General features: G+C 40.8%; 1 protein-coding gene across 1 annotated transcript in view; it reads left to right on the forward strand.

Moving 5' to 3' along the window:
* ZNF536 (zinc finger protein 536) overlaps nucleotides 1-6,247 on the forward strand; it is a 188,637-nt gene extending 182,390 nt beyond the window's left edge. The window contains exon 4 of the mRNA XM_072873365.1: nucleotides 6,012-6,247. Within this exon, the coding sequence (XP_072729466.1) occupies nucleotides 6,012-6,247 (236 nt within the window). The remainder of the gene's footprint in view (nucleotides 1-6,011) is intronic.
* Nucleotides 6,248-144,179: the final 137,932 nt, after the last annotated feature.

The following is a 144,179-nucleotide window of genomic DNA, read 5'->3' on the forward strand; positions in this document are numbered from 1 at the left end:
CATGAGTTCAGCCCAGTAGTCACTGCCAGAGAACTGGAGACGCTCAAAAAGTCTTTCTTCCTATGCAGAAAGCACACGGCCATCGTTGCCTGCTGTTACTTCTGAGGCAACACGCACTTCATCTATTTAAAGATGATTGTACCTCAAATACAAGCTTGTGTAGGAAAAAAAGATTTAAAGCAGCTCTTCCCAGGGAGGTCCAGGCTCACTGAAGGTTTGAATGTGGCTTGCTGACTTTGCACTGCAGCAGATACGTGATTACATGGACTGTTCCACCAGCAACGCTGTGAGAGTGAGCATCTCGGTGCAGGAGGCAGTGGCCATCCATCCTAAGCCACTGCAGCGGGTCCTGCGAGAGTGCCAGGTCGTGGCTGGAGGTGGTCCTGACCATTTGGGATTGCTACAGCAGCCCAGGAGGTCAAGTCCCCATCTTCAGTGTCCAACATCTCAACTAAAGAGATTTGCCTCCAAGAAATTCAAACCTTTGAGGCTTTTCAAATATTTCTTAGTGAGAGAGTAATTTATTTGTTTTAAAGAGGTAATTGCTGTTATTTTCGATTTTCACCGAAAGAATATTCTTAAACCAGGCAAAGAAATCTGAAATGAGTTTGCCGTATTGCATTGCAGTAAGTGCTATAGCCATTGGCCATCTAAGGAAAAACATTCTGTCAGATAATCATGGCCATTTTTGCATTTTAAGGGAACAAATGTCATATCTAAGAAACACATTTTATTCAGGACTTAATTATAATTTATAGTACATTGCACAGCATTTGTTTTCTGTTCGTCATTTTATTGCTCTTCTGCCTTTTCCTTAAATTTATGCATTAAATTGTGTGTCTGTGTGTCTGTATGTGTGTATCTGTGTATCTGTGTGTATATATGTACACATATGCAATATAATAAAAAGTGGTGTAGTGGGGACAACAGACGGCTTGTGTGTGATGTATTATTGGCATTTTTCTTTCAAATTACCGTTTTCTTGCTGCTTTGGGAGAAAGCCATGATTTTGCTGTGATTAGTACACTTTTAACAATCTGGAATAAATTCCTGATCTTATTCATGTGACTAGTCCAATGCCCATTTTTACATTTTAGTGCAAACCCCTACATATGTGCCTGTAATACCACAAAAATAAGATGTTTCTTTGTGGAAATTTTTATAGAATTTGGATGCCGATCAAATATTTTTAGAAGTGGAGAATTAATGCGGCTTGACCATGTAAATTATTTTTTTAATGAAAAAGACTTTAGTATTCATCACTCTTTCTCTCGTTTGTGTATTCCTTTGTGCTAATCTTAAATAATGGATCCATATCAAAGTTAATAAATTAGTAACTATTAGCAGTGTTTGGACTACAGTAAGTAACCCAATGACACTTCGTTGACATTGACTTTTTATGTGTTCCAATAATACATTTTGAGTTTTAAAGATAAGACAAAGCAAAATAGGTTTGGCAAGTATTTGAATCCTTAACAACTCACAGGCAATGGCTTTGTTTAAATCCAAGGCCCCTGCTTTAAATATCCTTTCCTTTAAATGGTCCTAAAACCCAGACTTTGAGATCCATGTCTTTCTCAAAACCTGCATTTTCTGACTCTGTTCAGCTGATGCACCGCGTTGGGCTGCATCAGTCGTGCCATGTTATGAAACCTAATGCGATGTGACTGATGCAGGCTGACATGATGTGTCACAAGGCAACATATCAGATCACAAACTTGAAAGAAGAGAAAACAAACTTTTTTTTTCCCCTCAAAGCCTAAATTAACAAAGCAGCCTGTATTTTAAAAAAGGTGGACTAGTTTCAAACATTGAGGGATTTTTCTAAATACTGGTCCCACAGAAAAGTTCTCCATCCTGACCAGAAAGTACCTCCCATCCACACACCTTGTTCTCTCCAGGGTACGGTCAAAACTAGAGAAGACGATGAGCCTGGGTCATCTCAGCACTGCTGCCATTGCTGGGCCTGATCCTGGAAGGTTTAGATCCCTTTCAGAGGACTGGCTTCAGCAGGTGCCAGAGGTAATCACCCTTCCTGGGGAAACCCGCACCTTCTAAAAATGTTCTTTGAGTCCAGCTATCATTGTTGTCATTTAGCTATTTTTTATTATTATTTTCTGCTGTTCCATTTCTTTAGACTGTCAGCTTCCATCCAGAGGATTACGAAGTCTCTTCACACGCTCAGTCACAGACTTCATAGAACATTGCTCCACAACAGGATTATTTCAGCTGCAAACAATATATTGTCCTCTATCCTCACTTTTTGATCGGAGAAAGATGCACCATAATTTGCCCCCCTTGTTGGCCCACCTTTAGTCTCATTCTCCTTACTACAAATACAACGCATTACACATTATCTCCTGAACTATCAGGAAGATTTCTTGGTTTTTTTTAAGGGCTTTCATATAATTTTATTGGAAGATATATAGTGGGTAAAATATATATGAACTATAGGTTGCTAAGAAAGAACCTACCAACCACGGCTAGATAAAACGTTATAAATTTATTGCCAACTTATCTGGGAAGGGTTATTTCAAGAGCCTGCTGCCCACAACAAGTTTTTGAGCTAAAATTAATGGATGGGATACCTAAGAGAAATGAGCATTTTCCTTCACCCCTTAGTTACAAGCAAATTGCAGATATTGTTATCTTTGCAAGTGAGAATAATCTCTAGTTTTTGTACTACTTCTGCTGTAAACAATGTACCGCTTGCTTTCCTATGACCCTCACTCTGTATACATATTTATATATTATTCATACCAGATTAAAAATGAATGTGCTCTTTACCACAGTTGTACTGCATAGTGACAATACAAATTAACTTATTGTGTACTTACTTTTCACAAGGCAGTGATGTGAAATTTTGATGGCCTGAAAAAGTAAGTCGTGGGGGAGGCAATGCAGAACTGAATCCTTGTAGGTGCACTTTACATTGTCTGATTTATTAAAGTGCATTGAATTAATAAATTACATTCTCTGTATGGAGTTGCACGGGATTGAACTTGGTTCGGTGGGGGGCAGAAAGAGTTTGCTTTTAGTCTGCTGCATGTGAGGTGGTTAGCTCCATCCATGCTTTCTGGATTCCTTGCTTAGAATTTATTCTTTGCAGGAAAGAATTAGGATGGCCATTTAATGATAGCTACTTGTGGGCAAAGCGTTAAGAGCTGCTTGGTGAGATCTCACACTGTTGGCTAGTGGTACCAATTCTAGCTAAAACTGTCCTGTGTGTTTCTGTGATACTTGAGGGGTTCTGAGGGTGGCTGATGGGCACGTTGTGCCTGCTCGCTCCTGGAGTCTTGTCGCTCTCTCTGCGCTCCCGGCACGCCGCTCTGCGAGCAGCTATCAGGGACATTATATCGTCTATGGTACATCCAGTCGCTGGCCATTGCAGCACACAAGAAGGGCCAAATAAACAGGATATCTATTTGCTTTTTCCGTAGTATCAATAAAACCAGAGTAAATAAGGCTGAGGGCAAGTTGTACCATTTGTCACAGCTTAGCAGGGCGTCTTCTGTTCTTAGCAAGGGAACCGGTTGTCAGATGGTCAAATGAAACACTGGAAATACTGGAAGGGAGCTGGTGCTGCTGGTGTAGCTAGTCTCTCATCTCGGTGGATGTGGCAGTGGCAGTCCATTATCTTTTGGCAAAAGGGAAAAATCACTTAAATTCTTCATGGACCAAGTCTCCTTCCCCTTCACCCAACATTTCTCCCACTTTGGCCAAGGCATTTTGGCACCTCCCCAAGCTGAGGACACAGTAGACCCCTTAACTCTGCCCGGTCAGAGGCATTACCCAGGAGGGAGAAAAAGGAGAAGGAAAGAAAGAGCCCAGAATCTAGCTGTGAATTCTGGTGACTTTATCCGTCTCTGACAAACAACAGAGGAGATGTAATGGTTTTCTAAGATTTTTTTTCTGAGTTTTCAAATATTTCTAGATTTTCTGAAACAATGAAAATCAGACTTTCTCTGGACCTTCTTCATACCCAGGCAGTTTTGAGAGTGCTTCCAGTTTTCAAAACTATTATATTCAAAAATTTTCAAGCATATTTGTGCTTCTGTATTGATTTTTAGGACTGACTCTAAGAGACACTAGGGACACCTTCAATCTCTTCGTTGACTATTTCCTCATATCTTCTGGCTGAAATTTTTCTATAAAAGCCCAATCCAATTTCTGTAATGTTATCTATGTAGGTTTCTTCCATTGCTATTGCTATGAAATTTTCCACTGAAATTTGACTTCATAATGATTAGCAGCTTACAGATTTAATTTCTCTTTCCTTACGAAGTTGTTGAGGAAAATGTCTTTCTTTATCCCAGGAGAGAACTAGAAGATCGACCCACACTCCATCCCAAGATTTATGCATAAACATGCATGTTGGAGGTCTTGGGGAGCTGGTCACGCTTCTGACAGTCTTCAACTTGTAAAAGCAAAGGGTGGAGGGGAGCTTTGAATCCCTGAGAAAGGAAACATGCCTGTAGTCCTGGGGCATAGGGCTTAGGTAACCGTGGACTGGACTTAACACTTCTTTCCTCTGGGTAGCAAGCAGTATGTTTTGGGGGACTCAGCCTTCAAGTGGTAGTTTTGATGTTACAGTAAAAATGGCAGGTTATTGGAGCAACCCAGAGCACTAAAGCTGGCTCAGGTGAATTTACTCTGCTAGAGATGCTCATGCTGGCGTGCCAGCAACAGCGCGAGGTTAAAACCAGCAGTTATCCAGGCTCCCGTCACTGCTGGGAGGACTACGGTCACATTCCCACTCCAGGACAGGTAGCATCGGTCCAGTGTACAAGCGTCCATTTGCTTATCTGTTAAATTCCCACCTAAAATTGAGGTGAGATGGTCCCAGCCCCTTCCCACATAGCGGGAAGCATAGTCCTCCTCCTCTGCTATACCAGCGTCTGTTTTATGCCTGCGAGTTAGTACGACAAAAGCAAAGGAAAATGTGCTCTTCAAATGTGGAGATAGGGTATTGTTTTTCACTTATCCTGGCTTTATGTAGATGGTCTGGCACATTTATTTATTCATTTATTTGAGCAAATTAAAGCAAGCTAAGCGCATTTGACCTCAGATGGTCCTGGTTTAAGTTAATTTGAGAGACAAAGCTCATGAAGTTCCAGTAAAACACATCAACAACTTCCCAGCATAGGTTGAAATGTGATTGCTGAAACATAACCTCCAAAACCAGATACAGCATGGAGATTCAAAGTCACAATAATCTGAAAAATATGGGAGAGTATATCGATAGACTTACTAAGAAGTGATATCTTTCATTCATGCCTTCGTTTTGCAGTCTGTTGCTGTTTCACCCACAAGAAGTGCATCTATCAGATTTTGTGCATTAACATTCCTTTTCTAATCTAGCTTGGACATTTTATTTTAAAGCTGGTGATAACCTCAGGCCCCAGTCCAGCAAACACTTATGTGCTTGAGTATCTTTACTCACAGGAGTAATCTCACTGGAGTAAATGTTTGCAGGTTTGAGGCCTTGGTTATCTCAATCCATTATTTCTTCCCATTAAAAAGTAATCTGTGTGATTGAAATAAAACATACAATTCTTTACTCAGAAACCCACCCAAAGACAAAGTGTGTTTATTAGACTAAGGGTCTGCACATTGTCATCCTTGAATTGCACTTCAATAAAAAAGATAATTAACAAATGTAAAAGAAGGCAGTCTCGCACACGATTGCACTGTATTTACAAGAGTTTAGTTTGGATCGCAGGCTGACGGATTTACAACTGGGTCTGAGGAGGGAGATGAAATAGCTGCACTTTTCTGGAAAATCCGAAGCAGAGAATTTTTAAAATGCAGTTTCTTTAACTAGGCATCACGCGAATAGCACAGATTTCTTATTCTTGCTGAAGACACGTGGCGATGTCCTCCATCCAACAGGAGGGATTTCTGCTGGGGGGCTCCAGCGCATTTGGTTTTGTCAGGCTGTGCAGCGGGCGGGTTTGCAGGCGCCGCGTTCATAAAATAAAAAACTAACCAGACTCTCGTCTGTCATGCAGGTCACAGGCCTTTCCAGTGCAGATACTGCCCGTACAGTGCCTCTCAGAAGGGAAATCTGAAGACCCATGTTCTCTGTGTCCATCGCATGCCTTTTGACAACAGCCAGTATCCCGACCGCAGGTTCAAGCGCTCCAGAGTTGACTCCGAAGCTTCTGGGAATTTGGAGGAACCTGCAGCTGTCAAAGCGGGGAGCTCGGCGGAGCTAACGGAGGAGGGCAGCAAGGCCCAGGAGTGATGCAGCTCGGCAGATCCATCTCCATACTGCAGTAGCCTTTTACACCGGGTTGAGATGTGCATTTGGGTGAGGGTCGGCTAACTGCCTTCCAAGTGAAAGAATGGCGTGCAAATTCCCAGAAGTGTACAGGATGCTGAAAACATTCAAATATATGTATATGTACACGTACACACACACGCGCATATATATATATATATATATTTACGCACACACAGAGATATTCAGTCATACACACATTGAATATATATCTACATACACACACACACACAAAATACACAGATTCTATATGTGTGTGTGTGTGTAGGTATATATATTACACACGCAAAATAAATTTCCAGCCCTTGAAAATGGCTGCTAAACTGTTACCTGGCAACAAGTACTTCCAAACAATGTAGGTGGGATAATAAAGTGATTTAAAAATGTTAGGAGGTCGTTAGTTATTTAAAAAGCAGGGCAATTGCAAACTTTAAAGTGGTCTTTGTCCAAAAATAATGCTCTTAACAGAAAAATGATACCGTCTAAACGATTTAGTGTTGCCTTGAAGATTGAGGGGCTGTGTTTTCATTGTTGAAAACACCTTTATAATATGACACCAGCTGCTGTCATTTGCCTAGCATAGTAATGAGATGTGTTGGTAGACTGCCATGGTGCCAGTCTGACTGGAGCTGTCATTGCAGAGAAAATCAATTCAAGTGGTGTTGCAACTGCAGTACAGGAGAAACCTTAGACGGCCCATAAGCTAGGGTCAGTACTGACCTATATTGAAAAGTATTGTGATATTACATTCTCTTTTTTTTTTTAATATACAGCCAAATGAATCAATGGTTAGAAAAAATCTGCAGCCCTATGTATGACTGCAGATTTGAAATGTAATTCCATTTTTTGTAATCATCTTGCAGTATTGAGGGAAATGCTTTTATTCTTTTTTTTTTTCCTTGTTGATGAAGAAGTAAGTTGCTATAAAAGTAGAGGTACTATATATAGAAATATTGTTTAGTGAAACTAGTCGGCCTTATCTGTAGAAGGTGCTGGTGAGAAACAGAATTTTATTACATAGAACGTTGGTAATTTTTTTTTTTCTTCTGTTCTTTTCTTGTTTTCTTTCAAACTTCCTTTAAATTCCTTTTTTTTTTTTTTTACACTTGAATGAAGGATTCCCCAATCATGGTTAATTCTCATGTGTTAGTTTTTGTAAGTGTTACAGACATAGTGCAGAAGTTTCTTCTGGAGCAAGCTCTTACAAAGTAGCTTGACCTAAAATATGAATCCAAACTTCCTGCTCTTTGTCTCTAATGAAGAAAGGTGTTTTAGCTGATATTTCTTTGGTTTTGTAAAACAAATGCGTTCTATATTTTTGCAGATTTTAGCTTTTTTACTGATTGGATCCTCCAAATTTAGTAAGGTCTTTGCCACATAGGAAGCTTTTGAGAGACTGTAATGAACCACATACCTAAAAAAAAGCAAGGAAAATAACTAAAGGTTTATTCTGAAATTCTCTGAATGGCATAAAATTTTAGCCTTCTGATGTACTTCCTTTGATAGAAGCAAAATTGGTGCTGTTTATTGTGATGGTAGAGAAGTATTAACTTCTTCTAAAACAAAATCATCCAGACTTAAAAAAAAAAAAGAAAAAAAAAAGTCAATATTTCTTTGCAGGCTGGGAGCACAGAGTAAAACCCCAGGGCCTTAAAACTTCAGCTCTGCCTAAAGCAGTTTACAAAAAATACTAAACTGCAATCAATGTAAATAAAATTCTTAGCGCTACCCTGAGACTGGAAAAAAAATCTCAGGCTAATAAGGAATACGGTTTGCATATGCTGTCGGAAAGGATGTCATCCAACTGAAGTTTCAGTTTAAATGAGGTCACTGTGTAACTTGGACCCATCTGGCACAGAGCAAGCTGCTTTTCTTGTTTTTCTAGTATAGTTCTCACTGCCTTACTTAAATCGAGTTGATAAACTTAATGCAACTGTTTCTATGATCCTAGATAAAGGATTGAAATGTTATTGAAACTTTCTGACTGTAGTAAGCTTTAGGATTTTAACTGCACTACTGTGTTTGGTGACTGTGTCAGTCGCTTGCTTTTGTGTGTTTGCGCCGCCTTCAGTATCTTAGCAAAAAAAAAAAGATAAAAAAAAAAACCCGAAACCACCCCCCACATTCCATTTCTTGCACTTTTTGAGCTCTTTCAGTATTCTTTTGTGTCTTCTGAGCATTTTCAGATACGACAGGCAATAATTCTGTTTGTGACACTGGAAACATCTCCCGCTCCTTGTGATGTGTGTGTTGATTCCATTTGGTCGGGTGCTACTGTCCCTATCCTCCCCTCTGACATAGCCCTTTTTTCCAGAACATTTGTAACTTGTAATACAAACAAGTGACAGCAGCAGTGATGCATTGTCAGTTTCTGAATATCATCATGCTTCTCATATCTAAACATGTCAAGTTTTTTCTCTGTAACTTCTGTAGTCTGTGATACTGGTCATAATACTGTCTACATTCCTACACAAAGAAAAATTTCTATCTTGGAGGAAATCTGAGATCAATAGAGTAGAGGATTTTGTTGCTATGCTTGTAACAATTAGAAAACTTTGTATTTAAAGTTTATTCTTGGTCATTATTTATTATTATAATACATCAGTTGACAGAACTTTATTCTGGTATAGAAGTATTAAAAGTTGTTTTTTCAGCAATGACTGTTTTCTTTCTGCTGTTAGAATAAAAACGTCTTTGAAGCAGTACAGTTTTATCCAGTGTTTTACGCAATAAAACCTCTACCTCTGAAAAAAAGTTTTCCTACTTGCTTATGTTTATTAGGAACAGTTAAAACATTATTTTCTGCAGCTTTGTCAGATTAAAAAAAAAAATTAATGTCAGTAAATTCACAGTTGTTAGGCAGTTACTAGAGTGTATTATGCTGGGTGTGTGTGCTCAGTCCACTTATTAATCTGAACAAATCTATATACAGTATATACATATATATATTATATATATTGTGCTTAATTAAAAGACTGTGGAAATCTGTTTTAGCATGTAGTAATAATTGTTTTATATACTACTACTTATGTACTATAGAAAAAGTCTTGGGGTCTATCAAGCTTTGATTTGAAAGTGTTTGAAGTGTGTATCATACACTATGATGTATAAAGTCATGTTTTCACATTAAAAAAAATTGTTTGTATAGATCATATATTTGGCTTTAGAAAATTGTGAGGTTTATTGTTATGGTGCATGTTAAGAAAGCTGCCCACACTTCAAAGAATGTGCAAGTGCGAGAGCGCTCCCATTCTCCTGGATGAATCCTTATTCTTCCTGTTTAAGGTTCTATTTGCACATTTGAAAGCCAATAAATTAAAGGATTTTTCACTTCTTAGAAAAAGTAGAGATGATTAACATCCAAAAAAGATGCACCAACCTACAGCAAGTATGGGGAGGAGAGAGGAACGTGGCCTTGCACAAAAAAAGCTGAGAAGGAAAACACATTTGGAGAAGGGAAGTTTTAACATTAGGTGAAGCCAGCCGTACCCACAATAAAAATGTTGTGCTGTAGCTTGAATTCTCCAGTAGAAAAAGGTACAAAAATTGTCTAGAAGGGTTAAGAAGTAAAGTGTAGCATCATGGAAATTCAGTTATTCAGTGGCTGAAAGTTGCAGAGAGGAGTTGATGTTACCCGTGGATTGGTGGAGTGGGTGCGCGGCAGGGTGAATCGCAGAGCTGGTGCCAGATTCAAGAGTGTCAAATGTCACAGGGTCTCTTCATCTGCAGGGAGTACAATCTGTAATGTATCAAATTTTAATCAAGACCCAAGAAGTTAATGATCAATTTTTATGTTTTGCAAAGATTAGGTCTTTCACACCCTCTCTTGGTGGCAACCCGTCATCTTAGTCACAAAACTGTAGCATATAAAAATGTTGCTTGAGGATGGATGAGCTCCAGGCTTAGAGCTGAACTCTGCCTCACTACGGGATTGTTGTCCTTTCAGGTAATCGCTGTGCCCTGGAGCCGGGGAAAAACACCTGTTTGGGGCGAGACGGGGGGTCTCCCAAAGGTTTTCCAGCCTTCTGGTTTCAATAGACAATAAATGGAAATGAGAAAGCCTGATTAAGGAGCAATGGCCGTCTCATTGCACCTCCGTGGAAATGCTTACAAACACAATCTCCTTTATGGTCCCAAATGTCTGCTAGGAACTGGGCATTAAACGGTACATATATCCTCTAGGAAATGCTAAAAACGACCACCAAGTGGCCTTGTACCACAAAGCGTGGCATCAGCCGCCAAGGCAGTCCACGGGAAAGAAGGTCTGAAAGAGAAACGCGGTTGTCTCACCTAAGTCAGTTTGTGGAGGTTTTTGTCACCCGGCAGCTGGTCGGCAGTCTTGCTAATGCAGTTGGTGGGTGTCTTGACAAGAGTCTTCCCACCTAACATCAGAAGGCTGCTCTCAGCTCTAAGATAATGTTTCTTGTTGAAACTTTTATAAGGACGAGAACCCCTCTGTCTATTGTAATTTGGGAATTGAATATTTCCCCTCTCTGTTTAACATCTGTATTGTAACAGTATATTATAAAAATCTCACCTTGTGTATTGTAAGCATGATCCCAGTGAAATTATTCTTAAGTATTGTGTTTTTCATTTCTGGATATCACTGCTTGGCATGATCCACCACAGTGGAAGTATGTTTCCGTGGGGAAGCCCGGGGAGGGGGAGGAGGGAAGGTAGAGCTGTGGTGTAATGTTGTATTAAAAATGTCACCCAGCTGAGCGTTATAGGGGCTGGGAGAAGTTCTGCAGCTCCTCACCTGTTGGTGTTGCTCAGGGTATTGTTTGGGGGCTTTTTGTTGTGGTTTTGTTTTAACCAAAAGGGTCTCAGCGAACAGGGAAATCGCAGGAAAAGAGGAAGAAGAAAATTTAAATGATCCCAGAGTGAACTGTTTTGCTGTTAATACAGAAATACAGAGCAAGACACATTTAATGGGCTCTATTTTTTATTATACTATGCTGAATAATTAAGTTTGAGGCTAAGTGTCACATAGATTTATCTTTTAATTAAAAAAGCATGGTTCACGCATATTTGAGTGGTAGTCCAAATAAATGCAATATAGAAATTTATGTTTGTTTATCTAGGTGTTAATTACCTAGAGATTGTTCTGGATTACTTCTTTTTATAAAGTGTCATAGGCTCATGTCACAAGTAATAAAGCTTAACAGTGGAACCTTATCAATTTGCTAACTATAACGCTAGTGTGACCTGGAGGAAAGGAGAAAAAAACCAACTTTGGAAAACGTTCTCTGCGTGCACCCCATTCAACACATAAAAACCGCACGGTGAACAAAGCAATCATTTTTAAAATGTTCTCGTAAGTAAAAGGACAAATATATCTTCAGTGTTTTACAGCCTTTCATACATGTAATTATTTATATAACATACTGTTATTTATGCCCGTGTACTACATGTTGTGCAAAGACAGACATGGTAAGCAACAAAATGTAGTTTACCTGGTGGGCAAGCTATTCATTTAATGTATGAAGTAACACTTACAAAGACTGAACACTATATTTAAAGCGAGATGTAGCAGATGTAATTTTCTTAATATTTTAAAGGTTTCACAGTGTTGCTAGCAACCAAGAGGACTGGAAAAGCAAACTGAAGTCTAAAGATAAAAGATCATGCATTTCAGTGGTTAAAACAGAGGGAAGAATTGTGTACAGATGCAAATTGTTCATCAAATTGTCTGTCAGTCTGGTTTTTTCTTTGTTTATGACCAGAATTTATATTACTGCTCCACCGAGCCATGTGGAAGGATGCTGAGCGCAGGCGGAGAAGGCAAACTTCACAGCACATGCAGGCTGAGGGGCTCTCCACTGCCAGTGTAAATCAAATGCCATCCACCATATCACCCCAGGGGAGGATCTGCCCCCAGGATTTGAAAGACGGAGAAATCTTTTTGTTTTTCTCATAGGTGCAAACACCCCTCTCTTTGGGGTTAATTATTTATGCTTTTCTTAGAGTTCTGATGATTTAAAATAATACCAGGTTTCTATGGCACTGTGTTGTGCAGCAGATGTATATGAGAACCTTCGCTTACTGATATCGCAAAGAAATCAATGAAAATTATTCTCTGTGCTCACAGTCATTAATTCTTGCTTGATATACAGATTCTCAAAATGTGAAGAAGATTGGAAACAAGCGTTTCTTCTATTTATTACACATCACTTACTCATATAGACATAGATACCGCAATCTTTGTCTAATGTGCAGACAGTAGTAGTAGGTAAGTTACATCTCAATAGATGAAGTTGAAGGTAAATTTGATCTTTAAAAAAAGCTGCTGAATGTGGGATCCTTAGTGAGAACGGAAATATTTTAAATTTTAAAGGACTGAAATTGGGACATATGTTTATATATATAATAACTGTGTGTGTATATGCACAAACATCTACACACTGCAGTTTTTCTTTTAATGGGAACCTGATTTAACCCCTTAACTCCATATTTAATGTCCCGATGTGTCTGATTTTCAACACTGTAGAGAAGCCAAAAATGGATATTCAGCATTCCTGAGCACCAGCTAGTTACTGAGGAGCATAAATATGGACCGAGGGGTTGAAAATCTGAGCCACGGATGTGATGAATCACTGTAGTTCCTGAAATTCCAGCTGTGTAAAGTTGAAATAATTTGATGGTGAATCAGGCTTATTATCAATGAAGCTAGAGAAAAAACCCCTTCTCTTTGAAAGAGAGAATTTGTGGAGAAAACGTGTCCTTAAGTTGCATAAGATATTGCGACACAGAATATGTGACTTCTCTTTAGGTTGTGCCACTGTGCTTCCTTATTATTTTTTAGATTTTATTCTTGGGGGATTGTTTTCTCAATTGTTTTCTGTTTGAAAGAACTTGATGCATGAATGAGTGAAACACAAGGAGTAATAAAGAAAAATGGAGCTGTTAATCCCAACAGAGAAAATTTCTCTTTTGTTAAAAATTTCTCACACAATATCTGTGACTGTGGTACCTCTGTCTTCACTAGAGAATTACTGCTCCCGATCTGTGCTAGTCCTTACCGTGCTGCTGGTGGAAACCAACACCCAGTGCAATGGGAACAGCGGTCGGTAAGGGTCTGCTCCCAGGGAAGACAACTGGCGGTTTTCTAGAAAAAAGGTCTGCTGTGAAAAGTGTAGGTATCTCCAAAGCTACTATGATCAATTAGTATTTGCATTGCTTTTGCCAAAGCAATGTGTACTTTCCCCATGGAGCAACATGTTCATACCTGTGTGCCAATTGCCATTTGTGTGTCTCCTCTCAAACCTTACTGGTGGTACTGGCATCGCCAAACCCAGCTCGCCTATGAACTAAGGAAAAGTTTCATTTTCAATTAGCTTTGAAAAACTGGAAGGCTTGTTCATTTTTTCCAAAGCCATTGATCCACCCCGTGCTTCCACTGAGCTAAAGCCTCCTAACACTATTGATTTATGGGAGAAACACCTTGTCCTTAATATTATAAATGTTGATTCTTTAACGCCTACTCCTTTCCTCTCCTTCCATGGATGTTAATGGCAAAATGCTTCTGATGTTCAGAAGGAGCAGAGCCACTATCTGAGTGTCCTGTCAGTGCTCAGTGGTATTTGCTTTAGTGGAAACGCTGTCACCTTCCTTCCCACGGCCTCATGGCCATGTTCATTTTCAGTTCACTGCAGGGAGTTCAGTAATTTCCACCCAAGCAAGAGTCAGTTCAGAAGCCTCACGCATTTACAATTAAATCAGAAATGCTTAAACTAATGCAAAAAAGTGCTTGATCCTGTCAATATTTCTGTTTGACAGAGGTGGGAGGGGAATCTGGAGAGGTTGCCCGTGCTTTGGGCTCCTTTTGGGAACGATGGCACCCAAAGGTGTGCCTTGCCCAGGTGAAACTGCTAAACTCCTCCTGCTTGGGTAGGGGCTGAGAGATGCTGATTTACTGTCTGGTACTGGCCAGTCCCACCCCCAGCACTGTAACACAGCACTCGGCATCCAGCAATTGCCCAAACACAGCCAGTGTAAGGAAATGTGATATTGCTCGCTTAACCCAAATTGGAGAACAGTGTCTCCACAGAAAACCAAGCCCTCATTTCTCCCAGTTGAAATCATTGCTAATCTCCAACTAACATCAAAAGCACTAAGGCTGGGGGGCAGTAATTCTCACTCCAGTGAGAATGGAAAAGTGAGCTAATGTGGGACAGGATTTGGCTCAGAGATGAAAACTGGACCTCATTAAGTCTTTATTTTCAGCTCACACTGAAAATACTGTTTTCCTCCAATGCTTCAGAAACTTTTATTTCAAAGAAGTACTGCACTAAATGAGGGATAACAGAGTAAATGCTATACACAGGCATATGCTTTAGTCCTGTACACTGACCATCGCCTTGCCCCCCAGCACTGTCTCAGACCAGGTAGGTGTCAGCCAGCTTTTGTCTGCAGCCGAGGAGGACACAGTTTCCATTTTATCAGACGAAAATGATGCAGAATATGACACGTATTGTTCCATCTACTGATTTTTTTCCTATTTGGTCAAATAATTCCTTCCAAACCACACGGGTGGAAATATGATATAAAGAACTGATGAATCATGCACGTACCAAAGACCTGGCACCGCCTTTGGACAGAGCTTCAGGTCAAAGGAAAGACGTGTTTTCCTAAGGAGATGGCACACTATCAGGCTTGGAGAGGGGGGATTCAGGATGGGACTTCTGGCGAGGTGAGGTCTGAAGCTGGCCCGCGTGGGAGTGCTCCTGGGTCCCTGCTTGTCCCCTGCCCTGGGCAGGAATGCTGCCAGACCGTGACACAAGGGCCCGGGCAAGGTGCCGAGCTGCACCTTCCTCCCTCGTGCCCCAGAGAGAGCTTGAGCCTCTGACAGGGAACCCAGACCCACGCTTGTAGGGCAGGTCCCAACACTGAGTTGTGTCCCAGGACAGGGGCAGAGAGACAAGAGGATAAAAAGGGAGAAAGAAGAGAAAAGGAGACATTAAGATCATCTTTCCCTTCCTTCTTGTAGTGATGTAATCCCTAATTTTCACAAATGAGGAAAAATAGTCGCAGTGCCTGTCTAAGTATTTGAATTTACCACCATGTTTCTTCTGTGCATTAAAAAAAAAAGGCAAAAAATCCAACAAATCCAACCCATAGTAAATTCAAATACTGAATTGTAATGTTTGCTTGGTTGCTATTTCTTAGTAGCAACCAACGTGTTAATCACTAGTATATAATTAGATGTCATTTTGGAGCAATTCAAAATCAAACAAAATCTCAACATGCTCTGAACATGTTGTGAAAGTTTACATTACAATTAATTTATGATTACCCAAATGTGCATCCAGTGATCTTAAGTCTTCCTTCATACATTACAAAGAAAAAAGACAACTTCTGTTTCCACACACCTTAATGCCAGAAGGCCCCCAGAGAAAAGGCTCTCTTTTAAATAAATGTATTATTTAAATTCTGTTTAAATAGCTGAGCGTGAGATGAAGAAATTAGATTAATTTGATAAACTAGCCCCTGTGTATCCTTGGACCTGTCTCTCTTCTTTTCCTTGTTTTTTTTGGTTTCTGTAAGCATTTGGTTTTTCTTTGCTGTCTCTTCAGCAGGTAGAAAATTAAGGGAAACCAGTATTATTTCATTTCACACCAATTCACTAGAGCCATGAGTTAATTTCAGCACATTTTCCTGAAGGTGAAAAGAAGTGCACATCCTTTTGTCCCACCAGCGAGCCAGTGCCATGAACTGCTGAGTGTTCCCAGCCCTGTCAAAATCAAAGGAACAAGGATGGCTAGCGAGTCATGGGAAATACTGGATGCGTTAGCAGATACAGCCAATATGCTGAATTATGGTTGTATAATAAACATACACTGTGTATAATAAACATATACAGCTGCGTATTAGGACACAGCTACAGTAATCACAGTAAGTAAAGTTTTAAAAGCACTCACGCTCCTATCCTTTGTTGAAAACAGGGACAAGGTACATAAAAAGGTTAACAAATGGCTACACTTTACTCCTCTGCATCTAGAACAGAGAAAACTTTGCTACTTCTAACAAGTTGCCGGCTACTGTCTAGTCTTGCTCTTTATGTATGTATCCTATACATGCAAACACAGAACAAGGAGGAAGATTACTTTGGGTGTGAAGCGAGAAAGTTGTTTTATGCTTTAATTGCCCCTAATGAGCATGGCAAATGCTGAAAGATGCAAGGAAAAGTCTTGTCCAATAATATAGTTCTTTATTACCTTAGGATCCCATCTTCCTATTTTGAGGATGTTGTTAGCAGAGGAAGGCATATTTTTATTTAACATCTTTATTAATGAGCTAAAGAAAGAAAGAAGTAAACACACTAATTACATTTGCAAATGACAGTACATTAGTAGCTATTGCAAACATCTCTGAGGACAGAAATAACAGAGGAAAAAATGGGCAAGAATAAAACATTTAACCTGAAGAAACACAAATTCAGGTCTGAAGGCAAAAATACTCCATGTTTAGACAAGCAACGGCAGAAAGAAACGCGGAAGCAGTAAAGGTGAGGGGGGCTAGGGGCAGGCAGGGGCAGGCAGGGGCAGGCAGGGGCAGGCAGCTGGGCTCCCCAGGGCCTCAGCGGCGAGCCCTCAGGCAGGGGCTGGGAAGGGTGTGGGGCGTTTGGGGGCATCAGCGCGCACCTCCGTAGCCCCCCTCGCAGAGCGCACGGGGAACGACATTTGTGGTGGTTTTGAAAGAGGAACACCTGAACCCCGTGCCGGGAATTCAGAAGTGGGCGAAGATCAGCAGTGAAAGCGGGGGTGTCCCGGTGCGCCGGGCTGCGCGGGCAGCTCTCCCCAGGCGGGTGCGGCCGGGCGCCGGCGACCGCGCTTCGCCCTGGCCCAGCCCCGGGCTGTAAAGGGGGGCTCAGCAGGGGCTGCCTGCTGGGAGCGGCGTGGGCAGGCTGCAGGGCTGTCCTGCTGCCTTCTGGGGTGACGGAAACAAAGGGGCTGCTTCCAGGCGTGTTTCCTCATGGCAGAGGGGACACTCACGCAGCAGATACTTCGTTGGTAACGCTGGTAAGTGCCTAAAAGACAAAAATGAAGAGGGAAGAGAGCTATGCGGGGATGGTCTGAAAGCGTCCAGGAGCAATGAGATAAAACTGAGTAAAGGCAAACTTCCCGAGTGCAGCTCTTCTAAACTCTTTAATAAGCTCCCAGGAGAATTGGTAGATGAGCAGTCACTCCAGTGACTTAAAATTAGACTGGATACAAGAGGGAGTAACGTGCCTGCGCCTGAAGTCAGAGGGGCAGAACCCCCCGGTCCTGGGGAGCCTGAGCCCCCTCCTGCAGACTGCCGCTGCCTGCTGTGGGACCTGCTGCGGGCTGGGGTGCTCCTGCCTTATCTGCCCGCTTGGTTTGCGGCAAACATGGGCTCCCTGGCTTAGCTGTACAGCTGCTGGTTATTGCTGCTTAATTTCACAAAAGTTGCAAACTATAATTAGTTAAAGGCTAGCTAATGAGTTATAATGCAGGAAGCAACCACAGATGCCTATATACCAGTGAACCACAGTGTTATGTGTCATCCTTACCCTGTTAATGATTTCAAAAGAAAAAATAAACCAACCTTCTCCCCCAGTCCCCTGGAGCATGAATAACCTGGTACAGCTCCTTTCCCAGAAACACTCCTAGAGACTTTCCAATCGCAGCCTTCCTACTTTAAGTTGTGGTACGTGGATGTTGTTCGAAGTTTTAGCAGCTGCGAGAGGGAGCAGACTTGCTGTCCTGAAGTACTCCCTTCCACCTCAGACTGGGGACAGCATGTGCCGCACTAAAGTGTGCCGCTTTGACAGGTTGCGATGGAGCCGTGCACATCAACTCTCCAGTTGCTCGGCTATGAAGGCAACAAGGACCGAGCACCTCGATGGCACTGCGTGAGCGATGACAATAACAGTTCAAGCTAATGCCAATCACAGTGGTGACTTTTGCTATAGTGTTACTTGTGCAGTGGCAATTGAATTGAAACTGCCACATCAGTTTGCATTAGGCCACTTAGCAGCTGATGTGGTTTCTCACTAGCACAGCAAAGGGGAGGGAGTGTGGCTCTGGTGAAGCCTCTGAGAAGGCAGGTTTCCAACCGGGACTGGGAGTACAACTGCACTCAGCTACAGCAGTTGTAAACTGGCTGTCTGGAAAATAATTTCCTTTGAAATTTCAAACTTAAAACCTTTTTTCCCCCCTTAAAAATGATAAAGTGGTAGCCTGTGAGTGCTCAGCTGCAGAGCTGTCTTTCTGCAGCTGGAGCAGCTCTGCTGAGCATCCGTGGTGTCCCCAGCACGCCCAGGGCTTTGCCCCTCTGTCACAGGGGGCAGTGGAGGTGGATGTGGATGGGAGCACTGAGCTCTCCCTATCTGGAGCTTGCTGGGGACAAAGAGTTGCCATGAGATGGGTATTTGTCCTCAGTCCTGCGTGCTACCTGCAGCGGGTGTGAAGGAGGAGATTTCCCCTGCAGCTCGGGGGTGCCTGGTTTGGGCCGGAGCCTGGTTTGTGTCTGGTGACGACGGTGGTCGGGGCTGCGCTCCCTGCCTGCGCACGCTCTCACCTTGAGGTGGGAGGATCAATATCTCATTACCTATGGCCCCGCTGCTCCAGAGCCTCACATTTTGTGGGGTTTAATGTAATATCCCCACTCTTTTAAATTGCAATATCTGAAGCACTGATGTGAGCAGCATAAATCCCTTTTTTTAGTGAGGTGAATTAGCTAAGCGGCTTTATTTTTTCCAGTTGTAGAATTGTTCTAATGCTTCTTTTGACCAGCCTTGGCTTAAAAAAGACTTCATCTTTAAAAATCCAATTTTACAAACAGTTAGTCTTTAGTGTGGACTGTTGCTTTTTAGTAATTTGGGGGAAAAAATTAATGGCTGATATATTTAATTTTCAGACACAGCTACTGCATGTTTAAAGCGTCTTTCTTATCATTTTATTGTCAACAATATAGGTTGAACACTGCAGAGATATTGCTTTTGCAGGCTTGTAAGATTAAAATCATGGTATTTCTGAAGGGGCTGTTAAAGTGTCTGTGGAGCTATCTGCTACTGCATAGCTCTGAACTAATTCAGTGAATATATACTTTAAATATCAGTACAACAGCTTGTTTTCCAACTAGACAGAAAGCTCCAAATCTACTGTTAGTATTCTTACTGACCTTGAAAGAGGAGCTGAGCATGCTTAGCTTTCATTTTACTTCTTTCTTTAAATATGGCTAAAGAGCAAAGGCTCTGAATCTGCATAGTGTAACTTGAAACTAATGGGTAATTAATGTACAGTCAGATCTGCAGTAGCTCCAGGGTACGGGTACCTAGATTTTGCCTTTCTTCCCAGGACCTACTTTCTTTGAATCCTTTTATATCTGTATCTCTCACTTATATGGGTTAGTGTGTGTTTAAGCTGTGAATAATGGTTGAATTCATTCCTGCATGGGCAATACTGTATTCCTTTAAAGTAGATCATTATTCTGTATGGAATAAATAGTGTTATCCAGTTGATATGCTTTAAGGCTAATGAACCAAAGTCTACCATCTAAGAAGCCAGATAACAAGACATGTTTCTCCACTGGTTTCTTCTGATATATTAATTAATGAAAACCAAGATTCCTCTCTGAGAGCAAAATACACTTCATCAATTCCTATCTGGTTTCAGGAGTTTTCTTCACTGTTACTCCTTAACACTTGTTAACGTGACTAGGGGAGTGAATCTGCCAGTGATCTGGGTAATGGAGTGCTTTTGCATGCTCTGGGGATGGGTGTGTGTCTGAAAGGCAGCCCCTTGAAGCCGTGATGGGGAGCAGCCCAGCCCACGGGCAGGGGCAGGCAGGAGTCCAACGCTCCCGAACTCCCCTGGCTCCGTCCTGCCTGGCTCTGTGTGCTGAAGATCTCTTTGCTGTGTATTTGTTATGGCAGTGCCGGAGGCCCGTCAGGCCTGGGAACGCAGTGTTTGTCTGTGCAGGGAAAGCTAAGTATTGCCTCATCGGCGTGGATGAGATCTGGGTAGGAGGAGGGAGCTGAGGCCAGGAGGTGGAAGGCAGAGCAAGGTGCTCCTGGGTAGGTGAGCCCCTTCCTCAGCAGGCGTGCGCTGGGAACATGTCCCCAGGGCTGTAAGAGGGGACCTTCCAGCACTGGCCATTCCCTCCAGCAGTCGTGCAGCCCAGGGCTTTACACTTCTGAATCCAGGAGCCTGATTCTCCCTGGTCTGCGCTTATATCATGGTTTAGAGTCCTGCCAATTCCAAACATGAGACACTCATAAACCTGGCTTAGGAAGCATGAGATTAAGTGAAAAGATGGAAAGTAACTTTCTTCTACTTTGTTGACCCTTTAGGGTATATTGGCTGCAAGCTAAAGCTTCCTTGCAACTGTCAGTTGGATGACTACCTCTTTAAAATAAAAGCACGTCTCAGACTTGGGCTTTAAGTAGATTAAGGCTGTGGGGACAACTGAATGCCAAGGTGTGGTGGCATTTATTTGGAGAGTGAGCAAAAAGCCATCTGTGGCTTACGAGAATGGAATATGCTTACAAGAGTATGCTCTGCATGGTTTCTCCAGAATAAATGACTACTAGAATATGTCACAACACAATATTGCAGAGGGAGAGAGTTTGTAGCATGTTTTCTGTACGTTTTCCCAGTCTGAGGAGTTTTCTGACCCACCTTTCTGTGGCAGGCTGCTGCTCCCTTGAAGATCACCTCAGTTCCAGGGGGTCTTCTAACCTGGGGCAGACTCCAGCAGAAACACCTGAAATACTCTTTGGTGTTGGCATTGCCCTGTAGCATTCTGCTTTGTATTGTGAGTTATTCCCTTTGGAGTCCAAGTACTGAGAGTTATTACATCTTTAAAGGCCTGCAGAGTTTGAGGAAAAGTAATTGGTTTGTTGCTCCAAACCTCTTGGTGGAATTATGTGAGAAAAAAGCTTTTCAACTTAATTTTCTATCTATATTTGGAGCCGTTGGCATGAATTCAGCCTGTACCATATACCCACAAGCTCTGCAAGCGTGTGCAACTGAGTATTACTACAGCATATCTAGTTGGGATAGCCAGTAGGACTCTTTGCTAGGTGCAAGATTTCCTGCTCTGCAGAACAGCTGTTTTATACAGTACATGGCAAGTCTGTTTTTCATCTTTACTAGTAAGTTGTTCAATTGCAGTTTTATGTTAATGTAAAAGCTAATTAATGCTTTATGTTAACTATGCATAGTGCTTTCCAAGAACAAAAAGAACCAAATCCCAAATCATATCTTACTCTCCTGTTCTGACTTCGTCTTTCCTTCTTTATTAAGCTACAAAAGCCTGCTTGTTTCATGCTGCAAAACTTCTACATTCATCAGCTGTAGTTTTGGGAGCCACTGAGACATCTTAAAGTTTTTCATCTGCCTCTAAGGTCAAATGTGCTCTTTCAGTAGATGAAAGCCTGAGGCCCTGGTAAGGAAGGCCAAAGGTTTCTTTCTGATGGTTTTACAGAGGCTGTCTGCTGCAATCAAATGCCACCATCCTCCGAAGTCTTCTGGCTCGTGCACCAAAGCAAAGTAGGTGTTCTGCAGTGACAGGACAGATGGGGTGAATGTCACTCTGGTGTGGCTTTTCTGATGAGTCATTGCAGAGGACTTCTTGGGGACAAACTTGCATGGCAACAAAATATGTAACAACTAACAGGTGAATGGGGTGTGTTACGTGGTCCTTTTTTCCAAAGTTTCATCACTCCAGTATGAAGCTTTAAAGTATGATGCTGAAACCAACAGCCTTAATGATCTCAGTCTAATTCATTCCATCCTCTCACTGAAGCAGATGGACTTTGACCTCTTCTCTTGCCTTGACATTCAGAAGCACCTGATTTGTTCTGTGTGGGGCTTTTAATGGGCACCTCGTGTCTTCCTTGGTGGGCAGGAGGAAAACCATGATGGGTGCCTCAGTCCTGCATTGTCCATAAGCACCATCTGGGAACAGTGGAAGACAGCTGGACCACCAAATGCTTGTAAAAGCTGCTGCTTAGTCAAAGCAGGGGAAAGCTAAAATCTGCTTTAAACACCCCTTGCAGTTCTGAAATATCACTTCTCTTGTCTAAGTGCTTTCCCAACTGCTTCAGCCCTTTCCTTCTCATGTTTCCCTTCTCACCAACATGAATTTCACAGGATGGTTTTATCTGATCTATGGCACAGATTCATTTTTCCAAATTTTTGTGCTAAATGACTTGGCAACTCTGGTCTTTGAATAACTTACTTGGAAAGGTGGAATTGTATGGATCTCCCAAACCCATCGCTCTTCCTGGAATTTAATATTGAAATAATTCCGTTTGTGGTTTAATCCAGTGAATTATGTCTGCTAAGATCTCTGTTTACGATTCTAGGTATGGGAGATTAAGCAAATCCAGGTTAAATATGCCCCTTGTTCTGACAGAACCTCTGGACCTTCATTAAACTACCATCAAAGGGAAGCTTACTCCTTTGGGGTCTAAACCAGCCTGTTTTTCTAGTGAGTCTTATTGATTGAAGCTGGAGCAGGACTGAGCCCTACAGCTGCAGAGCTGATCTTTGCATTTGATGATGACAAAAATTTTGAATAAATCAAAGACAATGTAGGTACTTTGGTAAAACATGGTTGGCCTATTTCCAGACACTTTCCTGGGTTTCATTAGACCTGGACAGGTGATTCCTCAAGAAATGGTGATTTCAAGTTATCCTTCAATGTTCTTCAGCTGTTGAATGTAATGACCTTTTTTAAAAGTGACAAATATGTGAGGGGCTGGATCTCTTACTACATAAGAAATCACTGATCCATTAGTTCAGATATTGGAACTGGAAGCAACATGCAACTTTCTGCTTCTGACTTCCATTAAATATGGCCAAATTGTATTAGATCATCATCTATAATTAGGCCAATTTTTCCTAATCTTTGTTGAAATGGGTTCAATCTGGTTTACAAATGAACACTGTTCTTTTTTTTTTCCATAGGCTGCAAGCTTTCCACTGTCCAGCAATACATGAATCAATTCAATAGTAAGCTAATGTATTGCACATGCTTCATATTTAGGTAGTTTCAGCCTTAAATTATTATGTCCAGGCTTTCTGTTCTTCCCTGTGCATAGCATGTGTGTGGTGTGTTTCTGTGTGGTAATGCAGCCATTAGAACTTTTTGATGCCTTGTGAACCTCTGCAGTAAGGTCCTTAGGACCTGAGGACTGCTTAATGCACCCCTGTTTAGGCTAATTATTAGTACTCAACAGAAGCTACCCAGTCACTATGGCTTTTGTTACACCATGGCAGCTGAGTAAGCCCCTGACGTGTACGTTACCAGATTACAATACTCTACTTAACGCTAGCATTTTTCCTACAGTACATGTTCTTTCTCATACCTAAATATGCTCATACAGAACATTTGTCAGGTCACTCTAAATGCTGAGTCCTTTCAGCAGAGACAGAGATCTCTTCTGATACCACTCTTCAGTCAGTCTTAATTACTAGTCAGAGTCTAATTTCGAGGTCTCCTTAGGTGTTGGTATTAGCTAATATTCAGGAAGTAAGGCAAAAGATAACGCTGTCAGTCTCGTTCACCTTTCAGGTTAGTATCTCTCTTTTCCCCACAGAACACAGTAGGGCTAAAACCTTCTTGTTTAGCTTGGGGCAAAACACACCCTGCAAAAGCTGAGAAATAATCTAATTTTTTCAATGAAAGTCAGTGCCAGTCAAAGAAGCTCTTACTTACAGTTAGGGTAGATCAAAAATGTACAAATATTGGTAACTCCAGTTTATCATGTACAAGATTATGAAAGAAAAACAAATTGAGGGAGGATATTCACAAATTCTTTGAAATAATGAAGGAATGGCAAATGCTGCTTCATTTTAATGTTCTGGAGTCACTGAAAATGAGGAAATTATTGTTGCTTTCATTGGATGAGTTTCTTGGTTTTTAACACGTTAATATTTATGTTGCTCAATTGTCTATGTTATAAATATCCTCTCAGAAGTCTGTGTGGGTCCCTTTTTAGTTTAGGTATTTAAAACATGAGTACCCTGAAAGTAGCTAAATACCAGTGCTACATGCAACTTCATCAAAAGACAGAAAGAAGGTGCTCAAGCACTGGATCTCCTCTTCCTCCCAGGAAAGAGTTAACACAAAGAAATAAAATCAGATATGTGTAGCCTCCAGACGTCCATTAAAGTGCAGAATGCTGTTTTCTATCACAGATTATATGCCAGATGTTCAAACTATCTCTAATCATTGCAGATGTAATGGAGTAGAATGTTGCAGTTTGTGAGTTTACTGGCATTAATTCTGTATACTGCACAAGGGAAAAGATTTTAAATATATAATTATATCTCATTAATACTCAGGTTTTATTTCCTTTCAATGGAACAGGACTTATTAAAGCAACCATTTACCGCATGTTTTCTTTTAGTGTTTGGCCCCAGCATAATCCTGTGTGAATTGTACGTGTAAATATGTACTAACCTGAGTATATAGAAACACAGAGTACTGTATATAATTCCACTGGTACAAACCCCCACTTTTTATATGCATGAGATGTTTTTATAATGTAAATTGACAGGGAAAAAGATCTTACTTATACAGTACTGTTCTAACCACATGCTATCTTACTTTTTATGGAGAAGAACTGTAAAAAATATATCTTTTAATGATATTTAATTATATTTATGCTAGAAGACAATTGTGCAGATACGTGAAATGTGTTAGGCTACTTTCATGCCCTCTGACTGCTACAGTCTTCCCCCAGTGCCAAAGGTAGATATTACAGTGGCGAGAGTGACTTGCTGAGGATTTTTCTTTGGTATTATTCAGTATGCCGAATGCAGGAGAGCTGGTCCTGTCCTGCCTCCTCCCTTGCCCCCAAATGCACACTGTGAAGGGACATTCCTGCTTTTTCACACTTCCTTTCTTCTGTCCTCCTTTGTATCCTTTGGGGCTCAGCTCCCATCAAACGGTGTCCACAGCGCACAGTGTTTCCTTTGTCCTCCACCCTCTGCTGGGGCTTCCTACCCAGTGCAGACTTCAGCCACATCTGAGAGAGTCTCTTTACATCCTATATCTATTGAAATCACTGCAAAAGTGTTCATCATGCTCAATGGGCCGCCGACTTTGCTGTCCTCTGGAAGACAGTGACAAAGCTGTGAGGACGATCTTTGTGGGGAAGTTCCTACATCTGCTTTCAGATACAGGATCACAATTATGATTTCCCCAGGAGCCATCCCTCATTCAGATGATAATTTTTGTCTTCCAGCTTTAACACAGCCTCAACCTATGTAAAACATACCCCTTGTACCAAATGCGGAGTCCTTTCTGGGAGCTGTTGGTGCTCTGTTGTCATCGCACCCAGCAGCTCCACAAACACTGACCTTCCTCTCCCGGTCACACAGAGAGAGCAGTAGTAATCATAACCTGATTTTCTTGCTGAAGACTAGGCAGCTAGTGAGGCTAGGAGTGAGTTTCCCAAGTCCCTGCTGAGGGCTGGTGCACAGGGTGGGGCACCCGCGTGTTGGTGCTTGGGCTGCAGCTCAGGCCCCTGCTCCTTCCCACCGCTGCTCTGCAGCTGGTGTCTTGCTGAGTCATCAAAAATGTTTTGACTGCACCAAGGTGGTGCTTAAATTCACTTGCTTGGACTCTTTCTCTGTGCAGAGACATTCTTCACAAAAATTCAGACCAAAGATTTAGTTAGGCAAACTTAGAAGCAGTTGCAAAATACCTTGTGCCTAGATGTTTTGGGGAGCCTCAGTCTGTGATGCAGTACTTACTTAGGTAAAACAGGGGGACTCTTTCAGTCTTCTCTATACCCTGGACATATGCACAAGGTTCAGGCAACTGCTCCTGTGTTTTAAGACTGTTCAGGCAAACAGTACTGGGAGGACGTGGGCATTTTTGCCAAGAACTGCAGGGAAAAACTTAGACATACATATGGCATGCATATAATCGTGCCACATCTCACAGTTTGAGAAAGCCAATAGAAAGAAACCTGCGAATAGCTTCCTTTCTCCCACAACTCATTCATCTAATTACTTTGCCTTGTCAAATATCAAATAACAATAGTAATTTCTCAACTATTTCCTTGAGAAGTAAGCAACTATCATAAAGTGTAATTTAGGCTCTGAAGTCGGTTGAGCGCTTCATGGATGCAGAGGTTTGCTTTTGTGGAGCTAGCTGCTGGGTGATGGCCTCTGTGCAAGTGTGCCGTATCATACCGACTGCTTTGCTTTGAAAGGAATATCTCAATCTCCAATAACGTAGTATCAGGGAAGAGGTACTGGGTGAAGTTCAGGTTTATTTAGAGAAACAGATACGTATGCAGGCAGTACAGTTTTGCTGCTGATATTTTAACATGATTTGTGTATTATATCCTCGATTAAGAAGAAAAACTGGCAATTTGTTCTACATAGTTGTACATAGGTACGCCTTTTAAACATAAGCAAGTGTCCAGCTGCACACAAACTGAACAGGGTTTGGAAAGCCACTGGGCTCCCCCAGACACACTTCATCTTGAAAGAGGACCTTTGATAATTTACGTTATATTAAGTATGTAGTTTTATACTATATAAAAGAAATAACAGTACATGAGCCCCAGTATAAAATGAAGATTCTCTTCAAGATTATTTATATCCATATTTCATTTTGTATATTTTGAGATGCATTAATGCAATGCTTTTACACTAAGGCCTGTCTTATGAATTTTCATGATATGTGCATCATATCATATGCTGTAGCTAATAAAGTAATTAGTAGATGAAACGCCATCAGATCCTATCCACTGAATTCAGTAAGGAGTTAAATAGTTAAAAGGTAGAAAATGTGACAACTTGAGCTCTGTTCCATATGGTCCAGAGATGCAGAACATCAGCTGAAATCTCTCTTTTTAGTGGTGCACAGCAAGGATTAAGTCAACCAGGTAATTTGCTCCAAGAGTCAACAACACTCCTCGTCAAAAAAATAAGTCAACAAAAAACACCAACACAAAACCAACCTGGCTAGCAATCTCAAGAGCAAGGAGGTCAGGGATGTTCTCTTGGCGAAGACCTGCAATGTCTGATAAGAAGAGAGAGCAATTTTAAAATCAATGTAATATTTACTGGAATACTGAAAATCATTCCTACTTTATTTAAAGGGTTGTTTCATGGGTATCTATAAATAAAGGATCCCTTCCTTACATGCCAGCCTTTCAGAAACAAGGCAAAGATGCGAGACAGCAAAAAAAGGTCTGACCATATCAGCACACAGTATGATAGACTGCCCCTCCAAATGACACTTTCATTATCAGTAAATTTATGTTCCTATTTCAGTCTGTAATAATGACCATTCACAGCAAAAGCATGGTGGCTGTTAATGGACAGGAGTGGGGATAAAAATTCATTAATTAATGTGGAATTGAAGCATTTCCTCCACACACTTTGAGCAGCCAAGTATTTCACAGCAGATCTTGGCACCCGAGTGCAGGTATAATAATTATACACAATTTTCAGTGATTAAAAGGTTGTAAAGTAATTTTAGATACATCTCAAAATTATTTATCTTATAAATGAGGATAGAGTGAATACGAGCTGAATCATAAGTACCACTGTTCAGAGCTGAGCTGAAGAGCTTGCAGGGGGAGATTCCTGCTCTTCAGCAGCGATGTCTCAGCTGCACCTCCATGGTGGTTATCTACTCATAATTTTCTGCCTTTCATCTTCTGAAAAGGCAGGTGACTCTGAATAGTATGATTTGCAAATATCTGTAACATCTTTTATGTAACAGTAATTTAGGCAATGATATTCTGGTTCTAATAGTATGTTGCCCATTTTGATAACCAGCACATTAGTATCTGCTGTTGTGGTGAGGATGGCAATGCTACACATCACTTTGTCGTTCTTCCCATCAGATTGCATTTTATTCCACCATGGATTAATTTCTATCTCCTGTCTCTTGTCATCTTAAAAAAAAGTTGCCACACTGAATCAGATGGGCAGGCCAGCTGTCTGCCACTCATGGGACCACTGCCTCCAACGTAACTGCAGGTTAACCTGTCCAGAAAGCGGGTTTCCTCTTTGCTGTGTCACCATGACTTAGGCAGTGAAATGCCAGTGCAGATGCCAAGGTGTTGTATAAGTGCATATTTGGAAATAGTCCTGGGGGTTTTGTTATGGAACTTTTATCTTTGTTCTGGATGATGTGGGCTCCAAAATTGTTCCTTAATCTTTAGAGATAGACAATGAAAATAGGTCTTTCACCGTTCCTGGGCTCTGATCTAAATTATTTCAGCATGGCACCAAAGGCTATGTTAGACATCAAAGGCATAATCATTTCATTTCAGTGTTAAGATCTAGGAATGTATGGAAAGGCTGAATGGATCCCAGTGGTAACCTGAAAGGAGGTGATGGTCAAAACTTATTCGGGCATTGGAAATGTCCTGTCTGCATCTGGTAGTCCTAAAGTTTCAGGAACAGATAGGATGTCCCATCTGCTTTCTCATGTATTTTCTCTTAGCTTTCAGGTGGGAGGGGGAAACCAAATGATTCATTAATGAACTGAAAAAGCAACCAGACGCTGTTAAGGGGGAAGGGGAAAAGCCTTTCATTTGAGATCAACTATAAAAATAGCCAGTTCTAAAACATATTTTCCGAAACAGGAATATGCAAACCCCTTGTATTTTAAATGCAAACGAAGCTGTTACTGTCAACTCTTCTACATGTGTCTGATAAAACTGGCTAGCCTTGCCATTTTTAGATTAAGCATGATTATACAAATGAAATCCAGCAAAATATATGATATGGATCAAACTGTAACAAGATGCTAGGCATGTTACATTGTCTCTGTATCACATGTTTTCCACTGCGTGGAAATGTAATGTTTTTTGGAAATTTCTCCTGGTGTGACTGTGCTAATAGTAGTATGAAAGTGGTGGGGGCCATAAAGCTGCTATTCACTCAGTGAACTAGAGCACTTATTTCTGTGACCTTAGTAGGGTCAGCTCATTTCTGAGCCAAGCCAGCTAGCAGTTGGATGTGTTAAAAATATAACATGAGGCTTAAGAGAAGGAAGAAAACAATTCTAAAATGCATTGCATTCAGGTGAAAAGTAGTGTTTCTTCCCTAAGACCTGAAGATCACTGTGAATAGAGGGGGAGGTTGAATTTTGGCGGCATTGTATTGATCTCTCCAACAATACACGTATCTTAATGTAAAGCTACAGAAAGAAACCTTAGCCAGACTCTGCAGAAAGTTTCCTGATGTGAAGAGGTACTCAGCTCCTGGCCAGAGCTCAAGGGAATGTTTAAGTCTTAGATCTAATAGTAATTTCCATCAAACACACATTTTAGTCTTTTTTCCTATTATTTCTGGAAATTAGAGACTGAATGATGATATTCAATGACTAATACCTGGTTATAACATTAGCTGTCTCTTTTAAACGGTATTTACCTCCCCAACTTATTTTTTTCAAAAGTCTTCCAGACTGAGTTCTGTTCATAATAATGACAAAAACCACAAGAAGCGAGATGCAGGATTTACTTGCCTGAAAGTGGAAGATATCTGTTCCACATTGCAAAGATACAAATTAAAAGGGCAACCGAGCTCCCCAAAATCATCTGTTCATATCAACAAAGTGAATATTAATGAAAAACAAAATTGAGTTCTTCCTGTGGTTGATTTTCATCGCAGTGCCCAGGTATTAAAAACCCCAGGTATTAAAAATGGCCATAGAAATTGAATCCATCAGTCATTAAAATAACTTTGGCTTCTTCTCTGTAGCAGGCAAGTACCACTGCTGCCTGCAAAGGCATGAGGCTCTTACGCAGAGTCTATTTGGACACTTTATACCATGTAATGGAAAGGGAGGCAAAAACATCCAACTTCGTCTCTCCCCATAACAGAATCCAATGGTGGTAAGGAAATGTGCTTGTTCCAGAAAACACATTAGCACAGATCAGTCAGTCCTACTTTCCTGGCTGTCTCTGCATCGCATGTCTGCACAGTGGGGTTGTGCCCTAGAAGTAAATTAGATCACTTCGTTCCTGAGACTTAAGACTGATACCCACACAAGGACTTAGGCATTTGACAGAGGATGTAGGCATGTATGTCAAAAATGGAGCTTTACAAAACTCCTGTTCAGCTGCTGCCTGTTGGAAAGTGGGAATATTGCATATTTGGCCATAAGAACATTGTCTGGAGAAATAGGAGGTGATGCTTTCAGATTGCTTCAGATAGCTGCGGGAGCTGATCCAAGGTATCCTGTAACTTGTGTATGTGTGTTGTGAGGACAAAGCTGTTGGATGAAAGGTAGTGGTGGAGAGGGACTTCCAGTGCGTTTTGAAGGAGATGTGTCCTCTCCCGTTGCTGGCTCTTCTGATGGTGAAGTGGAAGCTGCAGGAGAGGCTTCTGCTGGGCTGTGCAGGGCTCACTGCCTGCACCCAGAAGTGCGACGGGATTGTCCTTAGCATTGGCCTTACAAAAGTTGCACTGCCCACTTTCCGCAGTGTCTGAGAAGGACAAGTGGGCCATCTAACTCAAGGCTGAGGATTCGCTGAAGGGATGCTGTACCTGAAAGTTATGTGGTTTTGTTCTGAGCATCATGGGCTCCCATCCCTTTGGGCATATCGAGTTGTGAGATGTGTTGATTAGGTGACGTGGAGCAAAACGTCGTTGCTTTTAATGGGAGTGTCCATGTCGCCAAAAGCCATCCTAATGGCAGGGTTAGGAACTCAGTGCCGTGCAAGTGGGGTGTGGGGAAATCGTAGTGCTAGAGGGGGTAGTATAAAATAAATTAATTTGTTAAAACTCTAGTGAAAGTGTGTGTAGAACTGGCAAAACATTCGGGTATCTTTTGCCTTGAGGAAAAGGACAGTCCCCATCTTGGCCAACAAACCAGGCAGTGAAGCAAAGCCATCCATAGCTAAAAGCATGAGTTTCTCCTGGAGCTCCAGCTCTGCAGCTGGGCGCTGCAGTAATTCATATCCTCTGTGGACTGGCACAGGGGTAAACTTGTAACAAATGCCTGCCAGTGGTTTGAACAACATCCCTCAGTCTCAGCATTGACTCTGCTCCCTCAGTTCCCTCATTTTATTGTTGAAGTATTATTTACATCATAAATAAAGAAGCTGAGGTAATAGATGGGGACTTTTATTAAAAGGATGAACTCAGGAATGTTCTGACTATCGTCCTTCATACTTTTTGGGTACCTCATTTTGTGTCTTTATCACTCATTTGCAGGCTGAGAGTTCTCTGAGCAGCAAATTAACTTGTAACTTACGGGAAAATTTCCTTTTTCTGCTTTATTTTGTGCATTGATGTTACCAAACAGGGAAGCAATGGAGTCAATTCAAAAAAGGCTAGCAATAATCAAGGTAAAATAGAGATGTGGTTTGGGCAGATGCCTCATTCATGCTGGTGTTAATCAAATTCCAGATCGCCCTGTCTCCAAATGCACACAGGACAAGCACTCAGTTTGGTTTGCTTGTGCAGAATTAGGGGCAGTTATTTCAGCAGAGACTGAGTTATGTGGACCCAGTAGTGACTGGGAACCTTTGTTTCTCCAGAAGGTCTGGCTGATCTTGTGTTTAGCCCAAATTCTGTAAAGCACTGAAGTTCTTCAGCATTAAGAACTTAAAGGGACACTTGGAGTCTTAAAATCCCACTTTCTCCCAGCTGTGTTTGTAGGTATCGTCTGCAGTTGCCTTAACTGATGCACACCGAGCTAAAACCATTGTTTCCCTTTTTTGGCTTATTTACATGTAACAGCATTCTGCTTATACGCAGTGTCACTGCTTTTCCCCTAGTTGTGTCTTGATCATATGACTGCTTAATTAAGCATGTGCTTAATTTTGTATAACTTACTTATTCAGGAAAGTTTCTCACTTGATTAAAATTAAGCATATGAATGTTGCATATCTGGGGTTCTAATTAGTTTTCTTGGCTGCTTGGGTTTTTTTATAAATCATGAAGGGAGCGAATGAAGACAAAGGAAAACTATATCTGTAAAGGTAGTTTGGGGCTTAGCAATAGCATCTGACATGGTTTTTACTTCGCTGAGAATAAAAAAAATCAAGTCAACGCTTCCTTTTAAACTGCTTAAGGATTTAAAAGCTTCAGGGCAGAATGAGGTAACTGCTTCAGACTTTGCTTTAAGGATTTAGAGCCCAATTCAAATCCTATTGAAGTCAATGGAAATCATTTAACGGATTTCACTGGGCTTTGGATTGGGCCCTCATAGCACACGAGAGCCTTAACTGTGTTAAGGAGTTAATGTCCTTAAAGCTGTTCCGGACTTGAAGTGGTTTAAGATCTTACGGTGTGTTTTCAGGTATTGTGGTGTAATTCAGAGGAGCTAAACCCTTGCATTAAATGTGCTCTTCCGTGCTGGTAGCCCTTGCAGTAGCAAAGCCTTTAGGACATCTGTCAGGGCAGCTCTAACTCATTCATTTTTCTAGAGTGAGGTCTGTGTGCAGCAAAGCTTCTCCCCCGAGTGTCTAAGCCCCAGACGAGCTGCATTGCTCACAGTTGGGCAGCTGGGACAGAGCAACATGCGGGGCACGATTTTAAGATACTTTCATGGCCTCTGCTTTGGCAGGTAGTGTGGGAGGATGTGTCTGTGTGCGTGGCTGTGGGGGAAAAAGCATCAAAAGCCATGTTAATAAAAGCCCGTTCAGTTTACTGGCCACCTTCACCAGCTGTGGTGAGCAGCTCCTCCTTTGGGGAGAGAGGGGCTGAGGCTTTATGGGCTGGGCACTGTCGCTGTTTTCTGCTGTTGTGACCTTTCCCTCCAGCTGCCCGTGGGTCTGAACCCCGGTTTTCGGCAGCAGGTCCTCGGTGGGGAGGCTGACACTCCCTTTCCTTTGGTCCAGACCTGTGCAGGGACAGCGCGGGCAAATTTCGTCTCGCTGACTCTGCCATTCCACCACTGAAATTATTCCATATTCTTCTTATTATTTAATCCGATATCCTTGAAGTCTGCCTCTAGTCACAAATTTAAAGATGTTTTGTGTTCTCAGTAACCGGCACAGAATACAAGAGGACCCTTTTACAGCCTTTGATTACATGCTATTTCTCCCTGCCTGGGTAATTGTTGAGGAGTGAGTCAGAAAGATGTTCTGATTAATTAGATATGGTATTTTAGGATGCTTCAGCCTGGTAAAGTATGGACTAGAATCCAGATTTCCCACTTATCTGCCTTAAATACTCTGACCCTATCCTGAACTTCACACTTGCTGTATAAGTGTTTGTTTATGCTGGAGTTTGCTACAGGAGGCCTTATTAGCTGGTGGTCAAGATTTTATTTTTAAATGGATCGTTAACTTGTTACATGCTCAAGGAGAGTGTTGGTGCATCTTTGCGTAGGAATCCTTTCCTCCCATTCCTGCACCCGCCCTGTGGGCCCATAACGTGAGCCTGCTTAGAGACCGTATAGATTTCCTTCCATTTGCGAGAAAATAATAATAAAACAAAAAAGGCAGAGAAAAAAACTAGGGAAGGAGCAGCAGTGGAAGTAGAAACTCATTCTTTAATCACGGTAATGGAGCAGATGCTTCAATAGCAACAGCAGCAGGTCCAGTAAGTGCTGCATCTTCTTCTTTCATCCCCCTCTAACCAGAGCTGCTAGCAACATGCCATCTTTCCTTCTCAGGATTTCGCTTCCAGTAGCATCTGCTGTGCCTCTTTCTCCTACATGCTGCAACATATGTAGTTGCATCACAAGAAGCAGCCAAGTCATACACTAAGGTAATTTCTATTAATGATTTGTACTTGCTTAGTGGATAAAATCAGGCCTGTCTGTAGGCCTGATTCATCAAAGCTGCTTTGTGCTACTTGTGTGCGCAGAGGAAGTGCAAGGAGAACAGACGGACGATTACTGGATAGCCCAGGACTGACAGCAGAGCAGGAGCGCTTGGATTAAGGGAAATCACTTCAGTGAGGGTAATGATAAGATCATGACTTTACATTTGTTGTAAGAGATGGTGGCTGCTGGATGTCCATGTGAAATTCTTCTCTGTTCTCACTGGCTTTGTTGACAGAATCAATTATCAGAAATTTCCAATACAATTTCCAGAAGCACGTGTTTGCATATTTTAGATTAGGGAAGAAAAAAAGGTGGGAAGGGAGAAACTCGCATCCGTGGGGGTATATGCAAACTAAACTGAATCTCAAACTGTGCTCTTGCATCCGTCACAACTGCGTCTCTAGAGTAACCCAGGCGCTGGCTGTGGTGGAGCCTATGTTTTGGCATCTCTTGAACTGATACATTTTAGCCTGAAGGCTGAAACCTCGACATTCGCTCTTGTGCTCGTAGAAACACGGGTACTACGAGCTTTTACCCAGCTTCTGTTCCAAGAATGACAAATGTGGAAACAAAACACAGGTGCAGCACTCGGCATTTTGCGAGAGCCCTGTGTTGGTGTCCCTTGGTTTCAGGGGCAGCCGGAGGCTCGCGGGTAGCTCGCAGGATCAGGCCCACCAGGAATACGGTGTTTGAGCTAATATGCAAATTCTAGGTAGTGCAAACACCAACACAGTCAATTACACACAGCAAAAACATACACAACAGCCAGGAAGCCATATGATAGATATCATGTTGTGACTATGTTGTGGGACTTTAATCTTTATTGGCAAACATTTCAGGCAGCAGTTCAGATTTACATAGAATCACATATGTGCTTAAGAAAGCATTTTATCTCCCCCTTCCTTTACTGAGCTGCAGTTACTAATACCCTGCTACCAGTAAGTAATTAAGATATTTCAGTGCTCTTCAGATAATCACTCAAAATGTCAGTATCTTTTCCAAAACCCATCTAAATTTCCTGAAGTTGTAAAACTGGGATGGAAATTTCAGGCAAAGTGGCAATTCTGCTTCCTTCTAAGCTGAACCTGTCTTTTTTTCTGTGGTGTTTTGTTGTTCTTGGTTCTTGCAAGGGCCCAAAGGAAAATGTGCAAAAAAAAAAGCTTATTGTATTGAGAGAAGTCATCCAGAAACAACCTTTTTATTTGTAAAGGTATTTAAAGCAATAGACTTATTGTCAGTGTGTTGTATAAAAAAGAATTCTGGTTTGATTTTTGTCATGTAACAGGTTCGTAACTTGGACCACATTTCTCTAGCCTTTTTTAATTGCTTACTAATAATTCCTAAAAAATTACTGCTGTAAACTTCCACATAACTCTTCTGAATCGGAATTTTTGAAAGGGACCAGAGGGAGTTTGGTGGTTATTGAAAATCAGGCTCTGAATGATAGTCCTAAACTCAGTGAGTATTATGTAGTCTAGTAATAATTTAAATTCACTGGCAAATAGAGTAGTATATTTTAAAACATTGCTTACATTCTCTATTCATTATATACCAGAAATTCCTAGTATCAGCTGAGTTTTCATTTTTTCCTCCATGGTTCAGTTTGGTCTTTTTAAATGAAAACATTTATGAACACTCTACTCATTAAGATACTCAGCACCTAATGAACTTGGGGAAGGCCAGCGATCCCACTGTTGTACAGAAATTTTTATCAGAAAAGTTTCCCCAAATACCACATATATCACTTACTTAGAAAATTTCCATAAGATTCTTTCCAAATGAACAGTATTTAAGTATTTTTACAAAGAGCAATCAAAGCATGTAGCACTTGAATTTGTTATATTAAAGCTCCCTGATTATGCAATAATAAAAGATGAATGTGGATTTATATTGTATGCAAATTGACTAATCTTTTCATAGCCTTGTTCAATAAAAACACGGGGTAGAATCACAATGGTTATCTACTAGTACTGAAAGGCAAACAACAGAAGAGTTCATATAACATCCGTGTACAGGCATAATATATACAGCAATTTTTCATCCCAATTTTAATATAAAATATGTGCAGTATCTGTAGCAGTTGCAAAAAATACTCAAGAACGGCAGCTGCAAGGCACAGGTTAGGACTGTCGCTGCAGTACTTCTGAAGGACGTGCTCCAAGATGCCTTTTTGCAGAGCCTTTGCAGTAGCAGCTGTTGGGGAATGCAGAAGTGTCAGCTTCTGTTTTGTGATGGTATGTCTTGGAGGATGATGAGACCATTCCTAGTGTGACTTTTGGGGCAAATATCTAAGACATCTTGTCCTAAAGGATCAAGAGAATATGATCTCTACTGTTGCAACATCTGTAATTGTAGCGAAAACACGTTGTGCATAAAGAAGACAGGCTGGTGGAAGTGTAAGCCTCTCAGGCACAGAAAGAGTTACCATGCCAAAATGTGCATATTTTAATAGCAAGGATCATTAACAGCAAATGTTCTTAGCAAAATGGTTTGTTGCAAATAGAGGGCGCTGGGGCTCCTCAGGTGTCCTCAAATGTGAATTAGATTGTGTTTGCAAACTTTTTTTCTGGTTCATTGTACTGATCAGAGAGTTGTGGATCCGGAGAGGAAGGTAACATTTCTGTATATGATTAAGATGTAGTAGCTGGGAGAGTTAGACTAGGATTAAAACAGAGGCATTCACATTTACTCAATTAAGTGATTTTGGTCAGCCACCTCGCAGTTCAGGAAGACACTTAACAGTGTGTTTGAACGTTTGTCCGAATAGGATGCAAGTGTTTATACCCATCAGCCATTGTGTGAATCCAGCCTGTCTCTCAAACCCAATTTCAGGTATATTATGAATTCCTCCAACAGGAGCTATCACTTTCTGATGTGTTCCCACCTTGCACAGAGGTGGCTTGCTCTGTGTCTGGGCCTCCTGGGTGGTGCTGCAATACAAAGCTGTATAATAATCCTCTAGCAATAACTGCCGCTGATCATGCAAAATATCCAGGGATAAATAAGGCAAAAGCAACTGTACGACATGAGTTTGTGAGATAAGCAATATGGGACTGTCTGAAGAAGGCATATGGGCGTTTTCCTCCTACCCCTCTTTTGCAAGACCTTTCTTTCAAAGGTCTTCTGCTGTCCTCTTCTGCACTGTTAAAAAAGTGTGCAGGCGCAGTTAATTGGCTAAAAGGCAAGGTGCAGCCAGCCCTGGAGCTCATTTGAGTCTCAGAGACGTCCCTTGCTCCTCTATTTCTCCATTTAGAAAAAAGAAATATTGAAGTTTGGACGTCTCCAAAGCCTTAGAGATTCTTCATTCTTAACTGGTTTTATTTCATTTCATGTTTATTTCATTTCATGGAAGTTGAAGTTGCAGTTCATCTCTATTTATGAGAATCTTTGGAGCTGATGACTCCGTGCTTTAAACCCTAGGGCATGTCTGTCCTTCGGCGCTGGGCTGGCTGGACCTCACTCGCCTCTAGTAGCAGTATGTGTAAGAGTGGTTGGGTGTTTTTATACTGGAGCTGGCTCGTGTCTGACAAGGTCAAAATGTGAATAGCATATATGGGATTGTCTGCACTTAGCCAAGTGAACACCTGACCATGGAGTTAAGGTGATACCCTAACAGGTCAGGGAAAACAATAGAATAAGCCTGACTTTCCCCAGTTAGTTGCTAATTGTGATCGTTTATGCAAAGTAATACAGGAAGTTTTTTATAATGATCTACTTCTGTTTTCTTATTTGCTTATTTGAAAGTAGTAAATTCATACTCGTTCACACAGCACAATGCTTTTTTGTCATAAAGTAAATAACTCAGCAAAATATCAGCATTACAAAGTGATATTATTTTTCCTTTGAAGACTCACTTTACACGGCATGTCATACTAGAGACAGTGCTGCTTTCAGATCATATGATATTTTTTTTCTTTCTCCCACACTTTTAATTCCATTCTGGCTAAAGTTAATGGAACTGCATCTTAATACCTCTCTTACTGGTCTTTTTGTATTTCATCTGCCAACCTGTTTACTCTTCCGGTTAGTGACAACAGGGGACATGGTAGAGGTATTTACAGTAATGAATGGTCTAGAGGAGCCCACCTGCACACCACCTTTCACCCTTCACCAAAACACAACATCACAGAGACTTGCATGCATTAGCTTGAGCCAGGACTACATGTGCTGGTCCTTTGTGCATCCTGTGAGCAGCATTTAGCCATTAGGTCTTGCTAGGAAAAGGCCCAACCTAGGCATCTGTCCTACCTGTAAAATGGTGCAAAGCGGGCCCCTCCAAGGCACGGCACCAGTGGGAAGGCACCGGCATGGTTTGCTGTGGTTTATTTTAGATCCGAGGAGCGTGGGAGCCTGCAGAACGTCAGGGCAGCTCCAACCCATTTAAATTAATCACTTCACAGGAAAATACAGCTTACTGCTACAAGACAAATTCACTTGCTGCAAACCCTTCGTGTTTGACAGGAAAAGTGTGCTTCTCTTTAGGAGTCTAAACAATGAGTTGAGAAGCCTTTATAATTAACACTTTATTAAAAGATCCTAGATAAGGAGGAAAGCCATTGTCAGAGTGCATGCCGCATCCTCGGTAGGCACCCGGCTACATGTACATCATTTCCTCATACAAATCCTAAAGCTGAAAAAAGATCTGTTTAACCCGTCGATTCCCTATATGATGTCCTATGTGCTTTAGTACACCTGCATTGTTTTAATAGCATTACAAGCAGATCTTTTGTAGTTTTAGTCCTAATTCTACAAATTATTCACTCCTGGGAGAAGTGGGAGCCTGGGCTGTGTCCTGAGTGGAAAGTAATACTAGGGATGTTTGGGTAGCATTGATTTTTTATAACAGCAGTCAATTTCAAATAACCTTGGTCTCATGAATGACCTTTAAAACACTATTTATAGGAAATGTTTTTAAAATGAAGTGTTTTTTAATTTTCACATAATTTAAAAAACTTATTCCAGGTCAGTTTTGCAGAGAACTGAATAGAAGGAACTTATCCAAGTTTCTGAACTTGGGAAAACTACGTATGTAAGGAAGCAGATAGAAAACAACACTGACACGTGAAGCTCAGTAGTGTTTTGGACAGTGTTCCCCATCTAAGATGTACAAAATACAAGTGGTCACAGAGGGTTCTGCTTCTGGAAGGTCCCTGCATGCTCTTGTATCCCTGTGTGAGAGCAATCATAGTCAGTCATCTTAAAGAACTGGCTTCTGTTGCAAATAAACATATTTACATACTGAGAGCTGAAGCCACCACATCAAAGACCCAGCTGAGGTCAGGTGCCTGTTCATTTCAGAAAGGTATACTGGATGCTGTCACTGAGGCTGTGAACACTTTACATCTATAAAACATCAGTTATAAAAGCACAGAGTATAAAGCTTTCAATTTAAAGGCTAGTAGCAGATTCCTCACTTTCTGATCACCTCCCTCCCCCACAGACATGCTCACACTCATCTTTCTGCAAGTCAATCAACGCTTCGCCAAACAAGCAGGGCTTCTGCTCTCATCTCCAGCTTGGTAGACCAAAGCCCTCAGCTGACCGAAGCTGGCTACCTTAGGGTCAAGACTGCAGAGTTTCCCCTCTCCAAAAAAATTAACCAAGCCACCCCCCCTCCCCTTCAAAGCCCCACCCAGCATGAATGCAGTAACCACCTGAAATGAAGCCGAGTCAATAATACTGATATGTTGTGAATTTCGGAGAGATCAAGAAAAAGCAAATTTTGTGCTTCATTGCTCTAAAGTAAGATTAAATCTAGAAATATCAAAAGGCTGATGACCTCACAGGGATGGGGTAATGCCTGAAAGATATGACATTCTTATGCATTATTGAATACTATGCATGTTTGCTCATCCCTTTAAAAGAGTAAGAGCCATGCAACACAGAACATCTGCCACTAGTTGTAAAACTCCTGGAAATGCAAAGAAAAAAGAGAAAAAGTTTCTCTCTAAGTGAAACAAAACATAGGAAGTTGCTTCTTTTTGCTAAGTCACTGCTTTCTGTGGCTTTTTGATCCATTTCTGAAAGGATTGGCAGTTCAGTTGGTAATTAAACAGTCTCTGGAAGAACACAGGCCTTTTGGAGTGTTTCGAACAGTCTCTCCGTTTTCACCTCTTCTCAGGATTTCTTTGAAGAACCAAAGTCAAAGATGTATTTTCAAAACACGTCTCAACTTTGTGAGTTGCAGACAGAAAGATCTAGATGACTTCCATTGCACAGTGGATACTTCATGCTATATAGTGCTCAGACATGTACAAATGTTACTGAATGTCCTTTAGGTTTTTTAATGATTTTGTTGACTCCATTCAGGAGTTGAAGACAACATCTTGAATACTACTTAGACAATACTTTCTAGGTCAGTGTTTTTTTATGGAACCTTAATGAAAAAGAGAGGAAAAAACATACTGCGTTTTAGCTATTACTATATATGACCATGTGAAATCTGAAGTATAATTTCAGGACATTGAATCGTTAATTGCAATATATTTCAGAAAAGAAACATCCGAGTTTGCAAGTTTTCAGTTTAACAGGAACAACATATAACCTTGTCTACTTGAAATTAATTCATTTTTTGCTTGGAGACACTGTAGTCATTTAGGATTGAATTCTCGAAAGGTCTAGGCATTGGTCTGTTGCTGCTCCTTGTGAGCTCTGGGATGAACTGATTGACTTCAGTGGTGGCAGAGTTGCAATGTTGCAGATTTTCAGGGTCTTTCTATCAGTCATGTGCTCAGATTTGGAATAGGAGTGGACTGGTGGATGTCCAGGGTCCACGGAAAGTAATTCTTTGACCAGATCAGAAATCCCTGCAGGTACTACCCAGACCCAGTGAAATTCCCTTTTGTTCATTCTGCTTTGCTCAAAAAGCAAAAAAGCTTCCGCTTCTCACAAAGCTTCCGCAAAGTCCACATGAGCTCTTTAGGGAAGACCCATGGGGAAGCAAAAGTGGGAAGGTCTTGTGCCGGTCCTTAGCATAAGGGGAATTTCATCAGTAGCTATGTGAAAGTTGTTGTTCCCAAGTTTTTTTGAATGTAGCCACAGCTGTGTACAGTCATCTATTCAGCAAGTGGATATAAACGACCAGGAAGCATATCCATATTTTGCAAAGAATTTTGAGTGTTCTGAAAAGACTCATTAGGAACATTCCCATTTATAAAACCTCATCTATTGCACTATGATTTAATTGTACTTGCAAATAATTAAAGAAATCCACAAAACGTTTGCATTACATTAATTTACTTCACTTGGCCCTGCAATACTAGAACCATAATTACTTACATATTTCCCTTTACTGTTTTCCAACCTCTCTTTGTAAATTGTCAATAAGCATTCTGGAGACAGTTGGATTAAAAAAAAGTACCGAGCATGTGTCTGATTAATATTTTAAGACCACGAGGATCAAATCTAAAAATGTGGGTAATTTTTTTTCCAGCAAGTTCAAATTAACTGATAAAGCTGTACAATGTATATTCAGAAGCCCTTTTTAATCAATGACTGATAGGAGTTTGTATACTTCAGAATGCAACCACCTATACAGTAACTACAAAAGGAGAAGTCAGGTTTTGGTTTGCGCTGGTGGGGTGGCCACGGAGCGAGCGGAAGGTGCGCTTGACACCTCGGCTGTACAATGAGTGGTCACCTCAGGCAGATGTCCTTCAGGTACTGACGTGGGGGCATGCGGCAGCCCCAGTGCTAACCGCTCCCCAGCCTGGCTGGCAGCGATGCTGTGGCTGTCAGTGCAGCTCATCCAGCCTCCACTGTCAACAGGGGTGGGGTGGTGTCAAGCTCACCCCCTCCTTCCACTGCAATTGCCAAAATAGGCTCTTATTTCTTATTTACATAATTTCCTGACTTATTAGGAGGGAAGGAAATACATAATGTAATGTACTGCTTCTGCAGTCTCGGGTTTATGGCTGGTTGCTGCTGGGTGCCATGAAGCACTGAGGCTTTGCCCGCTCGCAGTAGGCACCAACCCTCCTGCAGCTCCTCGTACAGGTGCTCCTGTGCAGAGCTGTAGGGTCCCTCCTCTCCTTCAACAGGCATAAACCCCTCTGTGTTAGTAACAGTGCAGTTCCCCATGGGAAAAGACCCCTTTTCTGTGAAGGGCTATATGAAAACTCCTTAACTCTTCCCTTGAGATTTTTGGTCAGGGTTGGTAACTACATGGGCTGTGGCCCAACCCTCTGCACAGGGACAAGGTGAATTCAATGTTTGAAGATGTTGTGCTTTTTCACTTTCTATTTCTAAAAAGAGGTCTAAGTCCCACTTTTCAGTGAAGCATCTACCTCCATGCCTCTGCTGATGTTAATTTGTGGTACTATAGTCTCTTACCTGAGGATTATCAGCAAAACTTCCTCCACTTTCCTCCATTAGAGTTGTGCAATATCTTCCTGCAGCCATAGGATCCCATAGGAGGCTTGGGAAGAACATACCCAATTCAGTGACCAACTCTTGAGAAGAACAACTTCATTGCTGTAAGACCAATATTTCACTTGAAGTAACTGGTGGGTTCTTGATTCCCCAAGGCCCTGTTCCTCCATGTTATACACTGTTAAGTAGCTGTCATGTTCCACCCCAGAAGAGAGTGCATTTCAGTGATGGGTGAACTAATTCTTATTCTTTCTGCTTCACTGATATAATGGGGTGTCATTAATCTTTGTAAAGTCTTTGGAGGTTGTCATATGGGAGATGGTGTCCAAGTGACAAATATTAAATTAATTAGGACTGGTAGCATTCTGTTTTTTGAAAAAAAAGGAAGAAAAAAAAAGAAAGAAAAAAAAAAACCTGGATTGCCTCTGTAGTGGCTATTTATTGGTTTTGAGTGGCACTGAAGGATCTGTACAGAGTAGGATCATGTCAGAGAACACTGTGATGATCTGAAAGGTAAAACTATCCTTTGCTGATAAACTTTTACTGCCATCAGTTGAGGAACAGTTCATTCTCTGCACTAAATTCAAAACCATAATCCCTTAGGGAAGAGGCTAGTGCATTAAAGACAGTGCATCCATCAAATGTACCACCCAGTCCCCTCAAGCTTTTTCTTTTTGGAATGGCAAGATTTATGGGATTTCTGCCACTTAGTACCTTACAAGAAAAAAACAGTGTTAAAAAAAGACACAAAGCCGCCAAGTTTGGCATAAGCCCTACCAGCTGTCTTGGCTTTCAACACAATCACGAGCCAAAGCATCCAGAAAGATAACTCCTAACTTTCTCCTGGTTAGGCCAATCCTGAAGTCTTTCCCCTGGCAAAATCAGCATTGGAGATCAGAGAGGATTTACCTGGGTAAAGATGTCAACATTTGCTCAGGGATTTGAAGGAGCATTTGGGAGTATCCTGCTAACGTTGCTCATGGAGGGACAATCAGCAAGGGCAATGGTACTAGTAAATCTCCACTTGTCATTTGGCTGCTGCAACTGTTTTAAGACCTGGAGGGCTGATGGGCAACGTTAGCTCCGGAGGCCTAAGGAGCCTTCAAAACAGATATAGATGCCACCCACAGCAACCTTTCTCATTGCAATGTTATAGGACTTAAGAGAAAGCTACCATTATTGAAAGTATAGAGCTGGATTTTTTCACAAAAATGTCTTTAGACGTTTCTCTTGACATTTTTTTGTGCGGCTCTGAAATTTCATTTCACATATCTTAAGGGAAATCTTTGATTGTCCAATCAGAATAGAAAAATAAAAGCATGCCTTGCATTTAACTTTATTAGCCAGCATCGTATCAGACAGTAACGCCTTCATTATAGCAATCTGAGTACTTCCTGAATAATTCAGAAGTGCCAAACAGAAGACTTGTTGCTTGGATGTGCTAATGAAAATATCAAGGGAATTAATTAACAGTCAATTATATCAATTTTAGATTTGGACATTGATTATGACGCTAAAAGCAAAATCTACATTCTTTACTATACATAATTCCTTACTTCTGAGTGCTATATCTCAGCTTAATAATTCCAGTCAAAACCATCAAGGAAATACAAATTCAGATTATTTTTCACTCTTTTTCCTTCCTTTTCAATATGCTCAAGATAAATAAGATAAAAGGCGTGATGGACACATGTATGTACATCTTATAACTGTGGTGACACAGATTTTGCTAGTTTGTGCATTGTAACAATATATTTTGGGAAAAAGCTTGAATTCAGGGGATAAAAAAATAAACATATAATATGGACATGTGTATATTTATATTTTCAAGCATATTTCAAAACTGGAGAAATAATTATTTGTTATTATTTGGTATTTTAATATACCAGTTTTTCAAAAAGGAAAGTTTTCTTTTTTTTTAACACTCCACAAAGAGCAAAGTTCATCTAGAAGTGTTTTGTGAAACTCCACATGTGCTTTAAAAAACGAGAACATTTTCTGATCTTTGGTGTTAGAGGAAAGCATTTCATTGAGATCAGTTTTTGCATGATTTGGCACGAGTTGTCTAGACTGGTTTATGAAAAATGACAGCTAGTAGGAAAGTAATTAAAAATGTATTTTGCTGAAAGCAAAAGTATTTTTGGAATCTCTAACAACCATCTTTAATTTGCCAACCATTTCCACAATTATTTTATATTAACTGGAGGATTTTGTATTTTAGAAAATATGTATATTGATAGCTGAGCATTGGTAGCTTTCTGGTTTGATCTTCTCACAAACTCTGCTCTTGTAACAAAATGGCAAGAGCTGAACAAGTGATCAAATAGTACATTCAAATCTCCATGGCATCCTTTATGAATTATTACGATTGACAGTAGATGGTGATAGGACTCTCTTCCATGGATGAAACGTTCCAGCATTTTGGCTGGAGCTGAAGGAAGCGTTGCTTTACTTGGGGCTGATATACTTTTTCAGGTTTGAATGTAGTAAAGCTGTGTCCCCAGCTTGGGGGGAAAACAAAACAAAACATAACAATGCAAAAGTCTGATAAATGTAAAATTCATAATCTGGAACCAAAGCCATGTATTACAATATAGGTTCTTCTCTAATAATGCAGGAGCTGAACTCTTATTGCCAGTGGTGGAGAGCCCTTGGTATTACTCAGGAAATTATTGCCAATATCAGAATAAATAGGTACCTCTCTGCACATCATCGAAGCACTGTCTTTGTGCAGCCTAGGTCAGCCAAAATCTTGCTGTAAGTTATTTCAGATAATTTTGAGGTGTGAGCAAGTCCAGGGTGTGCCCCTGCACTGGGAGGTCAATGAGTTAGAAACCAGTGCAGAAATGTCTAAGCCTAAAACTGGGCCTGCTCCTTAGTATTGTTTTCAAATAAACACTTGCTAATTGCATAGTAAGCTTTAGTCTCAAGAGGCTGCTATTTACTTTTGCAGGTGCTGGTGGGGGAGCGTGGGGCCTCGGGGGGTTTCCACGTGTTCAGCCAAGCCCAGTCCCTTCCCAAGAATGGCATAAGTAATTCACTTCAATGAGTTTATGGTGTTGGTGTAAATTTATCATTCTCAGGTTACATTTCTGATTCAATGTTTTAGAGATGAGAAATCAAATCTGAAAGACAGCAGTGAATGCGTTATTTATTTTAAAGTTGGAGATTAAGTTAAAGTATTCATAACAATAAACTGATGGCTGAAAATTGCTTGATAGTCCATTGATCTGTACCTGTCAGTGATTGCTCCCTGGTATTCTTGGTGATTACTTTATTTATCACACTGTCATTCTCCTATCAAGTATCCATTCCATACTGGTTCCGTAGTTAGAAGTCCAGGACCAGCTCTCTTATGAAGAAATTCAAGTATCATTTCACCATGATGGGTACCCCTAAAAGCTACAGAATAAGTAACGCTGTACACTGTATTTTCTAAGCTGTGTTCAAGTTTTGAACGAGACTGAAAACTCCCTAAACTTCTATGTTTAGATATAGGGAATTATAGTTAGTGTACAGCCCTAGGTGAAGCAGGTGCATTAATGTTCTCTCCTTCAGGCATATGAATCCTGGTTAGGATACCTGCAATAAACTCCTACAAAGTGCTTTGAAATCCTCAGTGAAAAATGTCTCACTGATGGATTGGCCAACTGCATGATAACTGCCCAGCTGTGCAAGAAAGGTTTTACCTATCAAACATTCAGCAGGGGTATTGCTGTGTACCACACCTCTCATGCATGGGACTATAGTGAGCTGTCTTTCGACTTACATCAATAAAGCAAGCTGTTGTGGAAAGTTAATTTAAAAAAAACGTTTAAAAGTTTACAGTGGTATGTCTACCTCTGACATTTCATACTGAATATTAGATCTTTCTTTTCTTGTTCCTCCTCAGTTAACTAGCCACCTCTTCCCTGTCGTGTTGTGTCCCACCGTGTGCAAGCGTCACAGACCTTCAGCCTCCTCTCCTCTGTGATTCTGTCTGTCCTGCCTCGTGGGTTTTCATTGCTGCCTTATCTCAGAGCAAATTTTCTCCTCACTTGATATGCATAGTCAGACATAGTTAATCCGTGCTTATTTTATCCATATGTCTAAGTATCCCAGAGATTTAAGGAACACCAATAATCAGTTTTATAAGGGACAGCAGACAACTCCCAAACTATTTGCAAGGGTTTGGGGCTGACATAAACTAGTAAACGCAGCTCACAATTTATTCCTGCGATGGGACCCCAAACTCTTGATGTCAGTGGCCTTGTGTCTGCACAGACTTGGAGAGAAAGTCCTGAAATCACTGAAATGATTGCAGGTTTACATGCGTATAACTGACAGATTGTGTCCTCAATACTCACGATCTTTCCTGTGGCATTAACTAAATGTGTATAATAATTTATGTTGTCATTTAAATTTAAAAGAGACTTTCTGGGCAGCAGTATTTTGCCTGTTAAATCTTGCGAAGCACACCTTAAACTGCATTTTAATATGAATAGGTAACTAATGCAGATAACAGAAAACCAGACAGTCTATAATGTGAGAAGAACCAACCAAAAAAAGTCCTGGGTTTTACATGGGCTGAAGTTTGTGAATGATTTTCCTGTGCAAAGCATATTGTACTAATCCAGTTTTGTGTGAAATGTTCTTAGGATAAGCTCCTATCAACTGACCCACCAGTTGTGTATGATATATACAGAGAGGATATTAGTTATGGATTAAAGACATCTTTCTACAAAGCATTTTGTTAAGTCCTGCCAATTGCAAGACAACGGCTATTGTTCTATATTGCCCTCCTTGACTAAGCCTGTCTCTGGATTAGTAAATGCCCCTCTTGGAGTTTCAGTTGTCCAGTCTAGTGCCAAAGTGCAGATTACCGGGCAGATGTCCTCAGCAGTGGCGGGACAGTCACTCTCACCAAGGGTGGCAGAAATAGCCCCTATGCACCTAGACCTCTTAGCGTATGGACTAAAGGCATTTGTCACAGCTGGGATTTCTATCTAATGCTGGAGGCAGTTGAAGTGCAGTCCCTCAGAAGCGGTTGGGTTGGTGTTCACTCGCCCAGTGGGGGTGAAACTAGAGGGTACTGACCTACTACAGGTCCGGCTAGAGAGCCACCCTGCCTTTCAGCCCACTGCAGGGGAGTGCAGTTTGACAACCCGGCCGTTGTATGGGAGAAGAGGCGTGGGAGGTTGCCCTTCACCTCTGCCTCTGGTAACAGCCCGGGATGGGCGCGGAGGGGCAGCGTGCTGGCGGCGCTGGGGCTTCTCCCGGGGCTGCAGGGGCTCCCCGTCACCGCAGAGCCATGGGCAAGAAGCAGGCGTCGACAACTGGAGCTACTCCACCATCCCCAACCTTTGCATTTCTTATTTTCCTATTCCAGCTCCTCCCCACCTCCCTCTCCTGCCTTATTGGAGTCATTAATGAGGGTGTAAGCCATCCCCTTACTAGACAGGCATACATTTTGGGCTTGATGACCCTGATCCTCCTCATGCTCAGCCTATCTCCTTTCAATTGTTTCATCAGCTGCGTGGCTGCTGGCTCACACCTGACAAGTGACAAGTCTCAGGCTCCTGCTGACTAGATAATCAAAGTCTTGTCAGAGCTGTCAATACCCTGCAGATAGGAGAGGACAAAGAGAGGAAAGGTTTCTACAGAAACCACTGCCTTCAAAAAATACTGTCGATTCTTCTTACAGAAATCACCTGTTTGTTTCAAAACATTATTTATTACTGAAAATACAGTCTCTGCAGAACAAGCATGTAAGCGGAATAATGACAGCGGCTTTTAATGACATAGCCCTCCAAATCCGCCGGCCCCAACATTTTGTTGGGAATTGGTTTGAATCCCTGACTAAAGGGAAAATATTAATATTCAGCAGTCATTTAACCTTCCTGAAGAATTTAAGGGGGATCATTTCAAGCACAACCATAATTATCGTTTGATAAAAACCACATTTTTTTAAAGCAAAGAATGCACAAATATGTTCTAGTCTAATATTGCAGACCAAGGTTATTTATGATCTCTTCCAATTTTGGAACATTTTCAAAAGCAGATTTGATTTAAAATGTTAATTAAAGCACAGGGCCAATTTTTTCCCTTATTTACAGAACTCTAAATCTGCAATCTACTGAAGTTGATGAATTTCATCTGGGTTTCACTAGCACAAGAAAGTGTCATATCTGACACACAGTTATTTGGATATTCTAACATATTTACAGTCAAAGTATGTGTTAATGTTTTGAGACTTTGGGATGGACAGATGTTCTGAATGTGATGGATTCAAGAGTTTTTTAAATACTTTGTATTAAAAAATAAATGACCTTTGATTTGAAAGATAGCTATGTCTGGAGAATAAAACGACATTAGTTTTCACAGCTGAAAGTCCTTTAAAATAATATCGGAGGTGAAGTTTCTGAAGACCTAGTGGCTGTTTAATGTATACCATTTACTGTAGCACCAGAAATAAAGTAGTGGGTCTGGCCTGCTGCTGAGAGAAAGACATACGGCATTTCTTGCCTCAGAAAAAGAAGTCTTTAAGCAGAGTTTTCATCAGCACTTTCCATGTGCTTGCCTTCAGTGCCTCTTCCAGATAACTCATGGTTTGAAAGACGCGCCACTGTTCAGTCACTCCCTGAGTCCTGCGTGCAGCACGGTCCTTTTCTCTGCTTTTATGCCTATTTCTTTTTATTAGCGATGGCTTTGTTAGACATAAGCCATTATCTGTCTGAGCTGTGTTCAGCTGTCAAGAACTAGCTGCCTTCTGCTGCTTGTATCGGCAGTCAGCATTCGACAGCAGAAGGTGGCGGGAAGACCTGGAAGTTCAGGTTTGTTAGATTCCCTGGTGTGTTGCTACCTGCGCCCGTGGGTTTGCAGGAGGGGCTGGGTGCGTGACGCTCAGGCTGAGGTAGGCAGGCAGCCAGGGACACCTCCCCAGCTGCTCCCTGGTGGGCTCCCGTGTCACCAACTTTAAATTGCTGCACTGGGGGATGAGGAAGGCAGGTGCAATGCTGATAGCCTGGAACACCCACCCCCAGGGGATTGCCAGCCTGCTGATGGTCCAGACTGGTTTTTTTTTAGGAGAGAGGGCTGCTGAGAGACCCTGCAGATAGCGTAGTGTTTGCTCCTGCTCTGCTTGGTGTGGAGCCAGTGTTTTTGTCTGAACAGAAGTGCTGGAGGTAGGAGAGCGCTGGGGATGGTTGTCCTGGGGCTGGCTCCCGCCGCTTGGCACACTGCAGTGGAGGAGGACAGCAGGATCTGTCCTGCAGCCTGAGCTGTGGTGCGCACCTCTGGTGTGACGGAGCAGGAGCTGAGAGGCCCTGGGACTCTGTCCCGAGCACTGCCCAGACTCGCCGCACAGCTGTTGACTCCTCTCGGCAGCAGCGGCTGCCGGCAGAGCTCAGAGGAAGTTTTCAGAGAAAGTTTTTTTCCATCAGAAAATGCCGATTCGTCAAAAGCAAAACATTTCACGAAAACATCTGGCTTTCAATGAATCTTCCCAGAGAACCTAGCCTGCTAAGCAGATTTTCATTGTAAATCTGTCTGGTTTCCTGCCAGGTCACCTGCGTGGCTCCATGGCTGCCTGCCAGCACTTGCGGCTCGAAGGTAGCCACACCAGAAAGCCTGCCCCGCATCACAGACCTCGGCTTTCTGGATTTACATTTGTGTAGGAAGACCCCGTCCCCAAAGAGAGGGAGGCTTCCCAAGCAGACCCCCAGGCTTCCAGCAGGCATGGCTCTGGGCAGCTCTGATGGATTTCCATTCTGTGAAAAGTTTAGGGAAAAGAGAAAGGGGGGGAAAAAAGGAAGAGGAAAAAAAAAGAAAAGGTTGTTCTGAATCTGAATGGAAACTGATTTCAAAATGCTGATATTTCCTGCAGACCACAAATTCTAAATTTTGGCAGTTCCCAAATGCCAATAGATAGAAACAAGCTAGCAAGGCTCAGAGGTAAGACGTGGGATACGGGAAACCAGCGTGATGCTTCCAGGTTAAATGCATTTAGGCATATCATATGGAAACAATCCTATTTGTGTGACATATGTATATTTATCCACAAAGCGAGTATAAGTGATATCACTGGACGTAAGCATTTATTTCATTAATGTTTTTTAAAGTAAATAAAAGTTACCGTATGTGCCAGCTTATAGCAAATACTTCTTTTCTATATAATTCTTAAGCCTCAATAAATACCTTTTAAGTAATCTAATCTTTGTGTTTAGTTAGCATACAATGCATGTCCTGTTAAATTCTGATTAAAAACATAATTAGGTGTATTTAAAGTACTTAATTTGAAGTATTAGTGCTTATTTAGACAATAGTTTTCTTATTAAAGGTTAGTTTATTTGTTAATCAAATGTCACTTAAAATGTAGAGCGGGTGGAAAAGAGTAGTCATATGATTTACTTGAAAGAAAGCTGTAGACAAAGTAAGTGGCAGAGAGTAAACAAGAAACTGTTTGAATGACGATCACTACTATGTGCATGTTCCTGATTTTATCCATCTGCCTCGAGCAAAGAAATTGAGGGAAAAGGAGAAGACCGAAGGCTGGAGCCTGCGCTGGGTTGGGCAGCTCAGCAGTGCTTGGCCTTGTTGCAGGCATTTTTAGTTCCTCTTATTTTTCTGAAACAAAGTTTTCACTGTGAAACTGGTAAAAACGTTTTGTTAACGTTGTTGCATCTAGAGAGGAGGGGATGCATTCCCTGTGGTGAGACGTGGCCTCTTCCACCGCGTTTGCCACTGTGCCCTCCCCAAAGCTAGCTGGAGGGAACATGGTCAAGAGAGCTGGCTTTTAATGCCACTCAAGTTTGGGCTGCATGACTCTGTGACAGTTTAGTCGCACTGCCTGCTCTTGGACAGGCAGCACTAGGAACGCTTACTACGTAGAGAAGTTTCAGAAGGTCTTTTCCCAGAATGTTTGAGGTTTTGAAGCTGCTGTTTGTTTCAGGTTTTGCAAATACTCTCATTTGTGTTCTGCTGATTGTTTTCAGTTTTGATCATAGTGTAAAAAACAGCTGCATTAAAAATCTTATCAGAATGGTTACTGAAATTTTGGATTAAATTGTCCCCAACTTTCCTCAATAAAGGAAAACTCTTGTTTAACATGGCCCATCTTTGATGCCTTTGTTTATGGTAATGTGACAAACAGCCCTTCCCTTTCCATGGCATCTCTGCTTTTCCTTTCCTTTCCGCATTTCAGACGGTGGGAAGAGCCTCAGAGCTGATTCTGGCAGAAGTAAATGCTGACGAGGTCTCAGCTCCTCTGGAAGGTGGGAGCTGTGCAGCAGCGAACAGAGCCGCAGTCACGTTCCCAAGCCCCGCGGGCTGCCCTGCCCTCCGGGGGAGCTCAGCACTGCTCTGCTTCCTGGGGGGATGGTGAAGTGAAGAGACGGGTAGGTCTCATGTCACTTGTTAATTAATCTGTTCTCTGCATCATCCGAGAGCCGAACAGCCCCATTTCCAAATCCAGAATTTTCAAATTGCATTTGCAACCTGCTGAGACATCTCTCTGGCAGCACAAAGGGTCCTGACTTCCAGGGTTTCGTGGGACTTCTGAAGCTTCCCCTATCATTAATTTGTCCTGCATGGAAAAGGCATGGGATAATGACAGATGTGAGGATGATATGGCACCAAAGCAGAGAATTATTCAGCAGTAAAGCAAGTAATTTATTTTTTCTTTAGGAATCCTCTTTGTGGACTGCTTGGTGATTGTGGAGCTCACACAAAATCAGAAATATTTGGCTAAGTTTTTTTTTGTCCTTTCCTGAGAAGGGTATAACATTATTGGAATTTGATCTATAGCATGTACACTTACTGCTTGTAAATCTGGCAGTTAGCATGTCAAAAATTATCAGTTGTTTCAAGGTTATACTCAGAATTGAGTGGGTCTCCAATCACATTATGAGGAAATTTGTATTGAAATCTCTTTCCAAGAAGTATTTGGGCTATCTGTAGGTTGTGTGAAGAATGCCAGGCATTGCACAGTGCCAAAACATAATGGACATGCTCCCGAGGAGGCTGCTGTGGCCAAGCCTTACTGTTTCTTCCTCTGAGGAAAGATGAACAAACTTAAATCTCTGTTTTGACATGCAGAAGATAATGTATTTTTGTGGAAACGTTGTGACAGTTAGATACAAAATGTTAATGGTCTATTTAAGGCAGACATGGTAACTGTGAGGTTGTGCATGTCATCGGTTCTGCTGCATGTGATGTGTCTTGTGCTGAGTAGGTTGCTGCCTCCTCTGGGTTGATGAAAGTCCATGTCATCTAAATGATACTGCCGATGTTGTCTTCAGTGACTGCTTTAGTTCATCTGTGGTGGTACAGCCCCTAGATTAGTAATTCACAATGAACCGTGCGTTCAGTTGATTTAGACTCTTTTTCTGTTAAGTGTGTTCAAAGCCAGCTTTATTGAACAGGTAAACAATTATTTAGTAAGTATTTATTTCCCCTTCCCATGCCAAGAATCCTGTCCTGCTGCAGAATCACTGGTAATGGTACAGAGCATTCTGGATCGTTACTGCTTTTTCTGGGTTCCTCATGGTCTCTAATCCCCTCCTCCATGCCTCGGGGCATTCTAGCTCCCCTGGTCCTCTCCCCTCCCATTGCAGAATTTCCTCCTGCTGCTCTGAAGTGATTGCCAGGTACTATATGGAGATGAAAACGGGGGCAATACTCAAAGCTTTTGGTGTTGATTGTCTGGTTGGCATTCATACTGGCAGGTGTTTTACTGAAGCTACTCAAAAGTTTCTTAATTGTGTAAGCCTCATACACCTCTGGGACTGCTTGACCTAATACTCTCTAGCAGAGGCCAGCTTTCTTATACTCTGTGTTTCTTTTGACTGTTTGCATAGGTTAGTGGGACTAACTTATTGATGAAAAATAAGGATGACTGAGGAATACTATGGCTTCAAGGTCTTGCCAAGGTTATTCTAATATTGAACAATAAAAGCTGATTTATTTTTATTATTATTGTTATTATTTTTAAAAGCGTGAATGGAGTGAGAAAACTCCAAAACAAGGCTTTCTGGCACGTAGGAGAAGCAGCTTCAGGTTCTCGTCCTGCTGGATTTAGGACCTCCTATTTCATGCACTTGTTGGTGCCACTGGGCTGCAGCCCCTCCTTCTCCATCCCATCTCTGAGACACCATCCCTAAGGACACTGACATGTTTGCATGAAATGTGTAAGATGTATTACATTGTATTTTTCAATGGAAAAGTTTCACTGAAGAGTTCTCACAATCAGCTTTTGATTAACACTTCTTTTCTGTCATTCCTTTTCCTATCCCAAAATATTATTTAGACAGGAGTTTGGGTCATGACTCCTTGCAGAATTCATATTTAATATTTCCTTAATATAGAATCTAAATTATTTTTTGTAATCTATGTAAAGATTATGTATAATACAATTAATTGATATAAGTGGTTTCAATTCTCCTTAATATGACAAATCTCTAGTGTGAAATATTCTTAGTTAATGATCAACATAAAATAGATAGAGTTCATTTTTAATGCAAGTACAAGATTTGAATTAATTTGTAGTTAGAGCAGAGTTATTAAACAGTATAATATATATACACATACATTCCCTTCTTTTGTTTTTAAAGCTTTTCACATTCAGCAGATATGATGATATGGTTGGGATCTTTCTATCTAAATTCCTTTTCCATACTGAACCACTAACAGACAATTATTTGGGATTCCTCCACAACACACTGATACTTCTCCGTGCTAATCCTCTCATAACTGACTTGCATTTTGGTTTACAGTGACTCGTGTTTCCAACTGATAAGAATCGTTAGGTTTGTAGGTATGAACCGTTGGCCCATTTCCACCTGCCATAGAAACACCTTCTGTCTCTGAGACTCAAACCTGCTCGCTGCAGCACGGTGTTACTGAAGACTGTGCTGGTCCACATGCAGAGGTAAAATCTCTAGCAGAGTGCAGCAGGCATGGTGGGTTTGCACAGACTAATCTACCTTGAGCAGAGTATTAATGCAAGCACAAGAGAGCACACAAAAGTACTGGTAAGGGATTAGCATAAAACTATGTACATTGTCACGGTCTCACTTTTTTAGATTTAATGTGAGTGATGTTCTTTAATATTACTATTAAATTTATAGCAGTGAGATAAGCGTCAAATTTTCCTACAATTGCATTAAAGATGGGGAAAAAATATTGGGAGAAGTGCCAAATGGAATTTGAATGTTGCTTAAAAGACGCGTGGGATGGAAGAAGCAACTTGCAGGGAACATCTGTTTCTGCTGGACCTTGTCACTTTTCTGTCAGTTGTAACACTGAGTTAATCAGATTCCTTTAACTTTAAAAACTGTTGTGTTTAAAATGCAGCAGAGATCAAAAATAACTATCCAGTGTGCTGGAGTCTGTACGTGTTATGGAATCACTTTATAAATGAGGACAGAGCAAATGTATCCACTTGTATTTTCTCCCAGTACAGTATATGAGCGAGAGCTGGAGGGATTTAAAGTGGTTTAATCCTCACTGTTCTTCATATTCCCACTGTTTCACAGGTCAGTGAGCTGCAACAGTTGTGTTGTATTTAAAAATACATATTTTAACGTATTGGCTAGATACCAGAATTTGTCCGAAGAATACAATTGAAAGGCTGCTATAGTTGTAACTGCCTTGTTTGGTTTATATAGCTCAAAAAAGTATACCAAAATAAGAGTGTAATGCCAATCTGTGCTACCGCGGGAGCTCTTTGTGTTGGATAAACCATGCCAGCCCTAGAGCCACACCAGCCCGAGGGTCTGGGTCAGTGTTTCCTATCCCAGGTGTGGCCTCTGGTTGCTTTCTGATGGGACAACTTACTGTAGGATGTACTGGGGGAGGAAGGAGAGCCTCTGTCATCTCTTGAGAGGATGAACACATATGCTCTACGATGTGTTTCCCAAAGCTTTTCCGAGAAAACTATTTTCTTCTGTTGTGGTATATTTTGATTCTTTAAGTTTCCAACTTTTTTTTTTAAGGAAAGCAAATATTTCCTTGAAACATTTTCAACAGAACAGATGTGAATCTTTCTGAAAACATTCTGATGGCAAATGCTTGACCGGTACTACCATAAAATCCTTTTTAGTATGAAGGGAAACATGGCAGTAAATTAAGATTATTTTTTTAGGGCACAAATTTAACTGTAGATGTAAAAAAGAATTAAATAGTATCCTGCATCACTCTTCATATTCTCTCTACAAATTATTATCTGTGTTTATTATTCTCATCTTCAAAAGTACAATAAAAATATATGGTATTGTTGATTAAAAGCTTTAGTTAACATAATCACAGTCTCTTAAAAGAACATTTTAGAAGGTACAGAGTCTTCATGCTGTAGTTACAGTTATGCCAATTAATGCTGTGATGTTGTTAAATCTCACAAGCTGTGAGGCATCATTACTTGAGTAAGGGACTTCTAAAGAGACCCATTGCACTTCATGTAGTGGTGCTGGTAAATCAGTGGGCAATATTCTCCTCTTTGAGTTAACACGGAACAAATGTCCCAGTATGGTGCTGGGAGAAGACAGTATTGCTGGAAACACCATGCTAAGATGCCTGTAAGTCATAAATCTGAGGTCATGATTATTTGTGGTTCACACACCTCATTGCATTATTTTTGCAAGACAGGGGTGTGAATCCTGGTGTGCTGGCTAAACTCCAGTTTGAGCAATTACATTTTATGCCTGAAATTCCCCTGTAGCTTCAGCTCGATATGTTTCACATCTTGGTTTGTACTGTTGCTGTGTAGTGTTAAGCAGCTAACATTTTCTACTCTATGAATTGCTGCATTTTAGATGCAAGTCTTGTATATAATCACAGTCCAGTACTTTAGAAAAGACTGAGAATGAAACCTGTTGTGCAAGAAAAAGTTGCTACAGAATTATGGGAGGCAATGCTAGAGGCTGCTGTCTGCAGCCTCCAGAAGTTTTGTATAAGTGTGCAATACATAAGTTGCATAGCTCTTTGTCCTTGCACTCCGCCGTGCTGTCCCAGTTGGATCCATAACCCTTATGGGGCATGCCCAACCATCCAGGAGACACAGATGTGGTGGAGAGGAAAGCATGGGCCATGGGAAACTTGGTGGCAGCTCTTAAGAGGCTCCTTTGGGAAACTCCAGTAGCACAGGAGTGAGCTGGCAGTGACAAGTACTGCTTAGGGACCTTGCCATCGCCCTTGGCCATTTCCCTCATTGCTGTGTTTTGCACGGGATCCTGCCCGTCTTCCCAGGAGCCTGCGCAATGCCAAGCTCCAGGTGCTAGCCCCATGCTCTGGGTCAAGTGTTGAGTCCTCAGGAGTGACCCTGGTGCTAACCTCCTCATGGCAGCGGCAGCACGAGCCCATGCCCTTCCCACCAGCTGCAGGGAAATCACTGATGCCCAACCACCATGGCCCGGCCGCTGAGTCTGTGTCGCAACATACAAAACCCATCTACGCAGAGCTGCTCGGCAAGGTGAGACCTCTCATCGCAGATAAGCTCATCAGTCACTGCCATGCAGCAGCAATGGTGGCATACACAGTGCTGTAAATATAATTGTCTAGGACTGATCTCTGTTTTCTTTCTTTTTCTTTCAAAAGAGGAGGCCAAGATCAAAAGCCTTAGCCCAGTCAGTCAGGCTTTAATCAAATGAAGGACTTGAGCACATGCCTTACGTTAAGCAGATAAGGATTGTTGCTGATTTCAAGGAGATAAGCACATGCTAAAACAGGGACTCGTATATGGTTCTTGGCAACCTCGTATCCCCATGTCTGTCTGTAACACACACTGCTTCACCCTTTCATTTGCTTTAGAGTGAACATGCTGCCTAATCAAAAATAAGCAGAGGAAGGTATTAAAACACAAAAGACTTGTTGCTTTGAGATTAGTTTTAAGCAAAAGAGCAGGTAGAATTTAAGCCAACAGAAAGGCTCTGTTTGACTTCAGTGGGCTTTGCAATAGGCATCGTATCATGGTGTCTAAATAGACTCTTGTCTTCTCAGAACTTCTGTGATGAGTCAGAATAATCTAGTTTTACACTGCTTCCATTTCAAACTGGGAGGCACATGCAAGGACCATACGCGTAAAGTCCCACAAAGGGCTGACACTGCACGTTCAAAGAGCGTACCTACATCTGCAGCAATGATTAGTTTACAAATTAAATACTTTTGAGATCTTCTACTTAGCTGAAGGTTAGCATATATCAGAGTATACAGTGTTTGCATAATATTCATGTAGTATTCTATGATCAAAGATTACTGCTACATGGAGACAGCTTCAGCAAACTATGTTCTGGTGAAGCCTTGTTTCCACTTCTAAGTTTATGCATTATCTTCATGGTTGTTTCTCTGTTAATGGCACAACCAGACACTGAATCCCGGTTCGTAAAAGCAGAAATAGTGGGTCTGGGAGAAGTCACAGGGTTAACATCCTAACTTAGAGGCTTGGTCTACCTTTAATTGAAGTGGGTGTCCTCAGTAAGTGGCTTGTCCCATTAGAAATGATTTTCTGCCAGAAATCTATATTCTGTCATACCCAGTTATGCACCCTACTAATCAACAGAGAACTTGGTAGCACCCTGACATGGAGAATTCTGCATCTGTTCTAAATCCTGCCCTTCTAAGCAGGATTATTGCCAAGCACTGTGAAGATTGCTTAGCTGGGTACAAAAGATGCTGTACCCAAGCCAAAAGAGGGAAGTAATTCTGATTTTATTTGAATGAGCTTATTTTATTGGATAGAAGGAAGTAATTGAATTATGTACAATAAAATAAGGTTCTGTGTTTTTAAGAAAAGCACCAGCAAATACTATGTCGTAAAATCTCTTGAAAAAACAGAAGAATGCAAGGGTCCTCAGCAGCTCAAATATCTTGGATGCTTTCCTGCTTCTCTGACAGTAAGTACTACTAGGTGTATTTTAGACTTCAGTAGTAGTCTTCTATCAGCTCATTTATCAAATCTGTCAGGCCTTAAAACGCTTAAGCATATGCTTACTGTTAAGCACAGGAGCATTATAACCGATCTCGATGAGACTACTTAAAGTGTTTTGTGGAACATTTCTTGCTGTTGTCTGGTCCCCATGCCAGTAGCACAGCCACATACATTGTGATTGCTTTTTGTTTTCTGGTGACGTCCTCAATATTTCCAAGTTTATAGGCCACCGGAGTCCCTCAGAGGGACTAGCTCTGTTGTTGAATTAGAGAAGGTGCTGAGGAAGTCCACGAGACACTGAATAGGTTCCTGGGTGATGACAGATTAAATAGATCAGCATTTTTTGGTTCAGAAAAGAGATGGCTATGAGAAGATGTGACAGAGGAGATGTGCAAAACAGAGGAGAGGTGGGAACAGTTGTTCAAGAGCTAGGAGGTATTGCATGAAACTATCAGGCAGCAGGTTTAAAATTTAACTTCCTTGTAGAAAAAAACTTCTTTGTTTTTTTTCTACACATCACAGAATCTCAGCACATAGAACATTGTGGAGGCTAGAAGTGTAAGTAATTTGAACAGGAATTCAATAATTTCACGTAAGAATAGTCCACTGAGTATGACCAGATATGCAACTGCAGATATGACCGCCACAAAGCCTCAGCTTGTAGCAAGCAGAAGGACCCCGCTGGTCTGCAGATATTCCTCACGTGTGTTGTATTCTGTAGCCATGCCCTGCTGCTGCTTTGCAAATTATATTCTGCCATTTTGGAATAACTGCACTGTAATTTGTTGGGGGTTTTTTGGTTTTTTTTTTTTTTGTTTTCTTTCAAGATGTTTATTATTCCAAATGGTATGATTTTTTTTTTTTTTCCCCCGTGGAAATGGCGAAGTATGACTCGATCATCCATTCCTCCTTTCCCACGTGGTCACAGGACAGTGTCTGAGAGGCTGTTACAAAACTGGGCTGATAGCAACAACTTTTAGCTATTCAGGTGAGTTGTTACTGTGCCAGCCAGCCTATGGCACTTTTGATAAAGGTGCCAAATGTCTTTCCACTTTGCAGCGATGTTTACAGGTCTGCTTTGTTTACAGCAGGATGGGAAGCTCCTGAGTATTTCTGAAAATGAGATGTGTGTTCCCAAACAGAGATTATATAAATGTTGCATCTGCCTAATATACTGTTCCTATCAGCGAAGATGTCATGTCGGTATTTTAGCACTCCCTCTGTTCGTGCGTGTTGTGTGTAGAAGTTGAATAATGTGGCTTGTTATGGTTTTGGTTAAGTGCTGAGACTACTTGTTGAGCTTATAACTCCATTGTGGTTTTACACTATTATTAACAAGTAAGTGGCTCTCTAGGCTGGCAGTGCGGCTGGGAAGGGCTTCTCAGTCACGGGAGGAGTTGGTCTCCAGACAGAGTTCAACCGGGTGATGCTATGCGTGCAGATGGGCAGCAGGCTTTACCTGGGCTACAGCTATCCTAAGGCACTGTGCTACTTTTCACTTTACCATCTTGAAAGGATTAAATCCAATGGAGAGATTTCACATCTGAGATGCACTTTCTTGTTACTGGAATAATTTGCGAAAAATCTCATTCTTAAGGAAAAAAAAAAAGAAAAAGGGAAATAAAGCATCCAAGTTAGAAAAAGTATGCCTCTGCTTGCAACAAAGTCCTTTCAATCTGCATTCAAATAAAGGTATTGACTATGTAAAACACAAGGCTGCCCAAGGCAGAACATAAATAGAGTTTGCCAGGTATAGTGTTTGATGTGGGCTTCCACGTAAGGTATTGAAGGCGCACATCGGTAAATCCTGAACCTGCCAACTCTTTCCTGTGCAGTGTCACTCCAGTCTAGTTAGAGTGTATTTAGAAAGTAGCTAAACACACTTTTGTGGAAATCATTAAATAACACAGCAATTCATACATTTGTAGCAGACAGCCTCTAATGCACGTTATTAACTGAAAATAAAATCTCAGCATTTATCTTATATGTTATTTTATCTTTAAAAAAAATCAGATGCCCAGTATGACTGAGGATATAATACCCTAAAGTTTAAGACTGGTTTGTAAACACAGTCCCTAGTGTCTACTATTGATCTTTTGCTATTTTAATGCATTTTTACTGACCGACATGTCCTGTGGTAAAGAATATTGCCTAAATTAGTTATCTGATTGGTTCTTTTGATTAATGATGGGACTGTGCTTCATTACACATGACAACATGATCAGAATAATCACTGCAGCCATAGAAGCTGGGACTGGCATTTTTTATTCCTTCATTTTTAAAGTTCATTTATAAAATTATTTAATGTATACGTCCTAACTTGTAATTTATTTACATGACACTTTTTTCGATGGGAACTGTTGTACTGTGTCACAAATGGCTAAGAAAACAAGGTAAACTAGATGTACAAATCAATGTCTTCTGGCTCAAGGGGAAAAAAACATAATCAAGATTCAAGAGCTGACCTTGTCCAAAGTCCAACTTGTCACACAACAAACAGTGAGGTGCCCAACAAATCACTGGGATCAGCAGGATATATTCAAAGGAATGTTTAAATGGTATTATTCCTTGCTGAAGTTCTTACCAAAACTTCAAGAATCGTGTGTGTTGGGGTGAAATCAGCCCAGGACCCAGGGGCTGTTGGGTCCCTGGGGTCGAGCTCATGGCAGGCGCGCTGGAGCGGGAGGAATGCCTCCCCAGGACACCCCTGCTGAGCTGCTGGCGGGACTGTTTGCCTTGGGCAAGCAATGTCTCCATCAGCTGCTTTGCAGTGTTTCTGATGGCTCTTCTCAGATGGGGTTGTTCCAGAGCAACTAACCTGCAAAGCCACACGAGGCTGCGAACAGGTCCCTGGAGAGAAAAGGTTTCTTGATTAAACCCCAGAGCCAATCTGAGCAAATACTAACAACTTGCAACTGTATACACTTCTGCAAAATTAAACCACATTTGACTATCTCTGCGTAGAGGGCCAAGACCAGATGTGTTGCTTAGCGTCATCTTATCCCTGTGCTATCTGCCATAGTTTATAGCACCTTTACATGCTTTGAAGTTCTTGATTGCTTTTTAGTAGGTCATTCTGGGATTGATCTGTTTGAATTTATAAGGACATGCATGCCACCTTATGTCATGTTGATGAATGATTCAAAATTTTAAATGGCAATTCAACATTTAATGTTTTGAAAAATGTTTAAATGGTGTCATGCACAGAATAAATGGCAGCTTTCATTTTCTTTCTTCAAAATTCCCTGCCAGCCTGTTTACATGATGTTGACAGACATTTTAGCGTTTGCCAGAGAAATAATGTGAAGGGTTGGATACTTGCCATAAAATGGTTTCCTCTCTATGGCAAGCGTGGAAACAAATGTGTGCATGCACAGTACATACACACACATATATTTTAAACATATTTCCAAACAAAAATTTGTTTGTTTGCTGTTACAACTACAGAAATGTATCTCCAAGCAGGACTAACTCCAAAAGGGGTAGAAATTCAGAGCTCAGAGGAGTCGGAGTCTGACTGACTCTCACCGAGTCCAGCTGATGGTGTACAATGTGACACATTCATTGCAAAGCTCAGGAACGGTCTTGTTGGTCAGCAGCTAAACAACCTTAATTTCACCCCCAAATTACATTAATTTCTGATGCAGCAATTGAAGAGTGCATTTGCAAACGGAATACTTCATGTGCTGATATAATTCTCTTCTTATTGTACCATTTTTATTATGCTCTGTCTCACTTTAAGACTTCATTGTACTGGCTCCATATAACACATTATCTGCATATAAAACCAAATGTCTATACAGATTTAGGGCCCAATCCTTTACGTACATATGCACTTTAAATGGACCTCGGCATTGGTGCAATAGATTTTCCTCCTGGGATTGCAAAAGGAAGGCTGATATTTGTTGTGTGTAGTAAATGTGAAAGTTTAATATGCCAATAATTCCATTTCCATGGAATAACTATGGATTTAGGATGTTGCACTGAGTTAATTTTAGCTTGTGTTTAGACATTCATTTTGTGACTAACAACATTTGTCTAATTATGGTGGCACACCAAGCTTTTGTTTCCTGGGAAGAGATTGCTGTTGTACAAAATACGTTTCATCATGGTTAAACACCCTTTGACTTCTCATGCTGGTTCTAGCTATATAAAAGGCTGTTTGGTGTTATCTTTGCATGTAGGTGACTGAAACATTAATAATTCTTTTATGAAAGCAATTCTGAATGATGGATTGATACATTGAGTTTATGATTCTTATATTCCAGGATTGTTTTGTTACTAGCACATTAGCAACTGTGACTAGTCAATGACATGTCAGCACTTCAGGGCTTTCCGAATCAGGACCTACCTTAAAAGCAATTGTGAACTACTCTATGGGTCACTGAGTTTTACTATTAGAGGTATATGAAATATTTAAGGACATTGAAGGTTTCACGCTGTACTTAAAAAGTAAATTTTTAATTAGCAGATGTATGAATAGAAGAGAAAATCAATTACTTTTTTCTGGAATTGATGAGTATGTTATATGTAGAGCATGCATCTTTACTTCCGAATGAGGAATTGATGCATTTTTCTATTCAAAAGTTGTTTTCTGTCAATACAAGCAGATAATTGGTTACGCTAGTTGAATCTCTGTGTGCATATGTACGTGTTACTTAAAAGCTTACCAATAGATACAGTAGTTTTTGGAGCTTGTTGTATTGCACTGCAACCTTTTATACATTATAGGATCAGAGCATGTAAAATTGATGTTGAATATGCAAGTTATATGTTAATCTGATTAAATGAATGGAGAATTGCCCAATGCAATCAATTGAAATTTTCAACAGCTTTGTGTTGAACTTGAAGGAAATTATCACCTTGAGGCTGCCAAACCCATGATACAACTTTGCATTTGCAATAATATTTGCCTGTTTAGCATGCAAAAACATATATGTATAGTGTTTTTGTAATGAAGTAAGATTAGTCCATCAAGGAGAGGCTTGTTAGAACTGGAAATGCAACAATCTCCACTATATAGGAATGTTAAATGTTGGATGAAGGATTTTAGAGTGTTTTTACTCATAATGCATATTTTAAAAAAAAAAGAAATGCAAAGGCATCTATATTATTTTATCATTTTATTATTTGTTTATTTTCCCTAAAAATAAAATGTCTTGATTTAAATGCGTGATGCTATTTACTTGTATTTTAAAGCCTCGCATAATATTATACAGTAGATTGAAATGCATACTTATGTCTTTTTCTTTCATTGGACAGCTATGCTAAAGCAAATAAAATCAAACGCATACATTCCTTTTCAGTGGCTTACAAACTGTAAGTGATGGGAGGAAAAAGCCACAGCCATTCCACTGAATTCTATTATTGACAACAGCAGAAGTAAAAAAATTAGAAAACAAATCCCTTTTTAAATAAAATGAAGTAAAAGACCTACATTGCTTGGAGGAAATGCTAATTGAAAATACCTTGCTAATGCTAGCTAGTCACAGGAAGGAAACATTAAGTTATTATTTTTAATAATGTTTACAAGTATATCCAGCCATTTCCAGCCAGTGAAAAATGTTAGCCTTGGTAAAATGTGGCAGTGCTACTTTTCACTGGTGATGCTGCTCATCTTCTCTCTGATAGCAATCATTAATTTTATTTTTTAACCCAGTCTTCAAATGAAGACAGATGAGCAGGAGAGTTTTAAATGCAAGCTGCTTATGTTCAGAAAAATGGCTGCTAGATTACAGATCACTGTGCCTGAGCTGAGTCCAGTGACTGTTTGGAAAGGGGGAGAAAAAAACCAAACAAGCATTAGGTGAGTGGCAAACAGGCAGGCCTGCGAGGAGCCGCTGACGGCAAAGCGTGCGTGTGGACGGGGGTGCGTGTCCCTGCGTGCGTTTCGGGATGCAGAGGGGAGGAAAAAGAGGACGAGGGAGAGGAGTCCTGCACAACGGTACAGCAATCTGATTCATTTCCTAATTGCTATGGAGACCCACAGATACTATTATTGTTAATTGCTCTTGATAATTTTAATGTTACGTTTTAACATTTATTTCTCATTAGCACTAAGAGGATTGTTAGAGACCAAAATGTGTAATATATCACATCACTGGTAGCATCATCCTGCATCCTTTTATTTCTTCCTTTAATGTCATCAGAGTTGTCTGTTTAGTCAAGTGTCAACGAGTACAATGTAATTTCTACATCTTTCTAAGCTGTGATTTTTAGTATCTGACAGCTTTACCTTGATGGTTTCTCACCACAGACACACTGGATTTATCCTCGCGCTCCTAATGCTCACAAGGCTGAAGTTTTCAAACTCGGTCCTGCCCGCAGTGAGCTCGTGACTGATTATTCGGATACACCCTTTCCTGGGTACTATTTCTGTACCATTGGAAAAGAAGAGGTGGGCTGGGCAGTGCATTCACAACAAGAGTAGTTAAAAGGCTCCTCATTTAGTGGAGTAGAGAGCTGATCACGGGCTGACCTGCGGAGCTGGTCCCGCACTGCCGATGCATTGGCTTGGACAGACCTCCCAAACGTCCTCCTTCCTGCATCCCCACTGGCGACCAAACCCACCAGGTAGGAGCTGGGGTGTCCCTGTGTGCCCCAGTGTTGCTCATGACAAAAGTCCTCTGTCCCGTTCAAGGGGGATTTTTAAAATAAAAGTCAAGAACAGATTAGATCGAGTCTGAACTTCACTGTGAAAGGATGGAAGGGCAGGTCTTGGACCTTTAACTCTACTCAGATACAGGAATCTGGTGCCTGCAATCAGTGAGAGCAGTCCCTGCAGCTCCTCTAACGTGCAATTTTTGATTAGTTCTTGTAAGGAGCTTTGCTGGCTCAGAGTTTGAGTAAAGACAACATCGAACATGCCTCCTCTATACTTCAGGGTTTTCTGCCAGCCCAACTGCTCCTGGGGAGTGACCTTGTCTCTAGGAATTAGGCCTTTCGTTACAGTCCCGTGTAAGGAGTTGAGAGAGGATTAATTGGTTTGCTCACTGCAGTTTCTGGAAGTATCTCACATTTTTCAGTGGAAGATGACTCTGGAAGTACTTTCCTATGGTGAAACAAATCCCTGCCAAAATAAAATGATGAATCCTGAATATTACTGGCAGCATTTCATGCCAATTTTCAAACAGTTCGTTTCTATCTGCACCTCCGTTGCACACGTTCAGTGAGTTTGATGCCCAGCTGTCAGTGTTTTCCTCCTTAGCTGACTATCGGTACAGGAAGCAGAGGTGCGAGTGTCCTGAGCATCCCCAGGTCTCACGTAGGAGACGTGAATGGGACACAGCAGAAACCCACTGCACCATCAGGGCAGATGCACGTCTGGCATCTGAAGTCCTGAGACTGAAGATGGCTCCTATTTAAAAAATGCTTATAGGGAATGTACAGCAAAGGTGAAATGTCACTTGAGCATTTTTTCCTCCACAATCACAGCACCTTTAACTGGGATATCCCTAAAAAATTCATTGAGTGAAAAGATTTTTTTTTTTTAAGGTTCACCAGGACAGCCTCGTCCTTGCGGTGGGGTAACGTCCCCACCTACATCTGGCGGAGGGCAAGCAGACACCCAGCTGACTCAGGTGAGGTTGGGCTGTCCTGGTACGCGAGGTGGAAGATGCTCTGCCCTTGGCAGCAAAGAGGGCAGGGCTCAGCTGGCCAGGGCTGTTACTGACCCTCGTAGGGCCAACAGCAGCCAGAGGAAATTTCTTTGGAGCCTGCCCTTGAAAGGCTGCAACACCCGAGAGACGCTTGACAGCTCTGAGCATCTTTCTGTGTTAGCTATAGGAGTGAATTAAATAACCTATGGATAGTTAACTCCTGTTCTAACTCTGTTTCGATGTTTAGCTGAAAGGGGGTTGCTTAGTGCAAAACATAGCAAACGTTTGCAAGCCGAAACCATATTCTGGATGGTGGCAGGTCCTGGGTGGCAGCAGCTCACTTGCATTTCTCAGAAGGTGAGTGCAGAGGTAGAGAGAAAGTTAGAGAGTAGTGGGAGCGGTGCTGGGAGCTAACGAAGGCCTTCAAAGTAAGAGTGATGTTCGAGGGTGTCAGGAGGCAGAAGGTGCCAGCTGCCTGACAAAAGAAATATCATTACTCACTATTAAAGAACACTCCAGATGCTTGATATAGTCATGGGTGTTCTCCTGAAAATTTTTTTAGCAAAGCTCCTAGCCTGCCTCCAATGTTCTTTTCTGGAGTCAGGGCCAAAACCAGTGAGCTTTTGTTCAAGCAAATAGACCATGAATCTCATGAGTAAGAGCCAGTCTTACTAGCTGATGCTGCGGAGTGGTGGTTGCCTCTTCAAAATACTAAAATCCTCTTCACATTTTCTTATTCCTCCGGGACATCATTACTAACAGGGACAGATTGTGCACATACTCTCTCAGCAGTCCAGGGTGGGATGAACATTTGCTCTAGGCACTCTCCAGTGTTTCTGCATCATAGATCTCTCTCCATCTCCACTCTCTTCCTTGCCTTTATAATGAGCTAATGGGTGACTGTTACTCATGCCTAGAGATGCATTTGTATCAAGAAAAATGGAAGCATGAAAAAATGAAAAAGTTCATCTGTTAACTTCCATTGGCAGAAATGTTACAGTGAATTGCACTCGGACTGCAGGACTCCCCCTAGATTTTACAAGTGCAGGGGTGACTGAAACAGAATAGCAAAACAATGGTGTAAAAATGGGACTGCTGAAATTAAACAGGTTGAAAGTTGTCTGGCAGCTCCAAATACAGCAGAGAAGTATAGCCCTAGAGTGCAGCAAATTTAGTCTTTGAACAGGTTTACTGTTTTATCAGGTTTTTGTTTAAGAAGGGTTTCATTATATATAACATTGAGATAAATTTTTACATAGCAGATTTATTCAACAGGTTTATTCTTTTAACAACCCTCGTTGTATTTCAGCAGTTGGTGTGTGGGGTCTTATACATCAAGCAAGTTTATTACTTTATCAAGTATGAATTTTAGGAAGTTTTCCTAGTAATAGAAGATATGTGGAGATTTATAGGCGGTACCTTGTTCTATTCTGTGTTTGAGCCGTTTTACCTAATGTAAGCTATGTTGTAACTACATGACAATGCTGCTAGAAATGGTGGTAATTGTGCTGTAACTCATACTATCTTCCCACCACTGTAATAGATCTCACTTTGCTGTCCCAGTGTTTTAAAAACCCTTAAAAGTCCAAGTACAACTACCCTGACTAAATTGTCTCTGTAAATTAGAAGAACAAAGTGAGGTAAAAAGCAGTATTGACATTAGTAAGTAAATGGACTGTGCTAAGTTGTTTTGATAAAAATTCAGTACTTCTGGACTAGAGGAATCACAAAATCTCCTAGACGGGATGGAGAACTTGCTTTGGCATCTGTGATAGGGACCTAGCAGTATTTGGTGTCATCGCAAATTTTTGATACAAGAGTTTTCTTCCAAAAATATCCATTACTGATTATTCAATCCAGAAATCAGTTGTGGAAGTTATATCTTCCAGAGGGAATGGCATGAAAATTCAGGCAGCTGTTCCTGATTTGTGTCTCTTGCTAAGGAAAGTAATTAAAGAATATTTGGGGTTTATAGCATTTTTAGGATTGTTTTAATCTTTCTGCTTCTGCTTGGAAGGAGAAAAGTAATATTAAAAAACCCTTTGAGATGTAAAGTCAGTTCCTATAAATGTTATTATTATTTGTACTTTTACAGAATGCATTTCAAATCAAGCTGAATCTTACTGATTTTTTTCTAATGACAAAAGAAAGATCTATCACAAATGTCTTTGTGTTGTGAAGTAGCAATTAATTTGTAGAGCTGATCCAGTGTTTGCTGATGAAATGTTTTTCCATCAGAAAATGCTGATTCATCAAAACTAGCCTGTTTATAGATTAAAGTTAATTTTAATTTATTTGTCTCAAATTGGAGGAAATCTTCTGAAATTTGCTTGAATGACAACCTGTATGTCTGTAGTTTAGGTTAAAAGGACTTCCTTTAGAAACCTAAACTAATTAAAGCAGAATTTAAGTGCTTCAAAATGAATAGTTCATTTGTTTTGTACTGGATTACTTTTCCTTTTTTTTTGCACTTTGGTTCATGAAGACATTTGAGAGTTCAGGTTTCCATCATGGCTTAGGACAAGACGTTTCCTGTATCTCAGATTTTTACAGATGAGAGGTGTTTTCTTTCTAGCACTACTAAGGCAAAAGTATAAAACCCAAGAGTATTCCACAGCAAAATACACAACAGCAGTTTTGTATTATGATATGTATAATCTGTAACTTTAATCTTTACCTATAACAGTTCCTGTTTTCCTGACATCTTTACTGACATGAGTAGTCCTCACCCAAGGAATGGTAAAAGCCGTTCATGGTTAAGGGATACATGCAGTAAGATGTGCAAAGCTGAAGCCTTTATTGGCAGAGTTACTGTAGTGTATATTGGCTTGCTGCTCTCTCATATTAAAACTTTTCTGAGCAGTGGGATGCTGCCATCTTGAATGTGAAAATTACTGGATTTGTCTGTTTGGGAAGGGAACATTAGCTATGTCCTAGTGTACAGCTGATATTTAGGCTTGTAAAACCATTATTGTGACCATGTGATTTAATAAAATGTGATAGATATAATAAAATAGGTGTACTTCTATGCGCTAATCATATAGTTATTTTCAGTGGTTCTAGTATAGAAATTCTTACTTTTTAAAAACTAATTTGATTGATATCTACTTGATATTCTGTAATGATTTTTACATATAGCCTATCTGGTTGACAGGTGTGTTGGGTGTACTCTACAGGTATAGATAGACTTTAAAAATATCTTTCTAAAGGTAATTGTATGGTTTAGATAAAATCTGCTTTTCCTCCCAGTGTAACTGTTATATCTGGCAGCTCTCAACTGATGAAATATTCTAGCTTGAGACCACTTAAAAAAAAGAGGCTGACACTTTAGATGAAACAGCGGGCCTGATTAAATTCAGTGAGAGTTTTGTCATTGCCTTTAGTGTGGCCAGGAGCTATGGCACATCTCCCCCTTTGAAGGGACTTGGGTAGACAGAGAATTGACACTTTACCTTGCTCCTGCTTCCCGAACACAGCCGGGCTGTGCCCTGCACTTTCCTCCTTCCCCTCCTGACTGGGTGTAGTTCATCTTTATATGAAATGCTTTTCATTTGATAGTTTGGGTCTCAGTGGGCCAAAAGCACCTTTCATTTATGTTGACTTAATTCCATTAGCTTCAGTGAGGTTATTGCTGTCTTCAAACAGATGAGTTGGCACAATAATTAGGTCAAATTTCTGTAGCATTTTTAGTCTGGGGGTGGGAGGGAGATGTTAAGTATTTCTCTGTGCTTTTAAAAGGTGAGGCTCTTGGAGCCAGGAGTTTGCTATTTGTCGTGAACATTTGTTTCGCACTTCAAGAAAGGCATTGGTAAGTTCACGCTAAATTGTGTGGTTTTTTTCCTGAATCTCATGCTTTTCATTTAACAGGCAAGTTTGAGAAGGGCAAGCTCTGCCCTCCAGTTCATGAGACTACTAACGACCCAACCCTGCTGAGTTCCAATATGGCGTTGGCAGTGCCTTTCTGCTCGCATTGTCGTTTCTTACTGATGCTGTATTTTTCCCTCTTCCTGAATCATAATAACTATTGGTGCCTTCCTTGAGAGTACTGATGCATCTAACTTATGCGTGGATCTAGCACGGTGGCTCTGGTATGTAAGGTGTGGTGATGGTAGCATGCAATGCTACAGCAGCACTGTCACCAGCCTGGTACTGTCTCTTCTCTGTTGCTGCATAACCTTCCTTCTCCCACACTTCTAAATTGCTCTATGGAGATGATCCATTAAGAATCACAATAAAGCTTGAACGTTTGAATAACCTTTGAAATTATTGACAAATTGGCCCCAATGGGCTGCCTAAGAGCCTAATGTAGAACAAGAGATCGATGACAATGCTGCAGAGACAGGATCCAGACTGCAGAAGCAAGGGGCTATGTCATATGATTTTTGCTTGCCGCCACTGGAGCACAAAGATAGCAGGAATGATGCACAGTTTGAGTGGACCCTGCTTTTCTTCTCACGTTCTTTTGGCAGATTAACTTCACCTGGTGCTTTCTCACAGCAGGGCCTGGGCTTGTCATGAAGTTTGGAAGAAGTGACAAGCTGAAGCCACCAAGGGTTATAACCCAGGGAGAACTTGCTTGAAGTTTGTGTTGTGTGAACCTGGAAACTCCAAGCGCACCTTGTCATCTCAGCAAATTCACCCATCACGTAAGGAGTTTACTCCAAGTCCTTGTATGATCCCTGCTGCCATCACATAGGAGCATCTATAGTCTAAAACATCCATTCAGCCACAAACTAGCCTCACGTTATTTCCATTTCATAACTGTGGAAAAACCAGTTCATTCAGAATCACAGAAGAAATCTGTTTTAAAACCCAAGGCCCCAGCGTTTGAGTCAAGTTCATATGTTATTTTTCTTCCTTCCATTCTTGTGAGAACCGAGGTCCTTTCCCTTGAGTTTAACCATTTCCATATGAGCGGGAGCCCCTGGCCGTCAGCTGGGGTAGACACAAGGGCGACATTCACTTTTTTCAGTGTCTCTGATTTTCTGGGCCATCCAGGAGGTTTGAAGCCAATGTGTGCACAGTTAAAAGCTGGGTACCAAAGCTAATTTATTAATGGCTGTTACTCCCCATTCTCCAGGAAAAGGGCTATTTAGCAGAGTTTATTAATAAAGCTTAGAAGTTTGGTGGACTAATGCTCCTTCTTTTAAGCACCACTATTTTCTTTTACCAGATAAACGTATCCCACCCAGGTCTGTTTGGCACAACAGTGACCTCTAAAGGCTCATTAGATTAATGGTATCTCCAGAGACATAGCTGACTTCAATTCTTATTTAAAGGTAGATGTGTGGCTCTGTATCAGGTATTACCCCCTTCATGCTGAGCACATCTTTAGAAAGGTCAGCTCTTGGAAAGATCTGAAAGCCTGCTCCTTTTCCCTTGTGCTGTATAAAGGCACCTGACCTTTCAGTGATCCTAATTTCTCTTCCTTTCCTCCTCCCTCCCCCCTCCCCCCCCCGGCCTATTATTTATTGAAGTTGAATGGACCTTTTTTTTTCCTTTTTTTTTTTTTTTTGTTAAAATAGTTTCTAAAATAATTGACCGAAGACAGTGATGATGCAAGTTAAAATCCAGGTTACCTCGATATTTCACCAGGAACCTTCTCTTTTCAGAGCAATCCCGTTGTGTAAAATTTGGAGCTGCATGTATTGCCATGCTCTGGCTTGCACTGGGAGAAGTCAGCTAACGCAGTTCACTGAGCTTACTCCCCAGAGCCCATCAGCAGCGTACCAACAACCACAGCTCATGCCTACCGCACCGCTGGGATCCAAAGAAGTCCACTAGCATATACAGAAACTTTGCTTTTCTGTAAGAATTGAGATTCGTGCATAATCTTCATGTTTGTGAAATAAATGTCCAGGATGCCAGCCAGGATGCAGGCTGACTCTGGAGCCTGCGGCAGCAGAGGCTTTGAACTGGCCCTGCTGCCAGTGGGCTGCTGGGATGATGGTGAACCTGGGTTTTCCCCTGCTCAGTAGAGGGTGAGGGTCTGGTCCTGACTTCCCAGATCCCCACAGGAGATGGGCAATGCCTCCATCACCATAAGCATGGTGTTGTGGAGAGATGCAGCCCATGTCTGGTCCAGGAGACGTGGGAAGGAGTAGAGGAGATACGGGTGGGCACAGAGAGAGCAGGTGTGAAACTATGTTTGATCTCCTGGTTCTGCTCGCAGGACCAAGTTGTTGTTGGGCAGCAGTACCTCGAGTGCTCCTGAAGACCCAGGAACCAGTGGGCCTGCGGACTTCAAACAGGTCAGTGTGCTGGCAGCATGTGGGAACCCATGGTCGTTGGACAGAGATGGAGAGGACATGCTCCCTACGTTATTTTTAGTAGATCAGTGCATTTAAATGAGAGATATGTATGTTTGGTTTTTTTCACTTTAATTAAAACCTATTTTTCAGGTACTAATGCGGAGAAACTGGAGTTTGGTTGGGGATGATTAAAGATGGGAAGCAGCAGAAGAAGAAGGAATAAAGCCCAGAGGAAGAAGTAAGGGTGGATAATGGGTTTGTGGGAGCTGAAATAAAGAGGAGGAAGCGGAGTGTAAATATAAGCAAAGGGGCGAAGTGAGAAAGGGGACAGTGAAGACCTGGAGGAAAGAGGAAAGCCTCAGGTAATTCCAGGATTTTAGAGAGAGCTGCAATGGGCAGGAGGCAAAAGTTGAAGCAAAACCTGTGACCCTGCCTAGACACCTTAATTATCACCACGGCTTTCCAGCCACAGATTGTACATGTCTCCTGTTCAATTGACTTGCTGTCCCTTTCCCCAAACCACTTTACCTCTGTTTCTAAAGGGGATATTTTCTAGTTTATCAGTTGTATTTTTTTTAATTGAAAAGTGACATGGTTTTGGCAAACTTGTTTTCTGCCAGCGAGAAGCTGGTTAGCTCTTTGGTTGGTTCCACTTCCCTGGGAATTAGCACTAATTTATTTTTTGTTCAAATCACTGCACTCCAGGGGCTTGTCTTTCTTGCTAAAATAAGACTAAACCCAACTGCAGGCGGAGGTGGTATCCCTTCCTGGGCTGTTCAATTCTTACACTTTTTTCCTGAAGATCTTTGCCCTTTTTGTATGCTCCTGATGGCACTCTTTGCTTGACAGTTTTCTTCCCAAAGGGTCGTTCTCTCCCACTCATCTTAGTAGGGGATTTGCTGCTTGCTTTTCTATGGAGCTGGGTTCAGCTGGGATTAATAAAAACGTCTTTTTTTCAGTTTTGCCAACTCAGCCATAGCAAGGTTTAGAAGCCCATTATAGATAAAATTGTATTTCCAGAATTTTGGTTTGGACCTCACAAGAGCACCCTTTTGCCCAGGTTTGGGAGAGTGACTTGACTCAGAACAATGAGATTCTGCTGGAGATTTATCATGTGCCTGGTGACAAAGAGCTGGAGAATTATCTAATATTACTCAGAAAGAGCACACGATGCATGCAAAGCTGTTCAGAAACAATATTAGCCAGGCTCATTATTAAAAACCTTCTAGAATTCAAAGTGTGACTGCAGACAAAAACCTAACTTGAGAGGATGGGAAGGAAATGAAACACCCTTTGCTTTAAAGTACCCATACGAAAATGTTGCGAGAGAGAACTAGCTCCAGTTTACAGAAATAAAACCGATGGCTGAGAGATCTGAGGAAGAAGATGCTGTTCAAATCGCGTAGCAAAGCACGTCTGGGTCTGAGGAGCGGGTTCACCCCTCAGCCATCCTGCCCAAAGAGAGCACGCCGTCCTGCCCAAAGAGCACGCTGAGGGTCCCCCGCTATGGTGGCACCCGTGTGTGTAGCCACATGCAGTATCGTGAAACGGCCGCGGGCTGTCGTGCCAGCGGCTGGCTGAAGTTGGTGAGGGTTTTGCCTGCATAAGGACTTGGAAGGCATAGGGTTTGCCTCTGCGTGATTAGCACTCGCTGTGACCAGGGGCGCTTTGGATGTATCTCGCTGTGTTTATGTTTTTGGTTCTTATAATGAAAATGAGATCCCTCGTGTAGCCCTCTGCCATTTTGTACGTCAAACTGAAAGTATATATGCTCGTTGTGGGTATTAGTGTCTCAGCTTAATGACAGAAGCCTCGGACAAATAAATCCATGTGCCATGGAGGATTTTCCTAATGAAACTGAAGTACAGTACTGTTTACATAATGTCCTTTAGACTCTATTCAAAACAGCGAATGCTGGACGTCACTGTTATCCACCGACACCAGCTAATACAGGCAGAAATGAAAATGTAATGCAAAGTGGCAGCTCCTTTTAACTTTTCTCGAAGTCTCTGTGTAGTGGCTCTGAGCATCCCCTCTGAACTTTTGCCCTCGTGGGTGCTGTGGTTTTTTGTTGAGTTTTTTTTTTGGTTGGTTTTTGTTGGGTTTTTGTTGTTTTGTTGTTTTTTTTTTTTAAATATATTGACATTCCAGCCCTTGGAACAAGGTCTTCACTCCTTTTCTCATTTCAAGATCTTGTTTTGGGAGAGCTCTAACACCTGTCCACTGATCGCCTGCCAGTCTGCATCTGTGCCCAGCTGACAGGGCTGTCTGCTTTGACTAATGATGTGATTGATGGACAAAATAAGGAAGAACACACAAAAAAACATTTCTGTCTGGTCTGGTGTGTCAGCAAGCCTTCATCAAGTGGCTGCTGAAGGTATATTTTGCTGCATGCCTCATTACACAGTAATGGCATTCCCAGGCAAAGCTGTTTCTTTTCATGACACAAGACAGCAGGCAGCTTTATGGACTCTGGGCCTATTGAGCCTGGAGGAGAGAAGCACTAAAGAGTGGTCATTTCCAAAAGTGCCTCAAGTTGCTTTTTTGTTGTCATGAATTTAATATGAATCAACACAATATGAAATGAGCATGAGGAATTTTAGTGACTAGTCATTTTTTAAGACTGCTGTCTAAACAGCGATCAAGAAAAAAAACATTTTCTTCTACCAAACCTGTTGCAAAAAAAAGTCATCTGTCAATTTTATTACATTAAAAAAGTACACAGAGGCGTGTAGTCCAAACAAATGTCTGCTTCAGCGCTAAACATGTGGAAAACGCCACATATCTGAAGCAAAAAAAGGCAAGTAACTGGCAGGCTGAATGCAGTATTTAACAACTGAGATTTAAATGGCTCTTTATGTAGATCTGTATGAAGAACGCTCTTGTGCATTTCATATGTTATGTTAGGGGACTGCCTGCTTCGGGAAGCACAATCATTATGTGATAGCCATTAGGCAATGTGATGTGGGACTGTGGAAGGGCAGCCGTGAAAGCCCCAGCACACCTTTTGCTCGTGGCCACCAGCGAAGGATAAGCAGGACTAATCCACGGAGAGAGGCATGCAGGCAGAAGGGAGGTTCCTCCCCTGCGCACAGCATCCCACCTCCATTTTCCTCGTCTGCTCAAAGATTTGCCATTCACATCCATCCTCCATCCTTCCTGCACCATGTTTTCACTTGGTTTCTTCCCCCTCCTCCGAAGGCTTGTTACTTCCCATAGAGTTTTTGCATTTTGAAATACTTAATTTCATTTGGGAAAAAGCAGCAAAAAATGAGTTGTGCTTCTTCACTAAAAATCTTTGGATTGTTTTCCTGTTCCTTATACAAGAGGTCTTTTACCGTGGGTTATTGGGAATAATTTGCGATTTTAATGAGTTGTGATTAGTTAAGAAATCGTTCTTCATGTAATAAATACTACACAATAAATTAGAAAATATATACGAGTTCTTTATACCCACTTAAAGAGAGAAAAACATCAATGTAAATTCTTGTTATGACAAATGTAAAAGATAATCTTTTAAAGTGCATTTAATTTACTGTAATAGTAAGAACCACTTTATCGATGCCTAAGAGTACAGAAAAAATGAATACAGGATAATTCAAAGCAAATAAATAGCATGATTAAATTCTGTATGGCACTTACTTACAGACACAATCATGTTACCCTTACGAACGAGTTAAAAGAATAATAATAGAAATACCATTTTTGATTCAAGAATAAAAGACTTCTGTGTAGATGTGAATAACTAAAGGCTGTTAACCTGCTTTCTTTAGTCTTGATACTAAATAAGGCAATTCCAGGCTCAAGGGAAGAAGAAATTCTGTTGACTGAAAAGTTTAAACAAAGTAATTATTCTATCAAGTGCAGTAGGGGAGCTAAGTACCACAAAATATCAAACACCTGCAGGTTTCCAAGAAGTTCTCTGCTGAAAACCAGAAGCAGCTGGGTGGAGGAGAGGCCATTTTATCAGTAACCAATGGGTTTCTGTGCTCCACTGACCTTGAAGTCAATACCAGTGCCAAGAGCTCACTGTCTGCTGTTTCTTCTTGCATTATTGGTTTGAGAACCATAAAAATGTCAGAGATTTACTATAAATCACAATTCAGTGGGGTTTTGTTGTCTTGGTTCATTTTTTTTGCTTTAGCTGAGCCTGGCCATATTCATTTGTGAATTGTGGGCAAGTAGTTAGCAGAATGTGTCTCATTGCCTTTTCCAGGGAGCTTTGCTATCTCTTTAATAGGGAGCTTCACGTTTCTGTGCTAATTTTGGTAATACTGGTGGACGTGGTTGGGGTGGGGCAGCTGCTAGGAGCGTGCTGCGATGCTCCTGCATCGTGGTGTGAGCACCGAGGGGAAGGAGGGCTATTTTCTTATCTCCCTAGCTGCTTTTTTTAATCATCACTCAGATTCAGTTTCTGCTTTGGTAAGGGAGACATTCCATTTTTTTGGCCTCTTTTCCCTGAAGTTGTTGTGTGTGTCAAATTTGTCATGGTTTAATGGCTTACTGTATTTCCCTGCACTGGAACCACTAAACACATTTTCATTTAAGTTGGGATCTTTAAAGAACGATCATCTTATCCATCTGTTCAGAAAGCACAAAGACACAAATCTGGGTCAGAAAAGAGACTTGGAAAAATCCCCTGTACTCAATCAGTTTCTAGCAAGTGAATTTGTATCATGACTTCAGGAGCTGGTGGAAAAAGAGAGGAATTTAGCTGCAAAAATATTCTTTTATCAGCTCTTTGCTTGGAGCCATGGCAAACAGGTTTCCAGATTTGTAGATGGTAGCAGAGGAACTCAAAAGGATATTTAACCTTAGGTTATTTTCTTTAATCTTAGAAGAGTCAGCCACCCGTTAACATGCCTATATATATATTTATATATAGGAGCATACAATCTTTTCTTTCCTAATCAGGTTTGTGTATCTCCCTTGATTGATTTTTCTTTTTCCTAAATCTTTAATAATTTTTCTTCATGGTTTCTGCATCCTGTCCAGGCTTTTCTTCCTGTTATCTGTATGTGATACAGTAGCTAAAGCCTATGGCTCTAGAAAAAAATCTGCTTATTTCTTCATTGTTTCTGACAGGGGGAAAAAAAGCATCTGAAGATCAGATGGCTTAATTATATGTCATTTGGATGGGAGGACGGGGAGTGTGCATTTGAGGTATGGAACTATTTTATGAGAATGTATTTTTATAAGGATCATCTGTATAGAAAGAAAAGCAGGTTTTGTCCTTGCCTGCCTTTTTGAATCCAGGTCCTAGGACTGGAATCCATAGTCCACTAAAGTCAATAGACTTTCACCAACCTTTGAACTACAGATTCAAATTTTTCTAGGATGAGTACTTTTTACTCCACTTTTATAAAAGTTCCTATTGATTGAATTGGGAATTTGACACATACAAGGCTATCGAATTGTGTGGTGTGTTGCGGAGGTTGACTTGTCCTCCTTGTTCTTACTGGAATCACCAGGAACCCATGAACACACCGCAAAACACCTGCCCCCCTTGGCAAAGCAGGGGATTTTTGGTTCTGCGAAGTCCGTACTCATGTTTGCGATGTCTGTGTCTGCCAAAAGCATCTTGAGGTCCTCTTTATTATTATTTATCAATATTGATTATTATTAATATTATTTATTAATATTAATTAGTGGAAAGGAGCAGGATTGAAATGACAAAGGTAGTATACAATGCATGTTGGGGAAGGGAGTGAGATGCTCCTGCGAAACCAGGATGGAGTTATTCTTTGGTGAGGGTGAGTAACTCCGTCTCCCTTGAAGAGATGACTGGCAAAGTGCTGAGGAAGTCTTTGGTGCAAGTCACGCTTTCCCCACTCCTTTCTCCCTGCTAACTTTGGATGTGATCCTGTAGTTAACCTCCCAGAAATGCAGACCAAAGTATTCTCTTGAAACAACAAGCCCTGCCTTTGCCCGGCAAACAATGGTGGCAGCAAGGCTGGGACACACAGCAATGGCGAGAATCCTGTTCTGGGAAAAAGCTATGAAAAATATTCAATAAACCATGGGTCGCAGCATTAGAATGCTGTAGACATGTTGAACCTTGGAAGGTTTAATGGAAAATGTTACGTACTTGTTGATTATTAGCATCAGGACTTTTTTCCGCTTAAAAAGAAGAAAAACTAATTATTAGTTCTTGAATTCTCTGTGACCACTGGTCTTTATAGAGTGCTATGATGACTAGAGCTGTGTGAATAACTGATGTTTCCGTTCCTTGGCAATACTAAATGTGGATAATAGTTCAGTCAAATTATTATTTTTTTTTGTTTCACTTACTTCACTGTTGATTTTTTTTTATTTTTTTAGCTTTCAAAACAGAATGGAAGAAAATGTCAAAGAAAGCTTCAGTCTTTGAAATTTTTTTTTTGTTTAAAATGTTTCAGTATTCTCAGTTCTCAGATTTTTATTTTTTAGTGTTGCTGTGCTTTTACCAATGCAAATGGTGCAGTAAAGTGGAAGTGAATTTGCTAGCTGTTTCCCTGTTTTCGTATTTGTATTTTTTTAACTGGAGAGTAGGCTTTTGGTAGAATAATTTTGCTTAGATCTAGTGACAGTACCTTGCATATGGGAATCATTAAGATGTGAGATTAAGAACCTATCAGCTGAAGGCAATAAAATCAATTTTAAACTTCTGGTGTCCACAAGAGGGGAAAAATCCTGCCCTTTGTTAACATGTCCCTTGGGTTGTAACAGTGGGATGCTTAAGGCTGATATGGCATTTAAGGCCCCCGTATGGTGACCTCTCAGACCAAGCCACTGAAGGCTGCTTGTGAGTGGGGAGAGATCCTCAGCCACCAGAGAAGTTTCCTCTCCCTCTCCATTTATGTTGCATTTTTTTGTCCCTGTGGTGTTTTGGGTATGGGTCTATACCAGCATCCAGAGCAGAGAGCTCTAGTGCATTTATGACCACACCTTTTCTCCTTAAACATGTCCAGCAATGAGCATGGTTGAGGTGCTACATTGTCTATCAGTTCAAAATCTGTTAGTGTAAAATGTACGGTGTATATACATACTATTGTATTAAACGTTATATGCATATGCAATACATTAGGCGAATGCCGTGTATAATGCAGCCACCATATGTCATATAAAATAAAAATGAAGAGGGTATATGAGCAAATACTGTACAGCATATGGCAATATGAATATTAACCTCAATCTATAAATAGCTTCTGAAATATATGTTTTAAAATAAGGAAAGAAACCTAACATAATAGCAATTGAGTAGAAATTGTGCGTCTTTTAAAGTTCTTGATGTCAAGGAGGCAAAATATCATTCCAATACTTAGATTTAATATGTACTTCACACAAAAATAAATCATGTAATATTTTCATGGCAGGCATAGAATTTTATGATTTTTATGACGGTCATGGAATTGGGATTCATATTTTATAGACAGCACTAATAACATAAAGAAAATGCACCAGAAGAAAGATCTTAAGGAAAGAGGAATGGTGGTGAAGTTGCAGGAAGGAATGGAAAACTTACTGTAATTAAGCCTTTTTGATAGGTTTTGGTTTTGTAGCTGTTGGTATATTCATGAGGCAAACACATTGATTTTATATGTTTAAAATAGAGAACAATAAATTGCCCTGTTTCCGATTGCAATCACAGTAACATTGAACTAATTGCTTTTGGAGGTAATTTAATACGTGTTTAATCTTAAGGCTGTGTTTGTTCATATATGTTGTTTATACACGTTGACTATTCATTGGTGTCTAATTGTATTACCACCAAATCCCCCAGTTCAGATCTTCTGAAAGACAGGGATAGCGTAACCTACTTGGGTTACTACTGTTTGCTCTCTGCATTCTCTAACAGTGATTGTAGCAAACTGAATCTCATGTGGAGAGACTGTTGCTAACGATGACTTGACAGCCAGCATTACCCCAAGGAAAACAGCATTTTCCTCTATGTGGGGCACTTTGGAGAGGGAGCAGAGAACAGTAGAAATTTATGCCCTGAGCAAAATTAAAAGATGAACCTTGATTATCTTGAGCTTCCCTGGCATATGGGGCAGCGCTAGAACAGGATCAACATCATAAAAGATGATGTTTTTACCAAGCAGCTTAATTGGGATGTTCTGCCAGGAGGATGTGGGGACTTGGATTCAATGCCCACCTTTGTTTATTAAGGGACTTTTAACTCGGGTTTCCTGCTCCTCAAGCCATGCACGACAGATTTGGTTACACTGCGGAACCAGAAGGGAAATATTCCGCATCTTTCCTCTGGAAACTGCTCCAGTTTTCACACAGGCTTAAGTTCCAGCCTGTTTACTGTATCTTACTTTTTTTGAGAGCAGTGCTGCCATGTGAATATGAGTCTGGCTGGCTGGACTCGTGAATGTGAATCACCTGGCTCTGGGTTCGCAAAGGGTGATTCCAGCCCTCACGGGTTATTTTCAACTTAATTATTTCTCATTAGAGTAAAGGATCACAGCTAGATGGAGGAAAAGCAGGTCATAAGGAGAAGGAAATCTGCTTGGGGAAGAAAGGGGGACAGTGCAGTAGGAAGAGAGGGAAATCCTTTTCCCGTATAGGAGAAGACACAAGAGGTGCTCAGGAAGGAAGGTCCTAGTTAAGGGAGTTTTCAGCTTCTGCCTTGAAGCAGCCAAGCTGAAGTGCCTGCCAGGAAAATGAAAAAGAATATTTTCTTTTACTGAGAATTAGCCCAGTCCGTGTTTTCATTGCTAAGGGGGCACAAGATAATGCTGCTATCAGCTTTGTTATTTACTTCATCTCTGGCTCATTCAGCAGCTGCTTCCTTGAATCACCATGTCCCTACCAGGTTTTTTTTACTTAATTTCTGAAACAAGCCAAAATTCTTCTAAGACGAGGAATGGATTGCTAGGGCAGTCTGACCTGGGGTCTGCTTTAACAGTATTCCATATAGGAGAAACCTTGAGGAGACAACCCTTCAACCTGGTCTGGATTTTCTACAGACCCCGGTGTATGTGAAGGGCTCAGTCTGTTCCCCGGGTCCTGGGGCACGGCATTAAGAAATACAGCAGTGCTATTGATGTGGCACTTTCTCCTAGAATTCATAAGAATTTCTCCTAGAAGACTTCCCAGGTGTCACCTAACAGGGAAAATGTAAAAAGCCTGTGCTCAGCAGCAGCAGTAGGCAGAGCCTTGCTGACAGCAGCTCCTTCCCTTCATCTTGATGGCAGGCCATCAAAGGCCAGTACCAGGAGCACTGGCAGCAATGGGGAAGCCTCTGTAAGTATTTCAGTTTCTACTGCATTATCTGAGATGTCTGGACTGGTGCTTTAGCATTAGGCATGTAAAATGTGTTCTGTTATGGTGAATTACAGCATCACCTGTCCACCTACCGTGTTGCAAATGCATAGCTAGGAGCAAGCGCCAAAGTGCAGCTTGTGCTTTACCACGTAGCCCCGTCAAATCTATGAAAGTGCTTTCAAGGTGCCTGTGAATACCTGGGGTTTGTTACCTATATGCTATGAGGCTGTGGGTTGGGAAGCAGTTTGGGCTCCTGATCCAACTCTAGATTTCACTGGAAATTTGAACTGTGGTGTGTGGAGCATGGGAGGCCGAGGGTAGACGCTAGTGCTGTTTTCATTAAAGGTTAGTAGCAGCCCTGTACTAACCTAAGCCACCCACTGCTAGGTGACAAGCCTTTAGAGGAGAATCCCTCTTGCTGTGGTCCATTGCAGGGTGACACTGCAGCTCACCTGGCAGAAGTTACTCCTAAATACCTTGTGATACTCTAGTATTGCCAATTTTCCATATTTAACATATAGTATTAGAACCTGATGGTCCCAAAAGGCCGTTACAGTCAATATTGCTTGTAAGTGTATATATGTTTTAATTCCCTAAGTGCATATTTATCTGACTGAGCTAGTAGCAAGCTCTGACAGTGTGTCTGTCACACTTCCGCTCGTCTCCTTAATTCACTGGGGTTTTCTGGTGGGTAACTTCACTTTGTGTGTTCTGTAATGCCTGTCCTGTGGTGGAAGGAGATAAGGACCCCACAAAATATCTGAATTTTACCTTTACCTTCTGAATTGTCATACTTTATTTGGTTCTAAAAGGGATGCTTTGGTCCAGCTATGTTTTGCTTTCCACCACATTAATAACGGTTAGTATAAATAATAGTGCAGAGCACACTTCTCATAGCAGTTGTCATTACTAGCAAGCATAGTAAAGAAAAATAATTGACTAGCAAAAGGTTTGATAACTCAGTTTTATGTTTCTCAGAAATGACTCATTCCCATATGCATCCTACAAACTGCATTCTGCATGCTGAACTCACTATAACCTGCTCTTAGAGAGGCTCTTGTCTCACATTCCCATTTTGGCATTAGAAACAATAAAAGTAACAGCAGCTTTGAAGAGTATGTAAATGTATAATGGCTTTCCAAAGCGGATTGATAATTACTTATTGCACTAAATAATCCTAGAAGTATGTCAGACGAGGAATGTGAGAAGAACGAATGAACTTACATAAGTAGAGAAATCTATGCATCCCTTCTGCTGCCTGATTCATTTAAACAGTCTTATTACAGTATCAATGTGGAGGGGAGATAATGAAGGTTGGTTTATGTTGTTACTTTTTTTTTCCAGTTTGTTTTATTTTAAGAAATGCAGTGGTAGCTGTGGGTGGAGTTAGCAGCCACCAGTGCCACTGAAATGTTGCATTTACCTCACTTTGTACAGCATGGGGAATATGGCAAACATGTTAAATGCCAAAAGTTAAATTCTTGTCCAGCAAATATTTTGGCTCCTCAAAATTGGAGTTTTGTGCTTTGAAAAACATTTCCTTTTGTAGAATTTTTTTTTTAAATAAGCTTTCAGCTGGCACCAACTAAATGCATTTGACCTTTTGAAAGCTAATTTCCAAGAATTACCTCCTCTTTTATACTAAATTATTTTGTAAATAAAAAGGTGTGACACAAGAGCACAGGAAGCAATTGGGCTTTATTCATCAATGCCTGTCTCTTGAAATCAGTCAGCGCAACGGAGCTCGATACTCCTCTTAGAGGACAGGTAGTAACACATTGCTAGCTACTTTTTTCTTCCTTTTTTTGTTGTTTTTGGTTTGGGTTTTTTTTAGTACTCTTTGGAGGTTGACTTTTCAGCAGGTAGCTTTTAATTTAATAGGAAAGACATCATACTTCTCCTTTATCTATTCACAGTAAATATGGGATTCATTTTTGTAGCTATGGTACAAAGGATGTATTTCAGTATCTGCTGCAGGGACACTGGGAAGGTGGAATTTTTACAGGTGCAGAATAACACATGCAAAAAGGCAGCTCGGGTTGTGGTCCGGCTGAAATGCAAGTCTTCAAACTGATGCAGCTGCAAACCTCCGTTTAAACTTTTAACTGAGTTGTGTGTAATATAAAACTAATTGTTACTTGAGACGTACACAGAGTGGGAATAAGAATGTGTGTGTGCTTCCCTCCCTTTCTGTCGCTGGATTTGAGCTGAATTTCTGTGGACTCTGCCCTGTGCATTGCCACCGGGCACTGCTGGCCACAGCCAGTGGTGGGGCCACCGAGGGGTTGAGCAGCAGCTATTCTTGAAGCAGTACTGTGGTGGAGAACAAGGCCTGGGTATTTCAGAGGGGGCAAGTGCATGTCTTTTTTTCAATGTAATTTATTTGTGTTTCTGTCCGTGACCGCAATTTTGCCCTCGGTGAAGTCTTGGGACCGGGAACCTTATCCCCTGCATAGGTGGAAGATGATGCAATGCTGACACGGTTTCTGCCGCCTTGTGTTGCCTGTGTCCCATCTTCAACTCTGACGGAGGGGTTACTGTACCGGGCATGTGCAGGGAATGGTCACTTTGTTTAACTAGCTAAGGGAGCAGTTATTTTTTTAGCTGATTTTTAAAAATCTTATATATCCAGCAGTTCTCACTGAGGAGGGTTAAAAGAACTACTTACTTGTCTTCAAATCCCTGGAAAATTCAGTGGTATTTCATATATTTCAATTAGCAAAAATAACTGAAAACATTTCAGGTTAATTGGCCAGTGCTTTTTTTGAATGCCTACCTCTCCCTTCTGGAAAAAAAAGTGTTTGTTTGCTTGTTTTCCTAATAAAAACCCCATGGAAAATATTTGCAAAGATCTTATTTTAGGGCTAAAATCCTTGGAAGAAATCAGCTAGAATTACACCTTCCCTGTGAAATAGCAGCAATTAGGACAGACACCCTCCTCTAACTCTGAGCCAGGCAGCTTGGGTGACAAATATGTCAAATTAATACATCACCAGGTATGAAAGCGCAGTTAGAATTTGACTGAGGTACTTCCAGCCTGAGAAAGGGAACGATTTATCAATGCAAACTTAATAACATCTATTTGAATCTAACTAAAAATCAATATTTCATTACCAAATTGTTAGTGAGAATGAAGAAAAATTGCGGAAGTCGGGCAGTTTGGTGGAAGAGAAGCATCAGGAGTTCAATGTGAAGACGGGATGATTCATGAGGCCAAGCCGGTGGAAGGGTGAAGGAGGACGAATGCAGAAAACTTGGAGGGCCCTCTCTCTGGTGACCTTGGCAGCGAAGGGAAAAAAAAATACCAGAAAATGAAAGTGACTGTCAACTCCCAACAGGGATGGATCACACCATAAATCAAGCATAGCCCTGAGAGAGAAGAGAGGGGCTTAGGGTGGGGGGCGAGCTCGCGGGGGAAACCGTTGGGTAATTTAACTCTTTGAACCTTGGATGCCTTTTATTCGTACTTTAGCGGAGTTGGTAAAACATATGTGAATCCCTTCCCTTTGCAACGGTTTACATAAAAATGTGTCGGGGCAGATAAATGGTGAAACATTGCTTTCCATTGGCTGGGATTTAAAGTACAGTACCAATAAGCATTTCCTTCAGCCCAGGAAAAGAGAAAAACGAGAGACTGAGGCTCCTGTGACACATAACTAAATCAGTTGGTTGGGAGGCCTAATCTGGGAGAGACTTTTTGGTGATTTGCAGGAAAAAAAAATAAATTTAAGGACATTAGTATTTCTATTACTGAAGTAATCTATTGATCTGAACAGCAAGCAAAAAATCACTCCTTTAAGCCTAAAATACAAATGAAACTGAAGGGCTCTTGGATTTTTTTTTAACCTTTAATGTTTTGTTTAGTTCTTAAAATCTGTTCTCTGACAGAAGTAAAGCAAAGGAGGTGACTGCCACAGAGGGGTTTGTAACAGTCCTCTGACAGGGCATGAAGGGGATTCACAGGAGATGTGAATATTACCTCTCTTAACTAGAATTAAAACCTAATATAAGCACTTCATTTGATAGAGGCACAAAGTATTCCCCCCTGTTTTTTCCAGAGGATTTTTTTTACCCTTTCTCCTGATAGTCTTGTATTTTCTTTTTCTTATCCATCACAAGAAGGGACCTGTGTTTTCCTTCGTGGGCCAAATGGACCTGCATCTATACCATCCATGAAAAGTGAGCACCTTTCATTTCCAGTTGGAGCAAAGACTTGCAATAGAGCATCTGTAGTCCTGAGCAGACATCACAACGGCTACTGTGGTGGGAGGCAAACTCCATGTGCATCAGCAGGTTTGCATAGAGGTGCAATGAAGTATGTGCTGATCCGTACTGCCGGGAAAGGGTAACTACGATTATTGTGTCTGACTTCTCCCTGTCTCTGAATATTGAAGGGTGGCAGAAATACTAATGCTAGAGGTATTAGAAATGCACCTTGGGAACACCGTGCAGGAGTGCTCCAGTGCTGGGGTTCCTGCAGCAGTCCAGCCAGCTGTGCTGCATCTTTGGAAGCAGCAGCAGGGGTTCGTCGTTGTGTTTCCACACCCCTTATAACGGCCTTCACCATGTGTGTGCTGGGTACAGCACAGTTTTCTATCCCCTGGGGAGAAGGCAAAGGAGGGAGGTGGCTCCCAAGCTCTTAAGGCTCATATAAGTACCTCTGGCTTGAAGGTGGTGGGAAGATGCAATGAAATGTGAACTAGTGGGTTGAGGGAGAGGGACTCGTGTGTTGTACTAAAAAGGTCCCACTTCAAAAGAGGAGGAAAGCCTGGGAACTACGGCACTGGTCACTTTATTACGCCAGTAAAAGTCAGGTTTGCTTATGCCTGGGGCATCCTTTGGTCCACCTTTGTGTGGCTGCAGAGTGAGCCTGAAAACTAATGTGTGTGCTCTTTCTTGACTTAGTTTTCAGCTGAAGCAATTTGCTGGTCTGTCTTGAGGCATTTGCCTGCATGGTGCTGCCCACAGGAGAGGACAATGCCCACCGTGTCTGGCACTGCGCAGTTATTGGGGGCTGGGCATGGGCTGTTGCCTCTGCCGGCGCTCCCAAGGCGAGGGCTCAGGGCTCCACAGGCAGCCCTCACCAGCTCTGGATTTTGGGAGTAGCGTTATGCATTGGCTCTGAAGTAGTAGGTAAGAAACTGCTTGCTAAGATCACCCAACACAGCTGTCCTGCTGACAAGGTGCTGTGGTAAATGGGGAGATGTTTCCAGGGACAAGAGCAGCTCCCAGGTGGCAGAAACCTCCTGAAGCAGCCCCGAGGGCTCCAGGGCTTTCGGTCTGCAGGTTGCACCCGAGAAGCAATATGGTAAATCAGCTACCAGCAGGAGGGCAAATAAGGGGCACTGGTGTGGTTCAGAAAATGTGGCAAAGTACATATGGATCCCTGCATGCTCTGCAGTTCACTTGTGGTACTGCTTTTTTTATCTAAATATAGGACTCATCTTAAAGCCTCACATGAGAAGTTGCAGATCTAATCAAGGTCAGAAGAACATTAAAAAAATGGGAACAGGAAAAGGCCATCAGGACCAATGTTTCTGTTCCTTTTTTCCTCCTGTCTTAGCTCTGGATCTTGGCTCTAATTGCCATTTATTTTTTATTGCTCTCACTATACTTCTCATATAATGTTTTTATTAATGGGCGGGGGGGGGGGGGAAGTGAAGAAACACCAGGAAATGGAGTGCAATTGGAGTATGTGAGATGTGGCTTTTGTCTTCTTTATCACTGTTTTCTTGTAGTACTTCCAGCTCAGATATTAATTTATCATTGAGAGTGCTGCAGAAGTGTGGTCCCTTGTATTTTATTGAAGGCTTGATCTAAATTCCAGATGGTCACCATGTGATCAAACCAGCCATGGGCAAATAGGATATTTCTTTGTGTCTATATTTGATTTCTTTGCCAAATTCATACCTATCTAATCTTCTGCCCATGAGCCTGCATTCATTCATTCTTTAAAGAAGTGTGCAACAGCTCCGCCTCCTCATGGGCTAGAGACAATGAGGATGATTGCAAACATTCACCATCTAAATGCGGTTAAAATGTGATGCTGTTGCATACAAATAATAGCTCTTCATGTCACAAAAATGTCTATCTAAAGTTTCCAGCTATGCGATGGGGGACATGAGTGTATTGACTCAACACTGCTTCAAGTGAATGCTTTGATTTTGGGGTGTGAAGAGCTGTGAAATATTACTCATGAAAATCCATGGAGCCCTTCTCCTTGTGGAGTCCCTGCTTTAGTGCAGGAGTTTAATGGATGTGAATGAGAGACCATCTATGCCAAGTAGGCTCTTCTTTAAAAAAAAAAAAAAAAAAGAAAAGGCAAATTTCAGATTATAACAAAATTCTATATACTTCAGAACACAGAAGTAACAATATAAAAACCTTCTTAATCATGATATGATTAAAGGATTTTTAAAAGCTGCCTTGTAGTCACATTTCCATTTCCTGATAAATTCTGTACTTTCTTTCAAATCACTTCTCATCATAATAATACGAACTGTAAAAAATCCTTCCATTTCTGCAACGTGCTATGAAAAAAATGGGGATGGAAAGGAGAGAATTAAGAAGGCTCCAAGTTTTATCATTCTGTTCATAAAGCAGCACAGCAACCATAACTGCAGTGCAGAAAAGAAACAGATACTGTACTGTCTGAGGTATTCTGTGCCATAAACTCCCATAATAGAAACAGATGGCACAAACGCCTTGGAAGTAAGGGAAGTACTGTACATGCAGCTCTACCCTAACATATGAAGAGATTCAGGCCTGACACATAAAGGAATACGTCTGGAGCTCTGCCAGTGCTACTGTGTAGTGCAGCAGTTGGTGCTGGAGACGAGAGAACCCGTGGTTTTGGGTTTGGGGCTCTGGAGCGGCTCGGCAGCAGGACCTTTTCCTGCACTTTAGTGGGTGTGTTGTTCTGGCTGGCGTAGCAGACATGGATGGAAAACCTCGTGGGGTGTCATCGGGAACTTCCCTGAAGCCCCTTGGTGCCGGTGCAGCTCGGGCATGCTGCGAAGCGCTGTGCGTTGTGTGCCAGGGTGGGGTCTAACTCGTCTTTCTCTCCCTGCCTCTGCTAAGCAGAGATCTTAATATCTAATGAGCTAAGCAAACTTGTGTGGCGAGTATCATGCATGCAGTGAAAACGGCAAAACGATTTTATTCATCTCTGGTATCTAGGTAAGGAAATGTCACTTATTTCATCCGGCGTTGTTTCACTGGTCCTGTTATGAGTGAAAGGAAATATAATGTGTGCATTGCACTAGAGGGGGAGCTGAAGGTCAGGAGTGAAATATAGCTTTCTGCTGCACTTGGTCTCCGTCTGAATGTTACCTACATTATCATCAGAGCTCACTGTCATAATGGGGAGACCTTGTCACAGGAGGGAGGTCACCTAGAAACAGGAAGAAAAATTGGGGGAAAAATACTAAATAAGATAAACTAAAAAGAAGACCAGTAGGATCCCCAAACTTCCTTTGTGTGTGTTTGAGAGCAGTAAATTATCTGCAAAAGACATGCTTGTCCTCCAGCACCTGAAACCCCACTGTTGTCTTGGGCCTGAGGTGCCGCTCTCCTAGCTTCCTGTAATTTTGTTATCAGCATCTTTCCACCAGTGTGTCTGGCTTTGACCTCTGTGTTTTTGTGATGGCTTGGATTTATAAACTCCAATTACATTTCGGGGCAGTAGCCTTTCAGTTAGTCTTGGGAGAGGGGGATATATCAGATTGTTTTCATTAGAAAACAGACCATGACAAAGAAATTTCACTATCCTCTCTGCCCCCGAGACTCCGCGTCGGACCCCTGAAACACGATTATTCTGCTGGCGCAGCACCGCAGGAGGACCCGGCAGCGTGGCTGGCGTGTGTCATCGTGAGCTCTTCCTCATCACCGTGGGTAAATTTTCTTCAAAGTTTTTGGAGGTCAGACCTGTGTTCCCACTGCGTGGCTGAAACTTCTGCCTAAATGCAGTGCAGACGAGATCTTAAACATTAGTGTGAAGAACTAAGTATTGCATTGGGTCTGCACTGTTTGCGTACCCTCCAGCCACCCAATTAACAGCCTAATATTTGTGCATAGCCTCTTTCATCTAAAGATGTCAAAGAGTTTTGCAAACATTAATTCATATTAATATGTTGCTAAAAACAAACAAACAAACAAATGTTTCCTTAGTGCTTCCAGGCCTCTCCTCCCCCTGACACCAATTCAAACCAGCGATCTCCAAGGTGGTGCTGGGCACCCATTCTAGTAAGAGGACCACCACCTTGGCATGTCAGCGGTGAAGGTCTGCTCTCTTCCAAGACCATCAGCAAACATCCTGACTGCAGCTCAGCAAGGCACAGAGGTCACCTTCCCCTTGATGTGCCATGGTAAATGTTTATGTGGTTTCTCCCTGGTCCTGTCAAAATAATCTAGATTAGCAGCTGCTGTTACTAACAGCGCAGGAGTTAGTCCAGACTGCTTCGCCAGTGCAAAGGTAGGAGGGGTTATGCCTCCAGGCTGCAGCAGCCATGGAGGGCACAAGAGGTGCCGAGCCACTGGGCATCTGTGTTTGAGGCTCAGCCATGGCTCAGGAGGATGTTTGGCTCTGAGCCCATCCACCTCAAGACCCCTCAGCTGGGCAGACAGCTGTCTGTCTGTCTGCAAACACAATTAGGTAGGGCTACAAATGTATTGCAATAAATATCCAGAAATTCAAATTGTGGATCGTATGATATCTCCTCTCTGATTTGCAATAAATCCTTTGGAGACTCACCAGAATTCAAGGTTTAACAGCTAATGCTTCAACATAAAATTTACTTTTCAGTCTACTGGAAGAGCATCCAGCTCAAAGAAGCCTTTTCACATGAAGTAAGTCTAATTTTATGTTTGTCTAAAAAAGAAAAAAAGCCACCCCAAACCAAAAACCACCTCCAAAACCACAATCAGGAAAAATTGAGTTTCAGGATTTACAGTGGTAGTTTGTACAACTCTCAGCCATTCTGATGTTTTTTATTCTTGTGTCAGATGTTATGGGATCACTAACATGTATTTGGAGATGGGAGAGCAGCTGCCTTAGCACAGTCACCAGGAGCTGGCTGAAGGGGATCTTCGCAGATCTTTGCTTTGGAAGGACGGTATTCAACTACTGAAATACAAAGGCAGGTACCAATGTGAGCATTAGCCCACAGAAAATGCACTCTTTCATCTCAGTGTGGTTGTTACTCTGACAGTTTAAGCTTCTTAAATACTGTATCTCTTTTTAATGAAGAAATTGTACGCTCACATACAGAAATCACATATTTACAGCATAGAACACCTATTGATATATTTTGGTCATTTTAACTGAATTTGGAAGTCTTCATAAAGTGAGAAATACAACATTTCATTACACAATTACAGCTAATTATTTTAGAAATACAGTTTAAATGCAAGTTATCTTAAATTTATTGCTTATCTGACTGGAAAGATCTAAGCAAAACCTGAAAATCATAAACCCTTCCAGAACATTATATTTTATGCAGTCCAAAATGTGACACATGGGGTCTTTAATAATTCACTGCTTGTTAACATTAAACAACTGTTAACATGCTCAAATAATTAGTTATGCTTGCTTGACATGTTTGCATCTTTAATAATTGATGCATTTATCTTAATTACTAACAGTATTATGGTCGTAATATGCATCTTTTTTCTATCTTAAAATTTTAACAAAAACTGACTTTTTGCCAAAAATGATTATCCTCTAAGTTTTAATTACTCATTGTAATTAAATTGCAAGCTGCAGTATTTTATTAAAAATAGCTTTCACAAAAAATATTTAATGGAAAAGAGGTGATTTGTTGTTTATGCATCACACTTAGTAAATATTTCATAAGTTTCATATTACCCTTTCAGAGCGGATATAAAAAACATAACATTCTTAATATAAGAGTCAATTTAAAAGCTGCTATAGTAGTCTTCATTTCTCCTCCCAAAGGTTTGCAGAAGTCGGTGAATAAAGGAAGACAAAAAAACAAACAAAAAAATGTTGTGGTGATTGTAAATAGGATGCCCATAGTGACAGGAACCAAGGTTGGAGACGTTGTGCTGGTGAGTATATAACGCGTTCTCCAGTGGAATTAGTCTGACTTGAAATAGAGATGAACATTAGAAGTTCTTTCATTCTTCAGTGTTCTTCTGATTCAACTTTTGCTTGCAGGCTGCTAATAACAATAGTGGCAGTACTTTGACTGTAATCATTTATTTATTGCAATGCTGATAGAGATAGGGGTGAGCTTTGTGTCAGCCAATTTAAAAAGACTGTGTTTTCAAGGCCTTCCCATTGGTAAAACAGGTTTAGATTAAGATGGCTGTTTCTGGTCCTGAAGCGTAGTGGAGGCAATTACCACTCCTGTGGAATGACAAAACTTGTTAATGGTGTCAAAGGATTCAGCCACATCCACGTTCTGGTGTGTGGTTGTGTTCCTTCCCAAGTGACCCACAAAGATGCTTGAAAAGGCATATTATTGGCAGGAAAAAGTCCATTTGAGAGACAAAAATGTTGTCCAACGTTTTAGAAATAAAACCCAAAAGCTGTGAGACGCTGTCTCACAGTGCTACAGGCTGAACGTCAGGGCTTCATTTAGCAAGTGACTAATGAGAGCCCAGCTTGTCTCTGAGGTAGGTGGCTTCCAAGGAGCTAATACTTGAACCGTGAGCCAAAGTCAGCCAAAACACTGCATTTTTAAAGGCAAAATGTGCCTGGGAGTAGATCTAGTATAACACTTTTTTAAGGTGAGTCAGCAGACCTAAGGTGCAGAAATGTCCCACGTGCCAGACAGAGTGGGTAGGGAGATCATGACCAGATCCAGGAGTGCTTCCTACAAGCCCTCAGCTTAGAAGTCTTCTTTCAGAAGGATTTACCCCAGATATGACCCTTGGCCAGACAAACAGCTTGAGATCAGATGGAGAAGAATGCTGAACTCTGATGTTGAGCTCTGTGCGGAGTATACTACCTGCTTTCTCAAATATTTGGGGGCTTTCCTGCGTGCAGTAAATGAAACTCGCATATTTAGTCCTGAGCTGCCAGCAGAGCCTGTGGTCCTTCAGCTTCCACAACAGCGACGAAGCAGCGGTGAAGATTTGAACCTATTGAGAGAATTAGATATAGAGCAAAAGTAATATGATGTTTAGTCCCTAGGCATTGCTTAAACCAAAACATGAGAGTGTCTCGCAGGCAGGGCTGCAGTACTGCCTGCCGCGGTGTCCAGCACTGGGTGGCACGCACCCACCATGCGCGGGTAGGAATGGCATAAATGCAGCAACCGCCGCCCTTCCAACTGCTGCTTCCAGATTCACTGTATACTTTTAATCTACCCTGCCTCTTCTGACAGATTTAGAAGACTCACTATTACAAAGTCCTCATGTCCTTGACATGGTGTTCTTCAAAAAAGCGATTTCTAGTGTGATTTTAGAGTTAAATAAAAATTTACACATCACAGATCTATTAATCATTTTTTCCCTTCTGTGGGTGTATCTTCAGATTTCAGTGATTGATTTATGTGGCCAGATGGGTGCATTTGTTTCCTGCTGTCTTTCAGTCCAGCAGAATCCATGCATGCTGTGCAGTACCATGGGTTTGAACTTTCACTTAAAATGCACTACTGTATATAAATTCTGAATATTATTCCCTCTTTGGAACAAATGGGATTCAGATGTGAATCCTTTGGACATGGCACAAGTTGAGGTTTTACCTCTCAATTAGTAAAGAAGCCATTCCTTTCAGCTTTAATAGGAAAACTTCAGTATCGCAGAAGGAGGTCCTCTTCATGTCCTCCAGGTTTTTGCTCCAAACGCCTTTGCGTTTCCTGTCACCACATAATGTGTAGAAGCTCATTAGCAGAAGCCAGAAATAAAGGGTTGTCACAGAAGTTTACCGTGGGGAAGGCAATCTGTAGTCTACACATGCATTTACACTGACATATGCTAACATCGTAAAAAATATTTGCCTACAGTATTGTAGGGTCAGTGTTCCCAGATCCAGGAACCATGAGAACAAAGACCATGAAGACCTGAGAGGGGTTCTGTGGAAAGAGCTAGAACTGGAATTGAGCAGACGTAGTAGTTTGGTTCTCAGCAATATTGTATGCAAGGGCACGCGTAGGCATACAGTGTCTTCCTGGTTTCCAAGAGCCAAATGTAAATCTTTATCCAGATGATGCAAACCCTTGTGATAAGTCCGTTTCTGACAGAGGAGTGGAAGTCTCAGAAGCAGCAGGTTTCCAAAGGCCATGTGAAGGTAAGCGGGTGGTAGGAGAGGGAAATGCAACTGATGTCCCTACTGAGGGACCAGCTTCAGAGAATCCACGTGGGGAGAGGCCTCCCAACAGCCCAGGCAGGAGCTCGCACTTCATTAGGCACCAGGAAGTCTCACCGTGACATGCAAAGTCACAAGAAATTAGCTTCAGAAGTTTGCCCGGTCAGGGAGAGTTATTTTGCATATTTTGCACCTTAGTGTGTGTATTTCTGTATGAAATGGAATTTTTTGCTTCTTTCTGCAGTTAAAAAATAACCTCTTCTGGTTTATAATTCACGGCCACTTTTCAAGCCCTGGTGGTGCATTAGGGAGAGGCCTATAGCACTGCACCAGTGAAAAGACTGTGGCCAAGTGATAGTGGATGTTTGGGTGAGAGTATCACTGTGGTGTGATGGTGTTTTACATTTTTGACAGAAGAAGATGCAATGCAGAAACAGCGTTTTGAGTTGTCTGGCTTGCTTCTGCCATCCATTTCTGTTGGGCTTCCGTCTTCATGGGGTGTTAATTTCTAGTTTTCCCAATTTTTAAGTCTTGACATTGACTGCAACTCTAACCTAGATTTGCTAAAAGCACAAGAAAGGCTTGAGTGCTGCCATCAAAGCAGGAGTCACGCTTGCAGAGTGCTGTTCTCCGGCACTCCGCTTCAGAGCAGAAATCTCCATTAGAAATCAACAAGCAGCACCGTGAGCTAACCTCTGCCACAGGGACTCCTCAACCCTTCTGAGCTGGCACGTTTTGCACTTCATTTCCTAATTTTTTTTAATCCAAATATTTGGAAAAGAGTTTGTCTACAGCTGTAACAAATCCAACTGTATCTTTTATTTGGTACCCTTTAATACTGGTTTCCTGTGACCTGCAAGAGCTGGCGGGGGACACACTGACCCTCCTGTGCATCCCCCCAGAGCACATGGCCCTTGGGACCAGTGGACCAGCCACCCATGCTGCTCATGGTCGGAAACGGTTTCGCCAAAATTCCTGTTGATGCCTTGTTCACTGATGCTGGTGAGGAAGGGAATGAGCTCCTTAGAGTTTCACATAGACATCCAAAAGCGTGAGTGCGGAGAACAGGAGGTGGAGGAGTGGCTGGCAATGATTGCAAGCACTGATACGCATATAGATGAATTTCCAGAAGGGGGCTTAGCTTTCAAAAAATATTGCTCACAGAAATATAGATTACTTCCCTATGAACTCTATGATTTGCAAAATATACATACCAGTTTTACAGTATTTTCAATATGAACATGTTCATGTTTATGACCCAGAATATTTCAAGTGTGAGCTAAATTCTTTCTAGCTCACTCAGGGTTTTGACATTTGTAAGTCTTTGCTCGATCTAGGAGTATCTTTAATGGCTTATATTAATTCAAGGTGTCCCTTTATGCACTTAAAATAAAAAAAAAAAAAACCCTTCCTTTTAATGACATTTCCATTTATTCAGAATTATTATTTAAAATCCTAAATTAGCATTCTGCACTTCGGTTCTGACAGAGCCATTACATTTTATACTAAAAGAGTTTAGTTAATTTTAAATTATTAAACCCCATTGGCTGCATGAAGTGAGCATCTTTAAGCAAGTTTCTGTAGTTCAGGTGCATTCCAATCAACCACAATTGCAAACGTAATTCAAAATGTTTTGCCTATGTTGCTTTTTATCCTTATATATGGCAGTTTTTATTCTGGGTTTCACTCTCTGGTCTGAGAAGTTAAACAGCAGCTGAACACACTAACAGCAGTATAGAGAGCAACCTGTCCTGAGCAACACAGGTCTTCAAACTGAAGACAGAGAAAATCACAGACATAATTGTAAGTATTTTTTCCTGAAGGAAAAATTAACAAGTCCGTTATATATCTTGCTTATATAGGAAACTAATTTCTTCTGTCAACAATATGGATTTACTTTGCATTTTTAAAAGTTTTACCTTAATTAATATTTTCCACAGTATAAAATAATTTTATTTTGATTTTCAAAGACATTTGCTTCCTTTCCATTGTTACTTGGCGTGACTTAGGTAAAATTCTAACTTTTGCACGAATTAGCGATGATAATTTCTTCAGGCGTTTAACTGGAGAAACAATTGCAAAGCTACTTATCTCAGAGAGCAACATCTAGTAAGTGAGAAGGTCTTTGTATAGGTGAGATCTAATGCACAGTCTTAAGGAAACAGTTAAGAAGTCTTTTTAACCGCAAAGGAGCACAGTGGAGATTAAAATAATGTATACAAAATGGGACAGAATATAGTCGAAAGTATAGTTACTTTTCTCTTAAAATTGAAGTTACACTTCCAGGGCAGTATGAATATCTAGCAATAAGCAGCATCTTAAAGCACTTGAATTGATGTGACTTCAGGTGAAATTCGCTGCAAGCTATAGATCTGCTTTAATTATTTTTTGAATCTGCAAACTATGACCATTTACATGCATTGCTAATTCAGTTGTCTCCTGAAACTTGAGCTGCACAGTTTGGGTTTTACAGATTTATCAAGTGAAACAATTGGGCTAATATCACATTAATTCAATTAACTTTAATTTTAAATTACTTGCTAGATCACCTAACAAATGTAACATCTCCAAGACGTTTTAGCAGATAGCTACAGCTTTGTTGTATACTCTTGTCTTCATAGTGAGAAAACATCTTGTTAGCATGAAAGGCCCCTAACTACTTTAAAAGAGAATATCTTGTTTATACACTAACGTTTGCCTTGATTGCCTGACTGTCATTTCAGAGGTGAAAGAAAACAGCAGAAGTGCTGATTGGAGGGCCGATATAATTTTAATGTCTGCACTGTTCTGCAAAGATCAAACATATGTAGCATTGATAGTTTATTGTATGTTTAGGATATCCACAGGGAATTGCCCACAGCCTGGGCTTGCGAGTGTGTGCCCAGCTCCTGGCCAGCAGTGGCTTCGGGAGAGCTGGTGCATGGTAAAGACCTGCGTTACTGGTCAAATAAGGACCAGGCTGGTACGCGAGGCTGGTCCCAGAAAGGAGGGCAGATGTGGCACTTCTTCCATCACAATTTTTTTAAAAGATAAAAATAGTCTAAGGAAAATACTGGTAAAAATTCTGACTATCCAAAACCAGTCATTAGGTGTTCAGATATCCCATCATTGGTGAAATTTTAATGGCAACTACTAAATATACATGTAAATATTTATATATATATATATATATATGTGAACATAAGTGGTCTGAAGTGGCAGATTGTCCTGTCTGACAGGAAGGTAGGTGCACTAGATATTTTAAGAGAATATAGTCTTTCAGTTTGCAGAGGCAAGCTGGAAGAAATAACATGGCCATAGTCCACGTGTGGACACAGTCAGGAAGATAAAGGCAGGAAGGTTGTATTAGAACGGCAGTTTATTCGCATTCACTTTGCATCATACATATATATTAAATATTAATAGCACTGTATGAATATTCATCTATGTTTAATATTCATTTATACACGGAAGTTTACAGCTGATCCCTTTAACTTTTGGTGCCAAAACCAGTGTTCAAAGGGTTATGCTGCCATTGTTTCTGCAAAACGTTTACATTTATCTGCTGTAAAATAGGCTGAATGGCACCGAAGAGTGTCGTGTTTAGTTTTAAAATGCCACAAATAACAGATTTATAGATTTTTCTAAATACATTATTTTAGCTTGACAGCATTAATCATTCATGCTTCCTTCTTTCATTTTTCTACCTGCAATGGATTATTGAAACAGAAAATAACAACGGGAAAGGCTACAAGCAGTATCAAAATGTCAAGTTTGTACTTACAGTTGTATGTGCGTAGACAGGGTCAAGAGCCTCAATTATTTGTATATGTACACAGTGGTACTACATGAAAGGTTATGTCACCTGCAGCTATTTTCTTGCAGATTTAAATAGGACTGATATTCAACTCCACAGTCAGCCAGTGACATGGAACATAGAATTGTAAAATACTATGAACTCTTATGTCAGGACCTAAAATATGAACTGGGTGATTGCAAGGTTTAGCTGTGGGCAATCCTATGTATTGCAGTGTAAGTCCTTTAAATTACTTTGTGTTATCCCTGACCCGTTCTTTTCATTTAAGCATAAGCCAGAAACAACATGGAAGTACTTTCTAGGGAGAAGAAAACCCCTTGATATTGCCTATTTTTGCAGTTGCATTTGCTTGGGTTTTGAGGGTTCTTGTGTTTTGGGGGTTTGTTTTGTTTTGTTTTGTTTTTTTCTTTTATTTTTTTAAATGCTTTGTATTTCCATGAATCCACCCAGGTGTGATAATTTTAAAAAATCCAAGAGTATGGCTTGCATATTAATGAAGTGCAAGTCTTATATCAAAACTGACAGCAGCGTTATTTGGAGTAGGATGTGTGGTGGAGCTAATCAGTATATTTTCACAGTAGAGGGAGGAGGAGAGGAGCTAATCAGTAGATTTTTGCTGGTAATTTGCTTATTTAAGTTATAGTTTAAAAAAAAGAAGAAGAAAAAGCATTAGTATGGAGTTTTCTTGACCAAGCTCCTTATGGGTAATAGTCACTCTTTTGAAAGGTCAGCACAAGACCTACAGCTCAGAAAGTCTTATTTTTGGAGAAGTGATTGATATAAAGGTGCTCTATATCTTTAAAGCAACCTACTAAACCAGCAGTAATAATCGTATATATCGATAGACTTGTGCATCACTGATGTATGACAGCATGAGGGGGACAGTTACGGTTGTAAATTCAACTTTGGCATTTACATTTATGAATTCTTGAGAGTAACATACTGCTTCCGTATCTTTACACTTTAATGACAGAAAAAAAAATGCATTATTGAAGGCCCAGCAGTACAACATTTATGTACCATTGGTCTTGCTTTGATTTAAATTATTTATAGGTAATGATATAATTAGCGTTGGAAATAACTATCTTATCAGACAAGAATATTTCAAAGAACAAATAAATAAACAGACATTAACATCAACTTCTCTAACTCTATTCAGGTAGCACAAAGCACATACCTATGCTGAATTAATAAAATTATCATTGCAAACTTATTTTGAGGCATGTCATTCACTTAGTGATCATGCTAATGCATCTTGCCAATTTTTACAGTTCTGTCACTAGAAAATTCTGTTCATTTTAGCTTTTTATGGAATCTTAAAATACAGATTTCACTGTCTCAAAGTACATTGAAAGTAAATTAAGGCATTAAGTATTGCTGAATGAATGCGTTTTTCAGAACTTACTAGTAAATGCTGTTACACAGCCAAAAGTTTGATCCCTGCTTTCCGGGAGGAAAAACATGGCCGTATTGCCTCTGGAGCAGGGCGTTGCCATTATGTAACACGCTCTCCTCTATATAGTTTTCATTTTTTGTTATTTTAGAATTTTTTCCTCTGTTATTTAATCTCTAGAGTTATCTCATTCAATTATAAGAGATAATTGATTTTAATAAGTGCTAATTGTTGTACAGAAATTCTTCATATGCATACATATCCTTATATCCACACACAGAGGCATTCACGCTACAGAATTTAATATCTGTTCCAGGGAAATAACTTTGAGCTGCTTAACTGAAATAACAACGATATGAAAATGCTGAGGGTTTCTGCTTGCAAATATAGCAGTGGAAATAACATGTATAAGTCAGGATCACTAATATACAGGTGGAGTTTTAAAGTTTTAGGACCACGGGTAGGTACGTATATCTGGTCAGTAAAATACAAGGAACCAAGAATAGATGGTCAGAGGGAGGACCGAGAGATGGAGCTGTGGGCTTTCGTGGTCTGTCTTCCCAAGAGAGATGCCTTCAACATGTGACGTGTCTCTGGCAAAACTGCCTCCCAGGGAAGGGTTCCTCCTTGGAGTACCGGAGCAAGCCTTGGGACACAGTGGCATGCGGGGCTGTGACAGCCAGGGCTGGGAGCACTCCTGCATGGCACTCACCCCATTTGGATGGGTCCTGCAGTCAGTGCTCTCTGGTGGGTAATTTGGCTCCACGACGACTCTCTGGAGAGAGATTACCATGGGCTTTTTTCCCCCGTGCTTTCTTTCCTTTTCTTTCACTTTTTCTGCAAGAGCAGGTTCCATGATTCACATTAAAAATATTTTAATACCAGGGCAATATTGATTGACCGTGAAGAAACCTACTCGTGATAGTCAGTATACTCCAAGTAATAATATAAGTGAATAATGTTTTACAGTCACTTTGAATCAGTCTCTTTTTCCAGGTCCAATCCATCCGTATCCAGTTAGAAAAGACTCCTCCAAGGCAAGTTATTCATGGGTTCATCCCAATTCTCCTCTTTAGATCCTGTAAACAAATCCAATCACTAGCTGTTTAACATTTTTATTACATAAATCCAACATGCAATAGAACATTACTGGGTACCGCTAATAATGGCGTGCATTTCAGATGTATTCTCTTTTTGTCACAAAACCCCTTAAACCATATTCTAATAACTGTGTATAAGATATAATTGGTAAGAAGCATCACATTCAACGACCAGGAGGAATATCTCTGTAGTGCTTTTTGTTGCTCCTGTTTACATCTAAAGTAACCACCAGACATTTCAGTTCCTTCAAGGAAAAACAACCCATGTCTCCTGTGATAACCCAAATGTGTAGACACACTGATAAATAAGATATGTTTACAATTCTTTTATTGCTGTATTCTATGACAAGATAAAATAAACAGTATTTTGTGGAACATTACAACTTATAACAAAGCTAAGCTACTGTCCAAAGATGCTGAAAAATTCCAGTATAAAAACACTTTATTTTCACCTGGCTCATGGATGATTAGGGCATCCCAACACTTTGACAATTTTCATATCATACTATGAAGAATTTCATGATTTCCCTTCATCTTACTGCTGCTGCCAGCTCAATACATCTTTTTCTAGTAAAAATAATACAAATCTATGATTTTTACTCTTCTTATACACCATAAATCCCCGAGATAGTTTTGTACATGTTAACTACAATCTTTCTTCCTCCCCCAACCTGTCCCTGGAGTTCAACCAGCAAAACCTCAGATATATTGCACAGAAGAGGAGCAGAACATAAGGAAACATCACTTTGTTGAGATTTGAGTAATTTCTATTTATAAATATCTACCTGTATTTCTTTTACATAAACAATAGTGAAAGCCCAGGAAAAGGTTGGGTCATCAACTGGCATCTGTTTCTCTGCATGAGATGTCCCAAGAGAATAATATTTACTGAGCAAACATGAGTTACATGATGGACCATAATGTAGAGTTTTCAAATTGTCTTGGCAGCTGTTCACCTGTTGAATAGCTCTGTGACTTTCTGAGGAATTATTTGCTTGATCCTGTCAAGGCAGAAGAAAGAATTTTGATATATACAAAAAGCCATCTATGCTTTTCTCTTTAATAATCTCCCTTCACAGTATACTCATTTATGAAGCCTGACTTTACTGATGAGAAGGGACAGGCAGATCTTTGGCCTTAAGAGTTTGTCTCTGTCTTTGTTTTAGAGGACTTTCTTTGGGTTAGATCTCTGATTTTTCCCGCTCTGCTTATCCTCAAGATATTCCCATTGCTCCCTGGGCCTCCTGGCAGCCCGGCTCCTGTTAGAAGGGAGGCACAAGAAGCAACACCCAAAACCCTTGTGCTGTCTCCATCCCTTCCCATGGTGCTTCCCATTGACCATCGCTGGGACTCATCGCTGGAGGCCTGTCCATGGGGGCTTAGCCCCAGCCTCCATCCAAATTGGCAGTGGTGGGAGAGCATGCTGGGGTCCCTGCCCAGCCCTTCAGGGCATCAGGGAGGAAAATCCAAATACAACTTAAATGTTCTTGAAAAGCCAGAAATCCTACCAAAGCTCATTTCCTTGGTGTTCTTTTCTGCTCTACTCCTTTCTAATTTTACCACCTGTAGTGTAAGTTTTTATGAGGAAAGGCTAGCAAAAGAAGTAAATACGTTTTTTAGTGTGCTGCTGCCTGCCGTTCCCTCTGTTTTGTTATTACACATAGGAGTTTATTCTCATTTTAAAATTCTATTTACTGCCCTCTTATGCTTCCTTTATCTCTGAATTTACTTTTTATGCACTCTGATTATGTGGGCAATAAAGCTTTCTTTGTATGGGTCAGGGGTTTTTGGCATAACAAGAAGAAATGTAGTTCCTTGTAGCCTATCCCAGTAAGTTTTTGCATGCAAGGAATAGTTACTATGCTTTGAAAAACAAACAAAAAATGAAAAAACCCACAGTTAAAGAGTGCAGTCCCGCAACCAGAGTGCCTGTTCCAGAGTTAAGGGCTAGCTATGTCATGCACTCAATTTACAATAACTTCAAAAGACATTCAGAATGCAAAATATATTTTACTGTTTTGTGCTTTAAAGACTAAATCCAGATTAAATCCAGAAGACTGAAGCAAAGCTCCCACTGGAGAGAGATTGTGCTTTCAATCCATAGTCTTGAAGGTGAGCTGTGTAAAGTTCTCAGGGGTGATGGTAAGAGTTCAAAAATCTCATAGATGTCATTTTGCAGGACCATGACCCTGAGACTATGCCTGAGATACTGCAAAGAACTTTGTGAAATGCTCCAAAAAGCCTTTCTTCTGTGCCTAAATTGTGTTATGGATCCAAACTGGTTCATAAATTAGGTACACGCATCTGATGACTTAAAACAGGCAATCTGCACGTGGAAGAGTCTAAAAAATTCTATTTATAATTTTGACAAATAGTTATGTTTTGTTCTCTCTGCCATGAGTTAGGGCACACTATCGTTCTTTGTTTCAAGCAAGTAACTGAAGTATTAGTAAGATTTTCTTTCCATTTTCTTAGAACTCCCCAAGGTCTATAGTTTTCTTTGCAGAAACAGTTGCCATTAAATATGCTGTATGTCAATGCAGCAGTGAGGTGGTTAATTTTGACTGAATATTATGCTATATAACCACTTGGCATTTAACTTGAAAAATGACTTTCTGCTTCACCTGTCAGCAGCCCAGTTCTCATCAAATAAGTGAGTGAGAAAAATTTTTAAATTTCAATTTCCTGATGCTATTAGACACTACTTCTTCCATACTTAAACAGTTTAGCAGTGCATGTACATGTTTTGGTATTCATGCCATGCATCACACTACATGCTATTACAATAGCTTTTTTGTTTAAAGGGTAAAGAGATGCATGGATCTTTATCTTGGGGTTAGGAAAATGTATTGCAGGAACATGGCCAATCAGGTTTCTGAATAACTTTGTAACATAGTACCATAACCCTGATGCAGTGCGAAGAATTTAAAATACTAGGTGGCTACGACTCCACGGAAAGAAAGCATTCTAGGTGGAGACAGCATGCACAGTAATCTTGCACTGTGATTCCTCTGAAAACCAGTGCCTTGTGGAGTATTTGTCTGTTTTATCCTTTCTTCTGCCAGATACATAATTCTGATAAATCATGTAAAATTTTTTTTTGTATTTTCAGTATATTTTAGAGATTAAAATAATTGTCGTTTTGCATTAATGGTAAGTTTGCTTTGTTTCTATTTCAAATACAAGATCAGTTTTCCCTGATGGCTAATATATCCCCAAACAGTAAGAAAACTTCATTGACAGAGGGAAGGGGCAAATGAAAGAGATTTCCCCATTTAATTTTCTTTTCTTACGCTACTTTTACACAGTTTTCACTTCACCTCTAGTAAGTCTGGAGACATTTTACACAGGTGGAAAAATGCATCATCTCTGCTGTATTTCCCTTTATTCTTTGACATTAGTTTTTATTGCACATTACAATATGTATAAATCCAAAGTTGTATAGTAGCCAACATCAAACATCATTTGAAATTATAGTTCAGTGTAAATATGAGCCAGTATCACTAAGGTCATTGTTATTTGTTGTGCTGGTTTTGGCTGGAATAGAGTTAATTTTCTTTATAGGTTAACTTTCTTTATAGTAGCTAGTATGGGCCTATGTTTTGGAGTTGTGCTGAAAACAGTGTTGATAATACAGAGATGTTTTAGTTGTTGCTAAGTAGTGCTTATACTAAATCAAGGACTTTTCAGCTTCCCATCCTCTGCCAGGTGCACACAAAGCTGGGAGGGGACACGGCCGGGACAGCTGACCCCAACTGCCCAAAGGGCTATTCCAGACCATATGGTGTCATGCGCAGCATAGAAAGCTGGGGGAAGAAGAAGGAAGGGGGGACGTTTTCAGTTTGGTGTTTTGTCTTCCCAAGTAACCATTACGCGTGCTGGAGCCCTGCTTTCCTGGAGATGGCTGAACTCCTGCCTGCCCATGGGAAGGAGTGAATGAAGTCCTTGTTTTGCTTTGCTTGCGTGTGTGGCTTTTGCTTTACCTATTAAACTCTTTATCTCAACCCACGAGTTTTCTCACTTTTACTCTTCCGATTCTCTCCCCCATCCCACTGGGAGGGAGGGAGTGAGTGGCTGTGTGGGGCTTCGTTGCTGACTGGGGTTAAACTACGACATTAGTTCATTTATTTGGTTAATCTTGACAACTGACTCAGTACTGTGGGTTACAGAACAGTATGGACAGTTTCAGACTGCAGCATTTACTGTCTTAAAAATAGATATACAGAAGACAGGTGGTACTTAGGGATCCAGAGGTGAAAATTACACGCTGTTTTTTAAGTCATCCTTACAGTGAAAAAAAACCCCTGAACCCCCCCCCCAAAAAAAAACAGTGTGGGGGTAAATTCTACTACTTTTAAGAAACTACCAAGTTATGGATTGGATTAATCTGTCTAGTATTTCCATTTTACTGTAGTGTAACTTTGCTAAAATGAAGGAAGTTTCATCAGCTTGAATGAGGCATAAACCCCAACCAGGAATCAGGCCCAACATTTAAAAAGCTGTGGCTGAGCTTCTGGGAGTTTTTTAGGTGTCTCTATTCCTGGTAACACTCTTCAGGGGTTTTAGTGTTTCCAAAAATGTGTGTTTTCCCAGCTGGCAGTGAGGTCTCCCGAAGCTGTGATGGAGAGCAGCCCTGGCGTGTACTTCTGCTTGGAGCTCCACGGGGCCCTTCTGCCTTGGTGCACGTTTGTAGGTACAAAACTGCATCTGGGAGGGAGCACGACCTCCTGAAATTTTTTTATAAATTTGTAGGAAGGCAGGTTGTATGAGAGTGAGAAAATTAAATATACCTTGTAACATGTGGGAATAAGTATAGGTGTTTAGTGACAGTGACAATAGAAACACCGTGCCCTTAGGGTTGATTATAGTTACGCTCTCAAATTTACAAGAATTACTATTTAATGAAACAGCAGTAGACACTTCTAACCTGTGGATAAATTAGTATACTGCTTGCCTAAGGTTGGCTGATATTAACTTGATGGTATTGCCCTGGATTTACTCTGTGGTCATTGAGCAGGCTTTGCCCTTCTTCTCCATCCCTGACAGCATGGAGGTAGAGTGCAGGAATTCCCCTTGGTTGGCCTGATTTTTCCCCCCAGAAATGTCCTCTTTGCTTTCCTAGGCTGAGAAATGTGGAAACTCATCGGTTGTTGCAGCCTTCTCTGTGTAAAGAAGGGCGTGTTTTACTATGTCGGTAGAAATGAGAATTTTTTTTCTGTTCCACACATAAGTATGCACACAGATGGAGTAACTTTAGGATTATGTTTTGTAGGCTCTGCACATGACCACAGTGTGGGGCTTGGATGGCTCCATGTCCTACAGACAGTTACCTCTGCTGCTGACTATGATCGGATGTCACATCCATGTGGTGGCTTGTGCTCTTAAATCCTCAAGGGAAGAGTATGAGCTCCAGAAGATCACCTGCCATAAAATGGTGAGTGGGTTGAAAACTGCATCTTCTGATGTCAGCTGGATGCTGCAAGGGTGATAGGTGTATTAAGGTCGTGAAGCAGTTGGATGGTGGCTTGTGGAATCCCTGTTCAGCCTGTGCATGGGTGAGGGTCTGTAAGAGCTGGACACTGCTCGTTTCCCAAGAGCTTACAGGAGTCTGTTTAGCTGTGACCACTGGGGAGAGCAAAAGCAATGAGGAGAGATGTATTGGTTGTCTTCAACTCAACCACGGGGTCAGGGTGGAATAGGATTGTTTTAGGCAGAACAGCAAGAGCAAAAAGTTAAAGGAGCAAGGTGCACAAATCATTGAGCTGTCCCAGATGAAATCTTTGGCCACGGAGAAGCGTCAGTAGGGGGTTGCACCCATGCCAAGCAGCTCTTCTGGGAGGCCACTTCATTAGCACCAGCTTTGCACTGCCCAAGGCACGGCCGGGTGCTGCTGTCTCGCATGGGCACTGCCCTTCCTTCCCTGGGGCTGTGGGGTTTGCCAAAATAACGTTGCATGTGCAAACATGTCCTGAGGAGGCCTGCAGAGGGATGTTAATGGCTATAAGACCTGTCAAAGTCTAATTAGTTACTCACAGAAGAGAGATTTCAATTTTTTGGCCGAATCTTTTTGTTTGGAAAGATCCCAAACCCCTGCTTCCTGGGAGCCTGTCTTAGCTGTTAAATCCGCAAAGGGCTGCTCCATGGGATGACAGATTTTATTTTAAATTTTTTTTTAATAATATTCTGCTTTATGATGGGATTTTTTTTTCAAGGTTAAATAAATGATAATTAGAGCTGTGAATGTTCTAACCCGATCAGTTGTATGGGATGTTTCCTTGCTGACCTCCCTCCTGGCAGCACCAAGGGGAGTGAGTTCATATATCACTGCAGAAAGCTTACGAGTCCCCTTGAAGCGTTATGAAAATTGCTGTGCACAGCTATTTTGTTTCTGAAAGACAAATTCTGTGCAAAAGGTAAGAGGCAACAGGTGAGGAGTGTGCTGGAGTGTGCTGCCCAGACGCAGTGCTGTTGTGGCAGTGCAGGTCTGCACATCGGTACCCGTACTCTTGGTGAGAACATCAGGAGAGCCTTAGCCAGTCCTGTCTCCTCCTGCCCTGCAGCCGTAGCTAAAGAAATTTAGATAATGAAGTGCACAAAAACCCTTACGCAAAATCCCAGGCACTACAGGCTGGTATTGAGATTCATTAGTCCTGCATGCTCTTATTCTTTGAAACCACAAGACTAGCACTTCTAACATTTTCATCCAAGTCCTGTTGATGGCTGAAGTCCCAGAGCCTCATCAGGTGAATAAGACATACCTCAGGCTCGAGCCCCCCCGACCTGTTGTGTGTGGAGTCAGCTCATGTGGGAACCTGGGACAAGTCTGCCCTGCAGGGTTCGTGATCAAATGCTAGGCAGTCTGGCCTCACAAACTTTCAGCTGGAAGGAAAATGGTTACAAACACTCTGATTCCCTCTCAGTGCAATAAAATAAGGAGAAAGACCATATCTCCTAATTCTGTTGTCATTTGTTAACATCTCATCCTTCACACATTTCTTTAATCATTGGAGGGTATTTGCAAATATTTAAAAATGCTCTCTCTTCCTTCAGGAATTTTTATATTGGGTTTTATAGAAGGTTTATAATAGAGCAAATAACAGTTTGGATGAAATTCTGGGAATTCTTCTGTAGTGTGCTTCTGTGTGATAATCATTATGAGATTGCTTCCCCACTGCTTGCTTAATGCAGCTGTCCAAGTTTTGTATTTAGTGGGAATCCAATTTGTTTTAAGAAATTAACAAAACAAATACTTAAGTACTGTGCTGAACACATCGTAAAGTTTTTATTCATTTTGGTGAGAAGGAAAAAAGCATTATAGTGCTCACGGAACAGCCTTTGAAGCCACATTTATGAAATTGAATCTGTACCAAAATAATTTTCTCATGTTAATACAGATGCCGTATGGCATTGCAACAATTATTCTATTGTTTTTGTCTCCAAACTGTGTCGAACTTTGCTGTGGCAGTGGTCTAATATCTGCTCAGAGAGGCAGGCTGACTGCTTGATTACAGCAGCGATGCCCCTGATCCGCAGAGATGCTGATGGGAACCCTGTGGTCCTCAGATACAGTCGTGATATTTGTGCTCCTCAAAGGAAGGAGCACCCTGGCACTCGCAGACAGGTCTGCCGAGTCCTCCCATCCTTTTCTGTAGCCTAGCACATGAGATAATTTCTGTGCTCTTCAGGGCAGGCACTGTTAATGCCTGTGATCTCAGCCGCTGTGGCATTGCTCCTCTGAACATCCTCTGCTTAAAAGCACAGGGGAAAAAAAAAGGTCTTTTGTGCGTCTGGTCACAGGAGCACTGTGCATCTCATACTGGGCTTTCCAGCTCATTTCTCTCTCTCAGTGCAGCCTCTGGAAAACTTCCTCCCTCCAGCTTAGTTGTGACTACTCACTCCAGCGGATCCCAGTGACTTGCTGTGCTGGGAGCTGTTCAATCCCCTCCTTCAGCCCGCGGACCTGCTGCGCCGGGTGCTGGCTCTGCTCTCTACCTACCTCCTGTCAAACAGCGGACATCTGGGTCTTTTGCTCATGTGCACTTGTAGGATCAGAGTTTCCCCCCAGAATATGCTGTCCTTCACTACCAAATTCTGAGCTCTTTCTGCAAGATAACTGGTATGTTCAGCCACCGCTATTTTCCCCAGATATCTGCTAGCATTTTTAAAAATGGCACCTGTAATTGTGCTCCTGCCAGTATGAGTAGCGTACACTGAATAGGAAATACAGGTGCATCTATGAAGTTTGTGCTGTTTGTTTTTAAGGAGAACAAAATCTTGCTAATTGCCAAAATTCAAAGTTGAAAGGTAATATCTGACACCAACTCTCGCCAAGTTTTGTTTAGAGTAGACAGAATGTCCCAGACCTCACAGCTCACCATGCCGCTGGATGAGCCTGCAGAACTTGCCAGTGCCAAGCTCATACCCAGCAGGTTACATTTTTCTGTCCTTGGCATCCCATGTATTTATTTCACTTTTCAAAGTCTTCATTTAAAAAAAAAAAACAACAAACCCACAAACAAACAAAAAACCCCCCCAAAACTCAACATTGTGCCTAACACATGATCTTAAACCTTGTGTCCTTGCTTCATTATGGGTATCGATGCACTTGGCCAGGCAACCAGAGTAGTAATACTTTACCCGTACGTTGGACTCTGTTTTGAAAAGTGTAAACGATAACCTGTGGGGCAGGAACAAGCAAAGGGTGTTTCTGAAGAGTCCTTTGATTCTCCCTAAATTCCTCTCCGACAGTAGCTAGGCTGTGGCTTCAGAATATGAGCCCTGTGCCAGGGAAATTAGCAGGGCACGTCCGTGAGCCCTTATCGCACCCCACAGTAGGCACAGGCAGGCGGGGGGCTGGCGGGGGGAGGCCGCTGAAGCACAAAGCGCCGGGCACTGGTTGTTTAAATCTGTGATGGCAAGAGGTGACGTTTTCTTAAGGGAAATGATAGGGCCAAAGAAGGACGTGCGACTGTTGACCTGGCTTTGCCTTTTGGGGAGCAGGGGAGTTTGGGGGACTGCTTTTTTGCTTCTCCATGTGCAGGACAGGGGAGCACGTCCTGGGCCCTGGGACTGGCCAGCTCCCTGGACCTCCCCAGCAATGTGGTGGGGCTGCATTTCTGGCAGGATTTTTTGCTTTTTTGCCCCCTTTTTTTCCCCCCCTGCCCTGTGGTGATGCAAACTGCATTAGGCTTTCCAGCTGCTTGCTGTTTTACAGCTAAAAAATCCTCAATAGGCAGTAAAAGGACAAAAAAGATGTTTTGGCAATGAGATCTCTAACTGGTTTTCCAAAACTGGGGCTTTAAAATCTTTGTTAATTTAGTGGATAAGTGTCTGAATTCAGAATAGGTAAATTTTAGATAATTTCCCTGCCTGTTCATTAACCACTCAGACTGAAAGAGCTAAACTCACTTTGCTTTAAAGCTAAGCTACAGTGCAGCTTCTCTTACTTCAAACTGATTTCAGTGACATGGATCGGAATTGTAGCATTGCTGGGCCTACAGATACCTAGGATTTCAAGTTCAGTCAAATTGTTTATATGTTTGTTTACACCAAATTGCTTATGTGTGTCAGCTACGTAAGCTTTTGCAGAATTTGCTCCATCTCCTTGGAGAAACTCACAGTACAAAAGTTTCCTCCCCGTAACGGTGACAGTGATGCAATCCTCTCCTTGATCGGGATGCTTAATAACTGCCTTGCTACATTGCGTGTTGGATGCTAACAGCAGGAAGCATTATTTTAAAAGATTTAAATTAGCAGATTTTATTTACCACACTAGTATTCTCACGAGGCATCTCACTTCTATCTAAGAGTTTTAAATTATCAGCTTTTATTTATCACAATGGTATGCTCCTGATTTATCACACTTTCCTGTATGTTATTTACTCAGACCAATATGGCATAAAAATAGCTGTGTAATATAGAGAACTCGGAAACACTCGTGAAATTTCAAAACGCAGGGGGAAAATTGAAAAACAGTTGAAAATATCAAAGAAATGTTAACTGATATATCTTTTGAGTCTACTTTTGACTGTAAATGCTATTGTAATCAGGATAAGAGGACCTAATTTAACTGCTTTGCCAGTGCTTAGGAAAGCAGCTTTTGAATTAAACTTTAAAATTTAAGGCTACTGCAGCTGTCTTTAAGTCTCTAAGTTAAAGCTATACCAGTTACAAGACAAACTGGTAGGAGCTTTTGGGCTTTGTGTCATTCAGTAGACTCTTGTCTAGTTTCAGATGTCATTTCAGTTAAATCCCTGCGTAAAAAACATTTAGGAGTATCTTATTTTAGTTTTTTAATCTCTGTAACTGCTTCACATTTTTCTACTCACAGAAACATCACAAGGAATTCAGGCTCACTTGGTCATAGTCTGGACATCACATTTTTATAGGAACAAAGAAAGATGGGGTGTGCCCTTCACACATGCTCATATTAAAAATTTATTAGGTAAGTTTCAACATCTTGCAATTAATAGGCAGATTTTAAGGCTCTTGTAAGTAGTACAGTAGCAGTAAATGCCAGCTGATATTTTACAGAAATATTCCAAATAAAAATACCGTTTGATTACAAGGGGGAGCAGAACCTCCAGGAACATATCTTCATTTTTGGTAGTTTAGTCCAGAGTAACAAAAACCACATTGTACCAATCAGATATTTAATGAGCCTCTAACTCCATTTCTACCTTATCCCAAAGGTATAGCAAATAGTGCTGCTTTTTTAAAATATCAAGAAAACATCATTTGCTCTAAAATGTCCCTAAAAGCAGGTCTAAATTGCCAATAAAGGCTAGGTAATTGTATCAGCATGGATCAGAAAGCATTTCTCAGAACTGATGAAATAGTTTGCAGTATTGCAGAACCTGAATGATGCTCTCTGTACATTACACTGGAAATATCAGAGACTGGTCTCAGTTTAATTTGCTCACTACTGTGTATTTTGGATTCTCAGGAAATATTTCTCGCTAATGTCATTCTGTTTTTCTTTAAATGTAATTTGTTTGGGGAAAGTCAGACGATTTCTGCAATCTAGGGTTCACTTAGAAGAACTTTTTGTTTGTTTGTCAATTATAGAATACTAGTTTTCCAAGAAAATTGCATGTCTGAAAATTCTGAAATCCTGTATTCCTTATTGTATTCAAGATTTTAAACATTTCAAATTTGAAAAATAATAATTTGCAAGATTGTTGCCCAGCTTATCAGTTCTGCCTCAGTAGTTATACAATCATTTGACAACCAAACACACATACAGTATAAATATTTAAGAAAAAGTAAATTCCATTAAGCTGCAGTGTGATAGATGCAGTAGTAGGTACTTATCTTTGAAATATTAAACTCTAGACATTTATATCCATACAAAAAAGAGTTTCCTGCCATTTGATGAGAATTATGTGCCTGGCACTAATAAAATATTAAACTCCAATTTAAAAGATAAGTATCTTACCCACTTTTTTCATAATAAAACATTTTACAGTGCATATGAGAGCTAATATGCATCAGAATTTCCATATAATACTGTATTTACAAACTTTTATGAAAGTTTTGTGTCTGTATTTATTAGTTGCTGCCTCTATTTAAGCACTTATTATTTCATATAATGACAGTGCGCATTTCAATAATGCATGATAGAAGGTGTACGAACAGGCTTTATTTTTTGTAGCGGAGTTTTCTTTTGTTACAGGCGACTGCTGCTAGTTAATTAAATGTAGATAGCCCCTGAAAATTGCATTATCCTTTTCTGTCCCTATTATATAAATTAATGTCAAACTGATGCAATGTTTCATGTTTAAAATAATAGATACATGTGTTAAAAATTATAGCCTGCAGTTTTCTTATTTGACAATGCATTATTTTCAACTGGAAATGTCAGTTTCTAACCTTCTGCCAAGAATATTTTGTAAAGGGCAGTAAGTAATAAGTGTTAGTTATCAAATATAGTGTCTTTTGAAATTTGAACAATCCTATATGTGGAGGAAAAGTCATAATATATAGTGTTTCTATTTCAAAAATAATCTCATAAAATGAAATGATCAACAGATGGTTACCACTAAAAGGAAAAGAAGTTCCTTTGAATGAAGAAAAGTCACCTTTTCCAGCAGATGAATTTCAGAGTGTCACCCACTCCGTTTTCAGCAAGTGGCTGATTTTGCCTTTTGTTTTCCAATTCTTTACAGAAAAGGGTGAGTGGTTAAAAAAAAAAAAAAAAGAAATTGAGGTTTGTTTTCTCTCAGGTGCCATCCCATGACGTCATCTGAAAGCTGCAAAAGCATTAATACGTTTGTCAATGTCCTATCAAACTCCACGATCTCACAGCTTTGCTTCGCTACTTAATTGAACGTTATCATATTGATTTCATTAAAAGAAGCTATACAGTTAGGGTTTTCTTTCCTGTTCCCATAATTATCCTTTTTTACAATTTACAAAAATATTTCATTAGACTCTTTTTACCACGGCTTTTTGTATTGTGATCAATGTCAGTAGACAACTCTTGTCTTTTTTAATTACTGAACTGGGTGATTAGAGTTAATAAGCTATGAGATGTAAATACTGCCATTTCAAATAAACAAGAAAGCACTTAGAAACCAAAACAAAGCCTTTCACTGAACTCAGGCACAACATACTCTGAGAGATATGAGGTACAAGTGATTTAGTATGTTACTTGCTGTAAGGAAGGATGCACCTTGTTACTTTAAACAGCAAGATACAGCAGAAGGTTTTCGGGTTTTGAGATATTCTTTTAAAAGGTGCAGCTTAAAAACGACCATATTTTCAGATCACAAAGGTCTTGTATTTATATTTTCCACTTTCCAACCAAAGAGACAGTTGTGCTCTCATAAAAATACTTTATAAACAGACAGCTTTGGTTTTCACTTTTCTTCTGTAAAGGATACCCTCCCTGCTCTCAAAGGCAGCAGGTTTACACTAAGCCATCAGCTGCTTCTAAAAATGGCGTTACAAAGCAGAAAACCTTTCTTTGTATATGTAGTCTATAATGTTTAAGATATGTAATATAAACTTGGATTTTGGGTTAAGAGCTAAGAAATACTCTTTTTTAGAACAGCAGGTACATAATGTTATAACGAGGAAATTTCCTTCCACCTTATGGATCCTTATACTTCTACCTGCAAATTCTGTCCATATGGATGGCAAGGTGCATACACATATGCACTTGTGCATCAGTAGTAACTTTGCTCGCTTGTTTTAAATTGGTTATCTATTTTATTTTGAGTAAGAGTTAGTTACTTGTGAAAGGGATGTATTCTTTTAATTTCAAATGAACTTTTCATTAAGGTCCTTATGTGCCTTTTTCTACTCTTTTCAGAAGGTGTCTATTAATGTTACGCTGTTTTTGTAAACTCTTTAAAATAATAATAAAAAAACCGAACCGTGTTATGATCACAAAGCGAGCAAAGTGGTGCCTAATTACGGGCAGGATAAACTGCACTTAATATCTATCTGTTGTCAACAAAGCAATTTGCCAGATGATATCTTTAAATCCTTTCCTTAAACTGTTTTTCCTACATATTATTGTAAAAGGTTATCTTTGAGTCCATTCAAAAGAGCTGATGGTTTTGCCTTTAAAAAAATTTTTTAAAAAATCAATTAGAGAGCTAAATCCATGTTACCACGATCAGGATTTATTTGGGTTTTTTTCATGGAGGTCTCTGTGATCACTTTCCTGACAGTCCCTAGCAGCACAATATTTTGAAAGCAGCATGCGATGGTCGTCTGCATGATTTCATTAGCGCAGCTGCCCAGCGCTCTTACAAGGTTAGGCGGCTGCTGCCCCCAGGCACTATTTCTCGCGGTGAGGCGAGGGCCTTCTCCTTCCCAACGGCCCCCGGATGGCCGAAAGGGAGTGGTGGGAGAGCGGGGACCTCCGCAGCTGGGGCCACCAGCTCTGCTCCCCGGCACTGCGTGGCTGCAGAGCCGTGCTGCCGCAGGCAGGACGGGGCCGGGCGAGCCGACTGGCTTTTGGCGGGGGTTCTCCGTGCACTGTGTACTTCAGATCTCAAGGGCTGCCACTTCAGTCTTGGAATTGGGAAATTTTGATCTCTACCCTTCTTAAATCTTTTTGCAGTGAGAGATTTCAAGTCAAATGTGTTTCCACACACTTTTCCTGCGAAGGCAGATTTGCATATGCATTAGGTTCATTTTATCAGAATACACACGCAGCAATGACACATCTCATTGACAATGTGCTGTCTGATGGATAACTCCATACAAAACACATATTTGAAAGGAAAATAGGAGGAGGAATAGGATTAAGAGTCTGTACCTAAGTGACATCATGTTTTGTGAAGATGAACGTCGGGAATGTCTTGCCCTACTTCATATTTTTGGATTATTCAAAGATCCAACAAGTGTTTTGCAAGTGTAAGAAATTCATTGCTGTACAGCATCATCATACAGAAACTACCAGGGCCAAGTTTGTCCGCACCTGAAATCATTATATGCTTTATTTAATAATGAAAAGATAAAGAAAAAAAAGTGACTTGGATTTTGCCTGCTCCTGCAAACTTCGATTTTTCAGTGCCACACCTCCACATTGGATTAATTCCATGTCCCGGCAGTGCAGTGTTGTGGTTTTGTCTTTCAAAGGTGGGTAGGAATATTTAAATATTGTGGTTTTAATTGTGTCCTGAGACAGAGGGCTGCTGCAGTCTGTCTGCATGTCTCTCCTGCCAGGCTGACGTCAGGTGCTTTGCTTGGCTGGAGGGAAGCGGGAGAGGAGCCGGCACAGCTTTGGCCGTGGTGGCCACTTGTCAGCTCTGTAGGATGTCAGTGACTAAGAGGTGTGGAAGATTTTAGATGCTGAAGCGTATGTGCTAACATTCCTGCGAGAGGAATGTACGTATACTGCCGGCCATCCTTCTTACCGCACTGCACAGGTTTCTTCCTACTTCCCTTCTTTTCTTCCTTTCTGTTTCCTGATTGCAAGGATTGTTAATAATTTAAAATATACGTCGCTGACTCAAGTGACATAGTTCCTTCTGTAGGTCCATGGAAAAAAAGAATTTTTAATTAAAAAGGAAAAGTATAAATATAATGCAGTGGTATTTCTAGGAGAAGATGCATTGCTTCTGGGATTTACCACCATCACCAAGGATGGATAGGGGCAACAACATCTCCAAAGCAAAAAGCTGCAGCCCTGAAAAGTTGTGGCATCAAGCTCAGTTACCTCTTCAGGTTTTATTCTGTGTCTGACCAGGGTGACATTCATAATGGTCTAGCGCTTATTTTTTTGCTGAAGGGACATGCCACCCATCCTGTGCCAAGTCTACAAAATGGAAATTTCTGATTAATTTCATGTAGGCCCTTGATCTCTGCTTTGTGGTAATGATGTTTGCTGCGGAGATAATATTGGTCTCACTCAGGTCTGGGACTTCACCCACTGCAGAGCTACACCTTCACTGCTCATTCCTGCTGGCCATAAGAGAAAGCTTGCCCAGAAATGCACTCCAGTACAATTTTACCTTGGGAGTGAAAAATGCTTGAAGTCTGTCTTGGCTTGTTCATTTAATGCCTCAGTGAGATAGTACATATCTTTAAATTCCTGCCTCAGGTTTCCCCTCTATAAAATGGGACAATAATACTGTCTTTGTGCCTTTCAAGGAGAGTCTTCCAAGGATCCGTTAATAAATGTCAGTGATGTACTTCAGAGATCCTCCAAGGAGTACCCTGTGGAAGGATACTATGAAGTATTGACTCTCTTCCTGGCCCACTCTCTAGCACACATCCACACCCCTGAAATCCCTTAGAAATAAGGTGCTGGCACCATAGTTTTAAATTACACTGGCACTGTTTATGCAAATCTAACCACTTAGGCACCCAGCTACCTATATATATATATAGGAAGGACCATGGTAGCAAAATGCTCCGCACACTTCATCCTGTGGGGAGGCGGGGGAGAGCAAACAGAGATGACAGGTCTTGCTTATGTCGATCAGTGCGTGCTCAAGAGGGCTATGGCCCCATTGCTATGAGCACCTAAGAAACTACATAGCTTTGATTAGGACTTATTGTTTCTGATTTGGGGGCAGGGGGGCGGGCAATCGCATAGCAGACACCTCAGAGGCTGGCTTCAGGATGGGACTCAGCATTTTCATCAGCCTGTCTCCAAAGATGAGCTCTAATTTCATATTTGTCGTCAATGGTTCATGAGAGTGTTTAGCACCTCTCCAGATCAGCTGTGTAAGTGCTTATGTGTTGGTTTACAAGAAGAACAGAGCAAAAATTTTCATTTGAAACCATTTTTATATTTGTGTGTGTGAAAAACAGAGAATCAGCAGTGCTAAGATATTGTTAAATTCTTCTTGGCTGAACTACGTTGTTCACATAGAGGAAGAAAGGTAACAAAAACATGCAGAAAATGCCTGAGTGCTTCACCCCTGTGTTTTCCAAGTATGTAATTTCACTGTCTTTATTCACAATGTTTCATCCTGATGTTTTCAAAACAGAAAATGTTGTTTTATTTCACTTGACTTTGTTCTGAATTTTCTTTCTTTTGTTTTGGTTTTTTTTTTTTTCATTTACTTTTAATCTAAATGAAAATATGGTTTAAAACAAATACAGCGTCTTCATCCTCAAAGGATTCCTTTTCTAATCTTCAAGTTTACCAACAGTTTTGGGAAAAAAAGATTGTCCTCACTCAACTGCAGTTTATGTTATTGTTCTAGACCTGTTATGGAGCAAACCCCCTCATTTACAAGCACGGTTCAGCACAGACCTGACCTGTGACGGCTCAAGGCTTCTCAGCCACATATGCAAAATTAAACTCTGCTGGGCAAGGATGCCAGGTCAGGGCTAAGCCTGTGTTAAACCACTCATGCAGAAGGGAGGGAATAGAGAAGAGCTGAAGATGGGATGGAGAGGCAGGAGACATCCCTGAAGAGGGAGGCCAGTGGCATGGGCTGCCCTCCCAGTATCTGGGGATGGGAAAGGAAAGGCTGACGGTGGGACCCTCATAAATGCTGTTGCCATAAAACCTGGGGTGCCACTGTATGGGGTGCTGTAACCCGTGCCAGCATTTGTTGACACCTGTACTTCTGTGCTAAATTTTGGAGGAGGGGAAAAGGAAATGATCTCCGTGCCTCTTGTAAGATACAGACTTGATTTATAGATGGTGTTATTATCTATCTTCCTTTATTAAACATTTTTAAAAGCCTGTATGTGACTTCACCTTGGTCTCTCTGCTGCTTGCAGGCAGTATTCAAGGGAGAGCTTCCTCTTCCTTATTGTACAAGTTGACTCTGGAAAACAGAAATGGTTTGCAGGAGGAATCACGATCTCATCAGTTAAAGGGGGATTTAAGGGTAGGTATTTAGTTTCTGATTGTTTGAGATACTTGCATGTGACAGGCTGGCCTTGCTGGCCTGGCTTGTACAGGAAATCCATTAGGCATTTATGGGTGCTCTTGCCTTGGAGAAGATGTCAAAATGATTGTAGCCCATTAAAGACAGTCTAATATACCTTGAGGTTAACTTACACAGTGGTGGTGAGTATGAGGATTTCCATAATTGTTTGGCAAGTATTCTCTCTATTTATGTAGCCAACTATTGATATTCATAGCATAAAAACTGGTTATTCAGCTAAACCCCCTGTGCAATCAATCAGTGATACAGTCTATCAAGTGTCTCAGTCAGCCTGTAGTCATTACTATCTTTTTTTTCTCGTTTGAAGACGTTTGGGATGACTCAATTTCTCTAATCTTGTAGCATTCCCTCTGTCTTTAGAGGGGAATTTGTAATTGTTGAATTATTCTTGGCCATCCTTCATTCGGAATTTATGTTGTAATTTCAGCAAAAGCCAGACCTTGTACGGCAGTTTTCATCTTTTTCAAGGCTGCTTCTATTTCTTGAAATGCTGGAGGGTTTCCAATTATTCCTTCTGGTCGCTTTGGATGTGAATTGTAACAGATCATCCCAGAGTCGTGGTTCAACATTGTTAAGCTTATCAATATAAATATAATGTTAAACCCTTTTTAGATAATTGGGGCTAGGTGTGAAAATGTGACCAATTTATGCATAAATTGGTCCTACACTTCTCTTTTTTCCCTTATCAGAAAGAATCTCATCATGAATGGGTTTCAGACTGTTCCTTGTCAGGGCTGCTTCTATACCTGTTAACGGTTGATTAGGTTGTTGTATCACATTTCAATACCTGCTTAACCTGATGCCAGTCAACTATGCAAACAAAATTCATTAAGGCAAACAGAAGTCTCCAAGCTGGAATTGTAAGGCAAAAAGAAAAAAAAAAGGTTTGATACATCAGCTACTACTGTATGAAAAAATGAAGCCTTATAAATCTGTATATTGGAAGAGCACTCGATTATAAGTAAAACTGAAAATGAGGAATGAGGTAACAAGCAGAGGAGCCTTTGTACCCACCCTTTCGTGCCTGCTTGTGTGTGAGAGTTTCTTTGCCAGCCACACGTGCACGGAGGGTGCAATTTCAGGAGGCAGCTGAATTTGTAGCCTTACTGGTTTATGTCCCATTTCCAGTTGGTATTTGCCATAGCATTTCTTAAAGCAGTTTATCTTTTTCACTGTGCTTATTATGTTCATAGGAGGCTCGTTTGTAGCCTATCATTATGATGAAGTGAAGTTTAAAACTACATTGGGAGCCTGCTTAGGGACCATCATGTAGGTCCAGGGAGAGGGCTTATCCAGCCTGCTCAGACCTGACTCAGCCCAGGCACTCCATTATTCATGCTGACCAAAGCTGCTCGTCGAGAGCTTGCGTGGGCACGGGGCAGCCCTGCAGTCCCCACGTCAGTGTGCCGCGCCGGAGAAGGGGCAACAGGCAGGGAGTCTGCCCAGCCAGCTGCCGCTGGGGGACTGGGCTCCGAGCCTTCGGGCAGGGACACAAAATGCGCCAGAGGGAACGGTGAGGGAGAGGTAATTACCTGGTAAATTATGGTTTCAGAAATATTATGAATAAGAGGGTTAGAGCAGGAGAAATTTTGAACTCAAACACATTTTTTCTGGATTTCTTTAGTGGGTGTACTTAGAGCAAAGCAAGTGCATTGGAAAACTTCTTTTCCTACTTATCTAGTGCCTGCTTTGGATTTATGGTTTGAGGCGGGTGAATACCTTCAAAAGAAAAAGTGTGGTTTGTTTCGGTAATGTCTCGTCTTTTGATTTAATATATAAAAAGAATGCCATCTTAATATCAACTATAACAGCTAAAAACTAGATTGTGAAAGAGAGGGTGTCCCTACTTACTGAATATGCAAATCCATGTGAAAAGACTACAACTGCTACCTCTTACAACAAAATCACAACAGTAATTTGTCCATTGTTGGAATACATCTATTTTGCCCCTTCCCTTTCTACCCTTGGAGAAGAGGGAACCTGGATCGAATTTGTCTTGATTTTAAAACATCTATAGAGAAATATCAAATGAGCCATGTTCTCAAACAGTTCCTGTTCTTTCAGAATTTTTCTGTTAAGAGCTTAGCATGTTTTAACGAATTGTGCTGAAGGGCATCATTACTTGCACCCTAATACCAGTCCTTTTTGGTCAAGAAAGAGGATTGTTTGGAAATATGATTACTACTGAGTATGTTTTGGTGGCTATGGTAAAATTCAAGGCTACAGTTCTACATGAGCAGAATGTTTCTTTGCATAGCTTTATTTATATAAATGATCCCATGCCTAAGCAATTTCAGCATCACCATTGTGCATGTTGCATGCACGCCTAAGCCCAGGGGCACGGTTTCAAAGTCAGGATTTCATACTGGGTTGGATATTTGGCCCACGTAGTTTAAGAAAACAGAGAATCTGGCGATATGCATTTAATAGCAATATAAAAATAAAACCCAATAAAAATAATGAGAATTATATTTCTATTGGGAGAACATTAAAGTCATAATGGTGCAAATGGGCTTTGGATAATTGATAATACTGATACAGAAAATTATTTTCAGTTCCCCCTCCTTTGTAGTAAAATACAGCTGCATTTAAAGAGGAGGAAAGAGAATTTTTTTGTTGTTGTTCTATTGGCGAACAATAACAGGGCTTTGACCAGCATCACTTAGTAAACCTCAAAGCCACGTTGAAAATGGATGTGTGAGTTTGCTGCGCTGGCATCTAGAGCAGCAGCGTGACTGGTTCCACCTTGGGAACCGTGGGATGGTGAAAGTATGTCGCCTCTTGGCTACAACCTTGCTGATCACTGCAAACCCAAGTAAAGGATAATCATTCTTAATCTGTGGTTTTACTGAACCAGTGTCTTGCTGTTGCTGCTGCAGTTCTGCTGCAGCTGTGGAGCAGCAGACGGCTCCCTCAGCTGATTTGCATTGAGTCTTACTGCGGTTATCTTCCTTTGGCAACAGACAGCCCAGAGCCCTGGGGAAGAGGAAAATGAGGCTGTCCCATTTCTCTCCTGCCACCACTGTAGGTAATGGGGCTTCCTTTTTTTAGTGCTGGGGCAGCAACTTGTAAAGCCTCTGTGGGAGGGTGGGGTATCGGATGCTCTTGTTCTCTGCATTATTTGACATCACTGGTTTTACTCCATCACTTGCTGAGCTTATTAACTTGTCTACATCCAGTCTTCACCACAAATTAATAAGGATTTGCCATGTATGATGTTTTCATTTACAAAGCAAAAGAACTTCTATTTGGGCTCATGGATGGTGAGGTAGATGTCCATGATTTTTGTCCTCATTAGACTTATGTGAGACCCATTCCATTACACAGATTCCCTGTGGTCCATCTGTCTTCATTATAAAGCACCAAAATGCAAAGTAACAAATTTGACTAACAAAAGAATTATTCAAAGCTTATTTTATGAGAAGAAAATATTTTTGTGCTCTCAGGGTAAGTATAGACTGAAGCCGGCAAGCGCTTTTGCAGCCATGGAATAATGGAAAACAAGACCAGGTGGCAGAAGTGCCAAAGCAAAATATATCCTATAAACAAAATGATCAAGAAAGAAATTTCATCCAGGCCAGCTGGACTGGCCAGCTAGTCAGTCTGTAAGGGACAATATTCTTCTGTTCAAGAGCTCGCCAGACTATATTTAATGCGGTGGCTTTTTTAGATGAAGTCTCTAAATACTCTGTTTTCTCCAGCAAAGCAAAGGGAAGCAATAAGTCAGCACAGCTGAAATTTAAACATAGACTTGGACTCAAAAAACAACAAAAAACAAAATCTGTGTTTGTTTCTAGTGTTGGAACAGAAATCTTGTAATTTCTTTTAATACTTGTTTTGTCTTTCTGTGCTTTGGTTTCCTCGACTGGTAAAAGGAATACCTGTATTTGGTTGCCTGGATTGTTGCACGAATGATTGTTGCACTGAAACTAGCATAATATAATATTTATGAAGTATTTTCAGATCATTGAGTAGTAGACAATTTGGAAACCTCTTCTATTGTACTGAATCTTAACTAAATCTCTAGTTTCTGTCAAAGGATGTCTCTTCATATTTTACACAAGGAACTGTTTGTGGTTTTGTGCTTATGAATCAGTCTGTATTAGGTTGGTTTATAATTGAACAAGTTTAAGAAAAGATTGGAAATATGTTACTGAGGCACAGCCACCAACCATAAAATAGGGTAACCAATGGTGTCCCTAGAAGTATCACTGTCATGGAGACTCATGACATTTTGCTGGGGTTTTGTTGTTGATTTTAACAATGTAGATGGATGTAGATTAAATGTTCTATCTATTTTATTTTTTTTTTAGCTATAATATGTCTGTTGTGCTAATCACTTCAGCCATGCTTTGATTAACATGGTTCTTAAAAAGTAGAAAGAAGATTGACCATGCATTACTGCATGGCAACTCACCAGTTTTATCACCCGTTCGTGGGATTTAGTTGATATTAATAAAGGAATACCAGTAGATAAGGTAAGGTACCTTTGTTTTTAAAATACATATCCTTTGAGATCAAGCTTCTGCTGGGTATGTGATCGGTCATACTACAGTAGGGGGTTTTTGCCACGTCTGCTGCTACTGCCTCTGTTATTGCTGCAAATGTACACTTTGTGGCTGAAACTAAAAAATATACAGTATGCAAATAACTGTACATAGGTGGGAACTTTTCATCCTGAAGTGCATATAAGGTAATGGTTCAGACCCAGCAATAAAGGGTAAAAAGAAAAGAACAGGTACCTCATGCAAATATCCTGCCATTTACTGGTAACAGAAAGGGGGATGATCTGGTTTCCCCTTACAGCTTCTGGTCAAGCTGCCTAAGGGTAACTTACTCAGTGCTGCTAGAATTGCTATTAGAATTGCTATCACGAAACGTGATATAAGATAAATGGAGCAATGACATTCTGAAAGGTGAACCACAATATCCCACCAGGTCTCTGCTGTGTCCAGTACGGCTGCTGCATACTCTGGTGCCACGTTATGGACTTACAAATGATGGCAAGTGTGGGCTGACAAATAAAGCATGGAATTTAACACAAGGAGAAATCTATGCTTGAATCTTATTGCAGTGTGTTATCTGACTCCATTGACTGCAGGATGTGAATGAATTAAAGTGAATGATGAAATTATGTACAGTCGTTTTCATAAGCAGAAGTCAGTTACGAAGTGCTTCCAGATGTATGTTTAATGTATTTCTGTTTTATTATGGTGTCTATTTGATGTACGTGGTACTGACTAAATGGTTAAAAACACTGCAATGTGTACAGAAGTATATTGTACTCAATTTTTTCCAAAAGTGTCAGTGTTGATAACTAAAAACTGAAATACTGCAATCTAATCAACAGTGCTTTTATGGGCCTATGAGCATAGGCTTTTAACATTTGGGTAACTCTACTGTTTGTAGACATAAAAATAAATGGCCCTAAAATTATTTTAGGATTGTAGGTTTAATATAGGGAACTAGATAAAGCTACAAAAATAAATCAGAGTAGAATTATTTCTGGCATCACATCTGCCAGGCCCATCAAGAAACAGATATTTTACATGCCTGCTTCATGGGATTCGGGAAACCAGCACTCTGCTCAGCTGGATTGGTCAGGTGGACTCACAAAATTTATCTCCTTGGCTCTCTATTTTCTGATACCTTATTTTATGGCCGACAGCCATACCATTCTGGTTTAAGATCCTATCAGATGCCACAAACCACACTGTATCCAGAACGGCCAATACTTAAACCCTTCAAGTCCAAGTGTAGGAAATACCGTTAGAGAATAGGTGAGTATCACTCTTCTTTCAGACTTTGTAATGGGAAAATGTTCCATCACGCTGTTATCAGACACTGTATGTTGTAGGCACTTGGTTATGGTTAATATGTGAAACTAGCATTTTGACTCTTAAAGATACATGACCCGTTTTCTGAAGGAAGAAGATTAATCTAAAAATTTTAGGTTCATCTGAATTTCAGTGTTGGGTGTTATTTTTTCCTACCTAACATTTCTACATTTAATGCAGTTGCATATGGTGCATTTCCTGTGTTCAACACTGTAATATAGGGTCATGCTGAAAGTTACTTGGCTCAATGTCATGGTCCTCTGGAGTCCACAGTAGTGGACTCTGTGATTGTCAGGGGAGCCAAATTTATTATGTATAGAGAGCCAGATTCTGATAACAGTGACTGACCATAGTCCAGGCATTACACTCCACCCACAGCAGTGCTCCCACAGATGATAGCGAGAAGTTTTCAAAAAGATCAAAGCTCAAAGCCTATGGTTTTAGGCAGTGACTAAACTTCTGGTGATTAACATTATTTATTCCTAGAGTGCATGATCATTACATTTCTTATCACTCTGTGGGATAATATTGCATATTTTTTGTATTTTGTTTTCTTCTTTAACCATCTTTTCTATCTTTCTGGTGCCTTTTTTTCTTTACTTTTTCCCTTCTACGTTTCCCTCAGGGAGCAAATTCTGATTCCTCTCAGAAGAACCAACTTTTAACTTCTCCTTCTTATCTTCTAAGATTATTAGCAATTAAGTAGGTAATGTTAACATGTACAGAGTGATAATTGACCCTAATTAGTTGAAAGAGGCTACAGCAAGGGTGAAAACTTCAGTTTCTCACAGGTGGTGTTGTAAGAATTTTGTTTTGCAGGCAAAAAAGCCCAACAAATAGCCATTATAGCAAGGTGATGTATAGCGATTTCTCTGCCACATAGGTGAGAATTTAGACTTTTTAAAAATAAAAATTCAATTTCTAAAGAGTCTGAAATGTGAATATATTGGATGTGCCTTATTTGGTCCAATGGCATAATGCTTTAGGTTGCTGCTATATATAGATTAGGGTGTATTTAAAATGCATCTGTTTAAAATTATCCATGTGAACAATAATTTCTGAGCTCAGGAATGGTCACCATGAAAAGGACAATTGGGCTACTTGCTCTGATGCAATAACCCTTGTAGTGAATGGTGCCTAGTTCTTCAGTTTATAAAATATCCCAAAGTTTGCAATGCCATACGAAGTCATACGTAGTAGTATGTTTGAGGAGCACAAACAGTGGTGTGCACAATGATCCCGTTTCTCACACTGAATGAGCTCCATGATTCTCATAATCCTTTTTTTTTCCTTTCTTTTTTTCTTTCTTTTTTCCCAGAGGCACTCACAAGTTCAGTGTCTGTTAATTTACTTGGGAAATTTAAGTCATTTTCACCAGGACATTATTCTTAGTACATTAGCTTCCCCTCTACTGTGCAATTCACCAGATGTATTCAGTTGTGTTTTGGGGGTTTTTTTGCTGACTTTTGAGGATGGGGAGGAGGGAAAGAGGGGGAGCTGGAGGCAATAATCCCCTTGGGTAACTCACAGCTGGAGATGGGAAACCAGAGCAATGGACTGAACCTCTGAGCTGGGAAGGAAAATCTGCTTTCTGAGATCCTGGTTTGGTCCTTAAAACCCCCTTTTGGTCCTTAAAACTGCCCTTGGAAACTAACATGCTTGATCCGTCCAAGTTTCAGAGTACATATTAAGTAATCTAGGAGTACCTGGGTGAACTGGTTTGGGATGAATGAGGAGGTCAGCCTATGAGATTTGTGGCCCTAAACCCTATGACGCCATGTGTTGTAGATTCATCTGTTAAACCTCTTTGCCTTGGCAGAGGCTTTTCTTCTTCACTTGAGAGGGCCATATATGAAAAGTCTTGAATTCAGTGGACTACTGGGATGAGCAAACCCCTGGGATGAGCAAACCCCTTGAATTCAGTGAACTACTGGGATGAGCAAAGTGAATCAATACACAATGCAGTATGAATTTAATATATGTAAGCTGCACTGCATTTTTAATCAGCTATATATTTATTGTAGTGAAGAGTAACAAATTACAGTACCACTAGCACACAAAAGCTTATGGCATTCCATTATTCTTAATTAATAGGTAAGTGCAAGCCTTTTTTATTTATATTGGAGGAGATCTTGTTACTAATTTGGTTGCAAATGTATCTGTAAAAAGGGAAAAAATGTATATCTATTTATTTTCCTAGTTTAATAATAGAGCACTCATTCTTTCCTTTTAGTTTTTTGATCGTTACTTGGTTTGCAATCAAATATTAGCATGCTGGTTTTGCATATATTTCAAAGACGTCCACTCTTTAATAAGGAAAACAAACCTGTTTGTAACAAGCAAACAAACAAAAAACTAATAAAAAGCATCTGGAATTGAAAATGAGCACTGGAAGTGATAATGTAAGCAGAAATTCCCTGGGTCCTTTTACCTGGAATCTGGTTCACAAATCTATCACAGGAATGATCATTAGATCATTACAAGAAAAGCATAAGTGCAGATAATATGTATTGTTAATCCATCTGGTGGTCTTCCTTTCCTTCCATGTAGGTAACTACAGGCACAGGTCTCAACAAAACCTACAAGTCTTCATTTAGAGCTTCATTGTTAATTCAGGGAAGGTGAAACCAACTGTGTCAAGTAATTTTTATCCTTTAACAGAATTTAACTATTCCATAATTAGCAATTACGGTCTTCGCATACTTTCCATATTAAGATCACAAAACTCTTGGGAAAATTTAAACTGAGTCTTAAAACCAGAAATTTATATTTAATATCTTGAATTTTGGCTTAGCTTTCTAAACAGAAAGAGCCATCCTCATGTAGTATCAATTGGAATTGGGGAAGCTGACTTCTGAATATTAACAGGATTCACTAGATGTTATATGATCCAGAAGATGGTCTTCAAGATGTTGTTTAAAAAAGGAAATAAACATGATGGGAATCTCTTAATATTTAATTTTAGCTGTATTTGTTACAGGTAGTTTGACAGATTTTGACAAATACCATGAGAATGTGCTTCTAACATAGCCATGATGGAAACTTGATGTTCTAACAGAGAATGGCAGGAGATACGGGATCTCCTGAAAGTAAGCAGTGGAATCATTTTAATTCTCAGAGCAACCAAATAAGAAGTTTTCTTCAGAGGAAGTTGCGAGTACACAGTTTTTCTGAATTACTTCTCTGAATGTTTTTTTAAATGGGTATGCAAGTATGGAGGTGGGTGACTAACTTAGGTTACCAATATATGAAAATTCAGGCCAGAATTTGTGCTTTTTACGTGCCTTGGAAATTGTATATTAATACCAATGACCACAACTTAGATCTAGATCTTAAAATTCTTACAGTCTAATGTTTGAATATTTATGCAGTGGCCTATAATGATTTTCTATAGGACGCTGTTATTGGTGGCCCATGTTGTAGCAGCTACCTGAAATTGCCCGTTTCCTTCTAATTTTTCTGAAAACCTGATGTGTTTTTTTTAAGGCTGTCTTTCTGGGCTGCTTTATTTTGTATCGAAGCTCATTGCTTGAGAGAAAGGATGTACTGCCAGGGATGCTCAGAGAAGGCAATTTGTTCATGGATAAGGGCGTGTGGGACACTTACTAATTCAAAAGTAATCCATTGATATCTTAATCTGTCTCTCCTGCTCTGTGAGGAATAGATGGCTAACGGATTACAGTCCCGTCAGGGTAGAGCACCTCTATTGGTTAGAAGAGGCCTGTTATGCCATGTTTTTCTGTGTGGTGATGGTGAAACTTTGCTTAAAGTAACACCACATACAGCAAACAAAATATGCAGCCCTCTCCCACTGAGCTTTCCAGGACTTACTGCTTGGAGTAAGCGTTAAAAAACACTGCAAAACTTGATCGAGAACTGATAATTGAAAAGATGACACGACCTAATTTAAGAAGGGTTATATCTTCACATGCCCCACAGTTGTGTAGTTCAAAATAGTACACATCTTGTCCCTTTAACTTCAGGTGTATGTGTCTTGTCTGGTTCTTGGAAGTGACTGTGTACAGGCAGAGCATAATTGGCAGCCTGTGACATCCCTGTCTGCAAGTGTCTCTCTAAATGCAGCGTATTTCAGCCTTTATCTAGTGATGGCTGTTACCTGAGAGAAGCCCAGGGCCATCTCAAAGGGCTTGTAGCGGCTAATTGTGCCTGTTAGGACTAGCAATTAGCTGGGGATCTCTCTACTAGGCAGCTCCGACACCCACTAGCTTTCAGCTCTTTTCACTTCCTTTCAGTTAACTAGCTGTGCCGAGCAGAGGAGACAGGGACAGGTAGGCAAGTGTGCCGTCGTGCTCAGGAAGGAAGAGGAGGGATGTGTGCAGGACCGCTGGGGAAAAAATAGACACTGGGTTATAGTAATACACCAAAACACGACCTGATTACTACAGAAACAAAGCAGCAAGCAACCCGTCCCTCATTTATAGGTATCGGAAGCTATAGTCGGACCGCTTGCACAGGCTACACTTCAGCTTTAAGAAAACAATAAAATCTAATTACGTATAGGTCATAAAAAAGATCACGTACATATGGTGGTTGCTGGTTACCATGGTGCAAACAATGGTTTCAATGGAAACATGAAGCAGAACATCAGAGAATTAAGATAATAAATCAGTTTCATTGAATAATAAAGCTTTGCACTTACCCATTAATTAAGGATAATCGTATGCCATAAGCTTTTGTGTGCTAGAACTAATGTATTACTCTTTACCATAAATATATAGATGATTAAAAATTCAATACACCTTACAGGTAGCAAATTCATACCCTCCTCTGTATATATTATGAAAGAAAGATGTAAGTGTTCTTTTTACACTTATTATTTTTTTTTATTGGGATAGAGTGTTTCAATTATCTGACAGAATTTGAGTTTTTGATAGCAATTGGAAGACTTGAGAAAATCTACTTCTTGAAATCTTAGTGAAAATCTTTAAACATCGATGACATAATTCAAACATATCTACAAATGTTCAAAAAATAGGCTGGGCTTGTCTGCCACATCTGGTTTCCAATAGTGAATTGAGACATACCACATAATGCAACACACCGTAACACAATACACACTGATCTTGTATTGACCCTTCCACTTGATACATCTTTAGGTGCTTTATAATCCCTAACAAATGTACCTTAAAATCCTATTGAACTGTGTAGGCAATTGAGAACAAATGTCTTCAGACCAGAAATAGCATCTGATTCTCGGACCAAACAAGAGAGACCATGCCAGATCGACAGGGTGTGCAGACTAAAGAACTTAAAGGCTTCTGCCTGCTCCTGTAAATCAAGGGCAGAGAAAATCTTGGGAGCCAGCACAGGGCGTCAGACCTGTGGGGTTGATTCTCTTTCTCAAATGAACAGAAATGAAACATATGAAACATTTTAAAAATTACATCATTAAAACCTTACCCCTCTCAGGACTTCTTTTCCCTTTATCTCTAAAGTGGCATTTGCAGGATGAATTTTCAGATAGGGAAAATAGCCTCAGGCTGAAGGAGTGGCAGGCACAGGCTGCATGGACCCCAAATCCTGCCCTCTGGGCTCTTGCCCAATGCTCTGTGGAGCAGCCCAGTCCCTGGGCGCTGAAATAAATGCTCAGCAACATGCACAGACCATTTTCCATGTTAGAAAGCTCTTGTCTTTTCTGGTTTGGTGTTTTTTTTTTTTTTTAACCCATGTAAAAAGTTATGTATTTGTCTTTAATTCCCTGCCTGCCTCTCTCAAATTATTCCTCTCTGCTCTCAGTGCACCCTTTCAGCTGACAAATACTCACTTTTTAAAAATTATACTTTAGGGAAAATACTGAATAAGTGGAGGCCCACACATCAGTAGTCAAACCATCTCAGGCTTCCTACTGTAAAACGCACAAAGCTGGGAAACAGATGGGCTGACCAGCTCACTGGACAGAGCACTGGCATTTCGGCTCTGGGATCACAGTTTGAATCCAACCTGAAGGAGTAAGAAAAATTAATTTGGTGATCTGAGTTTAGCTCCTCTTGCACAAAACCATCATACATAATTCAGTAGAATTTTGACTATGTACTCTAGCAGCCTCGGCTTAGAAGAAGCGTGGCTTAGTTTACATGCAGCTTGAGTTTTCTTGTAGACCTGATGAAGGGAATTCCTATATGCTGCAGACTGATCGTACAGTGAGGGCAGTGTGAGAGGAGCTTGTGCTGCTAACGGCATGTCGAACTGTGCCAGAAGGCATGGAAACAGCAATGCTTTAATGCTTATCAATACATGAACGGATATTTCCCAGAGTATTAACTCGAATTGCAGAGATGTACGCTGAAGTGTGTAAAACACGCACAACGCAAAGAGCCAGCGAAAGCCTTTTGTGAATTTTCAAAGGAGAGCTGGAAAAAAAATTTTTGAAGACAAACAAATCCAAATCCTTCCAAACTGAACTTAAGTGTTAAACATGACCTTTGAATTTAAGAACCACAAATTTTCACAGGAAGTTGAAAACACACTGGATGGGGGAACTAAAGAACAGCAGGAACAGATGCCATTATTTGGCACACAGTGGGGAGAGAAGCGCAGAAAAGGCAGTCTCTGCAGAAGACGTTTTCCTTTAACTCTCTTTGTTTTCTCTTGGGGAGATAAGGGTAGGCACTGCATGAGATTTTCTCCTTACATCAAAAGGCTTGGGGGGGGGGGAGGAAGGGGAAGTTTAAAAATAATTTAAGAACCTGGTCGTAAAAATTTTCAGTTATCTGTTTTACAACACAAGATGGGTTGGTTTGTGAAGAGGGGGAAACACTGAGCAGAGAGCCTAGGAGGAGTTTCTTTAGATTAACTGCAACAGCCACTTGGTATCAAGGAAGGAAAGACCTGGGAAAGGGAACAAATAGTTTGCAGTCTTTGTTAATTAGAGGTGGATATTAATGGAGAAAGTGCATGTGAAATTCACTGCATTGCCAGCTTAGGTGGCAGGGGGACGAGCCCGGTTCCTAGTGGGTGAGCTCGCCCTGTCCGCAGCCGCTGGGGCTGCGGGAATCACTGCAGAGGGGAGACAGAGGCAAATGCCATTTTCTCACCCACCTGGGAAAGCAGTCTTGAACACATATAGATGAATCATCCATTGTCGTTTCATTCAGCTTCTGCGTTGTTAGGAGCATGAGACAAAAATGAAAACCACACCCTGCACTTTCCCAGGACTGTTGCATCCTTTGAATCACACGAGTGTGTCCTGAAGTGCCACGCTGACCACTGTGAATGGAGCAAGCACCACATGCCCACTGAATCCAAAGAAGGTTTATTAATTGATTTTTATTTCTGCTTCTGAACCAGTAGAGAATTGCGCACGTGACACCAAATGTAATAAATGGTATCACCAAGATGGGCAGTATTGAACCTTTTACATGTAAACCTGGCAGAATGGTGATTTCGTTCACAATATTTTGTAAAACCTAGTCCACTTTGTGACCCTTGGTTTACATGTAAAAGGTTGAATACTTCTGCCAGGGGCCTGATGACCTTTCTTGTAGTGGTCTCTGTTCAGAGACGGCAGGATCAAAGAATCACTAATTAGTGGTATCTCTTTGGGGGGAAGGAGGGAGAGATTATTACTATGCTTTCAGTTCTGAAGATAACACTTAAGTATAGTGGTAGCCTATCTTTGCCAACACTTTCAGTATACAAATTAAAGTTTTAATGACCCTATAAGCATTGCTAGTTCAAAACAAAGCACTAGGAAACAAAGATAAGTTGCAGCGGATAGGAGCAAGAAAAATATTTTTTTTAAAAAAAAGGATTATTGTGAAAGTCAGCAAAGCATCCATCAGACTGTGTATCAGATCATTATTAAGACTCCTTACTTTGTAAATTCCTGAAACTTCAGAGGTGAGGCCAGTGGCCCTACTGGCAAGGACTCAAATGTTTAACATTGGAGTCCCTGTTTTTCTTGTGCCCACAAGTTACAGATTGGCATGGGGTGTTCTAACTGTCACAGTGAAATCAAGCAATAGGACAAATCTATGCCATAGCAAAGGATCAGGCAAACCCTTCATTAGAAAGGAACAAGCAGAGAGGTGCATCATTTTTTGAGTGCATTTCCTTTAACTTTATCGTATTTCTTTGAGATAAGACTCTTTACTAAAACTGCACTTTGTATTTTCCTAAGTTTTGCTCTGAGCAAAACTGTTTTCCATGGGTGCAGGTGCAAAGATGTAAGTCTCAGATGAGCCTGCCAAAGGTACACACACAAAACAGCTTTGAGTATGCAAATTAGGTAAACACATGTTTCCCTATCCCTTTATGGAGCTAATTGGCAAATGCAAGTATATGATTCGTGCTTTGAAGCTGTAAAACACTTAAGTGCTTATATTTAGGCACACACAGCCCTATTGAAATTTATGGTGCTACTTACTTGCTTAAAGTTTTAAAATGTCACTAAAGAGATCTGGAGAACCCAGGATGCAAAGAAACTGTACGTAGTCTTTGTGTGGTCTGCCCTACAGCACTTATTTCCCTCCTCATAAGGTGTTAAATTCTATAAATATTTATACATAGCTATTTTTTACATGGCATTTAAAATGCAGCTGAGTTTTTACCACCTATTTAGGGGGTAAAAACTATTTAGAAGCCTATTTAGGCTTCTAGCTTAGGAACAGGTCAGTTGTGGTAGCAGCCCAAGTGGTATGTATCTCTAGGGAGCAATGCCTATATGAGATGCCTGAGGTTAGGTAAAATGGGTATAATCAGTATTGAAAGCTTTTAAGTTAATTTTTGCATGTCCTCTTACTTTAAGTATATGCACAGTCTGTTGGGTGTGATTTGCATGACGGTCTTTTTACATCTTTGGCAGTGTGAAGAAGTGCTAGTATGTGCTTTAATGTCACAGAATGGGCAGTTTAAAGTTGCTTTAAATGTAAATAAGAATTGGTCTTTTAAAATTCATTGGTATAGTGGTATATAACATAGAGATAAGCAAAAACGTAGAGTGAGTAAAAGGACTCGTATGCCTAACAATTTGCAGAAGAGGACCTTGAGCAAGCATGCTTCTCTTTTGTAGGCAAAACTTATTGCATGATTGAAAATGTAAGTAAGTGAAACAAGTTAAGCTATTTTGTTCCATGTAAAAATATTTTTTTGGCAGTAGTTTGTCATTTCCTAGATTTGCTCCAAGTCAAAGCTGTTTGAGAATCAGAAACGTTGGAGGTTTCTTGTGTTTAATATGGACTGGTGCCTTTTGTCATTTGAGAAAAAAAAAATAAATGGCAATGGAAGCTATTTTGCTAATGTTTTTATCTATTCTGTGACTGACATCAATAATACATAACAGTTCCATTGACATTGCATCCTGTCCAATGGACCCACTGACCTGATTCAATGTCAGCTGAAATGCCTCGTACATCATAAACATACATGATTTCTCACAGATCCGTTATCCTCCCGCCCGGTCCAGGAGTGCCAGGGATCCAATACTAAGCCAACGGGAGTTTGCATTCTTTTTCTTCAGTTTATATTTTCTTTCACGCTATGAAGGAACAACTCTATACTTTGTAGAATGTAACTGGGAGATCCCTACACATTTTATGAATACATGAATGATAATGATGTCAATAGTCGTTCAGATACTAGGCTGATAAGACTGTGGTATAAAAACCCAGATAAATACCTCATACCTTGTCAGGAGAGCCTGCAAACCTGATATGTCATTCTGTCTTATTGTGCGAGAATATATGAATCATAATGTTCCTATTAACATTGTACAAAGTCTGCAGTAGTTGCAGACTGCACCCAATGACAACTTTTATAAAAATATGGATATTTAGCATCTGCCCCTGCTGTGATTTCATTGCCCCTAAAAGCAAAAGGAACACAAATGAAAAGTATTCCAAGGTTTTCAGTTGGTCCCCCTTAACAGTACACTGTGACAGTATATATTTGTTTTACTACTGAGCCTGTTTAGCAGTCAAACTGTAGGAAATTGAATATACACTTACTGTATAAAAATGATATGCTTGGTTAGTGATACTTTAGAAGAAATAAGTGCATCAATCATAGAATAGCAGGTTGTCAAGGATTTATATGTAGGAAAAACACAGAACAAAGAATGTAATGCATGTTGGGCACCTTTTTACAAAAGTTTCGTGCCAAAGTTGATTTACAATAAGCTCTTCCCTCCCTCTCTCCTCCCAAATTCTTCTAAAGAAACGTTCAAAGAAATCTGAGCAAACTATCATGCTCTCTGTTCTGACATGTGTGTAATTACACGATCATCCTCATTGTGAATTTTCTGTTTGGTTGATTTAAGAAAAAAAAGAGGTGCATCGTCTTAATGCTGTTCTGCCATTCAAACTCAGAAGGGTAATTTTCCTCAGAAGTTAATGGGAAGAAGATGACTTAATAATTAGCCTGGTTTAGACAGGGCCAGATCCTTGACAAGGAGCGGTGCCTGCATCCAGAGCTTGTTTTGGAGGCTGAGCAGTTCTCAGGTGGAGCCTGTTTGTGGAGTTTCGTTATAAGTACTCTGCCCTGAAAGGAGGGCTCTGAGATGTGCACTGCAGCTGTCCCAGGCACCATTTCTGTCCAGTGGTTCTCCTGGGTGCGTTGGTCATGCTCAATTTCCCATCAGAGCCCTGAGATGTGCAGAGCTGACACACCACCTGTACGATGCACAAGCTTTCCTGACAGCGTGTGAAAACCTACAGATTAAAACTGCCACGAAGTAGCCTATTGCTATGGACTGTTGGATCACTCTGCCTGATCCAGACCCAAAAGCATGACACCAAGCCTGCTTCTTCCCAAACGCAAACTCAAATTCTCCATTATAAAGCAGCGTAATACTTCAGCTGGTACAAAGATTCCTGGATTTCCAGCTCAGCAGCTCTTCCCTCACTCACAGTTTCTTTTTTGGGGCATCCATTCACCCTCCCGTGTGTGTGGTTCCCTTCATTATATGGATTTATGCTACAGACATATGTCTCTAGTTAACCTGACAATAGCTCTTGCTCCCTTCTAAGAGATCTGTTACAGAGAGGTAACCATACACTGTAATAAAATATAACACAAAGACAGGAAAGACCCTTTTATTTCAGCAACAAAGGCATCTTTTGAAGTTCACCTTGGTACCAATACAACCATCCTAAATATTAAAACAATTGCAGTTCATGTCTGTTGCTGGCCAATATAAAGGAACGATTCTTCAAACTTCTATCTCTAAATCCTTATTTAAGTGTTTCATTGGCTACGCATGTAACCTGTGCTCTCTACTAGGGAGAACCAAAGCAAATAAGCATTGATTAGGCTATCTCAAAACTACTGAAACGCATAAGTAAGTGGCCACTAATGCCTCACCACCCCTCTAGTTACCATGCATAAAAGTCCCCACTTGGACCACCATTTGTCAGTAGAGGCATAAGAGCTAGAAAAGTTCAACGTTTCTTTCTTTTCCTTTCAAGAGCACAATGAGAAAAGAAGTAGATTCAAACAATTTATTCTATTAGGAAAAGAACAGAACTCTGTGAATTTTATCCACAGGTTTCCTGAACAGAGAGGGCAATCTGCATGTGATTGCAAACACCCCTGCGATCCCTGGGATCCATGAGCAAGGACCATGCGTGGAGAAGCAATGGTCCATTTATCATCCCAGTGTCACTTCAGCTTTTGGTACTTCTCGCTTATGACTTTTTTCAACCAGAGCTATTCCTGGAGAAGTGTCAAGACAGTGCTTCAAGGACAACTGCCTCCTCCAAACCCCTCACTTCTGAGGAGACTCATGTATGAGTCACAGTGATGACATCCTCATAGCATGTTTTTATTCCCTCACCTTAATCCATCTGGCTATGTTTGTAGAGTGGAGTGAAGGCACAGTAAAATTGCTTTATCGGTTTGACTTTCTAGCATTAAGCAGTTTAGTAGCATGAAGGCTTATAAAATCTGTGTTATTTAATATATCATTGTCTGGAGAAAATAATATTCTTAACTGAAACTTATGGACGTCTTTGTGTGTGTTTTGGCATAGTAATTTCAGCCTGGTCTCCACATTAATCTCATTTTTGTTGATTTCATTGCTTTTAGAGTCCTTTAATTTCCCTTTAAATTAAACAAACAAAACCCCAAAATTATTTTTTCCAGGACAAAACAGGTATGTACACAGGTACAGACAAGCTCATGCTGCACAAGAATGTAATGAAGATATTAGTAAAAGCAGAAAGCATCAGCTCTGTGTGCAACTGGGAACTGAACTCTGTATCTGGAAGTATTCCTGTATCTCAAAGTTCAAGGTGCAAGTAAGTGGAATTGAGGTATCTTCTACAGCATAATTTTTATGTGGAGTTTTCATGTAGTCTCCAAATAAATTAATCCAATGATTTACTCATTGGCTATCCTCTCCCCTTTAGCTCCTGGAAGGTATATACTTACTTTTGTGGTTTTAGTATTTCATCATTATCAATTTCTTGGCCCTCTGTATGGATTTCCTTTTGGGTAGCATTTGCTACCCAAATGCACAGGTGTTCTGAACACCTGTGCAAAGTGATGCAGAAGAGGGGTGTGTGTGTGTGTGTATATATATATATATATATATATAAAAATCATTTATTCTAGCCCTTTAACACCACCCTGGACTCTAATCCAGCTGAGGACTTCTGTGACCCAAACCCAACATTTCTATCCACTGTGAAAGGGAATTGCGACTTTATAACTCTGCTAAAACTATGTCTAGATGAAGACTTTCACATTTTTACAGTGAGGTTAATATTGCCACTAAATTCTCTAATACCAAGCAGCCTACTAACAGCCTGGTGTGATCTCCCAGTGAGTGTTTTGTTATGTTGTAAACTGATTTTGTAAAGCTGCAAAACCTTCTGCGCTCAAAAATTTCTGGACACCAGCCAGATTCCTTTCAATAGGCCTAGCTGAGACACCATGAGCTGAAGACCTTGGAGCTTGTTAGCCTTTTCTGAAAATCTTTATAGCTTGGGAAATAAGTCTACGTACAGTTGATGAGTTCTTTCTGATGTTGTAGATGTTATGAGTATACATCACAGATGTATCTACCATCAAACCTCATTGGATGGCTGCACTGGAGGGCAGTGCTGGACAAAGGAAAAAAGCCAGTGCCAAGCTGCTCTACAAGTAACACAGCGATCACTTGTTGAGGCTCACCGGGACAGTCAGACTCTAGAAGGTAAGAGCTCCCTGCATTTCCATCATAGAGGACCATGCTCTGTCCAAACACAGGAGGATTGTATGAGGAATTTCCTAAGGAAGGTGAGTTTGGCTGCATATCTGCATGGAAGTCAGACTTTTTATTTTTAGGTGTGCTATGAAGCATGTGCTGGATTTAAATCACTCTCTAGAAGATTTGATTCTATTTTTTTTAAACTATCTCTTTTTCACAGATAGTGTGCCAAGCTCAAGGTCTGGGAGAAGAAGTTCTGCAATACCTTAGAGCCTCAAAACCCAGTTCTGGGGTTTCAGAAAACCTCACTAGGAAGTACCAGCTGTAGGAAGGAGCTCAAAGAAGGAGTCTATACTCAGGAAACACCCCAGTGGGACTGTACTGTAACCTAATTATATAAGGGGAAGCTGAGAGGTATATATATCCGGGGGAGGATCCCAACACTACATCCTGATGGATGTTGAGCAAGGGGGAGCACAACCAAGCTGTGGGACTTGCTCTCAGCTCTCTCTTCTGCTCCTCGGTGAGCAATCCCCTGGATGAACAACACTGGTGCTGAAGAGCATGAGACCAGAGAAAAGCAGAGGTGCCAGAAGGGAAGCGAAACAGATAAATACTCAAAAAGTTGCTAAAAATATGAAGTACTAACAGCAAGTCATATAATATATAGCGCTTTTCATCCTGGGACAATAGGGGATGATTCAGAAGCAGTATTGAAGCCAGTCTGCAGTACAGGCACTTGTCAGGTGGCAAGCGGCATTTTTCATGTTAATGGAAGAAGCATATTGTGTTCAAACACTTCAGATTCAACTCTGTTCTTATAAAAAGTACCTTGGGATTTCTAGTGAACACGAGGGAAAATAAGTCTTAGTCACTGAGAACTCCAATAAAGATATGCAAATAGGACAGCTCAGCTTATCTGCCTAAAAAGTTTCAAAGGTTTAGGTAACTTTGCCCAGATTCAGACATATTTTTTTTCCACATCTTCTAGCTATTTCTGATGTGACTTGTTACACTTTGTTTGTTGTTTGTCTTTCTGTAGAGATAGGTTGCTATTCAGATACATTTTTTCCTCTTTGTTATCAGGGCCAAGGTGATAAAAACAGGAGAGAAACAAGGAGATACAGGATGAATATCCAGAAAGTGTTTCCACACTGCAAAAGGTTAGTGTAGAAGAATAAAAGACAGGGCAAGCACTGGATCTCTACTAAGGACTGATACAAGACATTATCCATCAAACACTTCAAACTATCTGATCCAATCTCTCTTGTCATGAGTTTATTGGCTGTGGTACTACTTCTGAGTCAACCCAGGTACCGAACTGTGCCACAGAGTTAGTCAAAGGCAATACAATAATAGCGTAAAAGTTGCAGGAGGTGAATGCAATGCTGGAAATGCTATTGATGGCATTACTTTTTTATTTAGTAGACAGAATTTAGAATGGGAATAAGGATTTGTCTGTCATCATCACATCAGCCATCAGTTCAGCGCTGCCCTAGGCAATGAGTATGCTGTTACTAATTTTAGTTTGTTTTGTTTTCATTCAGTCCAGTTAATTTTTGAGGTTCATTTAGTTGCTGTTAATAAAAAAGAAAGACGGAAATACTGTGTACTGGCAAGGGAGGGTACTCAGAAATCGAATCCTCAAATCACAATTCCTTCAGTTTTTGCTAGTGACATGACAGCGAGTTAGTTATTTCCTTCAGAGACAGGAGCAACAACTTGACTTCTCTTCATGACTTGGTGCTTTCTCTTGGGAGACCAATGTCACAGCCACATCCTGCAGACTGCATCGCATTTGCATTGCCTTTGGAAAGAGCACTTCCGATGCTGAGCGCTGGATGGTTTGCACTTAAGAGGAAAAGATTGAGAGAAAATGCACTAGAGGTACTCAAAATAATGACTGAAGATGAATGACTTGCTGTTCTGCATGTAGTCTCTAAATGCCATCATTAGAGCTAACTGGGTAGTGGACTGGTAAAAGGAGATGTTGCCTTTGCTCAAGTTGTGGTTAAACTCTGCGATTCACTTCTATGGGAAAAGTGAGTCAGAATTTTCTGAAATTTAAAAAATACTCTATCTGTCATTTCTTTCGTTATTCACATGGTATTTAGAGCCCAGTGGACAGAGATAGCTAAGCTGACACAGAGGTCACTTCCAGTTCACAGTGGCTTTGGGGCACAAATTATTCACCTGACAAAGTAACACTTTGTTCTTTCCTAGCATCATTCCTGTATTGTCACCACTTTACAGTTATTAAGTGTCTGTAAATCCCTCTGCTGCCCCACATGTTGCCTTTGATGTAGGTGAGAACAGATATATCCATTTTACAAATGATCAAGGAGTGAGGCACTGAAGTTAAGCCACTGACCAAAGGATACACATTAGGTCAAAAAGGAATTTTGAAGGAATTTGGATGCTGGTCTCCTTCTCACATCACTAGTTTTATCACAAAATTGAATTTTCTTGCCACAAAATGTCCAAAGATGAGAGTTTGCAAAACAACATGATTTTGTTTGTGCAGAATACACCTGGTACAAGCCCCTGGCAGCATCATGCAAGGATCCCAAGATAGCTCTGAACAGGCAGGCTCTTCAAGTAAGGCATAGCAGTATCTGCAGCATCAGTGCAGCGTCCAGGAAGCTAGCCAAAGTGGATTGCCCTGCTGAGATTGCTGTGCTGCTTCCAGGGCTTCAGGGAGACCAGTGCCAGGATTTCATGGCACTGCATCATGCTCTGTGGATGCACCCAAATCTCCACTGATCTGCAGCCAGGAGCTCTCAGAAACAGCAGCACAACATGTGCATGGAAAGTGCAACACTTCTTTTGTGCTAGTACGGCCACAGTTTTAATTACGATGAGGAGTTTTGCCTTCATTTCATGCCAACAATGCATTGCAAACCCAGAAGCGTTTAGACAAGAGAGGCCCAGCTGACAGGGCAGTCTGCAGAGGAGTTTTTCTTCACTTCTCTGGATGAGGAGCACATTTATGCGTCTCTCCTCACCAGCTCCCCTTTCAGGACAATCAGGAAAACCAGTGCACATGGGGACAGCAGGACAATTAAAAGCAAACCAGGCAGGAACTGTTGAGAGTTCTCAGTGCTGTAAAATCAAGTCAGAAACTTCATCTATGCAACATTTTTACACCTAAGAGCTGCCTTGCATTCATTCAAAAGCCAGTGGAAGGGCAGCCTCTGAACCTCCCAGGTCCAAACAGCTAGCAAGGTTCATTTCCTCGTACTCATTGAACAGTGATGAGGACCACTGGAGGTGCCACTTTGTGTAGCAATAAGAGATTTGTCACGGTCTGAGATGGAAAGCCTACCTGGTATAATTATTTTATATTAAAATAGATGAAATTTTGATACGGCAGTATAGAATGTTGTAGATTACATTAGCCAGAGAACAGGATATTCATCTTTACTTTAATTTGTAGACTTCATAACTTTTTTGCATTCACTATAAGATAACTACTGTACATTCCTGAAAAATGACATCTTGCATGAAAAGACTTAACAAAGGCCACAGTGCTGATAATTTTCCCGTGGATCAGGGAGGACAGACCTCTCTGTGGTTTCACAGACATGGACCAAGGCTCGTCTTTATCATTTTCAACTAAATTGTAATGCTGTCATGGCTGCACATTAAAGGAAGTTTCTCTTGATGAACTGTTTTACTCAGTCATGTGAAACTTGATTTATTCTCCTGGACCAAACATAAAAAGGGCAAAAACTTCATTTGGGGAGCTTGTTTGGTCGGCAAAATGCAGACGTAGCAAATGTTTTAGAAATAGGTATATGAATTTATTAAGTTTTTATCTGCTGTTGCTCACCGCATCTCAAAATCTTTGGAAGCCGTTTGTGGGATTATACTTTGAGACCTGGGAAACTGAAGGTAGGGCACTGAGTAATACACGTGGAGGAAGGCAGTGACATACTGTCATTGATTATTTTGAACAGTGAGGAGTAAAGTACTTCTTGGAGGACTTTGGCAGAATGTGAATGATGCATGTGCCGCTGGCTGCTTTCTGGATGGTGCTAAAGCATTTGTTTTAAATAATAAAATCTTAATCAGATTACATCTGTACTTTGGAAAGCCTCTCTGGTACTATGCTGGCTGAAGTTACCTGAGATGACCACCTTCTGTAAGCACCTACACACAGAACATAATCTTGTATTAAAGGCATCTTTAGTCCATCAGACAAAAATGTAACAAAACCCTGCGGCTGAAAGCTGAATCTTCACAAATTTGGACCCGTAATAAAATAGATTTTTAAGATCAAGAGTCTTTCCAAAGTCATGACCTACTCTTGTAGTTTTTCCCAGACTGCTTCTGCTCTGCGGTTGAGGCAGATTTTCAGATATGCTATACCCAAAAATAAATGCAATTTCCTGTTCAGTTTACGTATTTGTACTTACAAACACTTGCAATCAGGAATTCCAGAGAAGTGGACTTTTCAGTTTAAAAAATGTAAAAATACCTAATTTTAATTATTTGTAACCAAAGAAATCCCTTAAATATGCAACTTGCACCTTAGAGTTGTCATCAACATTGATTTAGGAGTCTGTGTTCCACAAACTTGCAACATTTCAACAGATTAAAAAAAAAGAAACAAAGCTCAACAACCTTTAATTCATGTTATAATAGTTTAAAAGAGCATTAACTGAACTACCAGGGAAAATGAAAACCAACAATCAGATAGAGTCATTACTCTATATTATGTTCTACAAGATTTAAATTCCTGTATTAAAAAAAAAAAGCAGATATTTATATTTTTGTTGTTGTTTTTCTTCCTTACCCTGGACATATGGCACTTGAAATTGTGCACAGACCTTTTGTAAAAACAGTGTGAGTTAAGCACAGAGTATTGCCTAGACATGTATCTTTAACTGTGAATTTCTTTGGTTTGGTACCAGAGGGTCAAAGTCAGATTTTAGGTGTTAACCAAACATAGGATGCGTTTGGTTGTTTTGCCATCAATTTTTAGCATGTGAAAAGCTTGATGACTCTTAAATAATTAACTGTTTTTAATAAGTGTCAAAACTGTCTCCTGGTTTCCGTTTGTCCTTGTGACTCAGGCAAAGCCCTGCTTTGGAGTTGTCTCTTGCTGCTGGCTGGTTTGTGAGTGCCTGGGAGATAGGCACCCCCCCACCAAAACTTTTCAGTGACGACAAATCATAACTGGTTTGGAAATGAATCGATTTGCAAGGCCTGTTGCCAGAGGTCAAATTTGCAATTGCATGGAAATGTTAAGGTGCAATTGCTTCAGGCTTTAATGAACTCCAAAAAGAAATATGCAGGCCTCTAAAGCTCATCCATTAGATCCTGACCTACAAATGGCAAGGAATAACAGCAATGCAACCAAGAGGTGTGCTGACTAAGGGAATTACATTGATACAATTAGTTTTACATGTTTTGGCATTTAATCCTGACGTCTAGGCAAAAGAGATAGCACACAGAAATTACAAGTAACGGTAGGAATGGTGTTTCCGACGATGTGCAGATTTTCTCCTGCTCTCCCTTGCCCCTTGCAGCATCAGAGGCAGCTCTCCTCCAGCTTTGGGAAGAAGAGGGTGGCAGCAGTCGATGGCCCGGCAGCCCTTGGCGGCCGCACGGGGGGCTGTGCGCCCCAAAAGGCAGCTCGCCTCTGCCCCAGGGACGAGCAGCAGATGGGAACTCCCCCAGCCAAGGAAATGGGGACAGGGCAGCGTTTCTTCTCCAAACGCCTGCCTTCCCAAGAATAGGGAAGACCAAAAATAGGAGTAATCTGAAGAGCTATTAATAGATTGCGTAAACCGACCTGAGCACAAAGAGGAAGGTAATCACACTCCAAATGAATTAGTGGGTCTTTCTAAGGGGATGATGGGAGAAAAGTTTATTTTTTTTATGGGGTTGGGGTTATATTGTATAAATAATATTCACCCTTCTTTTCACAGTAAAAATTCTCTCCTTGCTTGAGACCCCTGAGATTTTAATTTAAAAAGTTGTTACCAGACATGATCTAGAAATAAACACCCCTGTCTGAGTACACGTTAATTGCTAGCGGCTGGAGGCGAGTGTCTGCTCCGAGTATCTCAGCTAAGCTCTCTCCTCTAATGAGACAAACTTCCCACAGTCCTGGAGAGCCGAAAAATCCAGCTCTGAATGCACAGCTCCGCCTGACCTCAAGTTGTTAGGCTGGAAAGTGTCCACGTCCACTTCCATGCTGTTTTGTGAGGCTCGTGCCCTGATGTTGTGATGAAGAAATGCTGTGAAGGGATCTGGCATACTTCACTGCCAGGTACAAAACAAACAAGCAAATAAATAAATAAATGCGGTTCTCATTTGGCACAACCTCCTAGCAACATAAATAATCAAAACCTGATTATCAAACTGGTCAGTTTAAAATGAAAATAATGATCTTCCTTTGCCTTCCTGCTCCCATCAGGATGATCGCAAAAGGTTATCTGTTTTAATAAATCAATTAGACTCAAGAAGCTGGCTTATTTGCCAATGGGAGGGTTTAGTTTTCGCAACCCAAGGGCAGCTTCCCGGGACATCTCACCCCCAAAGGTACCACCCAGCAAGTGGCCTGGCCAGGGCGCTTTCGGATAAGCGAGTGCAGGTCTCAGGGCCAGCTCTCAGCCAGAAAAGAAAAACCCTGGCAGGGCAGGCTGAGCTGCAACGCCCGGTGCTGTGCAGTGGGTGCACAGGGAAAGGGAGGAGATGGGTACCTTCACCCCGGCCCCTCTCCCCCTGCCCCTCTCGTGGCCAAAAGTCAGTACTCTGTAGTGGTTCAGTGGAGGTGAATAGTTGAGAAGCAAAAACAAGAAGAGAGAAAAGAGGTTCTCTCATTTATTGAGAATCCTTCTTTGAGCCTGGGTACCAAGGAAAGCAGCTCTGCTTGTATGTAACATGGTACGTTACAGTGTCTTTTTTCCTCTTTTCTGCCTTGCCTTTTTTTTTTTTAAATTCAAGGGCCAGGTCATTGCTTCTGAACCTCTCTCTCAAGAACTGACACTTAAAGTGCAAATGAAGCTAATGACAAGAGACAATATTTTAATGTTAATTAGATATTTCATGTGTCTTAGTTCATCAGAGCAATATTGCTCTTTTATGTATTACATGAAAGCAGAGCTTTAGCTTGGAGGAAAACAGGGAACACAGTCGGTCACAGAAGTAGTATTCTTGGTTTTGTAATTATTAAAATTATTGTTACATTTAGGAAATCCAGGAAACTTTGAAAGGAAGATACTTAATAATAATAATAATGGAGCTACTGCGCTATAGGAAGCCCTGGCAAAGGCTTTACATCTTTCTTTTTCCTCCTACATGAGCTGGCATTGTAAAAGCTGTAGTCTCCCAGGCTCTTGCTAGGAGAGCAGACTCGGCTTTTCTGCAGTATTATATTGATATATAATGTAGATACTAGGTCTTTCTTTACCTGGATTCCCCCCTCCTTCCTTGCCTATGACATATTATCTTTGTAATGCTTATGTTAAAACAATGACATGAGCTGCTAACATTGTACATCCCTAATGTACAATGGTCTAATGATGATGTTCACCAGAACTAGGTACATAATGTACAATATTTTCTGTGAATGTTTGCATTCCTTGTGGCCTGGTTTCTGCTCCTTTTGCGTTCTTTCACTGGCTATTTGAGAAGTTGCATTTCACTGCCAGGAAGTATTTATACAAAGCAAATTTCAAAGTTGTGCACATATTTGAAGAAAATGAAATTTAAGGCCCTGTCACAGCAATGAGCTCCTTCCAGAGAGACCTCGTGCGTGGACTCTGAACACAGAAAACGCCTGGAGAAGGTCACTGCCTTGGCAGGATCTGCACTCACACACACACCACCCCCGCCAGTGTCCTGGCTGTGGACACTC

This window comes from Ciconia boyciana, chromosome 9 (assembly GCF_034638445.1).
Source record: "Ciconia boyciana chromosome 9, ASM3463844v1, whole genome shotgun sequence".
In the NCBI taxonomy this organism is placed as follows: Eukaryota; Metazoa; Chordata; class Aves; order Ciconiiformes; family Ciconiidae; genus Ciconia; species Ciconia boyciana.